At 47.5% G+C, this 144,179-nt stretch overlaps 1 protein-coding gene across 4 annotated transcripts; it reads right to left on the reverse strand.

Moving 5' to 3' along the window:
• Nucleotides 1-17,977: 17,977 nt before the first annotated feature.
• LOC144803117 (uncharacterized) lies at nt 17,978-93,646 on the reverse strand. 4 transcript variants are annotated; one of them, XM_078671845.1, is made up of 4 exons: nt 93,445-93,646; nt 35,573-35,631; nt 23,256-23,309; nt 17,978-22,743 (listed from the first exon to the last, which is right to left on the reverse strand). In XM_078671845.1, exon 4 carries the CDS (start codon nt 21,614-21,616, stop codon nt 18,821-18,823), a length of 2,796 nt encoding a protein of 931 aa, XP_078527971.1. In that variant the 5' UTR covers nt 21,617-22,743; nt 23,256-23,309; nt 35,573-35,631; nt 93,445-93,646; the 3' UTR covers nt 17,978-18,820. The 4 variants fall into 4 exon arrangements, with proteins under 4 accessions (XP_078527971.1, XP_078527973.1, XP_078527972.1 ...); XM_078671847.1 differs by having other exon boundaries at nt 93,425-93,619; XM_078671846.1 differs by having other exon boundaries at nt 93,396-93,619.
• Between the last annotated feature and the right edge of the window lie 50,533 nt (nt 93,647-144,179).

The raw sequence follows: 144,179 nt of genomic DNA on the forward strand, positions 1-144,179 counted from the left end.
TTTATGTTAACGTGAACGGCAGCCCCAATCAAATTACAATGGTTAAAACAATGTGGGTAATCTATAAACAAAACTTTGCACTATGTGAAATATATTTAGACAACAATACATCTTGGCATTAGTCTAGCACTGTGATACTGCCGATTAATGGCTACACGCGCATAATAAAGAACAGGAGTATTAGTGAAATAATATACTACAATTTACTTCTATTCCTCGAATAAGTCAATTTAGGTTAGGGTTCTTATTTTTATAAATATCTATGATAATGATAATGTTATGTTATAGAGTGTTTTGTAGCGCACTCTATTACTCGCGAGTATCCTGGCGCGTGAAGGTATGTGAGGAGAGCAGAAGCAGAAGGCGTTGGGAGCAGTTAGGTAGTTAAGTTAAACAAATGAGTTTTTAGGCCTTTCTTGAATTGGGAAATATTTTGAGATGCGCGGAGGTGGAAGGGGAGTGCATTCCAGGCTCTGGCTGCAGTAACGGATATAGACTGGCCCCCCAGCCTAGCATACTTGAATCTACGGAGGGCGATTAGGGACATACATAGAGACGCGTTTTCTCAGGTACAGTGGCCCTAACTCATGCGTCGCTCTGAAAGAGAGGACCAGCGATTTAAACAAAATGCGCTGTGCCACCGGGAGCCAATGAAGACTACACAGGTGGGAGCGGACGCTAGACCTCCTAGGAATATTAAAAAGGAGTCTAGCTACCGCATTCTGAACCACCTGGAGTCGTTTGATCAGATAAGATGGAAGGCCGCTGAACAAAGCATTGGCGTAATCGAGCCTAGATAGAATGTCTCTTTAGCTTCCCTTGGAAGTAGAGGAAAACATTTGCTCAGAGTTTTCAGGGTGCCAAAACAGATACCTATAAGTTTTTTAATATGGTCCTCAAATTTTAAATTATCTCCGAACCAAACACCCAGATTCTTAGCCGGGCATCCCATAGATTTGGGGCAGGGAATATCAGGTGGCCATAGATGATCTCTAAAGTTGCTGGGGAAGGTTCCAAAAAAGAGGACTTCAGACTTTTCCTCATTGCACTTTAACTGTGCAAGTGCGAGCCAGTGAAAAACAGAAGAGAGACAGAGCTGAACAGCAGACGTATCCAAATTGTCACCTGGCCAGGTAAATAGAAGTTGGGTATCGTCAGCGTAGACAATTATTTTTGCCCCCAAATGCTCAGCCAGATAGGTCAGAGGGGTCAGGTAAACATTAAAAAGCAAGGGGCTAAGTGCAGACCCCTGCGGAACTCCAGTAGAGAGTATTCTCGGCGAGGACGCATGCGGTGGCATCCAGACCTGCGGAGTCCTATTGTTCAGGAATGACGTCAGCCAGTCTAGAGCCGAGCCAGTAATGCAAATGGCGGACAGTCTGGTGAGGAGAAGCCCGTGGGGCACCGTGTCGATAACAAAAATTTAAAATTGTAATGCCATTCACGAATTGACATAATAATTTCAGATGGTCATATAAAAAGACGCCTTCAGGAGGACATCCCCTGATAATACTGTGCTTCAAGTACAATTGCAGTAAATCGACTGTGGCTGCAGTGATTGGTCTTCCTACTTAATTTTAACTGGTAAGAGTATCAATGTAAAACCTTTGGGTATATATACAAAAAGACACATTAGTCAAAAGCTTGTAAATTTATACTATTAATACATCTCTTTAGGGTTTTCCTACAAACAAAATTGCTGATAAACGGTGGTTCCTGTGTATACGAATACACCTTGGAAATTGGATTAGCCAAGGTAATGAATTTAATATATCCGAAAATCCAAGCATAGAAATACTGCAATAGGTTTCTTCAAAAATGTGTTATGATTATGTTTTAAAGGTGTGTACCCTGACGAGAAGATTGGTACACTTAAAGCACGGTATAGACCGGAGTATTAAAGTGAAAAGTCCAATTACTTTTGCTCACATCTTGGATGTGATTTTAGAGGTATGTAATCGTTACTGATTATTACAGACTGTAGAAAGCAGTAACTGTCATATAGTGAATAATGTAACATACATGGGTTGAATTGACATATTTTTATGTCAATTATGTTTGTAAGTAGTTGTTATGCTAATAGCGATGGGTCGAGTTCAGAACTTTTATATTACAAAATAGTATGTCTAAACAATGTAAACTGTATCTGTATCATGTCAAACTGATGCACAAAAAATGTTCTTTGCAAAAAAGACTTTTAAGCAATATTTTGTGATTAATTATAAGTTTCTTACCATTTAGAAAAACTGTCCTGAAGAAGGTGTTTTAAAGCAAAAACCGAAACGCTGCGTCGAAACTGTGTTTTTCCATAGCATTGTTTTGTTTTGCATTATGGTTTACCTGGTGACAGGAAACCTTTTAAGCGTATTTTACTGTGTGTTTTTATGAAATTTAATTTATTGTATACACCAATGTACTGTAATGAATAAACCATGTTTTTTAAAGAAATTTCGTTTTGTTACGAGTCCTGAACACATTTACTTGTTATCTCACTCATCCTTTTGATGGGTGATTTTAACTGCACCTTCGAGCCACTGTCGGCCGATGATATTCTGGACCTAAACGAAGAGGACTCAAGGAGGGGCATACCCTCTCTTAACTTGCCTCCGGTGAAAAGATGGTCACAGAGGGTTGTGCAATTGAACGCACTAACGCTGGAATTTGGGTTAAGGGCGACGAATGGAAGAACCACATCTGATATAAACGGGGCCCACACCTACAATAGGGTGGGACATACCTCTAGAATCGATGATATATTTCTTAATTTTAGCCTTTGGGCCCATCTAGTTGACATGATGGTTGTTGCATCCATCGACAGCGACCACAACCCCCTCTCCTTATCCCTGACCCCCTTGTGGAGGCCTAATGGACCCACTATAGCTGCACCATCAACGATCACCCTAAGGGAAACCGGGGAAGTGGTATCAGTAAACTGTCTTAGACGCTTAAAATGGGATAAGGTGATTATCGACCCCGAAAAGGTTAGCAGCATTGGGGGGATTTTGGCCAATGCTATGCTGAAGTTAGAACATGGGAAATTGTGTCCAGGGGATATTTCATCCCTATTTTGTGAGACCTCAAGGTCCATAGGGGACATGTTCATTGTTACTAGCAACAAGAGAAGGGCACATGGGCAAGCGTGCGCAAAAAAGAAATTGGGCTGGTATTCGCCTGCATGTCGGACAGCCAAGAGAGCAGTCATTATGGCAGTCAAACGCGGGGATGGGGCCGAGGTCTCATCCAAGCGTAAAATCTATAAAGCTGCCCTAATTTCTGCAAAAAAGGACTGGGAGGACACCTTTTGGCATGAGTTAAAAGCAGCCAGTGGGGACAGGAATTCCAGAGGCTTCTGGAATCTCATTAGGGAGAAACACAGACCCATTGACACCCTCCTTACTTGTAACATTCCTGAGGTAGCCTGGTACAAGCATTTTTCCAATCTGTACAATGTAGCAGTGGAGGAGGAGGGGGATTTCGCCCTCTCGCCAATCCCCTTTGGCCCTTTACTTGGTGTGGGCACTATCTTCACCCCAAAAGAAGTAGAGAATGCAGTGAATAGTCTTGTGCCACGAAAAGCTGCTGGACCTGATGGCTTGCCGGGGGACCTGCTCCGCATGAATCCCAAGGAGTGGGGACCTATGATAGCCTCCCTGCTCAATGCATTCGCTGACGGCGCTGCCCTACCGGATTCCTGGATGGGCGCCGAGGTTGTCCCGATTTATAAAAAAGGTAGCCGAGATGACCCAGCCAACTACCGGCCTATTAGCCTAATCGACTCCTCCCAAAAAGTGGCTGGTAAAGTTGTGCTGGGTCGGGTCTTGGACTGGGTTGAAGATAATAATATTTTATCTGACTTTCAAGCCGGGTTTAGGGCAGGAACTGGAACAATCGAGCAGTCACTGCGACTACTTATGATATACTGGAAGGTTGTACTGTTGGGGAAAGGCAGCTTGTATTTAGCATTCATTGATCTCCGAACTGCTTTTGATCTTGTGCCTCGGAATCAATTGTGGAGGGTCTTATCAGAACTGGGAATGCCCGAATATCTGTTGTCTTTGATTATGAGGCTCTACGAATCCAACTATGCCAAGTGCGCTGGGGGACCCAGGGGCAAAAGACAGGTCGCATCGAGGTTAACAGAGGAGTCCGCCAAGGGTGTGTTCTGACCCCCACCCTTTTTTCACTCTATGCAAACGGGGTAGTCGATCACCTCTTGTCATCCCCGGCTGATGCTCCCCGTTTGGCAGGACGGCTAGTACCTACACTCTTATTTGCGGACGACACCCTGTTACTCTCGAAATCCCGTGTTGGTCTCCAGCGCCTGTTAACTAGCTTTGAGCAATTCTGTGCATTTAGGGGTCTCAAGATCAACACAGATAAAACTAAATACCTCATCTTAAACCCCCCAAAAAAACTTGGTCCACCACCCTTGCTGGGCACTGTCCCTTTAGAGAGAACGAGGGAGTTTGATTATTTGGGTATTCGACTTGTGGACACAATGAGCTGGGACAGTCATCTGAATAAAATGCTCCTGAGCCACAAAAGGGTAACGGGGGCTTTGTTGAAGGAGCAGAGAGCCTCGACAATGAAGCCAATAGCGACGGTGCTTGAGATCTACAATGCCAGAGGCGTCAGCGCTGCGCTTTATGGCGCGGAGCTCTGGGGTGCATTGAATATGAGTCAGTTGACCATCTCTGAAAACACTTTCCTCAGAAACCTGATGTGTCTCCAAGCTTCCATTCCTATTATTCCCCTCCAATTGGACATGGGTTGTCGCTCTATAGAAGATCAAGCGAGGCTCCGCCCCCTCCTCTTATGGGCTCGCATTTGGAGGGTGAAGGAACTTAGCAGCTATGCGGAGGGCTTGCGAGAGATCCTGGATTCCCCTAGCTGGGCGAAAGTGAAATGGCTTAGAGACATTAAAGCTCTATTGTTGAACTTAGGGCTGGGAGAGGCCTGGCACCAGCGGTCTGCCCCTCCCAAGATAGTACTCAAAAAGCTTTACTGGTCCTGGATCACGGCCAAAAGGAACACCAATACCAACTTGTGTAGATCATCCAGGTCTTTTTTGTTGACTAAAGATGTCCCATTGCGCGAGATCTATCTGGACATTATCACAACCCCTTGGGACAGAGCCCTCTTTTTCAAATTTAGAACTGGCATGCTCCCGGTAAGGGAGTTCACTTCCCGGTGGAAACCACCACACCAAACTGTTTCCTTTTGTCCCTTTTGTCCTACCAGGCCTGAATCCATTCCTCACCTGCTCTTCGAATGTCCTGCCTACAAGACACCTCGTGGACGCTGTATCAAACCCGTGTGTCTGGTTTTGGGCACTAGGCAGTGTTGTGTTGCCCTAAGAATTCTACAGACGGACACTCGTTCGATATATGTATGTGCCATAGCCAAGTTTTTAGGCTGGACTTGGCGCATCAGGTCAAACTGGCTTTGCCAAATTGTTTAATTAAGGTCTGTATATACAGACCGTCTTAATTAATTTATTACTCCACTGTACTGCAGTTAGGATTGTGCTATTTATGCATATTGTGGGTTTCTTAAACTTTCTATATGTGCGGGATGGCCTTTTCTTTCCTTTTAATAATGTTTTTTACCAATGTTTTTATGTCGTATGCTTTTTAAGATATTTTGTATATCGAAATAAAGCCTCTTTGACTTGACTTGACTGTTATCTATGGGTATTTTGTTTTTTTGACATGCTGGTACTAGGTTTCTCCTTCTGAACTCTGACAAAACATAACACTACTCTACGGTCAGGTTTCTTTTGAATTTCACTCTGCGTTAGGGACATTGCTATTTTACTACAGCCCAATAAGCAGAGCCTGCATCATAAAGAGGCGGTTGCTCTGCTCCTGGCCTACCACCCAGCCACTAACCAATAGTTTCTTATCCAATTGAGTTGTAAAAGCTTTCATATCTTGCTATGTTATCATTTAAGAGTAAACTCCACCTTTGAGTTACTTACCAAAAGCGCTGAGACACGTCAAACGCACTCCTCGTTTGTAGCCTTATGTCCATAGGGTTCCATTGGTCATTATGGAAGTCATTTGGAAACATCTACAATTGTTTACGGTCTGCCTTTGCTCAAATATTGCGAGATTGGACCCACTGCCCCTCCGCCCCCAGTGCTCTCACACTGACCTCTTAATGTGATTTTTGAGGGACATTGTCTCAACCTTGCCTCCCGGTGCGGGTTTCTTCTTTGCGGTTATATGCAATCTTGTATTTAATGCCTACTTTTCCAATTAAAGGTCCCTTCTGTGCCACAGTTGTCCACAAGTGACTTTTGCCTTCATCTGCAGTGTTTAATCACTACTTAAGATGCACTACTTTACCTAAGAGCTACAAATTAGACTAGCACCAAGAGACCTTTGCAATCAGTTTGTTTTATATTAATAATGTATCCTTTCATTCTAATGCAGAATATAAAGAATAACAACTTGCATTCCCATAAATTGCTACAAAGAGCACAAGCCCATTTGTACTGTTCTTTTGCAGATGCATCTATTTTGTGTCTCTCAAACTGAACATAGAAGTAATATGAAATATTATCTTTTTAACAAATTAACGCTAATGAAGACTTCTAGTTCATGAGGAGTGGGCGCTTTAGATGTTACATTTCCAGTCTAAATTATTGGTGCAGTGGGATCATAATCTCCTGTAAAGCATGGGTGGGCAATACAAGGCACAATACACTTTGAAGGTTTGTGAATACCCACAAGCTTGTATGTGTCTGAGCATGTCCGACCCTAGAAATGGTGGGAAATATACTCTAGTCTGGGACTGGAGAATTAATCTTTCAGGATTGGAAGGGGGACGGATCCCCTAGATTCAATGGGCACAGGAAAGGGCTTTCTCCATGGGGAAAATAGAAAATACATTTGGATTTCCAAAGCTTCTTTGCCCCCCTGTGCTTAAATGTCTGCTATGTAGATTTCTGCGTAGGAAGAACAGGAGCTCACAGGTGATGTCGCATGACATTCCCAGTGATACGTCTGGAGACCAGCACAGCTTCCCAAAAGGGCTAGAGTGAACTTTTGTTAGCAACAAATAGTAACTCTACACCTGTTCATAAGCATAGTTTTAGGGGTGCAGATATTCGTCTATTGCAGAATTGGCACTGAATGCGAAGGCGCTGTTTCTTTTGAGCCAAAACTGAATGTTGTGATTTCAATTAAGGTTGCACAAGTGCTATTAGCACTTTTTCAGGCGTACATATGTACATATTATTTCGTCACAAAAATATCAATGTTTTGTTTGAAACGAGAAAACTGATCAGTAGCGCTCACTCAGACTAATAGCTAACGATGCAGATTTTTTTATTACAAATGTCACATTTAGGATTCCCGTTAAAAAGTTTATTAAATTTAAGCATCGTAGAATTTCAATTATACGCATGGATTTCCACTGCACAAATTTGTTTTAGCGTTGCCTAAATACTTGCCATTTTCACAATTGAAGTCACTATGTGGTACTCACTTCAAGATCATTATACCACATATTACGTTATAGGCAATTTTCTTTCTTTAAAATTCTTTTAGATCTGAGGAAGTCAAGGGATAACACTCCCCACAATGCGACAAAACATGTGTTGGCTTTGTCAAAAGGCTAAGAATTCTATGTTTATGGCTATGAATTAATTCAACTGAACATGAGAACAATAAAGAACAAAAGACAAAGGAAATCACCACTTATATCTGTGTATATTCTGTATCGATATTATTTGTGTGTGCTGGGGGACTATGCATATGTTGTTTTGTTGTCTTTGACCGAATACTTGGGAGGAGGGTGGTTCTCTCTACCTTTTTAGCACCACTATATGCATTCTTTATGAACTACTAAAAACATACTATTATGTGTACTTTCCCTTTGGGCGCCATTTCCCTACATATTTACCCCCCAAACTTTTCAGTCTATCGGGTGCCACAAGTCTGTGAAAAACGTTCCAAGAGAGGAGTTGGAAATTGTATTAGAACCTAAGAAACTGTGTGTTTACAAAAACGGACTTACTTACCTTTTATCTAGGAAATCTCCCAGTGTGATATCTAGGCCTATCACACTGAGTAGAAAAAGTAATCTGAAAAGTAATCTAAAACGTAATCACAAAGTAATTGCAAAGTAACTGAAAAGTAATTTCAATTGTTACTGAACAATTTACCTACCTGTAACAAAACCGATTGTATTCAACAGCATTCAACTGTATTCCAGTGCATTATTCTTGCAAAGTACAATTACACTTACCTGTACCAGGTCCTGCTTGATTGTAGAAATAAAATACAACTAAATATTATGTTTTATACAAAACAAATCAGTCAGACTTCAGTCTTTGAGTGTATGATATCATTTCTTGCCAGAGTGTGTACAATAAATGCTTAAAACTACTCTCTGATAAAGCCTTCCTGATCGCACACACGACCACAAATAGAAAGTAAGGTATTATCTATTTTCACCTCTGTAAGCCATTGGGGATCCACTCGACTCTGTGCACACTATACCGTAATTTGGTATAGTATATACAGAGCCACCTTCCTACACCTGACAGCGCATTAGTTCACAGTTAGTATCTTGCCATCTGACGCGGAACTTGTGGTATCCGTGTCTAAAGACCCTTTAGCCTTAATTGTTAGACTATCAGGTGCCACAAGTCAATTACATCCTCTCGATATCTACATCTCAAGGTTTTAAAAGTAGACACATTTAAAGTAAAGATGAGCTAAAGAGGATGCTAAGGGGCTTTTTAGATAGGTAATGTATTTTGCACCCAACTAGTTTAGTCCAGTTAGATCTAGTTTCTTAAAATGCCTGTTTGGTTCTGAAAATATAAAATAAGCATCAGTGTTAAATACCCTACACATAAACCCAAGGAATTCACCATTGATTGAGAGAGACACTTCTCCCGGAGCGCAGATCCAGATGTAATGGCACCAGTTTTCACCTAAACTGAAGAAGAAGCGTGCAGCGAAACTCCGCCAAGACTCAGGCTGCACTGAATGGCACCAGAGCAATGTTTGTCCACGCACATGCACAATGGGGCACATTACGATGGCAGACAAGACGACGTCGGTCCCACTGCCCAAATACAATGTGGCCGCCAGGCTGGCGGGCTTAAAAGAGCTCAATAACACTGCAGCACACTGTGGAAAAGGGCTGCAGCACAAGCGTCAGTGTTCTTGAGCACTTTGTGCACATTCATGCACCTTGTGCCAGGAACCACGTGGTGTCTGGCAAACAATGCATGAATGTGCGTTGGGGCACTACATGTGCCCCCAGGGCCACATTACAGTGGGTTACGGAGTACAGGAGTCCTGCTTGGGGCCCTAAAAGTCAATTTCCGGCTACCATTTCATGACGGTTAGACTGCCAAGAACAGGCAGTCGGAAAGGGACATTGTGATACTGATAGCGATGCCTGAGCAGGCACAGCCTCCATTCATGATCACTATTCAGACTGCCATCCCGTCAGGATCAGTGGATCCTGTCAGAGGCGATGGCACGTCCACTGACAGTGAAGGGTCTGACCACCTGCATTGTAATGTGGTGGTGGCCCGAAGGGCTGCTTGTTGGTGGAGCCGTCCCACCGGCATCGCAATGTGCTCTTAAGTCTTTTTTCTTGAAACATCTGGCAAGCTTTCCCAGGCAGACAACATACCTTGTTGTCCCAAGTCTGTGCACCTTCTAATTTTTATCTTCTGTGATGTTACCATATATTATGGTTAGCACTAGATTTCAGAATTTCAAAATATTTATTTTAATTAAATACGTTAAAATGCATGTTCCATTTGTGATGATTCTTGAGTGTAAATCACAAAAAAAAATCATTTAGATTACCACTGTGTCCCTCAACCCATTAGGGGTCTGTTAGTGACCCAGAGAGCACACGTCCCTCACTTATAGAGAAGGGCTGCATTAACCCGGACTTCCCTACTCAGTGACGGTGCGCTTAACTAAGTCCTTCAACCTGTGGGTAAGGAATGTAAACCCTGTAGACCTGGACCCTAGGCCCCACAATTTGCAACAAGCCCTTTAGTCCTGTATGGGTTGAGGATCATATTACGCGTAACTTGTGAGACACCCCCTATAAGGTGGCAAATACCCTTGTTTCACACTCTTCTCCTGTACGGAGAAAGGATCAGACTAGACACAAATTGTGCCCCCCCCTATGGTGGCAATCTCCCTGCTCTGCCCTTCAGTATGGGATGAGGATCAGACTACACACAGCTTGTGAGCCCTGCCCTCCAAGGTTGATTTCTCTTCTTCTGCCCTTACTGCCTATTTGGTGAGACTACACACATAATTTTTCCCTTTTAGTGACTATACTATTTTATGTTTCCCTGTTCTCCTATATGGGGTGAGGATCAGACTAAATACAACTTGTACTCCCACTTAAGGGGGCAATACCCATGTTGTGCAATTTACTCCTATATGTGGTGAGGGTCAGACTAGGAACGACTTGTGCCCCTCATAACCTGGCAAAACAACGGTTGTGACATTTACTCCTATACAGGATGAGGCTCAGATTAGATACACCATGTGCATCCCAATACTGGATGGGCTTCACAATGGAACTATCATGCCAGAAGTCACCCTGGCTTGCAGTGACAAACAGTTGGAAACAGGCTCCGGGCATGGTGCTGAGAAGTGGCCTTCAGCCTTGCCCTGTTATCATACCCAGGCAAAACTGTGATCGAGAATAACTAAACACAGAGAGAAGGTATGCTGTGCAGTCCACCTTAAGAAACTCGATATACAGGCTTTCTAGGTACTGCTTCTGCTAAGTTTGAGCATACAGCTTGGAAATAGTTTTGCTGCAAATTAACATAAATGGAAAACTAACAAAGAACTACATAACTACAGCATTGTGACTTGGAGGCCTAATATTTCTCAATCTAGCACTTGTTTGTGATTGTGTTACAGTTCTCACATTATCATTTGCATTGGAACCGATGGGAGTTTGGAATGTCAGGTCACAGAAGCTCATTTACATACAAAGGGGGTGACAGCCTGTTCACAAAGCGCAACACAACTTGTTAATGTAAAATGCTTGTACACAGCACAAGGAAAGTGATTCAGATAACAGTGCAAGAGTTGTATGACAGGAGTGGGCAGTGTTAGTTGTTGAGATCTGAATGTCTGTAAGGTAGCATCTTTAGCTCTTTCAACTGTTTGAGAGAGGGTGGGATTCTCAAATTCTGGGGGAAAACCTACCAACAGCTCCCCTCATGGTTTTAACTTTTTGCATCTATATTTGGTGCAGATTCCACCTAAGATACTAAGCTTTTCAGCTAGGTGAACTGCTTCCAGGAATCAGCCTGCTTTTCTTTTCTCATACTTCAGTCAGCAAAGGTAAATGGGTCTTCCACTAAAATGTCCTTAGCTCACTTTTGGTAATGTGACTTGAGCAGTAAGGCCACGCGCGAAGGTAAATCAAAACAGCGGAAGCCACAAATTTCATGACAGTGTAGTAAAAAAAGACCAAGATTCAAATCAACTTAAGATAAACAAGACTGTTTGATAATGAGCAATATTAGGCAGGTCTGTGATTTAAGAATTAATAATTAGCAAAAATAACTCTCCTAAAGAAAATAAAGGATACTATTAGTCATGTATTCAACACCACAAAAAAGAGTAAATGGAAAAAACAGTTGATCCACTGAATCAATTCCGAAGCCGTATACAAAATAATAGTTGTCCTCGCTAGCCATGCTCGAGGGGGTACTAGTAAGTCTAGTCTCCAGTGATGATTAACACTGGAAGTTGATGCAATGTTTTGGGCTGAATCAGTCTCAGAAGGTGATGAGCTCCACAGAAGTGGCTTGAAGTACAAAATTTCCACAAATTAGAGTTGTGCCAGCAAGTCGAAACTGAATCTACGGCCATCAAAATGTGTCAAACTTCAGGCAGTTCCAATGTATGGAAATGGTTCAAGGTTGATTATCCGAGCCAAAGCACAAAACATGGTGTGAGAACAAGCAGCGTACTGGAGCTCACGCTGCCGATTTGAACATGAAACTCACAGTCAAGGTGTATCACAGCAGCTTCAAAGATCAATCAGTGATTAGAACCCATATATTAGTTATCCAAGTGGAAAGGTGGAATACCAATAAAGGCAGATCAAGGTGCAGGAATCTCAGGTTTTGGGCTCTCTGTTCTTACATTCTATCTGTACAATGAGGCTAAAATGTGTTCATCGTTTAAAATTAGCACAAAGGATAAGAGGACCACAGAAGCCGTTAACAGCAGCGTTTCTTTAGCGCCTACATGATGGTAAACACAACAAAATATAGTAAAAGAAGAAGGGAAAATAGGGTTAAGGACATGGATGAAATGAATGAACCTAAAAATCAATCAATCAAATTATTTGTTAAGCGCAGCTACTCACCCAGAAGAGTCTCAAGGTGCTGGGGGCAAGGGTGGGGTGGGGGATGGAGGTGCAGCTCCTTAGCACTCGCGGAGGATCAGCGAGGGCCAGGGGTTCAGAGTTTTACTATGGCCCATCAGGGTACGTGGAGTGCGTGACGATTATGGTGAGTCATGGAAGAGCCAGGTCTTGAGTTCCTTCGGGAACTTGGAGAGAGATGGTGTCTGGCGGAGGTGGGGAGGGAGGGTGTTCCACGTCTTGGCTGCGAGGAAGGAGAAGGCACGACCTCCCGTTCTGGTCTTCTTAATGCGTGGTACCGTAGCAAGGGAAAGCTGGGCTGAGCGGAGAGATCTTAGGGGTGTGTGGAACAAGAGGCGGTGGTTGATGTAGGCGGGGCCGGTGTTGTGGAGGGCTTTGTGGGTGTGGGTGAGAAGCTTGAAGGGGATTCTCTTCTCGATGGGGAGCCAGTGTAGTGCCCGCAGGTGGTGGGTGATGTGGCAGTGGCACTGTAATATCAAATAGTTGTGACGGGCGTCCCTAAATAATGTAGCAAGTACAGAAATATTACTTCAAGTTACACTTTTGAGTAACTTTGCTACTTTTGGCTATTCACCATTTACAGGTGTAAAGTTATTCAAAGTGTAGATTTGTATAACTCCACTCTTTGAAACGAGGTGCAGCCAAATTTACAAATGTAAGTTACTACCACCAAAAAGGAGCAGTAATAAGTCCAGCAACACACATGGCCAACCACTCATACTGCAACATCCTCTCATAGATTATAATGGAGGCAAGGAAATAATATTATAGTCATTTATTTCGCGTTTTTAAAGATGCATATAAATTCAATAGAATATTAAAACAGTACATGTGTTTACAATAATTATTTTATGGTAACATATGTTAATAACCTTTAATTTAAAAATAATTGTAACTAATTTGTTCTTAAAAAATTCAATTTCAATTAGTTCTGTACTTAACGTTTTGTAAGTTTGAGTTCATATACATAGTACATAAATACAAAAAACTTCCTTTAAAAAAAAAAATCATATATTTTTTATTTTTTTATTTAATATAGTTAGTTGATCTCCACGACCACTCCAGTTGCCACTGACAGTCCTACTTCCAGCCCGGACCTGGAAAGCAGCAGATTTTTGCCATTATTGATAGCCTCATGGAAGGTGGCAGGCTTGACAAGAAAATGACTTAAAATATACCTAAAATAATTATTAAGTAATTATACTAATATAAGCATGTTCATCTCTCACTGCGCGCTTTTCTCAGTAGACAGTTAGTAAGACCATCAATGGATTTATGTCACTGCGGCTGCTTCATGGGAAGGTTTTGCGATGCTGACACCTCCTCCACAGGTTCGCATAGGGCACCTTTTATTCTCCCACATTGTCTCTCCCATGTAGAGACGTTACATTTACAACTGAAGCTTCTGTCACATTGAGAACACTGATTGATAAACATTTTTATGGTTGAGGGTTCCCTTCTGTTGAATGAAACTGAATATCTGACTGACGTTTTTAGGTCGAGCCTGTCAATGCGCTTGCGCATTGAGCTTGCGAGAGATATTGGGGCTTAACCAGAGCTTAACCATTGGGCGATTTGATGCTGTCCCCGTGAAAAGCAAGGCTGAATGCGCAAGCACATTGACCTAAAACGCGCGTGTACATCAAAGCCACCAGCCTCCCTCCCACAGGCATCCGCCAGCATGCGCTGTGCACATCAAAGCCACCAGCCTCCCTCCCACAGGCATCCCCCAGCGTGCGCTGTGCCTCAGGCATTTCTCCTCCCCTAATTTATTCACTGCCCATGGCTTTCACTTTGACGGCCGCCAGGCCGTCTCTCGCCTCACGCATATCACACACCCCCTTCTCTCTAGCACGCTAACACTCATTCCACAGCCTCTCTCCCATTGGACAGAAAAGTGCACATTTGACTTGTGTATGTACGTTTAGTTTAAAAGAGAGTGTAGTGTTACTTGTAGAACTAGAGTGCACTGGACAGTAATGTAGGTATCACTTCTCTTTAACTCTGCCTCAGGTTCCGTCTTCTTCACAGGTTCGCTTTCGGGTTGCGGACTGCAAAACTATCACCAACAATGCCAAAGTGGGTAGGACGCGGTTATCTGCCTCTGAAATCAGCAAGAGGGATTGGCTTGTTTCTTTTAAGGTTCTGTTGGGGAAACTTGAGGGTGGGAGAGTCATGGGATTTGTTTTTTTTAGTTTTGTTTTGTTTTCATTAAAACTTTGTTGCTTCCTCAGCGCAGCACATAAATGTGGTCAAACAATTGGTACGAATCCTCTTCTAAAGAGGCTGCCCATCTCCCCCCCTTGTTCCTTCGCTACTGGTATGTTACAAAAAGACCCCGCTGCCTAGCAGTCACAGATGGTGGAAATCGGCCATGGTAGCAGTCACGGGCCCTTTCGCGTTAATATGGTCTGTCGCTCTTGGCGTGTCAGTGGTGTTCCCCTTAGTTTCACTTCGTTTTTGGCTGACATCATATGTCCCCATATGACATAGGCGGACTGGCGCCAGCCCTGGCTTTCCTGGAAACCTCGTCTTACATCTAAACGCCTCGTACAGTCATTATTTCCCACCCACCCCCATGGTATGCACAGGCAGAGGTGAAAATGAGGTGGTCATTTTATGAAAGAGCACTTCTCTCCTGTAAGCAGTTAAAACCCCGCCTGCCTATGCATTTCCGGAGTTTCTCTATTCTTCCGTCCCTGCCTGACACTCTCTCTTTTCAATTTGTAATCATAAATTATGTGCATTATTCCCAGCTCCCGGCTTGGACAACTGCTAATTAACCGCTTCAGCGCGGCGCGAATTTTCGCGCTGTGCTGAACGTTCCATTTGGCTTATGGGACCATGACGGAACGGTTCCGTCATGAGCACAGCTCAACCGACGCTCATGACGGAACCGTTCCGTCATGAGCATGGAAGGGGTTAAAGGAAGTGGGCCTTGTAAATTAGACAATTGTAGCAGTGCAATGGTTAGTATTTGTGTTTTTACGATCATTTGGCAGCGTGCCATGGGCAATGTGTTGTTCAAGCTGCTGTGGCCTCCTGACGAGAGACCGGGTACTTTTTTTTAACAAATTGAGCACTCCCTTCGTTACTTTGTGAAAAAAAAGATTGTGTATAAATTATGCTCGTCAGTGCCGCTAGCCACTTTACCAGACCATGTCTTTGGTGGTTTTAACCTGCGGACTATGAAAAAAGTGGATGTTGACTTTTGCATTAATTCTCAGATCTTGGTCTGATCATTAGAAAGGTAGCTGCATATTTAATTCCAGTATTAGGCTAGTAATGGCTTTTAAAAGAATTATATATGAAATATTTTATGTATTTTGATTTTTTTTCCAGTTTAATATGGTTATTGATGTACAGTAAAATCAATCAGTGGGTTTATAAGTGATTTGTCTACGGACTTTGTACGCACGTTTTCCTTCATTCATGAGTTGCCTTGGTTCTCATATTCCATTGTCCCCTTTTTCATGTTTTCATATGGTGCGGGAATTGTAGACTTAAGAGCTATTCTTTACTGCGACTTTGGTCATTTATTTCATATATTCGGATCTTCAATTGCATATATGTTTATTCCCTAGCTAAGTCAATGAGAGTGATTGACAAATATGTTCCTCGCTTTGCAATATTGCATGTTTGGCTAAACATGCATTTTGTGTATGCACTAATTAACAATATTAATCTTAAATTGTGCAAAACGTGCTGCATGTGCATGCATATTTATAGTTTTGCAAATATCGCAGTAGTTTGCATGCATGTGATCTGCATCTGATGCATTCCCTGTTCCCCTACAGCAAACCTGACCTGGAGAGAGTTATATTAAATGAGTGAATTAATAAGGATTTACCTTCACATGTTTTTTTTGTTGCAGTTTTATATAGTGCAAACTGGACCCAAAGGTATTGGAGCGCTTTATATGAACACCATTTACGTTACACAAGAATACATAATTTTTTTTTAATTGTTGAGGGCTCAGCAGCTTCTCCAACACGGTTTTGCAAAAACCATGACAAAATTAGCACTGACCAAACCAAAAGGCTGGCAACCACCACCAGAACTATTCGCTTTGATAATGCTTGTTCAGAAACATGAGGCGACAATGCCACAAAAAATATGGTATCACACCATTTTAGTGGCAAATTGTAGGCTCACACAGCAGTCACTTTGTAGAAGAGACAATCATGTCCTCTACTTTTGAAAAGTGCAGCGACGCGGCATGTTCAGATTGTAAAAAAGAATCGAGTCTACACTGGAAAAAAAGTCCGCTTTTAATACACACATAATTACACTCTACTGAATGCAACACACACTCTACACAATACCACTCAGTGCCACATAATTATATGCTACATAATTACACTGCACTCAATACAACATACACTCCAGACAATACCACTCAGTTCCACATAATTATATGCTACATATTTACACTGTGCTCAACGCAACATACACTCCAAATACCTCTCAGTGCCACATAATTAGACACCACATAATTACACTGCACTCAATGCTACATACACTCCACATACCACTCAGTGCCTCATAATTACACGCCACATAATTACACTGCACTCAATGCAACATACACTCCAAATACCACTCAGTGCCACATAATTACACTGCACTCAATGCAACATACACTCCAAACAATACCACTCAGTGCCACATAATTACACTACTGAATACAACATACACTCCAGACAATACCACTCAGTTCCACATAATTATATGCTACATATTTACACTGCGGTCAACATAACATACACTCCAAATACCACTCAGTGCCACATAATTACACACCACATAATTACACTGCACTCAATGCGACATACACTCCAAATACCACTCAGTGCCACATAATTACACGCCACTTTTTTACACTACACTCAATGCAACATACACTCCAAATACCACTCAGTGCCACATAATTACCCGCCACATAATTACACTGCGCTCAACACAACATACACTCCAAATACCACTCAGTGCCACATAAGTATATGGTACATCTTTACACTGCGCTCAACGCAACATACTCTCCAAATACCACTCGTTGCCACATAATTACATGCCACATATTTACACTGCACTCAATGCAACATACACTCCAAATACCACTCAGTGCCACATAATTATATGCCACATAATTACACTGCACTCAATGCAACATACACTCCAAATACCACTCAGTGCCACATAATTACACGCCACGTAATTACACTACACTCAATGCGACATGCAATCCAAATACCACTCGGTGCCACATAATTACACGCCACATATATACACTGCGCTCAACGCAACATACACTAAAAATATCACTCTGTGCCACATAGTTACACACCACATAATTACACTCTATCTATAGCATCACTCAGCACCAACACAGCATCACTCAGGGGCACCACAACATCGCTATGCGCTACCACAGCATCACTGAACGCCACAGCATCACTCATCGCCACCACAGCATCACTCATCGCCACCACACATCACTCAGCGCCACCACCGCATCAATCTGTGCAACCATTCAACAACAACTGGTTCAAATATGTTCTCTCAATGTTTCAAGCTTTATTACAAATGTCACAAAAAGATTTTAATATTTCACTTCTGTTCTTGGATATTCGTCACAATAAAATACACTGAACATAATCTTCACAAAAGTTATTTACAAATGTTTAAGCTATTGCCATTATAAATTACAATAACTTTTATTTAAGTATTAATTATTTAAAAAAATTAAAAGCAATTGTTATTTGTAATATCAATACATCTAAGTCACGTAAATACAACACATATTGCATTACAAATGCTATAGGTTGCAAAAGTTAAAAGTATTTTCAAAACCAACACATAAATAAAAAAATTGTCATTTACAATACCAATAGCTCAAACTTTCCTAATGCGAGACCTATTGCATTGCAAATGCTTGTTCTGGCATTTAGTACAATGATAAGGTTTTACCCAGTGTGGATTATCTTGTGTTGAATGAGACTGGCTTTCAGACTGAAGCGCTCCTAGCTTTCAGAGCGCTCTTAAGGTTTTTGCTCAGTGTGATTTCTCTAATGTCTAGTGAAAGTTATTTTACAACTAAAGCTTTTCTAGAATTCAGAGCACTGATAGGGTTTGAGCCTAGAATGGATTCTCTCATGTTGAATTAAACTGGATCTCAGACAGAATTGGTTTTTTTGCATGGAAAGCACTGATAAGCTCTTTCCCTTAGTGTGAGCTCTCCCGTGTTTAATGAGGTTTAATTTCTGACTGAAGTTTCTGTTCGCATTCAGAATGCTGATATGGTTTATGTCCAGTATTGATGCTTTCATGTTTAATTAAACTGGATCTGACACTGAATCTTTTATGGATTACATTGCATTGATAAGGATTTTCCCCTGTGTGGGTTCTCTCATGATAAGTGAGACTTGTTTTTATCACAGAAGCAGTTCTGGCATTCGGAACACTGATACGGTTTGAGCCCAGCATGCTTTCTATCATGTTGATTTAAACCGCTTTTGTCACAGAAACCTTTTTGGCATTCAGAGCACTGATACGGTGTATGCCCAGTGTGGGTTCTTTCATGCAGAGTAAGGTAATATTTCTGACTGAAGCTTTTCCAGCATTCAGAGCACTGATAAGGTTTTTGCCCAGTGTGAGTTCTCTCATGTCGAATGAGATGGTCTTTCAGAATAAAGCTTTTCTGGCATTTAGAACACTTATAAGGTTTTTGACAAGTGTGGATTCTCGTGTGTCGAGTGAGACTGCCCCAGCACCTGAAGCTTTTCTGGCACTCAGAGCACTGATATGGCTTTTCACCAGTGTGGATTCTCACATGTGGAATGAGAGCAGATTTGTGACTGAAAGATTTATGGCATTCAGGGCATTCATGAGGTTTTTGCCCAGTGTGAGTTCTCTCATGTCGAATGAGATGGTATTTCTGACTAAAGCTTTTCCAGCATTCAGAGCACTGATAAGGTTTCTGCCCCGTGTGAATGCTCTCATGTCGAATGAGATGGCCTTTCTGACTAAAGCTTTTCTGGCATTCAGAACACTGATGAGGTTTTTGACAAGTGTGGATTCTCGTGTGTAGAGTGAGACTGCCCCAATACCTGAAGCTTTTTTGGCACTCTGAGCACTGATATGGTTTTTGTTCAGTGTGGATTCTCTTGTGTTGAGTAAGACTGGACCAAAAACTGAAGCCTTTTTGGCACTCGGAGCACTGATATGGCTTTTCACCAGTGTGGATTCTCACATGTCGACTGAGAGAATATTTGTGACTGAAACCTTTCAGACATTCAGAGCACCGATACGGTTTATGCCCAGTGTGGGTTATTTCATGCAGAGTAAGTTTAAATTTCTGACTGAAGCTTTTACAGCATTCAGAGCACCGATAAGGTTTTTGCCCAGTGTGAGTTCTCTCATGTCGAATGAGATGGTCTTTCTGAATAAAGCTTTTGTGGCATTCAGAACACTGATAAGGTTTTTGACAAGTGTGGATTCTCGTGTGTCGAGTGAGACCTTCCCAAGAACTGAAGTTTTTCTGGCACTCGGAGCACTGATATGGCTTTTCACCAGTGTGGATTCTCACATGTTGAGTGAGAGAAGATTTGCGACTGAAAGATTTATAGCATTCAGGGCACTGATGATGTTTTTGCCCAGTGTGAGTTCTCTCATGTTGAATGAGATGGTCTTTCTGAATAAAGCTTTTCCAGCATTCAGAGCACTGATAAGGTTTCTGCCCAGTGTGAGTTCTCTCATGTCGAATGAGATGGTCTTTCCGAATAAAGCTTTTCCTGCATGCATAGCACTGATAAGGTTTCTGCCCAGTGTGAATTCTCTCATGTCGAATGAGATGGTCTTTCTGACTAAAGCTTTTCTGGCATTCAGAACACTGATGAGATTTTTGACAAGTGTGGATTCTCGTGTGTCGAGTGAGACTGTCCCACAACTTGAAGCTTTTTTGGCACTCGGAACACTGATATGGTTTTTGTTCAGTGTGGATTGTCATGTGTCGAGTGAGACCGCCCCAAGACCTGAAGCTTTTCTGGCACTCGGAGCACTGATATGGCTTTTCACAAGTGTGGATTCTCACATGTTGGGTGAGAGAAGATTTGCGACTGAAAGATTTATGGCATTCAGGGCACTGATGATGTTTTTGCCCAGTGTGAGTTCTCTCATGTTGAATGAGATGGTCTTTCTGAATAAAGCTTTTCCAGCATGTAGAGCACTGATAAGGTTTCTGCCCAGTGTGAGTTCTCTCATGTCGAATGAGATGGTCTTTCCGAATAAAGCTTTTCTTGCATGCAGAGCACTGATAAGGTTTCTGCCCAGTGTGGATTCTCTCATGTCGAATGAGATGGTCTTTCTGACTAAAGCTTTTCAGGCATTCAGAACATTGATGAGATTTTTGACAAGTGTGGATTCTTGTGTGTCGAGTGAGACTGTCCCAACACCTGAAGCTTTTTTGGCACTCGGAACACTGATATGGTTTTTGTTCAGTGTGGATTCTCGTGTGTCGAGTGAGACCACCCCAAAACCTGAAGCTTTTCTGGCACTCGGAGCACTGATATGGCTTTTCACCAGTGTGGATTCTCACATGCTGAGTGAGAGAAGATTTGCGACTGAAATATTTATGGCATTCAGGGCACTGATGATGTTTTTGCCCAGTGTGAGTTCTCTCATGTTGAATGAGATGGTCTTTCTGAATAAAGCTTTTCAAGCATGCAGAGCACTGATAAGGTTTCTGCCCAGTGTGAATTCTCTCATGTCGAATGAGATGGTCTTTCTGACTAAAGCTTTTCTGGCATTCAGAACACTGATGAGATTTTTGACAAGTGTGGATTCTCGTGTGTCGAGTGAGACTGTCCCAACACCTGAAGCTTTTTTGGCACTCGGAACACTGATATGGTTTTTGTTCAGTGTGGATTCTCTTGTGTTGAGTGAGACTGCCCAAAAAACTGAAGCCTTTTTGGCACTTGGAGCATAGATATGGCTTTTTACCAGTGTGGTTTCTCACATGTCGAATGAGAGAAGATTTGTGACTGAAACCTTTCTGGCACTCGGGGCACTCATGAGGTTTTTGTCCAGTGTGAGTTGTCTCGTATTTAGTTAGGTGGGATTGATAACTAAATCTGTTCTCACATTCATTGTTCTTATTTAAAATGTATGTATCTCTGTGGTCTGTTTGTTCCTGGATACATGCCATCTTAAGACTGAATCTGATTGCAGCGTTACCTTCTAAATTAAACTGAAGATGCTCTTCTTAACATTTGTATTTAACTAATTATAGCTTTTATCTGGAGATCAATTTCCTACTTTTAAAGGCAGCCTATTTAACTTGTCTTATAAACTTTGACTGTAGACTGTTTGACTGTGGAGCCTCCTGTAAATATTAAGATGTATCTCATTGATTTATATTCTCTAAGTTATACCCGGTTGATTTTGTGACTCCCGTTTATCACATTTGATTTAGAATTTTTAAAAATAGTGATAAGGTCTTTGGGGTTAAGGGTTTGCCTGTTAAGTATATTTGGTCACACAAATAATGACAGGTCAATAGGAATTCCAGGGTGGTTTATGCATTATCAATAGCAAAGCACTGGCCCATTTTAAGTTTTCTGTGCTGCCATATGCTTTTTTGCTCAACGGCTACTTCAGGTACATGATCACTTTGGAGGTCAAGGCCACTTTGAAACCACTCAGATCAACCCAACAGACACTTGGAGGGGAAAATCTTCCTATATTGGTAATGATAATCCAGCGTCTTTGTCATAATGACATATGAGATAGAGCATTTCTTTTAAACAATGTTTTCTGTCCTCTGAATCTCAGGAGATGTAGACAAAAGCTTTCTCTTTTAAACAGAGGTCATTAGTCTTCCTGATAGTTCTGACATATCACATGTACAGATACTGATTTGTTGGGGTGCAGTTTGGGTCTCCAAGGCATTTCACGCAATTTACAACAATGATTATTCTAAAGTGCACTGCGTGGGCATCAATTGTTGGCAATGTGTTTTGTTCTTGAAATGTTTACATTAAGTGAAAATGTTCTGATAATTAGTAGATGCAGACTTCCAATTTGCACTTGCGTTTCATTTATATTTCGGAGGCTACTCAATATCAGTAATGGACTCTTGGTAAACATCCTTTACAGATTTTGACAACTTTCACATTAAGCAGTTTCTCACAGTCCAAGTTCCTCCCAATTCATGCCACTTAGAATGTGTTTCTCCCCTAGAGCTCTAGAATGTTTTAACTTTCCTTGAAATAATTCTTTCTGCTGTGTTTCACTAAATTAAAACCTTCTTGTTTCTGATGATGATTCAGTGACCTGTAGAAATAGAGTTAGAGATTGTAAATGAACATGAAAAAAATACTTATGACCCTATACATTTACAGAAACAAGATAGGTAATCGTTTTGAGTTGAATTGCTGATAGTGGTGAAACAGCTGTTGGGCACTGTGTAGATCGGGAGCTTGGGACCACTTGAACTCGAGATAGTGAGAGCAAATAAGTGAATATTTAAGAAGGAAACAAAAGTTAGACATATATTGTGACTCAGATTCTCAGCAGCCAACACCATTAATTTACACTTTTTGTGTCAATGGCTGGCATCAAAGTGAGATATTTGTAATACTTTTGATCAATTATCAGATGCGATTTACTCCCCTACCCACTTAGAGTGTTCATCTATTCCTTTTCCAGTCATTTAGAAAGGGACGTTGAATAAAGGAATTGGCCTGCTTGTAATCACTACTTTAAATGCGACTGTAGGGTTAGGCCGTGTCCAAGTAGCTCAGTGGAATTCACCATTTCAAATTGTGGGAAAGATAAGGACTTACTTGGTGGCCAGGAACTCATCACACTCCTTCAACAGGACCCGAGCACTGCTACACCTGAAAAAGGAGAAGAAAGCATCACAACAGTAAAGGAAACCAAAAAGGGACAAGAAAAGACAAATACAATGTGTTGGAACTGGCCCTTTTTGCAGGGTTATCCCCAAACTTTTTGCTTCTTCCTCCCTTGTTTTTCCTGACCAGTGATTGTTGGCAATAGGACTCTGGGCACTTTACGACTGCTGATCAGTGCTAAAGTGCATATGCTCTCTGCTTAACCCCTTCGGTGCTGATGATGGCTCCCGGTCGTCATCAGTTACGGTGGGCGTGTGCTGATGATGGCAGGGAGCGGTCATGACCACGCCCGCGATCGGAATGTGCCGCACAGGCGCAGAATTCCGGCCGCGGCGGAGGGGTTAAATTATAATTATGATTGGTTATCCATGATTGGCATATTTGTTTTACCAGTAGGTCCCTTGAAAAGTGCACTGATTGTGCCAGGGCTGGTGATTCAAATGCTACTAGTGGGCCTGCAGCACTGATTGTGCCACCCATATGAGCAGCCCTAAAATGGTGTCTCAGGCCTTCCACGCAGTGCCTGTGTGCAGTTGCTACCTGCCACGTTGACTGGGTAAGTGTCCCCACTTGCCAGTCCCTAAACCTTCCCTTTTCTGCATATTAGTCACCCCTATGGTAGGCCAAGGGCAGGGTGCATTGTAGGTAAAAGGTAGGACATGCCCTGATGTGTGTGGCATGTCCTGATAGTGAATTACAGCCATTTTTGTTTATCACTATTGAAAGGCTATCTAGCCCATAGGCTAGAATTTGAAATGCTGTGTATAATGTTTACCTGCATATCTTACCATAGGAGCAAGATTGAAAATTGAAGTCTGGTATCCCTGAACTCAGAATTTTATAACCCATCTTTTATGAAGGATGGTGTGAAAGCGGCCAATTATACCAGGACGATATGTTGTAATAAACAAGAGGTGTTTATTAAGTTACAAATAACCTTTACGACCTCAGCCACAACAAGCTTAGACGGAAGCAGCACCACTCTGACCTCCGGGCACTCGCCTTGGAACGCTGGTCGCGGTGACATTCGAAATGATGTCACCGCGAGCAGCACCATTACATGTGGAGGCGCCGGGGGACGTGAAGATGGGAGATACCACACATCCCCCTCCCCTGCGGAATAAAACATATGAATGCAAACGAGAAACACAGTATTGCAAAGAATCACATCATCACATATTGATCAAAATGTCTGGGGGGTCTGGTCACTCTCCGAATAGACCTACCACCCGGGTGGGAAACCGGCAACGGCTTCTTGGCATCTGGGTCTTTGCTCTCCACTGTGTTGCCTTCGCCCACCTTTCCCCTACAGGGATCCTGCCCGGGTGGGTGAAATCTCACTACTCTACCAAGGTTCCAGATCTTCCCCTCCTGAGTCTTTTACAGTATTGCTGAACAATTTAGTGATCTTGGTGGGGCTACTATATCCTGACCAACTTGCTCTACCAGTGGGGGTCCTGATCTTAATGTCGTCGCCTACTTTGAACCCGGCCTCCCGTGTAGAGATGAGTCTGTCGTATCTTTCTTTTCTCCCCACCATGGCTCCCTCTTGTTTCACCAAACTATTCGCTTCTTTGGAGTGGTCTGACCATCCCTTGTGCCACCCCATCCACCCTGGGGATAGCTTGGTGTTGGGTGTCCTTGCACGGAGCAACTCGAACGGGGTGACTCCCGTCGTTTGGTGCGGTGTGAACCTGTACGCTTCTAACCGCCTCCATGCTTCTTCTTTCCAGCTTATGCCACTGGCCTTGGCCAACTGGATACTCTCCTTGAGGGTTTTGTTAAATCGCTCGACCATGCCATTTGTTTTGGGGTGATACAAAGCGCAACGTTTGTGTTTGATGTCTCTCTCTCCAAGGAAGTCTTCCATTTCTTTTGAACATAATTGCACCCCATTATCCGTGAGCATGCTGCTGGGTAACCCTTCCCTGATGAACACCTCTTCCAGGAACCCAATGACTGTCTTAGTTGTGACTTCACTTACTAACTTCATTTCGGGCCACCTAGAATACAAATCCATGAGCACCAGGATATACGGCGTGCGCAGCTCTCCAGACAATGGGCCTACAATGTCCAATACCAACTCCTCCCAGGGTCCTGACGGTGGCGGCCTGCACACCATTGGGGGCGTCAGTTGCTTCAAGACTTTGTCGCTGTTGCTGCACGGAATGCAGTCTCTGATTTTCCTTTCCGTGGCAAGGTCCATGCTTGGCCACCAATAGTTCTCTCTGAGTCTTTGTTTTGTCTTGGTGATACCCATGTGTCCTTCGTGGGGTATTTCAACAAGGTTGTCTCTCACCGACGCGGGTGGCACTAGTCTCGTCCCCCTGAACAGGCATTCATCTACTATGGACAGCTCGTCTTTGACAACCCAGTATGGCCACAGATTTTCCTCCCGTTTGTCTTCGTGTTTCCACCTGTCTTTTATTCTTTTGCACACCTCCTCCAAAATCTCATCTTCCCTCAATGCGTTTTTCCATGTTTCCTCTCCTAATGCTCTCTGGATAGCGCAGACATTTTCCATCTGATGTTCATCCGCTTCATCTTCCACCATCCCTTGCTTCTCCTTCGCCTCATTTTCATTGACGAGCCTTGACAGACAGTCTGCTGCAAAATTACGCGTTCCCGGGACGTACTCGACACCGAAGGTGTATTCTTGGAGGCCGACCACCCAACGCCTGATCCTACTGGAGATGGCATCCAGGCCTTTTTTGCCGAAGACTTCCACCAACGGCTTGTAGTCAGTACGAAGAGTGAACTGTGTGCCCCACAGGAAGTCTCTGAATTTCCCCAATGCCCAGGATACTGCCAGGGCCTCCTTTTCGATTACCGAGTAGTTGTTTTCAGATTTCTGGAGTGACCTTGAGGCGAAAGCTATCGTTTCTTCTCCGTCTTTGCCTACTTGAGTGAGGACTGCTCCCAGCCCCTTAGCGCTTGCGTCGGTGGTGACCACAGTCGCCCGGTTGGGTATGTACGACTTTAGGCTGGGGGCTTCCGCAAGTGCCCTCCTTACATCTTCAAACTCCCTCTGACACTCCTGACTCCAGTTGTACTCCGTCTCTTTCTTCAGCAGCAGCCTGATGGCGTATGTCCTTCCTGCCAGGTTCCTTATGAATTTTCCGTAGAACTCCAGCATTCCCATAAATGACTTGATTTCGTCCTTGCTTGTGGGGGGCGCCAAATTTACAATGGTGTTTTGTAGCTCAGCTTTGGGACATATTCCTTCAGCTATCACCTTGTGTCCCAAAAAATCCAGTTCTGCGCAGCCAAACACACATTTCTCTTTTTTTACCGTTAGTCCTTGTGACCTGAACCTTCCCAGCACGCGTCTCAGCCTCTCATCATGCTCTTCATGGTTTTTTGCAAATATAAGCACGTCGTCCTGGTAACACATGACACCTGGGATGTCTTTCAAGATGTTCCCCATGAGCCTCTGAAACACGGCGGCCGCCGAGACTAACCCGAAGGGCATCCTTTTGAACTTGTACGCGCCCATAGGTGTCACAAACGCTGTGAGTTCTTGCGACTCTTCGTGTAGTTTGATCTGAAAGTAGGCCGAGGTGAGATCGAGTGTGGAAAACACCTTTGCCCCCTCTAGCATGCTCATCATTTGGGTGATGTTCGGCAGAGGATATCGATCGACCAGAACCTCTTTGCTCAACGCCCTCAGATCGATGCAGAGCCGAACCGAGCCATCTTTCTTCTTTGCGGCCACGATGGGTGCCAACCATTCCGTCGCTTCCACCGGTTCGATGACTCCAGCCTTGCACAATTTCTCTAGTTCAGCCTTCACCTCTTCTTGGATGGCGATGGGAAGCTTCCTGACTTTGGCCACGACCGGCTTTGCGTTCTCTTTCAATTTTATCTTGTGACAGTCGTTTTTTAAGCATCCTAGCTCCCGTCTGAACACTTCTTTGAACTCAGTCACTACGTCTGCCTTATGTTCCTGTATCTCCTGTATAAGGATCTGGGGATTATTATTAGGATTGAGATAGACCCCCAACTCCTTCTGAGCTTGCCACCCCAAGATGTTATCCCCGACTGTAGACACATACACCTTGGACACTGTTGTCCTGTTCCTGTATTCAATTTTTTCTAGAAAGTAGCCTTTCATTGAGATAGGGTGACCGGCATACCCTCCAGGCCTCAAGTCCATTTTTCTCAAAATTATCATCCCCTTGGACACACGAGAGAATTCTTTTGCATTAATAATTATTATCCTAGAACAGGAATCGAACAATGCTTCTAACTCAGTGCTCCCCACTTTTATGGTGTCTTTAGGGCTGCTGACTTGACCCTCATCAACCTGCACCACAATTTCTTCACACATGGTGTCATTAAGACTTTGGACCTGACTCTCTTTAACCTGCACTACAATTTCGTCACAAACTACATTCGTCCTGTCTCTACTCTGTCTACTGAGCCCTTGCCCACTCTTGCAATACTGCTTGAAGTGCCCTTTCTTGCCGCACTTGTTACATGTAAACCTGAGGGCGGGGCACTCTTTGTCATTAGCTAGATGCCCCTGCTTGCCACATCTATAGCAGGTGCCTTTGAATGATCCTCCCAATTTGCTCTCCTTCTGATCTCTACCCGCTACCTTCTGGCCTTTGATCACAGACACAGCCTCACATTCGGTCACCACCTCCCTGACATTGGGTTTATCTTCGCCTCTTTTCTCCCCAGTGTCTTGCTTTATTTCCTTGACGCACTGTAACATGTGCTCAACCTGTTTTGCTATAATTAGAACCTCCCTCAACGGTGAGTCATCCTTAAGCCATAACTCCTCACGTACACGCTCCATCCTGCACGCTAATACAAACTGATCCCTGATCCTTTCCTCACTTGCCCCACCGAACTTGCATGTCGCTGCTAGTTTGCTCAATTCAGATACAAAATCTTCAATGGATTCCCCTCCTTCTGTGCTCTTTTCCCAAAGTGGTACCTCTCCATAATGGTGCTCGTCTTGGGGAGGAAGTGTAAATCCAATTTCTTTAGACTTACTTCTAGCTCATTACGACCCCTCGCTTCCTGCGTCCCTAAATCTGGGAGGTGATCTAGAACCTCTTCTCCTTCTGCACCTAGGTAATATGCTAATAATGCTACCTTCCTTTCCAGGCCAAGGTTTGGCCCACACACAGTAGCATAATTCAAAAACACGTTTTTCCATTTTTTCCATTGAATAGTGGGATCACCTGGGTTAGTCAGGAAAAAGGGTGGAGGGGTCACACTCTGCATGGTATATTGTCCCTGAGCGACTTGGCAGAATGAAAACCAAAAGAACAATGTGTGAGCTGAACTGGTCTATAGTGTACACATATGGCAGGAATATTTTCAGTCACCAAATATAACAAAAATGCATCTTATACATTTGCACTCAATACTACTTTTGCATTCGGTGAGCATATAAATCAATAGGTAGGAATGCCAGTGAGTATGCCAGTAAATGTGGATATCAGATATGTACACACAATGACAGTATTATATATATATATTTTTAAATTACACAGTGCACACTAAAACCGTAGTGGAAGGCCCAAATCTAAAGTTCTTAGTCTCGCCACAGTGTAACACACAGCCAACACCCCAGAGGGCAGCTGGCAAGCGTTACCTTATTTCCATGAAGCGTAGACTGGTACCTTTCAACTGTCAGGAACGCAGTTGTACTTTTCACGATCTCAACTCTGCACTTCAGTCAGCACGTGATCGCTTACTTGCAGTCGCTCTTCATTTCCTGCAGTCGCTCTTCATTTCCATACTTCAGTCTGTCATGAGCGCGTCAATATGCTCAATAATACCTGCTGCACCTTCCGTTCTTCTCTGCGTGTTGAGGTCGTAGATCTCAAGTGACCCTCGTTGCCAGTGTGAAAGCGGCCACGCTGGTCGCGGTGACATTCGAAATGATGTCACCGCGAGCAGCACCATTACATGCGGAGGCGCCGGGGGACGTGAAGATGGGAGATACCACAGATGGTTTTTAAATCATGTGCTTGAAAACAGCCCTTTTAGAAAGTGGCTGTTTTCTTGTCTGACCTTTCTGTGCGCCTTTGCCTGTTTGTTAATTGACTGTCTGGTTTATGAGTGACAGGGGCTGAGGTGCTCAAGGAGGCTGGCTGAATCAGCACAGGGCTGAATAGCTCCATCTGCATCTTGAGTGGTGGGAGGGAATCGCACTTGGGCCTGAATAGAGCTGTGCCTGCCTTCCACAATGCTGGCTCCACCTCCTGCTGGGTGGCTGACGACCCTGCCCCTCTCTCTCAAAGGAAGGAAGGAGTCATGTAAACAGAGTGCTCCAGGACTGACCAGAACTGGTTTGCACAAAGGCAAAGGCCTCTCTGCCTTCAGAGAACAAAGGAAATATTGGAATAAAAAGGGATACCCAGATCCCAAGACTTTAGATCATCCTGGAATCAAGAAGGAACCTCTGCCAAGGAGAAAAGCTGGGAGACTGAAGAGGAAGGACTGTCCTGCTGTGTGTTTGTGGGCTAACCTGCAGTTGCTATTCTGCCAAGGAGAGGGGAAGGACTTTGCTGTTGCTGTGTCCCCTTGCTTGAAGAGATCTCCAAGGGCCTTAGGAGAGCTGGCCTCCAGTTATGAAGTCCCAGGAACAAAAGGACTTCACCCCCAGCTTCCCCCCTGAACTCTGCTTCTGACCTGCATAGAGTGCTTGATCCATTTGTAGGGCCTCTGGAGGTTGTTTCCTGCTGTTTGGGGAGCTGGACAAGAAGAAAAGAAGATCTACAATTTGCAACCATCGCTCGCTTGCGAAGCGCATCTCCCCAGTGCGGAAGGATTCCTGTCGCTGCGGAGTATCGTCGCAGAGTCTGTCGTCGCTGATAGAAACCGTTGCACCGCTTGCTTGCGGACCGCATCTCGTCGCTGCGAACATCGTCGTAGAGTCCAGCGCAAAGCGCAAGCGCATCGAGGGGCAGCAGCAGAAGAGGATCAACGCTGCGCCGCGCATCGCCGCTGCACCGAAGATCGCCGCCTCGTGCCTGTACGAGGAGAAACTCCGCGCTGGAATCCACACAAGGTATCGCATCGCTCCCCATGCAGACTGGATTCGTCGCAACACACCCGCTGCATGCAGCGGGGTTGTCACATCGCCTCCCCAGGGTCTCAGGAGTGACGTATCGCTTGTTTTGCAACGCTGCAGTTGCCACTTGGAACTTTTGTCGCATCTACAGGTACTTTGCGCTAAAAGTGACGCAACTGTGGATTATTTTGACGCAAACCCTTGAACTCTTTTTAAATCATATTCTTGAACTTTGTATGTTGGATTTTTGTCGTTTTGGTCTTGAGTAGTTTAGATAAGGATACTTTCTTTTTCTAAACTGGTGTGGAGTCCATTTGTGGTGTTTTCACTGTGTTACTGTGAGTGTTGGTACAAATACTTTACACATTGCCTTTGATACGCCTGTCTGCTCGTACCAAGCTACCAAGGGGGTGAGCAGGGGTTATCTAAAGAGTGTATCTCCCTTGCCCTGACTAGAAGCAAGGGTCCCTAGTTGGACATTGGTACCTACCTCTGCCAACTAGAGACCCCCAGATCAAACACAAAACAACACAGGATAGAGAAAAAAAAAGACTATCTTCAACTCTCACCACAGGAACCCAGCACGGCACCTGCATGGCAAACAAGACAGATAAGGGCAGAATGAGAGGACGTGACGAATAGGGAAGGCGGAAGTCAGATCAGAAAGCAAGGATGAAGACAGAGAAGTCTGAGGGATGAGACAAATGAGCCAACAGTCAAGGAACTGCTGGGCAACACGGGAGGCAAGTCCTCAAGGAACAGTGTGTCCCAAACTAGGTAGAGACCGGACCTGCACTAGGCTGCACCACATTCACATACCCAGAGAAATGTGTCTCCAACTGGTGGATGCCAGGGTACCCGGCTGGTCGGACACATTAGTGGGAATGCAAAAATTGAATGGGGAGGTTAGCAGCAACATTGGGAGGCCACACAGAACTACAACACCCTGCATGGCGAGGTACTTTGCCAGAGAACACTTAGTATTCGTAAAAGCCCTAGAGTAAGAGGAAGAAAGAAGAAAGTTCTGCACAATTTTTTAAACTGGAGTTGATTAGCGTAAAGAACAGTACGAAATCCTGAGGTCTGAAAGAAATGGTATATAGGGTGTGGCAAAGCCACTACTATCCATTTACAAATGTTGTGAGTGAAATGTCAATCAAAACCAGTGACTAGGCCCATCAGAAGTATCTTTGGGCATTTCCCTTTTTAGGACGAAATCCCTCACTCACCAAAGGTGACATGCTTCATCATTTGGAAAAATCTAGTTCCTCTGGGGGCTATAACCCCCTCTCTGAGAGGGAGGAGCTTAGGGATGTTTTGAATGTTGTCTAGGATGTACTAAATCCACAAATGATGAGCTACTAGTGAGTGAGGGCGCAGTGCAAAATAAATGTTGTGGAAAACTATGAGAAAAGTGAATTAAAACTAGCTCGAGTGCGACCAAAAAACCTTTATTGTAGGGTGTACTCCACCAGGATTAAAAATGCAGTGCACCAGCGGTCTGGATTCGAAACCGTGTTTAAAGAGAAACTGTTCTTCTACTGCAAAATACCATGAACATTGTCGGAACTTGTCCAACCAACTGCAGGAGAGACAATATCCTAAGAGACTGGTGAAGAAGTCTTATAAGCGAGCATTTAACAACAATCGGGCGGCATTGCTCGAACCTAGTACTACCAAAGAGACCACCAATAGGTTGACCTGTGTCCACACGTTTTGTAAATTTTCCAACAGAATTTAAAAAAGTATTCTGTTGAATTGGAAAATTCAAAATATAGGGGGCATACCATTACCACGTCCTCTTTTTGCTTTTAAGCGAAGTAGCAACCTCAGAGATCGCTTGATACATACCCGCCCTCGCACTCACAACAAAGGTACACAGGATACTCTGTGGGGGTTACCTTCTGTACAGCGCCACTTTCCTTGTGGTTCGTGTGCAGCTTGTTCTCACACATCCATGACGAAAGAGATTGATATAGAATCACTACGACCTTGGGTCCTAAATTGTCACACCAATTGCAATAGTGACAACCTGATTTACATGATCACCTGCCTGTGTCCCCTTCAGTACGTAGGGATGACCACTCGACAGGTGAAAGTTCGCATTTTCGAGCATAATAGCACCATCCGTTGTGGCAAGTCATCAACAAAATTGACTAATCATTTTCTGGCAGTAAAACACAGTCCATGTGATTTGAAATGGACAGTTTTGGAGAGACACTATTCATTCCGCCACACATAACTGATGTTACCTCCTTTTTGTTCAGACGCGAACAATGGTGGGTGCACAAACTACAGACTGACACCAGAGACCTGAATGATGATATTCCGTGGCTGCTACTATAAGGTTTCAGTTAAGCTCCCTTCTGGCCCCCCTTTTCACATATAGGGGTACGTAGAGCTTCATGTCACTGTGTTTATGACACAATTTGACTCAAGCTTAGGCATACTCTTCAACAGCTACAGTGTGTACATCTTCCACAGTTAGCTCCTAATGGGAATAGTCTACAGATACATGTCTTGACATTGATAAAGAAAGCTATAGACTATTATGACGTTGCATGATGAATGAGTACTCTGAGACTTTATAGACGGTGCTTGTTTGGACATCTAAATCATGTATCATCCTTTAGTCTACATGGAGAAACTTCTCCATTTTTTGTCAGCCATTAATGAACCACATTGGCCTCTTTCAATTGTACCCTGTCGTCAGGCAGCTAAATGATTATGGGTTTCCCCCGTTGTTTCGATATTTGACACGTGTTGCTATATTCTGCATCAGTAAAATAAAGTATCGTCCTTAATTGTGCAGATACATTTTTTGTCATAATATCGCTTTAACTTGAAGTCATACGTAGTTGTCTACAACACTAAGCTTTTACTGTACACTGTACGTGTTAACTTGATAACGCGCATGCGCTAACTTGCACACTACCGTCAGATGACGTGTGTGAGGTGTTCAAAGTAGCGTCACCTCATTGCGCATGCGTCAAAATATACATTACCATCGGAAGACATGCGCGAGGTATTTCAAGAAGGTGTTACCTCAGTGCGCATGCGTTGTTGATTCCTCGCGTTTTGACCACCATCTCAGTGTCTATCGTTTGGATTGGCTGCCACTACGGTAGTAGCTCTTTAACCCCTTCGATGCTGGTGACGGAACCGTTCCGTCATCAGTCACGGCTGAGCTGTGCTGATGACGGAACGGTTCCGTCACGACCGCGCCCTGTTCTGGAATGTCCAGCACAGGGCGCGGCTACGGCGCCGCGGTCAAGGTGTTAAAAAGGAGGTGTTTTTCCATGTCGAGTTACCTCCGGCTTCATGCCCCAATCTTCACCGAGGTACCGACGGATAGATAAGCCCTCTGATGTTTTGCCATGGATATTATTTATGTTTAGCATGTCACTTTGCGCTCCAGGCTTATATTTTGATATTCTGGCTTAGTTTTTCCCACATTCTTTCACACGTGGGCTACTGACAATGTTAGACTTACATCAGACGTCAGTGTCATTTAATGCACAATTGCCCCTGTAGCCAAGCTGTTGGTATGGTACCTGATCATAACCCTTTGACAGCAAGGATGTGTTCATTTTTTTTCATGGCATTCAAGCAGATTTTGCTGACTTGATTACTGCTTTTTACCTCATTGTAGTTAAGATGATTATATTCAGCCACGGTGTTGGCTGTACCATATTTTTACCCTGTTTATAGTCCTCCCCTGAGAGTTTGGCTCAGTATTGACATGCTTTCTCGGTGTGCTTTGCACTTATTGGTGTTTTGTTAAGCGCGACTGCTGCCCTGGGGCGTCCAAGCGCTAAGATCCAGGTTAGTACCTCCCAATGTGGTCAGCCCAGAGGCTAGACTGATTTGTTAAAAAAGAAGGTTTTAAGCTGTTTGCGGAAGGCCATCAAGTTAGGATTAGATCTTAGGTAAAGAGGGAGTGAGTTCCATAACTTGGCTGTGTTATAGGAGAAAGACCGGCCTCCAGCTCTGGATCTCCTGACACAGGGGACTGCTGCCATATAGGCATAAGTGGAGCGAAGCTGTTTTTTTGGTACACACGTGTTCTTCCTATTCTGAATCAGACAAGACGTGTTGTTTACGATAAACCTTTATCACGGTCTTTTACAGAGCGGTGCCTTTTTCCTGAGCGGTTGCCAGGGAGAGGGGTGGTGATTTACCCAGTAGTTACGGGTAAGTTCATTCCAAAAATATTTCTTCTTCATTATGTCACATCACCAGTGTCTATATGTACCAGCAATCATTACAATGATGAGTGAATTTTGTGTTTTTGATTGTAGGTAAAATTTTCCTTAGAATTGACACATCAAGAAGAATTGTGTCTCTGTATCCTTTTCTGCTAACACCTTTTGCAGCAGCATCATAGGTCCTGATGAAAGCCCAGCCTACATTTAGGCTTTTTTGGCTGAAACATGTTGACCGAATAGTTTTTCTTACACCACCGCGGTTTCGAATCCAGACCGCTGATGCACTGCATTTATAATCCTGGGACATTACGTCCTACAATAAAGTTTTTTTTGGACGCCCTCGAGCTAGTTTTAATTTACTTTCCTCATAGTTTTCCACAACATTTATTTTGCGCTGCACCCTCACACACACTATTAGCTCATCATTTGTGGATTTAGTACATCCTAGACAACATTAAAAACATCCCTGAGGAACTAGGTTTTTCCTCTGGGAGGAGAATCCCAAATGATGAAGCATGGCACCTTTGGTGAGTGAGGGATTTCGTCCTAAAAAGGGAAATGCCCAAAGATACTTCTGTTGTGCCTAGTCACTGGTTTTGATTGACATTTCACACACACCATTTGTAAATGGATAGTAGTGGCTTTGCCACACCCTATATACCATTTCTTTCAGACCTCAGGATTTCGTACTGTTCTTTACTCTGATTTTGGGGAATAAATCCTGTGCGGTCTTAAAATCCTCCCTAGGACCCTCTGGCTTTGAACCGTTAATTGTTATAGTCGATTAGCTTAACCCTGGCGAAAACTAGCTTTTGTAAGCAAACACGCTCAACGCAGCTAGAAAGCAATCAAAGAAGAGGACTAAATAAAAGTCAAGTATTGTTTTATTTTATTTAAGAGGCTGAAGAGATACAAAATAAAACAGACACAGAGAGCGAGAGACACAGAGAGAGACTAGAGAAGGAATAAGAGAAAAGGAAATAGGGGGTAATGGAAAATCTTACCTAACAGTTATTTTGTTTGTTCCCCGGGGATGGCAGCCGCACCACCTGGTCCATCCTACCTGAAAGCAAGTAAAGAGACGCTTCAACCACGAGCTTATTTGCATCAAACCTGAATCCCACTTCTTCCCATCTTCCAAACAACCGTCCTTAACTTACAAAGCAAAAGGAACTTTGTTCTCTGGTAACTATTGTAAAGCACCTTTGGTCTATGAATAAATAGATTTTTTAAAACCTTTTTATTGTACTGGTATATACGATGAAACCCACAACACACATCTTCCTCTAAATCAAAACCTTGCGCTACAACGAGCACACCATGAACCCTTGTTGAACAAGGTCTGAGTGAATATACAGAAAAAGGTCCGAAAGAACACACAGCGCACCCACAGGTTGAACAAGATCTGAAAGAACAGCCTGAGCACCTTCAGGATGAACAAAGTCTGAGTGAACCTACAGTGGAGGCACAGGCTGAACAAGGTCTGGGTGAGCATACAGCGCACCCACAGATGAACAAGGTCTGAGTTAACAGCTTGGATAGCAGACCCTAAAAGCCCAGCCCACTTCTTCATTTCTCTATCTTTCACAACCTGGTTGACAAACAACATGTTAAAGTCCTCGTACATAATTCAGTCAAACATCATAAATCAATAAACCACTCTTAGAGCTACACATACCATGCTCTAGGAACAGCAGCGATTCAAGTTCAAGCTGATGTAGCGTGAAGCAAAGGCTGAGAAATGGCAGCAACGAGGCATCAATGGAAATCCAATCTCAGTTCTTAAGGTGAATTAGGAGTGTAAGGGAGGCAACCACCCCAAAGGACACTGAAGCCAGTTTGAGGAGCCAGGAGACACATCATCAACAACATGTCAGTCAAATGGCTGGTTGGTTATGTTGGAGTCAGCAAGTCAGATGAATGACATTCAAATGGCAGGACCCATTAGCACTCCACTGCGATGGGAACTTTGCGGTCCGTTAGCAAGTGTAAAGGACGCAGATTAGATGACGAAGTGCAATTAGTGACCAATGCCCCGAAAGGGCAAGGAGTAAAGCAATGTCTTGTACGATGGGTGGTCACCCACTCCATGGCCGGCAACAGTGAATGGAGGGAGGCACAGCTTTCGGGCACATGGCCAGGCAGGTATATGAGCGGACAGGGAAGCTGAACAAGGGCACACCGGTCATGCCAATGTGGATGAATGTATGTATGTATATGCTATTATTACAGCACAAGCCCAGCCAGAAGGTAACGGAGCACTGCACATGGTCAAAGACAAGCATAACGTGAATGAGTGATAGGAGGGGTAACTAGTTTGTGGAAGGTTAATGTACTTGTGATATAGGGTTCTTTAAAGAGGTGCATCTTGACCTCTTTCACAAATATGAGCAGCTTTGGGGCGGCGGTCCTGATGGATACAGGGTTGTTGTTCAAATGTGTATTGGTCACATCTCATGCTTTGGAGCCCCTGATGAAGGCGCAGAGAAGAACCTGTCGAAACCATTGGAGATTAATTTCTTTTTTTGAAGGAGTGAAGTTTGTTTGGAGGGTGATGTCATTGATGTGGCAACCAAATGTTGGGGTTCCCCTCAGAAAAGGGGATGAGAGCCTGATGGGGTAGATTAGAGCACTCTAGGGCAGTTATGTCAAAGCAAGTGCTGTAGGTGGAGGCAATCATGTCTTTCATAGATAGCTTATCATCTAAGCATATACCCAGGTTCCTGTCTGTTCCACTGGGCGGTGGGGCAGAGCCAAGCTCAGCCGTCCACGAGTTGTCCGTTCAGTGAAACTCAGCTCTGAATTTCTGTTTTGTCCCCATTTAATCGGATACATTTGATGGATATCCTTATGGCGATTTCCCTCATGCAGGCGACAAATTGCTGTTTGGCGTTCTTATTGTCCTGCCCAAACGAGATGACCAGCGGGGTGTTGTATGCATAAGAAAGTATTTCCAACCTGACTTGACTAACTAAGGGGGATGCATAAATGTTAAAAAGCGCAGGGTTCTAAGAGGATCCCTCGGGCCCCCCTCATCCAGGAGATTGGTTTTGGAATGCTAAGTGCCCATGGACACTGTTTGGACCCTATCTTTGAGGAAATCTTTGAACCATTCGAGGGCATTGCCCTATATACCTATCTGGTACATACGTTGAATCAAGATGGAGTTTGAGATGGTTTGAAATGCCATCGCCATGTCAAGCAGGATTAGCATGGTGGGATTTCCTGTGCCCACGATAACCTGGTTGTATCTACTACTGATAGTAGGGCAGTTTTGGTGCTGTGGGAAGGTTCGAAGCCCGACTAGGAGACATCCAGCAAACAACGAATCTCCATGTAGGAGGAGAGCTGTGTGTTGACGTAGGACTCCAGAACTTTGCCCAACACAGGGAGAGAGATATGGGTCATTAGTTAGCTGGTTCCTTGGGATCTCGATTGGATTTGTTAGAATAGGTGTGACATGTGTTGCTTTCCATAATCATGGAATGGTGGCCAGGGTCAGAGACTGGTTACACAGTGATGTATTAGCAGTCGCAAGAAGAGTAGATAAGGTGGCAATTTAATGACGCTTTCTGCACTCCCTTATTTACCCTATAGAACTTTGAGTCCCTACTGGCCAGAAGGGACCCGCTCCTAGGCACCTGAAGATTTATACACTCTTGTGTTTAAGTTGACCTTGTTGAACTTCCCAAGAGGGCGTGCCGCCTTCCCAATCTATTTGCTTAATTTAATGAGGAGGACAGAGATTGGCAAGGGACTCGGCTTTGACTTTAGCTAAGAGTCGAGCATCTGAGATTGGGAGATAGGCTCGAACCTTGTAAATACCACTGAAGTAATATTTAGTGTAGCATATTTTATCCTGTTATAATTCTTTGATTAAACTATTGGCTTCCTTATTCAAAGTGCTGTCTCATACAGGTAGGGACAAGTCACTATTCCCTAGTGCACCAACCAGGATTCAAATTAGCAACCCTCAAGTTCGGCACAAAGACATCAGAAATTATAACATTGACCAACTGACCATTTCATACAGAATAATGTAACTTGCATTTACTCTTCATGTCAGGTGTTTACATTATATTAAAATTCCTCCTACTCGGACCTCATTGACACAACCTTCATCCTCCTCCGCTCAAAGTTCTTCAGCAGTATATTATGAATTTACAAACAAAGGCTAAAATGAATAAATGTATTTATCAGAGACCAATTATTTTAGCTTAAGGCAAAAATATAGACTGGTTGGGCCCTGTTTGTTCACCCTAGAGCTGGATTAGTTGTTTTCCGTTGGGTGGCCAGTGTTTCCTGCAGTAAATTATGTCACCATCCCCATGAGGTTCTCGCCTCTTAAAATCAGACACATGCAGCCTCAGCTCTGGGGATGAACACACTGTATTATTGTAAGAGGCTTCTAATCAGCTTCCTAAAGGTGTCCTTTCTTTCTAGAAAAAGGCAGCAATTCTGCCTTTAGAATCCTATGAATCTTGCCTTTAGCCCATCCCTCATGCATCACATCCTGCAGACATCAAGAAAGCGGTCTCTCCCCAGACTTCAGGTCTATTACACATTACTCAATCTTACACGGTGCAAAGCTACTTGCGACATGACCCTATAGTGTGTACCTGCCCTGATGGTACCGCACGCTCCTCTCTGAGAAGATAATCTCCACTCACGAGTTGTGCCCAGGCCTCATTGCACTGTGTTTTTTTAGAGGCTTAGACCTCTAGTTTGGAACAATCTCTCCACTCAGATAAGAGCTACCCAGTGATGTGCCAAATTAAAGTTAGCACTGAAAGGTCTCTCAACTGAACTCTGAAGTTCTCTCATCCGACCTTCCCAACTCTTTAGCCTTCTCCAGGCCTGGCCACAGTGGCTATAAACTGTAAACCAGTCCTTTCATAAAGATGTGTTTTCTTCTTAGTTTTAGTATTTAAAGGTGTCACCCCATTATGCTATGCCTAACCTAGAGATGCCCGGCCTAAGGGTCCATTGCTATTATAAAGAAGGGGCAACAGATGGCATTCCAGCCCAGGGTCCCTGGTGATCTGAATGGTGTCTGAGTTGAGCCCATTTACGGAAACTCTGGCCCTAGACTGGCTATGCAGCAGCTTTGTAAATTATCTCAAACTCCCTGACAAACCAAGGCGCCAAAGTCTCTCGACCAAGAAAGGCTATTCCAGGGAGTCATCACCCGCCTTCATCTCTAGGTTTACCTGATGCAGCACTGCAAACTCTGTCCGTAGGTTAATAAATAGGGCTCCCGGTTTTATGGTATTTACTTTTTTGCCATTTCTGTCTGAATTTATCCATATTTATTTTTTGGGTATTTTTTCTGTATTTATCCACATTTATTTTTGCCACAAGCAAAAGAAGACGTAAGCTAGTATTTTTCCACATTTATTTAAATTGACAATGCACACATGCGCTCGGTTGTTATTGGTCAACACTATACATTCATCTGAAAACTTTGCCATTTGCAGATTGTCCCAAATATGCTTAAAAGTGCTATCACAAGCCATTTGTCTCAGAGTCTTGCAGTTTCTGTCATCGGCAGAGTGCCACATCCTCTACCCCACTGAACACCATTGTTGGACATGGCCTCGTGGCGTGGTCCTACCCCTCCCGCATGGCGGACCCTGGACGACATTGGCCCTCTATCGACCCGCTGTCGCCCCTCCGGACACCACCCTCAACGAACTCTCGACGAGAGCCGCCCTTGGCAAACCCCGGCTATCCCCCTCTGGAACCCGGCTCGCCCCAACTCTGCAGGTCCAGTCACCACCCCGGGCCACCCATTCAGGCCCGACTCCATCTTGGGCCCATCACGTCCCGAGCACGTGGCCTCGGCCCGACCCCGGCCGCGGCCCCAGCGAAGCCCCGACATCGTGGCACCAAGATCAACCCAGGTGGTAAAGTGGCCACTTGACGGATCCCGGAGGAGAAGAGTTTCGATGGCCCTCCAGTCGTCCCCGGACGCCTGGTATCGATCGCCCTCCGGCCTCCCTGGATGCTGGCTCCACCCCCCTGCTGGGTGTCTGGACACCTTCATCCCGGCCCCTCTGACCCCCAGGCGCGAGGGTCTGGACATCAAAGGACTCCAGTCCTATATCTGGGCCAGCCCTGGATCAGGAAATCAGTTGTATCCGGGAGTCGAAGCCCTGCTGACCTCGTCGCCGCTGATTGTGATAAGAACTCTTGAACCTGGAACCTCTGAGCCCTGCTGACGCTGTCGCGGCTCCACTACGCTGAACCATCCGCCGAGCCCTGCTGACGCTGTCGCGGCTCTACCAAGCTGAACCATCCGCCGAGCCCTGCTGACGCTGTCGCGGCTCTACCAAGCTGAACCATCCGCCGAGCCCTGCTGACGCTGTCGCGGCTCTACCAAGCTGAACCATCCGCCGAGCCCTGCTGACGCTGTCGCGGCTCTACCAAGCTGAACCATCCACCGAGCCCTGCTGACGCTGTCGCGGCTCCACCAAGCTGAACCATCCACCGAGCCCTGCTGACGTCGTCGCGGCTCCCGGCACCCCCCAGCTCGAGGATTGAGAACTGGGCGCAGGGTTTCCTAGTACCAGCTGGTACAAAGACTGTCCCGCTACCCCCTACCCCGGACATTGAGACTTTGTTGGGATCCCACGATCCCCCTGTACATATTACTGTGGAACCTTGCCTTTATTCCTTATATAAAGACTCTTGAACCTACTCTTGTGTGGTGTCTCTCTGTGGTGGTGTGATTGCCCGACTGTTACGATAGTAGGAGAGGAGCCTCGCCAAGGAGGCCTCTCGACGGCGCTCGGCTAATTCCATACCGAAAGGTGGGTTTCGGGGCGGCAGTCAGACATCTTCTGTCTCCCCTGGAATCGCCTTTCTAACATTGGTGGCAGGCGACGGGATCCGAGCCGACGCATATCGTACAGTGAGCAACTTGCCCACTACTAACAGAGACCACAGCAACCATGAGCGATAAAGAAGCCGGAACGACCGCAAAGTTCCAGAAGGAACTACTGGAGGAGTACACCCATAAAGAACTCAAACAGTTCTGCAAAAACTTTGGTATCGCTACCACCGGGCTAAGTACAAAAGAAGATTTTAAAGAAGCACTGCAAACATGGGTGGATGCCCGAGAAACACCACCCCCGACCGGAGGTGAACCGGTCCCAGACGGGTACCAGGGGACCTCAGCAGCCCCCGTAGAGGAAAGAAACACCAACAGAGATCCGGGCCTCTCCCACGAAGATGCCCGAGAACGAGAGAGAAGCCGGCTCCACGAGTTGGAGCTCGCCCGACTCCGGCTGGACGGAGAACTCCAGCTAGCGGAAAAGAAAATCGCCCTTGAGCAACTACGGCTAAAAGGAGACCTGGAGGAAAGACGGAGTGTTAGAAAGGCGATCCCGGGGGAGGCAGAAGATGTCTGACTGACCACCCCTAGGTCCACCTCTCCGCGGAGACATAGCCGAGCGTGGTCGAGAGCCCTCCTGGGTGAGGGTCCTCTCCTAAGATCGTACAGCAGAGTAACCACAACACTACAAACGGACACCACACAAGAGGATAAGTTCTTAGGCTTTATCAAGAGTAAGAGCATACTTGTTCTCAGCGGTATGTACAGGCAGATCGAAAGATCTGGAAAGTCTCGTAAATCAGGGACAGGGTAGCGGGACAGTCTCAGTACGGGAGTAGGAAGGGATACCCTACGCACAGCTCTCAATCCTCGAGCCGGGGGGTTCCGAGGGATCGAGCCGTGGCAGCGCCAGCAGGCTCTCGAGATGGTTCAGCGAAGATGGGCCGCGGCAGCGCCAGCAGGCTCTCAAGATGGTTCAGCGAGGATAGGCCGCGGCAGCGCCAGCAGGCTCTCAAGATGGTTCAGCGAGGATAGGCCGCGGCAGCGCCAGCAGGCTCTCAAGATGGTTCAGCGAGGATAGGCCGCGGCAGCGCCAGCAGGCTCTCAAGATGGTTCAGCGGAGATGGGCCGCGGCAGTGCCAGCAGGCTCTTAAGATGGTTCAGCGAGGATAGGCCGCGGCAGCGCCAGCAGGCTCTCAAGATGGTTCAGCGAGGATAGGCCGTGGCAGCGCCAGCAGGCTCTCAAGATGGTTCAGCGGAGATGGGCCGCGGCAGCGCCAGCAGGCTCTTAGGGTACTTCGGGGTTTCAGGAAATGAGTTCTTCTGGTGTCGGCCGCGACAGCGTCAGCAGGGCTTCCAGTCCAGGATACAACTGCCGTCCTACTCCGGGGCTGGCCCAGATATAGGACTGGAGTCCTTTGATGTCCGGACCCTCGCGCCTGGGGGCCAGAGGGGCCGGGATGACGGTGTCCAGACACCCAGCAGGGGGGTGGAGCCAGCGCCCAGGGAGGCCGGAGGGCGATCGATACCAGGCGTCCGGGGACGGCTGGAGGCCCATCGAAACTCCCCTCCTCTCGGATCTGGTTGAGTGGCCACTCGACCACCTGGTGGATCTTGGTGCCTCGATGTCGGGGCTTTGCTGGGGCCTGGGCCGGGGCCGAGGCCACGTGTTCGTGACATGATGGGCCCAAGATGGAGTCGGGCAAGGCCTCGTGCTCAGGACGTGGCTCGTGACATGATGGGCCCAAGATGGAATCAGGCCGGTAGTGAGGGTCCGGGATGGCAACCGGACCGGCAGTGTTGGTGTTGGGGCGTGCAGGGTCGGGCAAAAAGGGGTCGCCCGTGGCTCGGCGGAAGGCCCAATGTCGTTCTGGGCACGCCATGCGGGAGGGGTCGGGCCACGCCATGAGGCCGGTTCCAACACGGAGACAGAGCGAACTAGAAGAAAAGAAACTCACGTTCGAACACGAGCGTGGCCTCAAAGAGCTGGAGATCAAGGCCAAGAGCGAAGAAGCTGGCGCCGCGGTGCTCCGAAACCCCCCGCCTCCTGCCGACCCGAAGGTCCTCATCCCCAAGGATGTGGTCAAAGAGTACTACAAAAATGACGACATCCAGCAGTGGTTTAAGGCCTACGAAGTCGCCATAGCCGCGCACCGCATCCCCCGAAAAGATTGGGGGTCCGGCCTATGGGGGAGATTCGTCAGCGAAGGAAGAGACACCCTGCTGGACCTGGCCGACGACGTGATGTCCTCCTATGATCACATGAAGGACGCCCTGCTCACCCGGTATGGACTCACCCCTGAGATGTACCGGCAAAGATTCAGAGACTGTAAAAAGATCCCCGGTACTACCTGGGTGGAGTACGTGAACTTTTATAGCAGAGCGCTAGAAGGGTGGATAAAGGGCAGCAAAGTCACCACCTACGAGCAGCTGTTCGACCTCATCGTATGGGAACATCTCTCCAACAACTGCTTTGTCGAGCTCAGACAGCATCTACTCGACAGCAAGCTGACCGAGCCACGGAAACTCGCCGTCGAGGCCGATCGATGGGTGAGCACCTGGGTCCCCCGGACTCCGATAGGAGAATCCGGATGGAACACGCAAGGGCACCCCCGCCAGCGAGGCGGCAGAGGAGGCCAGAACCGGAGCCGAGACTTCCCGCCGGCGCCGCCCCGGAGTCCACCCCGGGGGTCGCCCCAGAACAACACTTCACCGTCCCTGACCCGGAGAGGGCCCCCCTCAGCACGACCGGGGCCCCGCCCGAACTTTACCTGCCACAGATGCCAGCGGCCAGGTCACTTTGCCAGTGACCCCCAGTGCCCAATGAACCAGCGCACCGGCGTTGCCGGACCTCCGATCCGCCAGATCGCTGCCGCAGCCCTGGGGGAAGGAGGCGAGGAAGAAGAGGGGGTCTACAACGAGGACCAGACCGAGTGGGAGCCAGTCGCCATGGCCCTAGTCTGTCTGGGCGAGAGAGACATGATTCCCCAGGCTCCACTCCCGAGCAACACCCAAAAGTACCGTCAGTGGGTCAACATTAATGGGCGCCGGACCGAAGCACTCCGTGACACTGGAGCCAGTGTGACAGCCGTCCGCTGCCACCTGGTGACCCCCGAACAGATCCTACCGAATGTGCTGTGCCCTGTGCTGGCCGCCGACAATTCCGAGACCCTGTGCCAGATGGCCCGCATCCCCTTCGAGTGGGGAGGGGTGTCGGGCATGCTAAAGGTAACCGTCCGGGACGACGCCCCCGTGGACTGCATCCTCGGAAACGATCTCGAGAGTTCTCCCTGGGCCCAAGTCGAGCGGAGAGAGCATCTGGGGATGCTGGGACTACCCGAGTGGGTTTGTGTGACAACCCGATCCATGGCAGCTCGGGCCCCGGCGTCGGCGGAGGCCGCCCCGACCGAAGAACAGGAAGGGCCCGCGCCTCCGCCACCCGCCATCGATGAAGAAACCGGCCTAGAGCCCGGGCCACCAGGGCCCGACCGCGAAGACATCGCCGAACTCGGCGACATCCCTGAACTAAGCCAATGGCGCCAGGAAGGTGGTCCCACCCGAGAACAATTCCGGCAGGAACAGAAGACCTGCCCCTCCCTCGAGGGGACCCGGCAGCAAGCCGCAGCTCAAGCCGCCGGGGACACGTTGGGGTCCCACTGGGTCTACTGGGACCACGAACTCCTATACAGTGAACAGAAAATTGCTGAACTGGGGGCCGGCCGGGTGCTAGTGGTCCCCCTACGATTCAGAGACTTCCTCTTGAACCTGGCACACGACGTGCCCCTCGCCGGGCACTTGGGGCAGGACAAAACTTACAGCCGCCTGGTGACCCACTTCTATTGGCCCAAGATGCGCAGCAATGTGAGCAATCACTGCAGGACCTGTCCGACCCGTCAAGCCAGCGGGAAGAGCGGGGGAAAAGCCAAGGCCCCGCTCCAACCCTTTCCCGTGGTGACAACCCCCTTTGAGCGAGTGGGGATCGATATCGTGGGGCCCCTGGACCCCCGCACCTCACATGGACACCGCTTCATCCTCATCCTGGTGGACCACACCACCCGCTACCCAGAAGCCATCCCCCTCCGGACCATAACGGCCCCCGTGGTGGGCCGAGCACTAATGGGAATCTTCTCCCGAGTGGGATTCCCCCGAGAGGTCGTGAGTGATCGGGGCACAAACTTTATATCCAAATATATGCGGTCCCTGTGGCATCAATGCGGGGTCACATATAAGTTCACCACCCCGTATCACCCACAAGGGAATGGACTTGTGGAGCGGTTTAACAGAACACTCAAGGGGATGATCAAGGGCCTAGAAGAACCCCTCCGCCGCAAATGGGACGTCCTACTACACATGCCTCCTGTTTGCCTATCGGGAGGTACCTCAGAAGTCCCTGGGGTTCAGCCCCTTTGAACTATTGTATGGACACCCTGTCCGAGGTCCCCTCAGCCTGGTCAAAGAAGGCTGGGAGAATACAGTCCGAGATGCCCCGCCAGATGTCTACCGGTACCTCCTGACTCTCCGGAACCAGACTTGGAAGTTCCGGGAACTTGCCGAGGCCAATCTGGAGGCCAGTCAGGAGGAGATGAAACGCTGGTATGACCAGAACGCCTCGTCCATCGAGTTCGAGCCGGGCCAACAAGTCTGCGTCATGTCCCCAGTCGAACCCTGTGCCCTCCAGGACAAATGGATGGGGCCCTTCAAAGTGGTGGAGCGCAAGAGCCCTGTCACCTATCTGGTGGACATGGAGTCCCCCAGGAAACCCCTCCGGGTCCTGCACGCCAACCGGCTCAAGCCTCACTATGCCCGCATGGAGCTGAGCCTGCTGCTAGCTACGGATGATGGGGACGAAGACGACTCCGAGCCCCTGCCGACCTCCTGAAGTACTCTGAGAAAGATAGCTCCGTCGAGGGAGTTCCCCTCTCCTCCGCCCTGACCCCCGAACAGCGCCAGGACTGCCAAGAGCTGTTGGGGCAGTTTGCGGACCTGTTTTCGCTCACTCCTGGGGTCACACAGTGGTGTGTCCACGATGTTGACACCGGGGACAGTCCGCCCGTGCGACACCGGGCCTACCGAGTTCCCGACCGAGTCCGGGCCTGCATCCAGTCCGAAGTTGCCAAGATGCTAGCCCTGGGAGTGGTCGAGCCCTCAGACAGTCCCTGGGCCAGTCCAGTTGTCCTGGTCCCTAAAGCCGCCGCCCCCGGCGCCCCTCCAGAGCTCCGGTTTTGTGTCGACTACCGGGGACTGAATGCCGTTACCAGGACCGACGCCCACCCCATCCCCCGGGCTGATGAACTGATCGATCGCCTGGGGGCCGCCAGATACCTCAGCACCTTCGACCTCACGGCCGGATATTGGCAGATCGACCTCACCCCCGGGGCCCAGGAACGATCCGCCTTCTCGACCCCCGATGGCCACTTCCAATTCAAGGTGATGCCCTTCGGCATGAAAAACGCCCCCGCTACCTTCCAGAGACTGGTGAATAGGGTGCTAGCGGGGTTAGAAGAGTTCAGTGCCGCATACCTGGACGATATTGCAGTGTACAGCCTCCACTGGAAGGATCACTTGAGACACCTCTGGGAGGTCCTGACGGCCCTCCAGCGTGCCGGACTAACCGTGAAAGCAAGCAAGTGCCAGATAGGCCAAGGGTCCGTGACCTATCTGGGGCACCAAGTGGGGAGCGGCCAGGTGGCTCCCCTCCAACCCAAAATTGACACCATCGTGGCCTGGGAGCCCCCGGTCACCCAGACAGCAGTCCGAGCCTTCCTGGGGCTCACTGGATATTATCGGCGCTTCATAAAGGACTACGGGAGCATTGTGGGGCCCCTCACTGAACTGACCTCCAAAAGACTACCACAGAAGGTGCACTGGACCCCCGAGTGCCAAGCGGCCTTCGAGACTCTAAAGACTGCCATGTGCACCGCCTCTGTGCTCCAGGCCCCCGACTACAGCCGAGAGTTTGTGGTCCAAACCGACGCCTCGGAGCACGGCATCGGGGCGGTCCTGTCACAAGTCAACCCCGAGGGGATTGACCAACCTGTGGCCTTCATCAGCTGGCGGCTGCTGGCTCGAGAACAACGATGGAGCACCATAGAAAGAGAAGCCTTCGCCGTCGTGTGGGCCCTAAAGAAACTCCGGCCCTACCTCTTCGGCACCCACTTCCGAGTCCAGACCGACCACCGGCCCCTGTGGTGGCTAATGCAGATGCGTGGCGAGAACCCGAAGCTGCTGCGATGGTCCATCTCCCTGCAGGGGATGGACGTCACTGTGGAACATCGCCCGGGCAATGACCACGCCAACGCTGACGGCCTGTCCCGCTTCTTCCGCCTCGACGAGGAGAATCCCCAAGAAGATGGGTGACTCTCCCCGCCTTCAGCTGGAGGGGACATGTGTTGGACCCGGCCTCGTGGCGTGGTCCTACCCCTCCCGCATGGCGGACCCTGGACGACATCGGCCCTCTATCGACCCGCTGTCGCCCCTCCGGACACCACCCTCAACGAACTCTCGACGAGAGCCGCCCTTGGCAAACCCCGGCTCTCCCCCTCTGGAACCCGGCTCGCCCCAACTCTGCAGGTCCGGTCACCACCCCGGGCCACCCTCTCAGGCCCGACTCCATCTTGGGCCCATCACGTCCCGAGCACGTGGCCTCGGCCCGACCCCGGCCGCGGCCCCAGTGAAGCCCCGACATCGTGGCACCAAGATCAACCCAGGTGGTAAAGTGGCCACTTGACGGATCCCGGAGGAGAAGAGTTTCGATGGCCCTCCAGTCGTCCCCGGATGCCTGGTATCGATCGCCCTCCGGCCTCCCTGGGCGCTGGCTCCACCCCCCTGCTGGGTGTCTGGACACCTTCATCCCGGCCCCTCTGACCCGCAGGCGCGAGGGTCCGGACATCAAAGGACTCCAGTCCTATATCTGGGCCAGCCCTGGATCAGGAAATCAGTTGTATCCGGGAGTCGAAGCCCTGCTGACCTCGTCGCGGCTGATCCTGATAAGAACTCTTGAACCTGGAACCTCTGAGCCCTGCTGATGCTGTCGCGGCTCCACTACGCTGAACCATCCGCCGAGCCCTGCTGACGCTGTCGCGGCTCTACCAAGCTGAACCATCCGCCGAGCCCTGCTGAGGCTGTCGCGGCTCTACCAAGCTGAACCATCCGCCGAGCCCTGCTGACGCCGTTGCGGCTCTACCAAGCTGAACCATCCGCCGAGCTCTGCTGACGCTGTCGCGGCTCTACCAAGCTGAACCATCCACCGAGCCCTGCTGACGCTGTCGCGGCTCCACCAAGCTGAACCAACTTCGGAGCCCTGCTGACGTCATCGCGGCTCCCGGCACCCCCCAGCTCGAGGGTTGAGAACTGGGCGCAGGGTTTCCTAGTACCAGCTGGTACAAAGACTGTCCCGCTACCCCCTACCCCGGACATTGAGACTTTGTTGGGATCCCACGATCCCCCTGTACATATTGCTGCGGAACCTTGCCTTTATTCCTTATATAAAGACTCTTGAACCAACTCTTGTGTGGTGTCTCTCTGTGGTGGTGTGATTGCCCGACTGTTACGATAGTAGGAGAGGAGCCTCGCCAAGGAGGCCTCTCGACGGCGCTCGGCCAATTCCATACGGAAAGGTGGGTTTCGGGGCGGCAGTCAGACATCTTCTGTCTCCCCTGGAATCGCCTTTCTAACAACCATACTGCCCCACTGAGAGAAACTCACACTGCCTTCAGCTGCAACCCAATTGTGCCCCGCTATAAACACCTGGTAGCAATTCAATTCAAATTATGCACTAGACTAGTAATATGCTGCCCGAAAAAAAGTAACAACATACTGGAAACAAGCATTTGCAATAGGTCTCGCATTAGGAAAGTTTGAGCTGTTGGTCTTGTAAATGACAATTTTTTTATTTATGTGTTGGTTTTGAAAATAGCGAAATTAATAGCTTTGTCATTGGTGAGGGGCGATAGATAGATAGAGTGAGGGTGATAGATAGATAGAGTGAGGGCGATAGATAGAGTGAGGGCAGATAGATAGATAGAGTGAGGGCAATAGATAAATAGAGTGAGGGTGATAGATAGAGTGAGGGCGATAGATAGATAGAATGAGGGTGACAGATAGATAGAGTGAGGGACATAGATGTGTGTGGTTGTGTGTGTGTGGTTGTGTGTGTGGTTGTGTGTGTGGTTGTGTGTGTAGTTGGGTGTGTGGTTGGGTGTGGTTGTGTGTGTGGTTGTGTGTGTGGTTGGGTCTGGTTGTGTGTGTGTATGGTTGTGTGTGTGTGGCTGTGTGTGTGGTTGTGGTTGTGTGTGTGGTTGTGTGTGTGTGGTTGTGTGTGGTTGTGTGGGTGAGTGAGGGTGAGTGTGTGTGAGGGTGAGAGAGTTGTGAGGGTGAGGTTTGAGGGTGAGTGAGTGGGTGTGAGGGTGTGAGCGTGAGGGGGTGTGAGGGTGAGGGGGTGTGAGTGTGTGAGGGCGAGGGCGTGAGGGTGTGTGAGGGTGAGTGGGGGCGAGGGTGTGTGAGGGTTAGGGGTGTGAGGGTGTGTGAGGGTCAGGGGTGTGAGGGTGTGTGAGGGTTAGGGGTGTGAGGGTGTGTGAGGGTTAGGGGTGTGAGGGTGAGGGCGTGTGAGGGTGAGGGTGTGAGGGTGAGAGAGGGTGTGGGAGGGTGAGTGGGTGTGAGGGTGAGGGGGTGTGAGGGTGAGGGGGTGAGTGAGGTGTGTGAGGGTGAGAGGGTGTGAGGGTGTGTGAGGGTTAGGGGGTGTGAGGGTGAGGGGGTGAGAGGGTGTGTGAGAGTGAGTGGTGAATGGGTGTGTGAGGGTGAGGGGGTGTGAGGGTGAGTGGGTGAGTGAGGGTGAGGGGGTGTGAGGGTGAGTGAGGGTGAGGGTGAGGGAGGGTGAGGGGGAGTGAGGGTGAGGGGGTGTGTGAGGTGGTGTGAGGGTGTGTGAGGGTGTGTTTGGGTGAGCGTGTGGGGTTGTGAGGGGGTGAGGGGGTGTCAGGGTGAGGGTGATGGGGGTGAGGGTGTAAGGGTGTGTGAGGGGGTGTGAGGGGGTGTGAGGGTGTGTGAGGGTGAGGGGGTGTGAGGGTGAGGGGGAATGAGGGTGAGTGAGTGTGTATGAGGGTGAGGGGGTGTGAGGGTGGGTGAGGGTGAGTGAGGGTGGGTGAGGGGGTGTGAGGGTGAAGGGGTGAGGGTGACGAGATGAGGGTGAGGGGGTGAGGGGGGTGTGAGGGCATGAGGGGGTGTGAGGGTGAGGAGGTGTGAGAGGGTGAGGGGGTGTGAGGGTGAGAGGGGGTGAGGGGGGTGAGGGGGGGTGAAGGTTAGGGGGTGTTAGGGTGTGTGAGGGTGAGGGGGTGTGAGGGTGATGGTATGAGGGTGTGTGAGGGTGAGGGTGTAAGGGTGAGTGAGGGTGTGAGGGTGTGTGAGGGTGAGGGTGTGAGGGTGAGGGTGAGGGTGAGTTAGGGTGTGAGGGTGAGTGAGGGTGTGTGAGGGTGGGTGAGGGTGAGGGTGGGTGAGAGGGTGTGAGGGTGAGAGGATGTGTGAGGTGGAGGGTGAGGGTGTGAGGGGGGTGAGGGGGTGTGAGGTGGTGTGTGAGGGTGAGGGGGTGTGAGGGGGTGTGAAGGGGTTTGAGGGGGTGTGAGAGTATGTGAGGGGGTGAGGGGGTGTGAGGGTGTGTGAGGTGGTGTGAGGGTGTGTGAGGGTGTGTGAGGTGAGAGGATGTGAGGGTGGTGTGTGAGGGGGTGAGGGGGTGTGAGGGTGAAGGGGTTTGAGGGGGTGAGAGGGTGAGGGGGTGTGAGGGTGAGGGGGTGTGAGGGGGAAGGGGGTGAGGGTGATGAGGGTGATGAGGGGAGGGTGAGGGGGTGTGAGGTTGAGAGGGTGAGAGGGTGTGAGGGTGAGAGGGGGAGGGGGTGTGAGGGGGTATTGTATTGTATTGTATCTATACTTCTATAGCGCTACTGTCACCCTACGGGTATCCTGGCGCTTTTAGATATCCAGATACTTGGTCAGCTGGTTGATGAGGAAGAGATGGAAACGTAGATCAGAGTTTAGGGAAAAGCCAATTTTTCAGGCCTTTCCTAAATTCGATTAGTGAGACACTCTGTCTAATCATTTGTGGTACCTTGTTCCATAACTGTGCCCCTACCACACTGAAAGCCCTCCCCCCCATCCGGGAGCGTTTACATTTTTTGACAGCCAGCAGACCGATACCCGAGGACCGGAGCAATCTCTGAGGGAGATACCAGGAAAATCTTTCCTGTAATGGGATTGGGCCCATCTCGTGTACGGCCCTAAACACCTGACAAAGTGATTTGAATAGAACCCTTTCTCTAATTGGTAGCCAATGGAGCTGCCTCAGTGCGGAGGTGGAAGAAGAATCACGCCGCAGCCCCAGTACCAGTTTTGCCGCCGCAGACTGGACTCTTTGCAGCCCCAGAAAGATGTACTGGGGGGCTCCTAAATATAGAGAGTTACAATAGTCCAGTCTGCTCAGCACTGTACTGCTTACCACCGTAGCGCGCAGTTCTCTTGGCAGCATAGGGGGTATTCGACGGAGCAGGCGCAACAGACCAAAGCACACATTTGCAGTCTTGGATGCCTGCGACTCCATCTGGAGGTTTTTGTCAATTAGGACCCCCAGGTTCCGTACTGTATTGGCCGGGGTCAACGGGTCTACCTCCGGGGTGAGTCTCAACTCCAATGGGGAGTAAATAGTCGGCCTTGCAGGGGAACAGTAGAGCACTTCAGTTTTTCCGCTATTGAACTGCAGAGAGTTCCTCCGCAGCCAATCCGCGGTGTTGTGCATACACTCTTGGAACTGCTCCAGGGGAACTGCCTGTTCCCCTTCTAAAGAAAATGCCAGCTGTGTATCGTCCGCGTAGTTGACTAAGTCAACCCCGAACAATTTGATGATGGAGAACAGCGGCTGTAAATAGGCATAGGGTTGGGGTTGTGAGTGTGAGGATGAGGGTGAGGGTGAGTGAGGGTGAGGGGGATGAGGGGGAAGGGGAGGGGGTGAGGGTGACGAGGTGAGGGTGAGGGGGGGTGAGGGTGAGAGGGGGTGACGAGGTGTGAGGGTGAGGGGGTGTGAGAGGGTGTGAGGATGAGGGGGTGTGAGGGTGAGGGGGTGTGAGAGGGTGAGGGGGTGAGGTTGTGTGAGGGTTAGGGGGTGTGAGGGTTAGGGGTTGTGAGGGTGAGTGAGGGTTAGGGGTGTGAGGGTGAGGGGGTATGAGTGAGGGGTGTGAGGGTGAGTGAGGGTGTGTGAGGGTGTGAGGTGTGTGATTAAGGGTGAGGGTGTGTGAGGGTGAGAGGGTTGTGTGAGGGTGTGTGAGGGTGAGGGTGTGTGAGGGTGAGATTGTGAGGGTGTGTGAGCGTGAGGGTGAAAGGGTGTGAGGGTGGGTGAGGGTGAGGGTGTGTGGGGGGAGGGGGTGTGAGGGTTAGGGGGTGTGAGGGTTAGGGGTGTGAGGGTGAGGGAGTATGAGGGTGAGGGTGTGAGGGTGAGTGAGGGTGTGTGAGGGTGAGGGTGTGTGAGGGTGAGGGTGTGTGAGGGTGAGTGAGGGTGAGAGGGTGTGAGGGTGAGGGGGGTGAGGGTGTGTGAGGGTGAGGGTGGTGAGGGTGTGTGAGGGTTAGGGGGGGTGAGGGTGTATGAGGGTGAGTGAGGGTGGGTGAGGGGGTGTACGGGTGTACGGGTGAGGGTGCGAGGGTGAGGTGGTGTGATGGTAAGGGTGTGTGAGGGTAAGGGTGTGTGAGGGTGAGGGGGTGTGAGGGTGAGGAGGTGTGAGGGTGGGGGTGTGAGGTTGTGTGAGGGTTAGGGGGTGTGAGGGTTAGGGGTTGTGAGGGTGAGTGAGGGTTAGGGGTGTGAGGGTGAGGGGGTATGAGTGAGGGGTGTGAGGGTGAGTGAGGGTGTGTGAGGGTGAGAGGGTGTGAGGTGTGTGATTAAGGGTGAGGGTGTGTGAGGGTGAGAGGGTTGTGTGAGGGTGTGTGAGGGTGAGGGTGTGTGAGGGTGAGATTGTGAGGGTGTGTGAGCGTGAGGGTGAAAGGGTGTGAGGGTGGGTGAGGGTGTGTGGGGGGGAGGGGGTGTGAGGGTTAGGGGGTGTGAGGGTTAGGGGTGTGAGGGTGAGGGAGTATGAGGGTGAGGGTGTGAGGGTGAGTGAGGGTGTGTGAGGGTGAGGGTGTGTGAGGCTGAGGGTGTGTGAGGGTGAGTGAGGGTGAGAGGGTGTGAGGGTGAGGGGGGTGAGGGTGTGTGAGGGTGAGGGTGGTGAGGGTGTGTGAGGGTTAGGGGGGGTGAGGGGGTATGAGGGTGAGTGAGGGTGTGTGAGGGTGAGGGGGTGTACGGGTGAGGGTGCGAGGGTGAGGTGGTGTGATGGTAAGAGTGTGTGAGGGTAAGGGTGTGTGAGGGTGAGGGTGTGTGAGGGTGAGGAGGTGTGAGGGTGGGGGGTGTGAGGGTGTGTGAGGGTGTGTGAGGGAGGGTGAGGGGTGGGGTGTGTGAGGGCGTGAGGGATGTGAGGGTGAGGGGTGGGAGGGGGTTTGTGAGGGGGAGGGGATGTGTGAGGGGGTGTGAGGGTGAGTGAGGGGGTGTGTGAGGGTGAGGGGGTGTGAGGGTCTGAGCGTGAGGGGGTGTGAGGTTGAGGGGGTGTGAGGGTGAGGGTGTGTGAGGGTGTGGGTTTGTGAGGGTGAGGGTGAAGGGGTGTGAGGGTGTGGGGTTGTGAGGGTGAGGGGGGTGAGGGGGTGTGAGGGTGAAAGGGGTGAGGGTGTGTAGGTGAAGGTGTGTGAGGGTGAGAGGGTGAGGGGGTGAGAGTGTGTGAGGGTGAGGGGTGTGAGGGTGAGTGAGGGGTGAGAGGGTGTGAGGGTGTGTGAGGGTGAGGGCGGTGAGGGTGAGGGTGTGAGGGTGTGTGAGGGTGAGGTGGTGTGAGGGTAAGGGTGTGTGAGGGTAAGGGTGCGTGAGGGTGAGGGGGTGTGAGGGTGAGTGAGGGTGTGTGAGGGGGTGGGGGATGTGAGGGTGAGGGGGATGAGAGGGTGTGAGGGTGAGAGGGTGTGTGAGGTGGTGTGAGGGTGAGGGGTTGTGAGGGGGTGAGTGTGTATGAGGGTGAGGGGGTGTGTGAGTGTGAGGGGGTATGAGTGAGGGTGAGGGGGTGTGAGGGTGAGAGGGTTGTGAGGCTGAGGTTTGAGGGTGAGTGAGGCTGGGTGAGGGTGAGGGGGTGTGATGGTGAGGGGGTGTGAGGGTGTGTGAGGGTGAGGGTGAGAGGGTGTGTGAGGGTCAGTGGAGGCGAGGGTGTGTGAGGGTTAGGGGTGTGAGTGTGTGTGAGGGTTAGGGGTGTGAGTGTGTGTGAGGGTTAGGGGTGTGAGGGTGTGTGAGGGTTAGGGTTGTGAGGGTGTCTGAGGGTTAGGGGTGTGAGGGTGTGAGGGGGTATGAGGGCGAGGGGGTGTGAGGGTGAGGATGTGAGGGTGAGAGAGGGTGTGTGAGGGTGTGGGAGGGTGAGGGTGTGGGAGGGTGAGGGGGGGTGAGGGGGTGTGAGGGTGAGGTGGTGTGAGGGTGAGGGGGTGTGAGGGTGAGGGGGTGACTGAGGGTGAGAGGGTGTGAGGGTGTGTGAGGGTGAGGGGTTGTGAGGGGGTGAGTGTGTATGAGGGTGAGGGGGTGTGTGAGTGTGAGGGGGTATGAGTGAGGGTGAGGGTGGGTGAGGGTGAGAGGGTTGTGAGGCTGAGGTTTGAGGGTGAGTGAGGCTGGGTGAGGGTGAGGGGGTGTGATGGTGAGGGGGTGTGAGGGTGTGTGAGGGTGAGAGGGTGTGTGAGGGTCAGTGGAGGCGAGGGTGTGTGAGGGTTAGGGGTGTGAGTGTGTGTGAGGGTTAGGGGTGTGAGTGTGTGTGAGGGTTAGGGGTGTGAGGGTGTGTGAGGGTTAGGGTTGTGAGGGTGTCTGAGGGTTAGGGGTGTGAGGGTGCGAGGGGGTATGAGGGCGAGGGGGTGTGAGGGTGAGGATGTGAGGGTGAGAGAGGGTGTGTGAGGGTGTGGGAGGGTGAGGGTGTGGGAGGGTGAGGGGGTGTGAGGGTGAGGGGGTGTGAGGGTGAGGGGGTGTGAGGGTGAGGGGGTGTGAGGGTGAGGGGGTGACTGAGGGTGAGAGGGTGTGAGGGTGTGTGAGGGTGTGTGAGGGTGAGGGGGGTGAGGGTGTGTGGGGGTTAGGGGGTGAGGGTGTGTGAGGGTGAGGGGTGTGAGGGTGAGGGGTGAGAGGGTGTGTGAGAGTGAGTGGTGAGGGGGTGTGAGGGTGAGGGGTTGTGAGCGTGAGTGGTGTGGGTGTGTGAGGGTGAGGGGGTGTGAGGGTGAGTGGGGGTGAGGGGGGGTGAGGGTGTTTGTGAGGTGGTGTGAGGGTGTGAGCGTGAGGGGGTGTTTGGGTGAGGGTATGTAAGGGTGGGGGTTGTGAGGGGGTGAGGGGGTGTGAGGGTGAGGGTGATGGGGGTGAGGGTGTGTGAGGGTGAGGGTGTGTGAGGGTGAGTGAGGGTGTATGAGGGTGAGGGGGTATGAGGGTGAGTGGGGTGAGGGTAAGGGGATGAGGGTGACGAGGTGAGGGGGTGAGGGGGTGTAAGGGCATGAGGGTGTGTGAGGGTGAGGGGGTGTGAGAGGGTGAGGGGGTGTGAGGGTGAGAGGGGGTGAGGGTGAGGGGGTGAGGGTGTGTGAGGGTTAGGGGGTGTGAGGGTGTGTGAGGGTGAGGGTGTGTGAGGGTGAGGGGGTGTGAGGGTGAGGGTGTGAGGGTGTGTGAGGGTGAGGGTGAGTTAGGGTGTGTGGGTGAGTGAGGGTGGGTGAGTGAATGTGAGGGTGTGTGAGAGGGTGTGAGGGTGAGAGGGTGTGTGAGAGGGTGTGAGGGTGAGAGGGTGTGTGAGGTGGAGGTTGAGGGTGTGAGGGGGTGTGAGGTGGTGTGTGAGGGTGTGAGGGGGTGAAGTTGGTGTGTGAGGGTGAGGGTGTGAGGGTGAGTGGGTGTGAGGGTGAGGGTGTGTGAGGAAGTGTGAGGGGGTGGGGGTGTGAGGGATGTGAGTGTGAGGGGTGTGAGGGGGAGGTGGGTGGTGTGTGAGGGTGAGGGTGAGGGGGGTGAGGGTGAGGGGGTGTGTGAGGTTGAGGCGGTGTGTGAGGGTCTGAGCGTGAGGGGGTGTGAGGGTGAGGGTGTGGGGTTGTGATGGTGTGAGGGTGAGGGGGTGTGAGGGTGTGGGGTTGTGAGGGTGAGGGGGTGAGGGTGAGGGTGAGGGTGTGAAGGGGGTGAGGGGGTGTAGCTGAGGGTGTGTGAGGTTGAGGGGGTGAGGGTGTGTGAGGTGGTGTGTGAGGGTGTGAGGGGGTGTGAGGGTGAGGGGGTGTGAGGTTGAGTGAGAGGGTTTGAGGGTGAGAGGGTGTGAGGGGGTGAGGGGTGAGGGTATGTGAGGGTGAGGTGGTGTGAGGGTAAGGGTGTGTGAGGGTAAGGTTGCATGAGGGTGAGGGGGTGTGAGGGTGTGTGAGGGGGTGGGGGTGTGTGAGGGTGTGAGGGTGAGGGGGGTGAGGGTGTGAGGGTGAGGGGGGGGAGGGGTGTGAGGGTGAGGGTGAGGGGGTGTGTGAGGGTGAGGTGGTGTGAGGGTGTGTGCGGGTGTGGGGGGGGTGAGGGTGTGAGGGTGAGGTGGTGTGAGGGTGTGTGCGGGTGTGGGGGGTGTGAGGGTGTGTGAGGGTGAGTGGGGGCAAGTGTGTGTGAGGGTTAGGGGTGTGAGTGTGTGTGAGGGTAAGGGGTGTGAGGGTGGGTGAGGGTGTGTGTGAGGGTGAAGGGGTGTGTGAGGGGGTGTGAGGGTGAGGGTGAGGGGGTGAGGGTGAGGGGGTGTGAGGGTGTGGGGTTGTGAGGGTGAGGGGGTGAGGGTGTTAGGGTGAGGGTGTGTGAAGGTGTGGGGGTGTGAGGGTGAGTTAGGGGGTGTGAGGGTAAGAGGGTGTGAGAGTGTGTGAGGGTGAGGGGGTGAGGGTGTAAGGGAGGTGAGGGTGAGTGAGGGTGAGAGGGTTGTGAGGGTGAGGGGGTGTGAGGGTGAGGGTGTGAGGGTGAGAGGGTAAGTGAGGGTGAGGGTGTACTGGTTGAAGCTGAGCAGAGGAAAGGGAGCGCTGGGAGTGGGGCTGGGCAACCATGCCAGCATTCCGATTCACGAGCAGATGGCCCTGTTTATGACCTGCGGAGCGCGTGAAGTGGCTGCTGGCAAATGGAATCAAAGCGGCCGGTCGCTTTGATGTTCTGGTCTTGTCTTGCTTTGTGGGAGGGGAAGGGGGAGCTAATTCCTGTGCACGTGCCTTGGTCACATAACCTGTATGGGATCCGCAGTTGGTAGACTTTTCAAAGCAGTTTACTATAATCTCGCCGAAAACAATGCTTACGCATTGCTTCAGCGAGACCTAAAAAGCAAACACTAATAGGGAATACAACTTAAAGCTTTTACACTCATCAGTCAGAAATCAAAGAGTGTTTTGCTTGAAAAGCTAACAATATGAAAAGAAAAGTAGCGCTTCAATGGCAAAATCTGTAAGGTGGCGCTAATGTGTTTCAGTGTAAATAAAACTAATCTGGCCACTTTGTGACTACTCTGTCTTGCTTTATTTAGTTATGTATTTATTGTTTGTATTTTAAAACCTTTTTTTCTCTCTTCCTGAGGCTGCATTTTGGAGTAGAAAAATGTCAGCCCCCAGATATAATGTCTCTAATATCCTGCTGGGCTTTAGCCGGCCCTGTCTCTGTAGCAAGACCATTTTGGAGCCCTGGTTGGACTCAAGGTATTTGATTAGCTGCTTATTCACTGTGGCCTCAGTTTGGTGAACATCTGGAGCAGAGAGACAGGCCCATCAATAGAGTTAGAACAATAGTTAGAGCACGGAAACCAACTCTAGACAGCCTGCAAGCAAAAGAGGTACAGCACAGAAGGCAGCTTCCCTCACACAAAACATGAGAAGAAATACTGCTAGCCTCCTTCACAAAACATGAACTTAACAAGCTTGTGCTCCACATTTGCACACAACATAAAAAGCATGGGCATCAGAAGTGCAAGCCTCAAACCTACAAAATAGGAAACTCAGCAGAGCAAGCCTGCCTTACAAAACATGTGCAAACTGGGCAGCAACTACCCAGACATTCAGTGAAGGTGCAGGTATGCACCACTACCAAGAAGCCCTTGGGAATGTTGAAAACTTTAACCAATCTTTGATCTTTATCCAACATGCTTTGCCAGGCACAATTTTTAATCTCATGCTCATATTGTTAAAAAAACAATAGTACATGTTCCAGAATACAAAGTAATGTTGGCGTAAACATTATGATTTGTTGCATGCTGAGGTGCAACGGGGAGCAAGAACAAAAAGGTTGGGCTAGGATGCGTCCCGGAGTAATTATCAGTGCCTGAGATTAACCCAAACAATACAGCCATCATTTTCCATATTCCTAAAAGCGACAAGAATGTCCAGACGTAGGTCCCATGCTCGCTGCACCTCTACAATCAAGCTATATCCTACAGTTAAGACCCAAAGAGGCTGAAACCGGTCTTGCAATGTTTGTGTTGCGGTTCAGAAAGGACCTGGGTTGGCCTTTCAGGCTGGACTGCTCCTATTGGAAGGAATCAGGCTGATTTGCATATGGCTGCTTCCTATCTGAGGTGGCATGGTGGGCCACACAATGATGGACTGGGACCCAACCTCAAGTCTTTACCAGTGGCTGAGATTAGGTTCTCAACTTCACTGGAAATTCATCAACTCCCTTTAAGCCAGATGATGTCCATGATATTACAGGAAATGACATTACCTTAACAATGGACCCAGAGTGGCTACAAATGGAGATGGCACCAGGAAAACTCTATGAGAAGACATAGAGAAAAGACTTTTGAGGACTGCCTCACAAACACTTCCATTCACCAAGGTACGCATGTAGTGAAGTGTTGAGAGCTCCAGGGCCTGCGGCAAGGCACTCAAGGTACTGTCAGACTACTGCAACGCTTACCTTGAGCCTGCGGTGTGGCCTTGTAAAGACGGATATGAACAACCTCAACAGTCCCTTTCCGCGTTATGTTTCTAACAAGGACAAGGAAGAAGGCTGGGTCAAGGGAGAGGAGGTCCTGGATAGTTTGGTTGAGCACTGCCAAGCGCAAATGTCTGAATCCTGTCACAGAAGGTATAGTGATGAAGACGATAAAGTGTCTGGAATACTCATCCTGAACGGTTCTTGATGTGAAAGGGATCAATAATTCAAGCAATCCTAGGCAATACTCAGTTGACACCACTGAGTCTTTCCTCCTATTGATGCGATCTTTGTAGTGCTTTATAGAAATCCAGAAACAAAGAACGGGGTTGGAACAGCCCCATGCAGGGGAAAATGCTTCCAACATGTGGAGTATGTGGTTCCCCAAAAAGTGTTCCTGGTGTGTTGAGAACAAAGTAATAGTTAAAGCACTCCAAGCGTGTTGATGGACAACATAATAGGAGCGCTTCCACCGTGTTAGTGAGCAAGACAATAGTTGAAACGCTTCCTGCGCATTACAAAATAAAGCTCAGAAAAGTGCTCCCAAAGTCAGCAATACAAGCATCAGGAGCCCACAACAAGTGCGAGTACAGGGCCGGACTGGGAACCAAAACAGGCCCTGGCAAACTGCTCAGCTTATACATGCAGTTCTAAGCTGGGTATATTTAGCCAAATTACTTAGGGCGTATATTTTAGGAATATGCAAGTGCTAGTGTTTTTATCTGAACTGCTTATTTTCATCTTATTAGCACTATGGTAGAAATGTATCTACTATTTACTATATTGGTAGTAGCAATCTCTTGTGTATGCTTCTGTCTCATGATTGTCACAGCTCATATGTTTTACACAAGACTGACGCTGGACCAATAAATACTTGTTGAAATGTCCTAATCGCCCTCCTCTGTATTTTCTGAGAATAAGTGAGCCAGAGTGACTGGGTGAAAAGTACTGTACTGTTTTCCAGGATCATTGAGGAATCAGGGTTGTCATGATCAGTGGTTGCCAGAGACTACCTACACCACTGTAAGATACATAGGGGTGGCAGTGGCACTGTAGAGCTAGCTGGTCTAACGGCTGACATATTCTGTGGGGGTGTCTGGAAGCAGTCGGGACACCAAGCACTCAGTTTAGGTCATCCAAAATGCACAGGTCCTGGGAATTCCTAGGAACTACACAACATGGTGCCACCAACGTTGGTTTGGTTCTTATATTTAACAGTAAAAAACTGAGAAGTTCAGTCATGCTTTCTCAGAAAGCCCTACTTAGACTTTTCAGAGACGTCTGAAGTGGGAAGGGGTATCCGCCTCAGCTGAGCAGTTACACTCTGTGTTTTTACTGAACGTTTAAACAAGCTTGTAAAGATAAAAGGTTCCCCACATTGTGCAAAACCCCTAAATTTCTAAAAAAACATGTATCCATCTCCATTTGAGAATGACTGAGTCCACGAGCAGTGGTTCAGGAAATGGGGAAGAAGAGTTTGCTAACGCTCTCATCACAGAGAACTGTAGAAATGTAGTAACTATTAAATTGATAGAACATGGTGTACCTGCAACAGGTGGCTTTGTTAACTTCGTAATTGAGGCACACGAGGTGTTCAGATCAGAGGTTCAGTTTCCACCTGTAGATCCACAGACTAAATTGTTCCACGCATACATTGTGGCTGAACCACCGCAATAATACATTCCTTTACGAAGACAATGAAGTCCCGTTAACTTACCAGCAACACAGCAAGTGGTTTAAAGTCGCCCTCCCACACACAAAATCTGTCGTAAGACTTGGTCCACTCAGCATAGAAGGAGCAACCTGGCCAGTCTTAGCGACATACACTTAACATCCAGAGATAGATGCACTACAAGTGGATGAAGTCCGTACAATATATAAAGACATAGTCCGGCTATACAGACACATTGTCTAGTTCGTCATGCGAACATTAACAGACCAAACTGCGAAAAGTGTTCCAGTGGGTCCACATCATACCACACCCAACATCAACCCAAAGACACAAAAATCAGTGATGGGGACAATCCCCTCGAAACGGGAGTAAATTCAGTTTTGCATAGCACAGAAAACTGCACAGCTGGCAGTAGTATTCCCCTATACGGGTCCACAGGAAAAACACAGAATGCTAACCATTTGCTTGCCAATGAGGATGGTTCCCTCGATTGAGGATTGTACCACATAGGGAACAATCTTTGCTGCCATTTACATCAGAATACATGGTACCCCTTCCATAGCAGTCTTTCCAGAAGTATTAAAACAGATACAGAATGAGCATGGGCAGGACCCGCCCTGGACTTGGGAATGAATCTGATGGGTAATTTTGCCCAGGTCTCCGCAATCATGCTGAGCAACATAAAAGGGGAGGCAGCAGCAGTGGCTATACACCACCGCCTAAGGGAATTAGCTCCTATAAATAATGAGCAGGAATTACCAGAAATTATAAAAGAAACCTATGTTGCCTTAGATAGTTTGGGAGCCAAACCAGGGATGCCACAAATGGCAGGTAGTCACAATAGGACAACTCAAAGCAAGCACCCACTTCTTCTAAAAAGAAATGGGAAAATAAAACTCTAAAAATAACAATTCAGAAAAGAATTCACGATCAAGGGGTGGGGCTCCCCAACGGGAGTCCTCTGAAAAGAGGTATAACCTCAGGAATCATGATAACATTAAGAAAACTGACAGGTATCAGGACATTGATACACGTTCCTTTTATTCCTTTCAGGGTTCATCAAAAAACTCGGAGAGGGACGGGCGATCAGAACAAAAGACTGAAGATCGACCAAAGACAAAGTGGGAAACACATCGTAATTCACCTTACATTATCAAACAGGAAGAGCATCCTAAAGCAAAACCACAATTCAAAAAGAAGAAAGTAGCTGGTTTGAAAATTAAACATGCCCAGGTTACTGAGGACTCAGCTTCTGAACAAGGAATAGGATCTGATGATGCTAGACAGCGAGGCAGAAGTAACAATAGCTTGCTAGAAACTGTAGGAATTTCTGGTGACAGCAGCATTGAATGTACACATCATGGTGGAAACACCTGATACAAGAGTTAGTGTCCCCCATCGATTACACAAAATTACACTCCAAATAGAGGGCGCCATCTCAAGAAAAGTAAAAGGTCTCTTTTGGGAGAACTTAACATATGGATATGACATACTGTTTCAGAAAAAGATTGTCCGTCTGAGTTTGTGATGGATTGCCCAAGAGAGGAAAGCGTAATTTTACCTTGTTTCTCCGACCTCATTCCAAAATCTTTAAAACATTCATACGTGCTAGCGCTAGCTCCAGAATTACATTGCAACTATGTAGGGTGGTACGTGGAGTCTACTCACCATGAAATCCCATTGAAATCTACTCCAAATCCACAAAGACAGTACCCTACTAAAAAAGATGCAAAAAGACAGGTCAAAGAAATCTTAGACCAACATGAATACCAAGGTGTAATTGAGACTTGCACCTCCCCGATGAATAATCCTTTGTTTCCAGTAATGAAACCTGACAACACATACCGTCTAGTTTTAGATTATCGACATTTGAACACATGCACGTGAACATTTGCAGTTCAAAATGCACACAGTGCCGCATTCATGAAGAACATTGTATGGAAGAAATGCAAAATGATATTCGATATCTCGAATGGATTCTTCTGCCAAAATATAGCTCCAGAGAGCAGATATTTGACAACATTTTTCTGCCCTTAGCACTCAGCGTCACTTCCGTTGTTTGCCCTGGGGGTATGAGAACAGCCCGGGGCTATTATCTGCAAGAATATTTACAAACATGTGACAAGAAGGCAGTGTCCTCTGTAGATGATATCTATCTGATGGTAGATGGATTACTTAAACACTTGAGCAGTGTGAACAACATAATTGTGGGATTCACCAATTTGAATTACAAATTTAGTTTCTAGAAATCTAAAATTGCCCATCTCAATGTCCTATTTTTGGGATATGAGCTATCAAGTGTAGGCAAGAGCTCGACAGCCAACTTTTTAGAAAACTGCATGCTGCTCCAACCTCCAAAGACTCTCAAAGGTTTGCAATCCATTTTACGATTTCTAAATTTTGGCAGAACATACATTCTTTTTTTTTTTTTTTTTTTTGATAACACCTTTATTGGTACGTAAAGCATTTACAGTCGTGGGCCTACAACCCTCACGGCCGGCCTGTAGTGAAGAGGTGGTCAAAGCAGTCAATCATGCCATAAGAATGCAACAGTCCACCTCCCAAATGCCCCGATGCAGCACAGTACATTGTATGTACCATATTGGTACCAGGATTAAAGAGGTTTCTTTTATATTTATAAGAAAGAACAGGATCTGGTGCCACACAATCGAGCAATAGAAAAGCAGATGATTATCATAGATCAGGATATACACAGGTAGGACTACTGTAGGCAGGACGTTGGTGCTAACGCACCTTAATCAGGATAAACAATAAGCAAACAATTCGCCCACCAATACAGTGTAAGCCCGCTGCAACGTAAAACTTCATCAAGACATCTACCCTTGCAATTTGAACCTATAGGACACACAGAGAGCAGCCTATTACTCGATTCTCAGAAAGAGAGACGAAGAAAAAGTAAAGGAAAGCCAAGAGAGACAAGAGAGAAAAAAGAGGCCCTAGAAACAGAAAAAGGAGAAAACAAGAATACCCCTCCCCTAACCCCCCACCCTGCACCCCTGCCTACGGCTACGGCCTCCCCCTTAGCAGTGTGCCTATCGCCCAGTGTGGAACCCGAAATATAGAAGAGAGAGGAGAGAGAAAGGAAAAGAATATAATGGGGGGTCTCCAGTATAGCTCCCCCCCCCCCCCCGGTCCCAGCCTACAATTATAGCAGCGCTACTACAAAATTACCAGGACACCAACCGAAACAGGACAGCAATTACCACATCAGTTCACCCAGTCATCCACCCTCAAGGAAGGCCCCCCCTTTCAGCAACCAAAGAGAACGACCACCATTTTGCAATCCAGACCCACCCAGCCATAATCAGAGACGTGTCACAGTCAGTTCGAACGTAAAGTCAAACAATCAAAGTGCCAACAATACAATAGACAGGTTTATCCGGAGGAAGGTAGGAAACCGTGTAATATACCAGGACACGACACATTCCAAAGCTATTCACAACCCACGACCATTCCCCGAGCAGCAAAACTAAGTCCGGTTCAGAAAGAGTCAGCAGTTCACTTTGTCTGGGTTGCCTGACGATAGCAGCCATCGAAAAAAGGGGGTGCAATAGATGAGACTCCACAGCCGCACATCCGACGGAATCTCCGACCACTCCATGTATCCATGGGCCAGGCACCATGACGACGAGTCACTCTGAACGACCAAAGAATCCCACGCACATACTCTCACTTATCCAAAACAGGTAGGGTCGTGTAGAGACACCCATCCGGGCCCTAACAGAATTATGTAGAGAGAGTAACTAAACCAAAGTCACATGGAGAAAGCGCCAGTATCAGGCTCTCCCATACTTCCACGTGTGCCGGGGTCTGATCACCATATAAACCCAATCCATACTTTACGCTACCAGTACACAGGGGGGGGGGGGCATCCGATCTTCACGCTCTAGTCAAGGTGTGCAGCACAATCTTTACGGGTGGGTACGGCTCCACAGAGACGGTGTTTCCAAGCGGGGGTCATGTCAGAAGTGCCGCCAGTGCTCACACCAAGCCGCCATCTTAGGTATCGTCCGAGCGTCTCCCCGGTTGCACACAGTGCGGTAGCCACCTCCACCTCCCCACCGCTGCTCTCCTCTATGTCACCCAGTGCCTACAAGCAATGCCAAGCCAGCGTGTATCAATCGGCTCCGAGCACCAGGAGTATAGGATACAGTCAGCTGTAAGCGGGGCACTCGAGCTTCATCAGGGGGACAAAGAGCGGCTTCGCATGTTCTCATTCCGCAGGGAAGCAATCGAGGGAGGGGAGGGGGGAGTCTCTGTCCGGCATAGGGAAACGACTCGCAGCAGCGAAAGTTAGGGTCGTGTGCAGAGCAGGGTAGAACGCATCGGCGGGCGACCGGCATGCTCTGGTCCTTCCGGCCGTTGTTATTCCACTCGCTCCAGCAACAATATCACGCGAGGTCCAGGCTACGGGACTCGCGCAGGCCACCCCGGCCGGGGGGCATATCTCCGTCCCCAGAGCTCGGAGAGCCTCCGAAGTCACGCTCGGCGGGTCGGGTCCCCTTCAGACATCCAAATATGTATCGGCAGCGCCGCCTCGATAGCTGGATCCGACAGCAGGGGGAGAAGGTCGACGGAGCCGGGAGCCAAGTCGACCATCTTGGTCGCCGACCTGGCTCCGCCCCCCAGAACATACATTCTTGACTACGCAGAAAGAGTAAAATCTTTCTACGACCTAATCAGACCTGATTTCACATCACATCAGTGGACACAGCAACACACAGATACTCTACGTTCAGTTCAGGCTGACATGATAGCATCTAAACATTTGCACACACGTTTGAATACCACTAACTTGGTGATCCAGGTTGCCCCACGTTTATCGGGATATACCTACATCACTTTCAATGAAGGTGAGACAGTCCCAATTGCATACAAATCATATTTGTACACAAATGCTGAAATTCGATTTTCAGCAACAGATAAAATGCTGACAGCTGTACAGACTGCTGTAGTGAGAGAAAGAGCAGTGGCACAGGGGAAAGGCATACATGTTGTAACTCCAGTACAAACTTTAGAAGCTGTTACCAAAGAGAGTATTCCAAATACAAAAGCATTGCATCCACAATGGATACAATGGTCTAATTCTCTCATTACAACAGATGTAGATTACAGATACGATTCTCCATTAAAAACGCAACCGTTCCTGCAGTACGAACAAGAATACCCTCTCCCAAATTATATCTTGCCTCTAGAGAAATATGAATACATCATTTACACTGATGGTTCTGCTCAGCCTGCTATAGGAAGTAAATAACAGTATAGCGCAGCATATGCGATAGTGAAGGGACGTATGCATGACGGTAAGTTCCATCCCAGCAATACAACTACGCAATCTCTAGAAGATTGTACAGCACAGTTGGCAGAGCTGAAAGCCCTTGATACTAGCACTACAATACACGGATCTGGAATTCCCCACACTGATAGTGTGTGATTCGTTTTACTGTGTGCAGTCCTATAATGAATATCTTCATTACTGGGGCCAGAATGGGTTTAGAGATTCCAAGGTGGTACAATTAAACATAAATTGTTAAGGGAACAAGTGGCAAAGCTGAAAGCTGCCTGCTTCGGGCTCAAGTTAATCACACCTTGAGTCATCAGCGTGTTGGCGTACACGTTGATAGGAATTCGCTGGCTGATGAAGCCGCCAAGTTTACAGTGCAACCTGCAGCCATCGCTGCAATCACTCTTTCTAGCACGAGGATAGACTGAGACAGTCTGATAGCTGTCAACGCCTCAAAGAACAGCCCTGCCTCTCCTAAAGACTTTCCATTCAAATATTCCTATAAATTAGATGCGCAAAATACACTGTATGCTCAAATTCCAGTAGTGGGGGATAGAGTTATACCAAACATGGATTGCAGATTAGGTTTAATACTAGCTGCACTCTAGGGTCTGGGCTCTGCACACACAGAAGTCACTGCTACAGTTTCGTTACTGAAGCAGCGATTCTGGTGGCCACGTTTGTTTAAACAAACAAAGGCTTAGGTCTTAAAGTGAGAGATCAGCCAGCAGATGAAAGGTTCCACCTTAGCACGGCCACCACAGACACCATTACTCATCTCAGATAGACTTCTCGCATGTGTCTATTTGGATAACTGCGGCCGCTTACATTCAGACGGGGCTTACAAGTACATCTTGGTGGCAATGGATTCATGCTCTAGATTTCTATGGGTCTGGCCTCAGCGCTCGGCTGACACTCGAACAGTTATAAAGGATTTGTAAGTCTTCATCGTGACATACGCAATTGGCGCATTACATTCCGATCGTGGCCCTGGGTTTAGCTTTCTGGCTTACAAGGAAGCCATGTAAAGTATGGGCATGGCTTTTCTGTACTCCTCTCCCTACCATCCTGAAGGAAATTCGGTGGTGGAGAGGAAAACCCAGGACCTGAAGCAAACCTTAGGTGCGGGCGGTAGTTGGGTCAATCACCTATATGGGGGCCAGAGGGCACTAAACAATGTGCCAAGAAAATCCTTCGGAGGACGTACCGCCTATGAGATACTGTTTGGGACAAGAATGTGTGTACCTGACCTAGATTGTGCCAGCACAGTAGCGGAAGTAAAACCATTTGATATGAATGATCGTTTGGCTGTTTTACAGGAACTCCATGAATTTCGGACATTACAAAGCAACATCCAAGTAAAACGCACAGCCACTGGGGAAGTGAATCTGGTTCTGGCAAGACCTGCCTGGGTTCCGAAGGTTGGGGACCTGGTCAGAGAAAAGATCGTGAACAAGAAGGAGTTTGGGCAATTCTAAATAACACCTGTACCTGTCCTGGTGGTTCAGGAAACAAGAACAGTACTTCTTCCATTTCTTGCCAGTAAAAATAAAAAAGATTTGTCTCCAATGATCTGATCAAACCACACTTTGTGGCCGATTCTCGACAGCAGGCCACGTGGAGTCCTGAGTAGCCGCAGATCTCCTCTTGCTACTATACAGGAAGATCAGATGGAAAGACTAATAAAGTTTCAAGACTCCTCTCTGCAAGATGCCAGAGTAGCAAACAACAGAGTACGAGTCACACCTGTTGAAACAGGACAACATCCAAATGAAACTGAAACGCAAGTTGCAATTAGGCCCAATAATGAAATTTACATTAATATGCTACACAAGAAGCAACTACCAGTTCTACAAACATTGCTGAGCTCCCAAAGTTAGATCAAACTGCGTCTGGCTACTTCATCAATTTCAATGACTTTTCTTCAGATCCAAGTGAACCTGAGCAAACGCCACCCATTTTCAAGAAAGAAATATTTCGATAATTCTATCTTTGGCTGAAAAAGACTTACTTTGTGTTCCCTTTGGCCGCATCTTTGTCTTACATTAGGGATCATGTTCCTATTAATTTGGCTTGGCATAGTAACTGTCTTTTTCCTACTACTGAATTGACATTACCTCCCACAACGCTCTGCAGTACAACGTGTGAACTTGGTCCTGAGACTACATACGTCATCACACTGTGAACAAAGAGACTTTTCCCTAGTGAACATTACAGCAGTTCCAGTCCACGATGGTATAGCATGGGATAGGGTTTCATATGATGTATTTGGTCCTACTAAACGTTTAAAAATTCCACACGTGTTTAACATTTCAATGAATGATTTCATTACCCCGAGTACACTCTCTGATGATTGGGACATTGAGACTTAAACACTATGCTCTCAGATTTAGAACAATCTGCTGTATTTTATTACAGGGAATTGTATGAAGACACACCTGACTTCAACAGTATGTTTTGTTACCAGCATTATGGTCATCACTTTTAGCACAGAGCTAGTGTTCCACGCACTGTAAACACTTACCATCAATGGGAACATGGCCCGACATCACCAAAAGGTAGTTGTTTTACATTTGCACAGAAATTTGCATACTTTTCCGGGTTCAATACATCAGACCCAATGTCATACTACTAGAAGCTAGTACAAACAAATGCAACTGCGAAGAAAATTATGCAGACAAACACCAAGTTTATATATTCAGCACCTTTTATCTCCCAACTGTGAATACAATGTTTCGACTATTGAATAAACACAAAATCCATCTGGGGGACGAAAGATAGGCAGGTTCAGGGATCTGAGGCTTTATTTAGAGCTTGCCTCATTCCATTACCGGTAATATTACTGAACAGAATAGTGCAACAGACTACCTGCTACTGGTTTGCAAAAATTAAAGACCTGAAAACACCACGCACCCCCTCGCCCATACCTACTGAAGGTATATCAAATGATACAGTGATTAGTGAGGAGGTACTGGGTAAAATGATACAGAATTGTGCATACGATTCATTAGCTCCCAAATGGAAGGGATGGTTGGTTTGGCCTATCGACACAAATAGGTGTCAGTCAAGGTTCAGGGGTACCCCCAGAAGGTTTAGTATCAATAGGCCTGACACACGCTATGTACACACAGACGACCCAGGGGTAATGGCTTCTTATAGTGTTAAAAAGTTGTGCCTAAAATAGCTAAAAACCTCAACACTACAACAGGTGAAACAACACTTGTCCCTTCTAGCAGACAACATGGATCTTAGAGATTTCTTACTAGGTCCCAAGAAACTGCATAAGAAACACTTCTTATATGCCATCTATAATGAACTGTGGAAAGTCTCCCAAGAGGATGCTGCTGAGATATTATGTGAAATTGATAGGATTAACCTAGAAAAGGCCCTGGCTGTGGTAGACAATGGTATGACCACACTTTCTTAAAGTATTTATTCACTGAGCAACATTGTGTCCTCGGCAATTGACATAATGGAACAAGATTTGTCTATTTTACAACATGGGCAATGTCAATCGCGCTCCATTTTGCTTTTGAACTGGATGCAACAATCGCTGCATTCTGGCCAAGTGCCATGGCGGTACATTAATGGCTCAAATCAGTTTTTGGCTTATAATTTGATCAACAAAAAGTTGACGATGGCATGCAGAGATGCAAAGTATACCATGCTGCTCATTGAAGAATTTTTGAAAATGTACCTTTTACAGTAGCAGAGTCACTGTCTACAGAATAGTTAATTCATGGCTACATCACACTGCCAAGCACGAAATTCCAGTTCAAATACTGCCTTAGATACATCCAAGCAGTCAGGTAGGAAGCATTGGATGAAGGGGACATACAAGAAACCTGGGAGTTACCGTACAGATATAGGTGTAGAAATAAGGACACTGATGTTTTCTTAAGTGGAACAGACTACGAGAAGGCTTTAAGTGGATCTTTAGTGTGTAGGGAGGTCTCGCTTCACGGAGCATGAAATGCTTCGAAGGCAAACTTATCTTGCTACTTGAAAGGCTCACCACCTTCAGTGATTCATCCAGTTTTCGAGTTACTTTTGAATGGGAGTTATTTAATGTTGAATGATCAAGGCTGCTGCGGGATGGTGCCAGACATCGCATATCTAGTTACAGTAAACCTCTGGGTTGTTTGTTTTAAGCAAGTATTGTTTCCACCGGCTCGCACAGTTAGAGAGGCATCACAGTGTCCTTCATTGAATGTTTCCAGTATAAGGTTTGATTCGCTGATCATACTGAATGCTATGTTGTTTCAACAAAATGTAGACTCACCTTCAGCCCGAGAGACTTTTGATCTCCAGGTTGTAAGGTCTTCAGCAGAGATACAGGCCCGACTCCGTACGAACTTCCAGATCCATTTTGGAGAAATGATTAATCGTATATTTCACATGTCTGATACGAGTGGGATCGTACATTATTTAAGCATCTTGGATCAGGTCTCAACCACCTTTCAGACTATCTTCAGAGTAATTCCAGCTTTCATGCACTCTGTACTTGGAAGCATTTTTGGAGGGCTTCCTTTGGTCCTGCTATCCGTAGCGGGCATCCTTATTCTAATCCTATTGATTCGCAATGGACATCTCAATCCCTCAAGATATGGAGAGAACACTGCTGGAACGACATTGTCGTGAGCGTATGGTGTTCTACTTGTTTACGTCCCAGCTTCGAGAGCTGAGTGAGCATTAGTTCCTGTCTTTCAGACCAGTCTGGCTAGACTGTGTCCTGCCTGTGTTACGCTGCCTCTTCTGCGGATTCGGATGTTTGTTGGACCTGTGTCTGACACTTTCATCAGTTGTGCCACCGGACATAGACTTGCTCCTGGAGCCCTTGTAGGCCCACCTGTACAGTTGTCCACAGCATATTCCCATGCTGATGATGGCATTTCTAGAGCCTCCAAGGGATGCTTCCACTCCTGTAGGAAGGGAAATTGGCGCTGCTCCAGTGGTACAGGCATCGGTTCCAGGCATGCAGGCATTTCATTCTTCCCTGGGGCCTACTGTGAGACCATCTTTGCTCACTCTACATCATATTGGAAGTGCTGCAGTGTTTGCACCTGCGGATGCAATGTTCAGCGATGTTGAGTCTGCTGTACAGGATTCATAAATAATCTGGCACTTCCTGTGCTGGGAACTATTTGGCCTTTTCTTAACATTTTTCCAATTTGAAGGTCGAAACTGACTTTGTTTTATTTTTTCTGCTCTGATTGAGCACAGTGGCTTTCAAGGTGCTCAAATGTAATAATAAAAACATACAAGTTTAGAGGACCTTTTGAATGCTTTTAGGGAATATGGCTTTTCTTTTATGGACATTTTTCACAGGCTTTTAAAGTGCTTTTAGTATTAATATAAATGCTTTTCATGCTTTTACTTGCCTTAGCTTTATCATGACCCTGTTGACCTATTTATGAGGGGTTTCATATCTTTTAGGCTAGTCCTGTCGTTAATACCCCTATGTTTCATACATTGTCCAATCCACATGACAATAACGATTCTAAACAAGTTACCTTTTACATAGTAGCTTGCTCCTGTCTCTTTGACACCAGACTCTCAGTACTCTATCATAATCCCTGTACTTGATGTACATAAACATGTCCTCAGGCATGTTTATTCTGTATAAAGGTCACCACTTTTTTTATCCTTGGCCAACAGCCAGATGTGCATGATCGCATTTGTTTGGAAAAACATTTATGACTGTTTTCAAAACATATTGATTCTAAAACAAACCCTAAAGTGACCCTTATTCCCCAGGCAATTAGGAGTAGAATTCATTTGAAGCTGACACAGGTTCCTGCATGCTGAATCTTCAACATGCAGGGGTCTGACATCCCTTGTGGGGTGTCATCCTCGAAGCAGAGACGGGGTCCTTCGTTCTCAACCATCAGGTGAGGGGGATGGTTCTTCCCTAGGGGTTTCTTGACTATATACATACAAATACACATATACATGCTACACATACAGATCTAGGCTAGGTACATTTAAGCAAATTACTTAAGGCATGCATTTTAGGAATATGCAAGTGCTACTGTTTTTATCTGAACTGCTTATTTTCATCTTATTAGCACTATGGTAGAAATGTATCTACTATTTACTATATTGATACTAGCAATCTCTTTCCTATGTTTCGATCTCCTGATTTTCGCAGTTTTACACAAGACTGATGCTGGACCAATAAACGCGTATTAAAATGTCCTAATCGCCCTGCAGTGTATTTTCTGAGAATAAGTGAGCAAGATTGACTGAGTGCAAAGTATTGTACTGTTTTCCACGATCCCTGAGGAATCAGGGTTGTCATGATCAGTGGTTGCCAGAGACTACCTACACCTCTATAGAATACAGGGGAGTGGTAGTGGCACTGTAGAGCTAGCTGGTCTAACGACGGACATATCCTGTGGGGGTGTCCGGAAGCAGTTGGGTCACTAAGCCCTCGGGTTAGGTCATCCAAAACCTGCAAGCTCTAGGGATTCCTAGGAACTACACGACACAACATTCTGATTGACATAATATTCCATATGTAACGTAAAATAGAAAACAAAAGATAATGTTAATTTCTTCTGATTCTTTTATGTAGAATGGTGGATGTGATGAAAACATTTCACAGTTAAAAAAGTCAAGGGTTCGTACTGTTATTTTTTTTATTTCCTACTGATTTTTTAAATTGCACTTTAAGGTGTGTGCACTGTTATTTTATATGCAGTTTAAAATGAACTCTGCCTGCACCTTACACTTGGACACTGCACACATGCCAGGGCATAGCTGTTATAATCTTCAAACTGAGGCCATACTGGGAGATAACAGGGATGCACACTGAATAAGGTCTGCTCTTAGGCTTGGACAACAGCGTTCAGATACATGGGTTTCACATTGGAAAAAAACATCTTGTGCACACTGCCCACCCCTGGAGCACGACCACATACATTCCCACAGACCTAAAAGCCTGATGATGAATTACCCCATGAAAAGGGGGATATTAGACGGCCTCAAAAGTGTCTTCTGAATGAGAAGTGGGTTGTCACTAGTGCAAACGATTTTCGATGCAGGTTCCGAGCCGCTGCCCCCGCCCCACAGTCGGTGCAGCACCAGCCGCAGCTTGAGTACACTCAGCCCATCACGGTCAGACTGTCACAGTGGAGCTACAGGCTCTGAGGCCTCAGGTTTAGCTGCTGCTACTTTACTTTGCTCATTATAACAAATGCATAGCTCTGTAGCAAGCAGCGCCATCACCAGAAAGGGCCAGCTCGCCACAACGACTGCCTCCCGCATGGATGGGCTCTTGGCAGCGGCCGCGGTGCAGGACTCGATCACTCCCTCCAGCCGCGTCATTCACATGGCTGTGCTAGTCAGTAGTGCAACACCACCCTGCACGTGGTCCGGGTCTGGTCATGGCAGGTTCTCACATCATTAGGCAGGGCGTACCACAACGCAAGGTGCAATGCCGCTAACTTCATTGTCTGTCGTTTGTGCACTTGAGCCACGTGCGACCATGCAGCCCATTTATTGGTTAAACTCATCACTGAGTCAAGTTGTGACGTCAGTGAATGCCGCAGAGGGTGAGAATGTTGCTACATTATTTTTGCAATAAACTGCCTTGGAAGATACGAGCTGAGCCAACCCCTAAGCCTGCTTGCAAGCAGCACGGAGCTAGCCAGCTTTCTATCAGTGGAGCTAATAACGCTCAGTCTCCACATCTGAGGAGGCGCTAGCGGTATTATGCCTGCTTATCTATTTCAGTGCGGTGATGCGGATCACCACACTGAAATGCTTTAGTCTAACGTCTAATGCGTGGTACTTGGCAGGACTGCAGGTAAAGGAGATTTGCAGTTACTCCCACGTAGAACGTTTGGTAGATTGAGACGTGGCAACATGCGGTTTGGGCACCACTTCCGAGGAGTTTCCTTCAATACCGAGCGGTCGCTCTGCAGTCACAAGACAGGGAGCTTTTCCTTTCCTCCCAAACATGAAACAAGGCTTCCTGGTGCTGGCATCTGAACGGAGACGAAGCAGCGTTGGGTTCACTAACTCGGGTCTAAATACCAAAAGACCAGGAAGTCTAACCCGACCTTCTGTGTGTTGGAGTTCATCAGAAAGAGGCAAAGACTAGACTGCTCGCTGTGCAGCAACCCAACATCCTTCCTTTCAGCAAATGGCTGAAAGGAGACAAATGGCCATAATAGTAGGTCCCACCCGCAATCACAGCACATTCAGCCTCTCGCTACAAACGGAAGGAGGCTAAGCAGGGCGATATTGGTTTTGAGACCTAGAACCATGACAGGGACTATGGGACTTTTCACTCTCCATTGCAAAAACAGGCAAGGACCAGGCTCTAGAGCCCGCTAACTCCTTTGACAACATGGAAGAGATAGCAGTACAGCGAGGTGCAGCTATGCGGATATCTCATCCACTCCCTTGAAGGGCCTGGTATGGACCAGGATGCATTGCTTGTTCTTTCTTGCATGGCCTGGTATGGACCACAATGTGAGTCACGGCCTGGTAAGGACCAGGATGTGAAGCGGGGCCTGGTGTGGACCAACATGTGAGCCAGGGTCTGATGAGGACTAGGATGTTGACACAGGCCTGGCGAGGACCAGGATGTTGTGCCGGGGACTGGCGAGGACCAGGATGTTGAGCCGGGGCCTGGCGAGGACTAGGTTGTTGGGTCAGGGCTGGTTCAGGACCAGGTTGTTGAGCTGGGGACTGGCAAGGACCAGGATGTTGAGACGGGGACTGGCGAGTGTAGGAGAGTAGGGTCTGCAATCCTATGATCACCCAGATTTTTGCTTTTTGCTGCACTGGTTTACGACTTTCCCTGGCTGTGGGCCTGCTAATCAGACCCACAGCCTAGCTGTTCTCTCTATTCCAAATTGTACCCAGGTACTGAATTGGCACTGGGCCCTTTCCAAGTCCCTGTACCCAGGGCTGAGGTGTACCCAGAAGTCTCCCAGGGGCTGCAGCATGTATTATGCCACCCCTGGACTGACTAACCAAACCGACACAACTGGCTGCTTGACAGCTGGGGGCAAGGTGGTGTACTCACCCTTTGCTTTAGATATAGTATCCCTATATCTAAACCTAAATGGACACACAGATCTCCTATCAGTCACTCCTATGGCAGGCCTTAACAATCCTGAAGGCAGAGTGCTTGGAATCGTGTGAGATGGTGCTCTGGCATGAGCTGGGCCTGTCTGCGGCTTTCGGGATCCATCCCTTAGCCGTTTCCATGATATCGCATACCATATACTCTTAAGTGCATTATAATCCTCGCAGTTATATGCCAACTCTGGTATCGCTTTATCAAAACATGTCGAGTAAGGTGTCATACGAATTGGAATACTAACCCCTCGCCAATTCTGGCGACGGGGTTAGCATTCCACCCTTCTAGAGGGACACGACATGTATGTAACCTGTAACCCCGGTTAAAGTCAGACATAGCCTTAGCTCCACAAAATGGATGCTGCCACCGAGACACAAGTCTGCCCTCCTGCTGCTGGAAGTCCTCCCAGAGCAGGAGGCAAGGACAAAGGGTTTCCTGTCAGGGGCGGTGCCAGCACCGTCCCAGACAGGATTTTGTGTATCCTAGGTAGGCAGGGCTTTAGAGGAAGGTGACTGCAAGTGGCACCCCGGTGCTCACTGTGCATAGGCCGGCTGAAACCAGTTCCAGGGGCACTCCAGCCCCTGGCCTGGGGAAAGCCCGCCAAAGGAGAGGGGTGTAACCACCCCCCTCCTAGTCCCACCCATAGGGCAGGACTTAGTCGCGTGCCAGCCCCTTTTTGCAGGATAAAGGTAGGACCTGGCCCCCTTCCAAATCAGATCATCTTTGAATCCTGAAACTACTTTCTGCAAGAAGGAACTCAAGACTCTTCTCAAGATTTCTCCCTTGTGACTAAGGAGTAGTCACCCTGCAGCAGCAGGCACCAACCAAGCATCGCGGTTTGTTGCCAGTCTCTCCTTCGGATCAAGACTGCTCCAGCACGACGAGAACCGGCTTCCCTGGCACCTCTGACCTCAACCTACATCATCAGCCCAGCTGTGATCCGTGGGTGTGACGAGACCTCGAGGGACCGGCCATCTTCAGAACTGCACGACGCTTGTCCAGCACGACTCCCGAGTGACCCTCGACTGAGTGCTTTGGGGTAAGAGAAGCCCCGACCCTGAGCAGCTCCAGCACCGAAGTTCAGCCCCCCTGCATCCCTGAGATCTGCGTGGGGCCCTTCTGCTCTTTGCTGCCAACCGCGTTGTCCAGGTCGCTTGCCCGTTGGCTAGTGATCCCTTCACGACGCTCCACGACGACAACTACTGCTGGTCTGGTTGCTCCAGACTAGCCCTTGCTCCCCTCCAACAGAGGAGCACCCTGGACCCTCCTGGTCCACTCAAGACGCCATTTTAGGTCCACCGCGTGGGCCTTGCATTTGCCAAGACTTGTTGCCCAATCCTGGGTCCAGCGACGTCGACAGCAAGCACCTTCGTGGGACAGCTCGCACCTCCATCCTGGTCGCCGACAACGCCTCCTGGTCCGAGAGACTGCAGAGCCCAGCAGCGCCCACTCACCTGGCTGAGGTGACTTCGTCCGGTGCCATCCTGGTGCCCACTCAAATCACTGGCTAGTGATTCAGAACTTGGTCCCCTCTGCTTACAGGTTTCTTCTTCCCTGATCCAGGCTTGGATCACTCCGAACTTTCTTCACTGGCCGCCTGCCAGCAACTCTTTCTTCAGGCTCCTGGATCTTCAACGAGGGTTTCCGACGCAATTTCAACCCTATGCAGCCGCAGCCCCTGGGCTAGGTAACCTGAGTACTCCGGTGGTCCAGCATAGTCCAACACCCTAAGTGTTCGGATCCACTCTTGTTTTCGACCCACCTAGTCGGGTTCGCCCGAGAACAGTAACTTTGTGACTACTAGCCTCCATAGACTTTTTCCCGCCTTACGCGTGAGAGTTTCCACTCTGCACACGACGTCCACAGGCCTCCTGCAACTAATCTAAGTGTTTAGCATTGTAGGACTAGCGTTTCTAAAGTCTATGAGAATAGTTACTTACCTGCTAGTAGTTCGCATTCCACTTTTGTAATATATGGTTTTTCGTGCCCCTAGGGCATTTGTGTAAATTGTGCGACTTAAAGTATTTTCGTAAGAGTTTTGTTGTGTGCTTAGCTCCCTGACTCAAAAAGAGTTCAGGGTAGTCTTGTTATAAATAAATATCTGTTTATTTTCATAACAACTTGTGTGGTGTCCTTTCACTTGGTGTTCAAGGGGTAATGTGATGGTAAAACAGCTGGCTTAACACGCCCTCTAGAGTCTTAGCCTTAGACTGCTCGTATCCATGCTACTAGGATAGCTGGTCTATAAGGTTGACTTACAACCAATCATCAATAAGGGTTGTTTGGACTGATACATAGTGATCACTAGAATAGTGAGCACTGCATATCAGGCCAACTTCTCACATTGGTGAGCAGCGGTTGGGATTTGAGCTTGCTGTTGTTTTACCACACATATCCTAAGAATATCTTGTGAAAGATCACATAAGTACTAAAGGTACATATAACTTAGCTTAGAATACTCTGAGTTCTACTGAACCAGCTGTTGTAGCTCCTAGGGCCTAGCACACCCTAAACTACAACTCTAGCAAGGGATCAGTAGGCAAACAAATAGTGTAGGTAAGTGCACCACTTACACCTCACTAGAAAAGCATGTCTACCCATGGAGAGTCTTCAGAGACTCCCCTTGTGGTTATTGACCCTCCACAGGTCACTTCAAGATATGCAGCTCTCAGTTTCCAGGAGATGAGACAAGTGTGTACCTCCAGGAAACTGAAACAGGGGTCTAACGCCACCATTCCCTTTCTGATAGGTCTCTTAGAGACATATGATGCGAGAAAGATTTCTCAGCTAGATGGGAATATGCCAGCCTTAGAGGGTACCACTGGGGATCCAGACCTCCACAACACTGTAAATGCAGTTGGGGAGGAGGATCCTGAGGAACTCTCTGGGGATGAGGTAGACAAAGGTCTTGAGGTAGTCAGAAGGCTAACTAGGGCCAACATAGACTTGCTTGGGCTAGGATCTGGGGGACCCCCAGTACTGACCCTAAGTAGGCCTAACCTTGGAGTTAGGAGAGATAGATCTCTTTCTAGGGACTCCAATAGATCTCTGCATTCTAATGCCTCTTCTCAGAGGAGAAGGAACTCTCCCCAGAGGAGATTGACTTCCCCTCAGAGAATAGAGCATGAAGCCAGAATGAGACAGGCTGCTCTGAGGATTGAAAGGGAAGAACTTGCCCTGGCCAAAGAAAAGCTTGCATTTGCTAGAGAGCAGCAGATGAGTGGGTTAGCTCCCACTGGTGGCAGCAATCTCCCAAGAGATAGAGAGAAGGGTTTAGATACTAAACACCTGACAAAAATAGTGCCCCCCTTTAAACAAGGGGATGACATCCAGAAATGGATGGCTGCTTTGGAGAGGGCCTGCACTGTGCAGGGCATTCCCCAGAGTCAGTGGGCAGCTATACTGTGGCTCTCCTTTGATGGCAAAGGTAGAGATAAGCTCCTCACTACAAGAGTGGAGGATGCTAACAATTACCAGGTCCTGAAGAATACACTGGTTGATGGGTTTGGTTTAACCACTGAGCAGTACAGGTTGCTGTTCAGAGACACCCAGAAAACTCAGTCTCAGGACTGGTCTGACTTTGTGGATAGTGCCACTAAGGCTTTGGAGGGCTGGTTGCTGGGTAGCAAGGTTACTGATTACACAGGATTGTATAATCTGATGATGAGAGAACAAATTTTAAATAATTGTCAGAACCAGTTGTTGCACCAGCACCTTGTTGATTCAGATCTGACCTCTCCCCAAGAATTGGGAAAGAAGGCAGACAAATGGGTCAGAACAAGGATCAAGCAGAACCAGAACCAGAACCAGGGTGGTCAGAAGAAAGCAGACCAGAAGGGTAATACTAAGAGTGAACAAAATGACCAGAAGTCTTCAACAGGTCCCCAACAAACCAAAGAGGGTGGGGGTCAGGCTTCACAGCAGAAAAAGAAGACTCAAGAAGGCCAGTCAAAAAGGTGGTGCCAGTACTGTAAAAGTAAGTCTCACTGGTTTAGTGAGTGCACCAAAAGAGGAGGGCAAACCTCTACCACTACAGCCCCTAAGGCAACTGCACCCCCTAGTACAGTCAGTAGTGGTAGTGCACCTCCCAAGGGATTAGTTGGGTTAACCTTGGGAACTGAGGAGTCTGACAACTTAGTTGGCACACTCACTCAGGCTGTCCTTGTCTGTACAGGGGATATGGATATGTTATGTTATGTTATGTTAATAACTTTTATTGGGCGCACAGCTGCCCCAGCGAAGGGGCGTCCTGGCGCCTGATCAAGTGCCACAACACAACAAGTAGATACTGAAAAGAAGAAGAATCAGTCAGCAGAGACAAACAGGTGAGTTTTTATAGCACGTCTAAAAAGGGTCAGGCTATTTAGGGCGCGAATATGGACAGGAAGGGAATTCCACAGTCCAGCTGCCAAGACACAAAAGGAGCGGCCTCCCATCCTGCTCAGTCTGAACCTAGGTTTGATTGCCAAAAAAAGAGATTCCGGCCTAAGAGACCGCGTGGGAGCGTAGAAAGAGACAAGGCCCACAAGGGCAGGAGGTGAACAGAGTTTTAGAATCTTAAATGTAAGACAGAGAGCCTTAAATTTGAGTCTCTGTCTGACTGGCAGCCAATGAAGGGATGTCAAAACTGCAGAGACAGAACAACGTCTCGGGAGACCAACAATGGCCCGCGCAGCGGCATTTTGCACCCTCTGTAGCCTAGTGGCCTCAGCCTGATTTACTCCAAGTAACAGGGCACTCCCGTAATCCAGCCGAGATAGAATGGAGGCCTGGACCACCAGTTGCCGAGTAGGAGGGTCGAAAAATTTGAGGACTGGACGCAGTCCTCGCAGAATACCATAGCAGGTAGCTGCGATCCTCTTAGTGTGGCTGGTAAAAGAGAGGTTAGAATCCAGCCAGACCCCCAAGTTCTTAACTTCGGCCGCTGGAACGGGGGATACCCCCAGCTCTGGAGGCCACCACTGATCCCCCCAAAGTTCTGCATGCTTCCCTAGAATCAGGACCTCAGTTTTCTTGGCATTTAGCTGTAAGCAATTACTGCGCATCCAGTTTGCCACAGCTATTAGTCCTGTACGGAATCTGGGCGCCATCACCTCAGGGTCCCCACTGAGTGTCACCGCCAGCTGCGTGTCGTCGGCATACAATGTCATGGTTAAGCCATATTGTCTGACGACAGCAGCCAGCGGTTTCACATACAGGTTGAACAAAGTGGGGCTCAACGCAGAGCCCTGAGGGACACCCAGTCCCAGAGGATGAAAAGAGGACTGACCAGGTGGAATGGCCACTTTGAAAAACCGGTCCGACAGGAAAGAGCGGAACCATTGGAGAGCCTTCCCCTCAAGACCCACTTCCTCTAAACGCCGCAACAGAATGACATGAGACACCGTGTCAAACGCGGCGCTCAGATCTAACAGGAGGAGCGCCGCTGTCTGCCCCGCATCCAGCACTGAACGCAAATGCTCGGTCATAAAGAGCAAAGCAGTTTCAGTGCTGTGTTGAGCGCGGAAACCATTTTGACTCTCGTCAAGAATATTGTTACGAGAGAGATGGGCAGACAAAATGGAGTTCACGTGTGCCTCAGTAACCTTAGCGGTCCACGGCAGGAGAGAGATGGGTCGATAGTTCTCAGGAAGCAGGGGATCAAGAGTGGGCTTCTTCAAGATGGGACTGACCACTGCCTGCTTCCAGGGGGAAGGGACCATGCCCTCGCTCAGCGAAAGATTGATCAGGTCCAACATGGGCTCGCGGCATAGGGGCGGGAGAAGAGCAATAAGCTCCGGCTTCAGCGGATCTAGGGGAGAGCCAGATTTAATTTTAAGGCTCAGAGTATTAAAGACCTCGACCGACATGGCAGGCAAGGAGGATAGAGGTTCAGAAATCGAGACCTTCACATCGCTAGGTTCAGCCCTGAGTGCAGCTGGTATAAATCCTCGATAGATATCCTGCACCTTCTCCACGAAAAAGGATGCCAAGCTTTCGCAGTGGGAGTCCGTGCAGATTTCCGGCGAGGTTGCCCGTTTCCCCATCAAATCTTTAAGCACCTTAAAGATTAATTTAGATGGGTTGGGGCTGTTGGAAAACTCAGAGGCGTAATATGAGGCCCGGGTTTGGCAGATAGCTCTGTGATAGATTTTAAGCTGGGCAAAGTAAGCCAATTTTAACGCGGGATCAAAGGATTTCCGCCAGGCCCTCTCAGCTTGCCGGCATGTTCTCTTAAGCTCGGCAAGGACATCATTATACCAAGGGCTACGCGTTTTGGCGTGGCATTTCGACCAACGCAGAGGTATTAGAGAATCCAAGGCAGTAAGAACCCAGTGACAGAACTGCTCATATCCCTGTCCCACGTTCAGCAGAGTACCCAAGGGCTGTGCCTCCAGTATCTTAACAAACTCCTCTAGTTTGAGTTTACGCCAATTCCTTCTAAGGAGCAGTCTATCCGCAGATTTGAATTGCGAGTCATCTAAGGGACAGGACACTTTAACCAACATATGGTCAGTCCATCCAACCACCATCGGGTCAGATGTCTTGGCCCTAACCAAGGTGGTAAAGAAAGGATCAAGTATATGACCTCCTGAGTGGGTAGGGGAGGTAACTAGTTGGTTCAATTGCATGGCTTCAAGGTCCGCCAAGAAAGAGCTGATAGGTAAAGATGACGTCTGATCAAAATGTATATTAAGATCACCTACGATGTTAAAATTAGCACATCTAGAAGCAAGCAAACTGACCATGTCAGCAAGGGCGGCCTTGAAGACAGTGTCATTCCCTGGTGGACGATAGATAAGCACACCACTGAGGGTGAATTGATGACTGACAGTAACCTTAAAAGAGGCGCTCTCGCACATCGGTAGATCTAAAGCTTTCCAATCCACCGGAAAACAGGATTTGGCTGCCAAGGCTATGCCGCCTCCCCTAGACGTGCGGTTCAGAGTGAACACCGTATAGGTGGCGGGAAACGCCAGATTTATTATGGCAGTGTCAGCGTCCTGCAACCAAGTTTCGGTATGAAAAATGATGTCAGGAGAGTCCTTGTCTATCATGTCCCGAAAGGACTGATGATTCTTGACCAAAGATCTTACATTCAAGCTCCATATACTGAGTGCACGCTCAGTACAATCTGTCTGTGTACTTTGGGCAGTCCTTTCAGTAGAGTACACCCCAATAGGGGAGGCCAAGGAAAGACTGCCACACACACAGTCAAAAGGTCCCGACAGAGGAGGTAACGGATCATGACTACACGCCACAATACCGTCTCTGATGGAAAAGAGGTCGGCGCGGGTGTACCTAAGCGTCGCTATATTACACATGGTTGTAAAATGGCAAATAGCCGGAGTCCATAGCCCGTACCCGCTACCTCGACGCGGACGAGCGCAGACGGGCAGGACTCTGGCACGACTCCGGCTAAGCGACGGCGTCCCTCTGCGCGGTCCCGCTGCGCGGGAGAGGACGACTTTAAATAGGCGTCTCAGAGGGCAGCTCGAGCGTCAGGACGCTCCAAAATGGCGCCCGCGAAAAGCACCACTCACCCAATCCAAAATGGCGCCCACCGAAATCCACCCAAAGGACCCGGACCCGCCGAATGGCGGTGCGTCTTCCAGTAATTATATGCAGTAAGAGGACAGGAGCCCACACAGGACGGTAAGCTAAAATCAGGGGACAATTCAAAGGAAAGAACCAAAATACGATAAAGGTCAGTTTAAAAATGCGGCGCACTGGCAGCACGACCTGCGCTGATGCAGCAGATGATCTAAATGTGAGGCACACAAGTCCGCCTTAAATAGGCGTCTCAGAGGGCAGCTCGAGCGTCAGGACGCTCCAAAATGGCGCCCGCGAAAAGCACCACTCACCCAATCCAAAATGGTGCCCACCGAAATCCACCCACAGGACCCGGACCCGCCGAATGGCGGTGCGTCTTCCAGTAATTATATGCAGTAAGAGGACAGGAGCCCACACAGGACGGTAAGCTAAAATCAGGGGACAATTCAAAGGAAAGAACCAAAATACGATAAAGGTCAGTTTAAAAATGCGGCGCACTGGCAGCACGACCTGCGCTGATGCAGCAGATGATCTAAATATGAGGCACACAAGTCCGCCTTAAATAGGCGTCTCAGAGGGCAGCTCGAGCGTCAGGACGCTCCAAAATGGCGCCCGCGAAAAGCACCACTCACCCAATCCAAAATGGCGCCCACCGAAATCCACCCACAGGACCCGGACCCGCCGAATGGCGGTGCGTCTTCCAGTAATTATATGCAGTAAGAGGACAGGAGCCCACACAGGACGGTAAGCTAAAATCAGGGAACAATTCAAAGGAAAGAACCAAAATACGATAAAGGTCAGTTTAAAAATGCGGCGCACTGGCAGAACGACCTGCGCTGATGCAGCAGATGATCAGCGCAGGTGATGTAAGTCCCAATACTTTGGGCAAATACAGGCAGACACCTTTAATAAATGGCAAAATGGCTCAGGCCTATAGGGACACTTGTGCCAGTGTCACCATGGTGACACCTAACTTTGTGGACCCTGGACAGATCATGCAAGGTACAGATTTCCTGGTGACCAATGCCAGCAACGTCACTACCAGTCATAGTATGGCGATTGTTGCTTTCTCCTGGGGAGGGGTAAGTGGCCAAAAGAAAGTTGTGGTTAGTTCAGACCTCCCAGTGGATTGTTTGTTGGGCAATGATTTGGAGTCATCCCTATGGTCAGAAGTGGAGCAGAGGACTCACATGGAAATGTTAGGCTTGCCAGCACATGTGCTTGCTGTGACTAGGTCACAGGCCAGAAGATGCCCCACTGAACAGGTGCTGGATCCTGGAAGAAAGGACCAGACACCTTCCAAGAAGAAGAGCAGTAAGGGTAAGGCTTTGCCTTCCCCCTTGCCCCAGGTTGAGGATCAAGTCTCTGAGGAGGCTGATCTGAGAGAGCTGAGGGAAACTGAGCCTAAAGAGCTTGAACTTGATCAAGTTGAGTTTCTGGGCTCAGGGGGACCCTCCAGAGAAGACCTGGGGAAGGCACAGTTAGACTGCCCTTCCCTTGAACCCCTCAGACAGCAGGCTGCTGCTGAGGCTGCAGGGAATGCCACAGGTGCCCACAGGGTATACTGGGAAGATGGACTCCTGTACTCTGAGTCAAGAGACCCCAAGCCTGGTGCAACCAGGAGGCTGGTCATCCCCTTGTCTCTGAGAGGTTTCCTTCTCACCTTGGCCCATGAGATTCCCCTTGCAGGTCACTTAGGTCAGACAAAGACTTGGGACAGACGTGTCTCACACTTTCACTGGCCCCACATGAATGAGAATACCAAGGAGTTTTGTCGCTCCTGTGTCACTTGCCAAGCCAGTGGTAAGTCAGGTGGCACAACAAAGGCCCCCCTCATACCACTACCTGTGGTGGGGGTTCCCTTTGAGAGAGTGGGGATTGACATTGTTGGTCCAATGGAACCCCAGACAGCATCAGGGCACAAGTTTATACTGGTGGTGGTGGACCATGCCACCAGGTATCCTGAAGCTATTCCACTTAGGACCACTACAGCCCCTGTAGTGGCAAGAGCCCTAGTTGGAGTGTTCTCCAGAGTGGGCTTCCCTAAGGAGGTTGTTTCTGACAGAGGTGCAAACTTCATGTCAGGATATCTGACTGCAATGTGGAAGGAATGTGGTGTTAACTACAAGTTCACCACACCCTATCATCCACAGTGCAATGGGCTTGTTGAGAGATTCAACAGGACCCTCAAAGGGATGATTCATGGACTACCTGAAAAGCTCAGGCGTAGATGGGATGTCCTGATACCCTGCCTCCTGTTTGCTTACAGAGAGGTCCCACAGAAGGGGGTTGGCTGCAGCCCTTTTGAACTTCTGTATGGGCATCCTGTAAGAGGACCCCTGTGTTTGGTGAAGGAAGGATGGGAGAGACCTCTCAAAAAGCCTGCAACCAACATAGTGGACTATGTACTTGGTCTCCGCTCCAGGATGGCTGAATACATGGAGAAGGCATCCAAAAACCTAGAGGCCAGCCAAGAACTCCAAAAAGCTTGGCATGACCAAAAGGCTGTCCTGACTGTATACCAGCCTGGACAGAAGGTGTGGGTACTGGAGCCAGTGGCCCCAGCAGCCCTCAAAGACAAATGGTCTGGGCCCCACACCATCATTGAGCAAAAGGGAGAGGTCACCTACCTGGTGGACCTTGGAAGCCCCAGGATCCCCCTCAGGGTGCTCCATGTGAACAGGCTCAAGGCATATGTCGACAGGAAGGACATGAGCTTGCTCATGGCCACAGATGAGGGACAGGAGGAAGAGAGTGACCCTCTCCCAGACCTGCTCACTCAGAATCCTGATGATTGATCAGTAGATGGTGTTGTCTTTTGTGGCAGCCTCTCTGAACATCAGCAACAGGATTGCAGGCAAGTTCTGCAATCCTTCAGACATATGTTCTCGCTGACACCCAGCCAAACTGATTGGTGTACCCATGAGGTTGACACTGGAGACAGTCTGCCTGTCAAGAGTAAAATCTACAGGCAGCCTGATCATGTCAGAGACTGCATCAAAACAGAAGTGCAGAAAATGTTGGAGTTGGGAGTCATTGAGCCCTCAGATAGCCCTTGGGCTAGCCCAGTAGTTCTAGTGCCAAAGCCTCACACCCAGGGTGGTAAGAGAGAGATGAGGTTTTGCGTAGACTACAGAGGCCTCAATGCAGTCACTAAGACTGATGCCCACCCAATACCAAGGGCAGATGAACTTATAGATTGGCTTCTGCCAACTACTTAAGCACATTTGACCTGACAGCTGGGTATTGGCAAATCAGGTTAGCTGAGGAAGCCAGGCCCAAGACAGCATTTTCTACCCCTGGTGGTCATTATCAGTTTGTGGTAATGCTCTTTGGGTTGAAGAATGCCCCTGCCACCTTCCAAAGGCTGGTGAATCAAGTTCTCACTGGGATGGATGACTTCTGTGCAGCATATCTGGACGATATTGCTGTCTTTAGCTCCACCGGGGAGGATCACCTGGTCCACCTGAGGAAAGTGTTAGAGGCCCTGCAAAAGGCAGGCCTCACTATCAAGGCCACTAAGTGCCAGATAGGGCAGACACAGGTTGTATACCTGGGCCACCTTGTAGGTGGAGGCCAGGTTCAGCCATTGGAGAGTAAGATACAGGCCATCAAGGACTGGGCTCCTCCAATCACCCAGACTCAGGTTCGAGCTTTCTTGGGCCTGACTGGGTACTATAGGAAATTTGTCAGAAATTATGGGTCCATAGTGACCCCCCTTAATGACCTGACAAGCAAGAAGATGCCAAAGAAAGTTCAGTGGACAGCAAGCTGTCAGAAAGCATTCGATGACCTAAAGCAGGCCATGTGCACAGCACCTATCCTAAAGAGTCCAGACTTCTCCAAACCATTCATTGTCCAAACAGATGCTTCTGAGTTGGGTGTGGGAGCTGTTCTATCTCAGCTGAATTTTGATGGCAACGACCAGCCAATTGCTTTCATTAGCAGAAGGCTGACCCCCAGAGAGAAAAATTGGTCAGCTATTGAGAGGGAGGCCTTTGCTGTGGTATGGGCCCTGAAGAAGTTGAGGTCCTACTTGTTTGGAACTCACTTCACAGTTCAGACCGACCATAAGCCCCTCTTATGGCTAAGTCAGATGAAGGGTGAAAACCCCAAACTACTTAGGTGGTCCATTTCCCTACAGGGGATGGATGTTACAGTGGAGCACAGACCTGGTACTGATCATGGCAATGCCGATGGGCTCTCCAGGTATTTCCACTTAGAGCAAGAAGACTCACCTGGTCAAGGTTAGTTTATTGTCCCAAAGTTTGGGGGGGGGGGTCATGTAGGAGAGAAGGGTCTGCAATCCTATGATCACCCAGATTTTTGCTTTTTGCTTCACTGGTTTACGACTTTCCCTGGCTGTGGGCCTGCTAATCAGACCCACAGCCTAGCTGTTCTCTCTATTCCAAATTGTACCCAGGTACTGAATTGGCACTGGGCCCTTTCCAAGTCCCTGTACCCAGGGCTGAGGTGTACTCAGAAGTCTCCCAGGGGCTGCAGCATGTATTATGCCACCCCTGGACTGACTAACCAAACCGACACAACTGGCTGCTTGACAGCTGGGGGCAAGGTGGTGTACTCACCCTTTGCTTTAGCTATAGTATCCCTATATCTAAACCTAAATGGACACACAGATCTCCTATCAGTCACTCCTATGGCAGGCCTTAACAATCCTGAAGGCAGAGTGCTTGGAATCGTGTGAGATGGTGCTCTGGCATGAGCTGGGCCTGTCTGCGGCTTTCGGGATCCATCCCTTAGCCGTTTCCATGATATCGCATACCATATACTCTTAAGTGCATTATAATCCTCGCAGTTATATGCCAACTCTGGTATCGCTTTATCAAAACATGTCGAGTAAGGTGTCATACGAATTGGAATACTAACCCCTCGCCAATTCTGGCGACGGGGTTAGCATTCCACCCTTCTAGAGGGACACGACATGTATGTAACCTGTAACCCCGGTTAAAGTCAGACATAGCCTTAGCTCCACAAAATGGATGCTGCCACCGAGACACAAGTCTGCCCTCCTGCTGCTGGGAGTCCTCCCAGAGCAGGAGGCAAGGACAAAGGGTTTCCTGTCAGGGGCGGTGCCAGCACCGTCCCAGACAGGATTTTGTGTATCCTAGGTAGGCAGGGCTTTAGAGGAAGGTGACTGCAAGTGGCACCCCGGTGCTCACTGTTCATAGGCCGGCTGAAACCAGTTCCAGGGGCACTCCAGCCCCTGGCCTGGGGAAAGCCCACCAAAGGAGAGGGGTGTAACCACCCCCCTCCTAGTCCCACCCATAGGGCAGGACTTAGTCGCGTGCCAGCTCCTTTTTGCAGGATAAAGGTAGGACCTGGCCCCCTTCCAAATCAGATCATCTTTGAATCCTGAAACTACTTTCTGCAAGAAGGAACTCAAGACTCTTCTCAAGATTTCTCCCTTGTGACTAAGGAGTAGTCACCCTGCAGCAGCAGGCACCAACCAAGCATCACGGTTTGTTGCCAGTCTCTCCTTCGGATCAAGACTGCTCCAGCACGACGAGAACCGGCTTCCCTGGCACCTCTGACCTCAACCTACATCATCAGCCCAGCTGTGATCCGTGGGTGTGACGAGACCTCGAGGGACCGGCCATCTTCAGAACTGCACGACGCTTGTCCAGCACGACTCCCGAGTGACCCTCGACTGAGTGCTTTGGGGTAAGAGAAGCCCCGACCCTGAGCAGCTCCAGCACCGAAGTTCAGCCCCCCTGCATCCCCGAGATCTGCGTGGGGCCCTTCTGCTCTTTGCTGCCAACCGCGTTGTCCAGGTCGCTTGCCCGTTGGCTAGTGATCCCTTCACGACGCTCCACGACGACAACTACTGCTGGTCTGGTTGCTCCAGACTAGCCCTTGCTCCCCTCCAACAGAGGAGCACCCTGGACCCTCCTGGTCCACTCAAGACGCCATTTTAGGTCTACCGAGTGGGCCTTGCATTTGCCAAGACGTGTTGCCCAATCCTGGGTCCAGCGACGTCGACAGCAAGAACCTTCGTGGGACAGCTCGCACCTCCATCCTGGTCGCCGACAACGCCTCCTGGTACGAGAGACTGCAGAGCTCAGCAGCGCCCACTCACCTGGCTGAGGTGACTTCGTCCGGTGCCATCCCGGTGCCCACTCAAATCACTGGCTAGTGATTCAGAACTTGGTCCCCTCTGCTTACAGGTTTCTTCTTCCCTGATCCAGGCTTGGATCACTCCGAACTTTCTTCACTGGCCGCCTGCCAGCAACTCTTTCTTCAGGCTCCTGGATCTTCAACGAGGGTTTCCGACGCAACTTCAACCCTATGCAGCCGCAGCCCCTGGGCTAGGTAACCTGAGTACTCCGGTGCTCCAGCATAGTCCAACACCCTAAGTGTTCGGATCCACTCTTGTTTTCGACCCACCTAGTTGGGTTCGCCCGAGAACAGTAACTTTGTGACTACTAGCCTCCATAGACTTTTTCCCGCCTTACGCGTGAGAGTTCCCACTCTGCACATGACGTCCACAGGCCTCCTGCAACTAATCTAAGTGTTTAGCATTGTAGGACTAGCGTTTCTAAAGTCTATGAGAATAGTTACTTACCTGCTAGTAGTTCGCATTCCACTTTTGTAATATATGGTTTTTCGTGCCCCTAGGGCATTTGTGTAAATTGTGCGACTTAAAGTATTTTCGTAAGAGTTTTGTTGTGTGCTTAGCTCCCTGACTCATAAAGATTTCAGGGTAGTCTTGTTATAAATAAATATCTGTTTAGTTTCATAACAACTTGTGTGGTGTCCTTTCACTTGGTGTTCAAGGGGTAATGTGATGGTAAAACAGCTGGCTTAACACGCCCTCTAGAGTCTTAGCCTTAGACTGCTCGTATCCATGCTACTAGGATAGCTGGTCTATAAGGTTGACTCACAACCAATCATCAATAAGGGTTGTTTGGACTGATACATAGTGATCACTAGAATAGTGAGCACTGCATATCAGGCCAACTTCTCACAGCGAGGACCAGGATGTTGAGTCGGGGACTGGCGAGGACCAGAATGTTGAGCCAGGGACAGGCAAGGACCAGGATGTTGAGCCGGGGACTGGCACGGACCAGGATGTTGAGCCGGGGACAGGCAAGGACCAGGATGTTGAGCCGCGGGCTGACAAGGACCAGGATGTTGAGCCGGGGACTGGCAAGGACCAGGATGTTGAGCCGGGGACTGGCAAGGACTAGGATATTGAGCCAGGGACTGGCAAGGACCAGGATGTTGAGCCGGGGGCTGACAAGGACTAGGATGTTGAGCCGGGGGCTGACAAGGACTAGGATGTTGAGCCGGGGGCTGGCAAGAACCAGGATGTTGAGCCAGGGACTGGCGAGGACCACGATGTTGAGCCAGAGCCTGGGGAGAACCAGGGCATGAGCCGGGGCTTGGTGAATACCAAGATGTGAGCAAGGGCCTGGTGAGGACTAGGGTGTGAGCAAGGGCATGGCAAGGACCAAGACGTGAGTCGGGGCCTTGGAAGGTGAGGATGTGTGCCGGGGTCTAGTGAGGACCAGCATGTGAGCTGGGGCCTGTTTGGGACCAGGATATTGAGCCAACCTGCACTCCCTTACAGAGACCAGACTAAACAGCTGACTCGTCCTCTCTTGCAGGACCAGGCCTGGGCCAGTACAGAGATCCATCAACACCAGAGACTGGGGAGCTTGACTTGCACCCCCTGTTTTTCATTGTATTTATCCCTGAAACAGATAAAACAGTGTGAAATCTCCTCGAGAGAGATTCACGTTATCCCAGATCTCACCGGACTCACAAACTGCAGAAAGACGCCGAGAATAAAGCTTCTTGCACTTTTGTCACAATGACTGCTTTGCCCTTATCTGCACGATGCCCCTGGAAGGTACCAAATATTTCTGTACATTGATCCAAAGAATGTACATGCCAGTACTCTAATTTAAGTGCATTCTGGGAGTTATAATCTTCCTTGCTTGATTGAAAATAGTGGCTTGCCCTAATAGGAGCATCTTTGGGTGGTGAGAGCAGCGGCTGAGGCAGGCCAGCCTCACACACCAAGAGGACAGGCCTCACCTCCTACCCCCAGAGGACAGGCCTCACCTCCTACCCGCACGCAGAGAGGTTTCATTCTCAGCACAGGACAGGATTTACATCCTCACCACCCCTGATGGACAGGCTTCACCTCTTCTGCACCCCCTGGACAGGCCTCACCTCCTCTGCACCCCCTGGACAGGCCTCACCACCTCTGCGCCCCCTGATCAGGCCTAACCTCCTCTGCGCCCCCTGGACAGGCCTCACCTATCTTGCACCCCCTGATCAGGCCTAACCTCCACCACACCCCCTGGACAGGCCTCACCTCCCCTGCACCTCCCCCCCTGCAAAGGCCTCACCTCCCCTGCACCCCAGTAAGACAGGCTTCATCTCCTCTGCACACCTTGGACAGGCCTCACCTCCTTTGCACTCCCTCCTTTCAGAACAGGCCTCAACTCCTCTGCAAACCCAGAACAAGCTTAACCTCCTATGCACCCACACTGGACAGGCCTCACTTCCTCTGCAACCCCCACCCCCAACGCCATCCCCCACCCAGCACATGACAGGCCTCTCCTCCTCTGTACAGTCCTGGAAGGGCCTTACCTCCTCTGCACTGCTCTAGACAGCCTCACCTCCTCTTCCACCACTGGACAGACCTCACCTCCTCTCCACCCCCCTGGAGAGCCCTCACCTCCTCTGTTTTCCCTTGGACAGGACTCACCTCCTCTGCACCCCCCAGCACAGAAGAGGCCTCACCTCCTCTGTACCCTCTGGGGATGCCTCACTTCCTCCTCATCCCCTAGACAGGCCTCACCTCCTCTGGACACCCTGGACAGGCCTCGCCTCCTCTGCACCCCATGGACAGGCTTCACCTCTGCTGCTCAGCATGGACTGGCTTCATGCCTCCTCTGCACCCCACAGGACAGAACTCACCTAATCTGCACCCCCAGCACAGGACAGATGTCGTGTTGTCTCCACCACAATGTATAGGACTCACCTCCTATGCACCACCCTGGACAGGTCTCACTTTCTCTGCGCACCCCTGGAGAAGCTTCACTTCTTCTGCACCTCCCTGGCCCGGCTTCATCTCCAATGCACACCCCCTGGACAGGCCTCACCTCCTCTACACCTCCAGCACAGGACACAACTCACCGTCTGCGCACCCCCTGGACAGGGCAGGTCTCGCCTACTTTGCATCAACCAGCACTAGACAGGCCTCACCTCCTCTTCACCCCTCTGAGCAGGCCTAACCCCCCTGCGCCCCCTGGACAAGCCTCATCAAATATGCACCCCCCCAGCACAGGAAAGGCCTCAACTCCTACGCAGCCCCCAGCACTGGACAGGCCGGCTTCCACTGCTCCGTTCTGAACAGGCTTCACGTCTTCTTCATCCCCCTGGACAGGCCTCAGCTCCTCTGCACCCCCCTGGAGAGGCCTCACTTCCTCTGCACCGCCTGGACGGGCATTACCTCCTCTGCAGCCCCATGGACAGGCCTCACCTCCCTCTCACCCCCTGGACAGTCCTCACCTCCCTTGCACCCACCTGGATATGCCTCACCTCCCTTGCACCCACCTGGACAGGCCTCACCTCCCTTGCACCCCCTGGACAGGCCTCACCTCCTCTGCACCCACCTGGACAGGCCTCACCTCCTCTGCACTCACTGGACAGGCCTCATCTCCTCTGCACCCCCTGGACAGGCCTCATCTCTCTTGCACCCCCCGGACAGGCCTCATCTCCTCTGCACCCACCTGGACAGGACTCACCTCCTCTGCACTCACTGGACAGGCCTCATCTCCTCTGCACCCCCTGGACAGGCCTCACCTCCTCTGCACCCCCTGGACAGGCCTCATCTCTCTTGCACCCCTGGACAGGCCTCATCTCTCTTGCAACCCCCGGACATGCCTCATCTCCTCTGCACCCACCTGGACAGGCCTCACCTCCTCTGCACTCACTGGACAAGCCTCATCTCCTCTGCACCCCCTGGACAGGCCTCACCTCCTCTGCACTCACTGGACAGGCCTCATCTCCTCTGCACCCCCTGGACAGGCCTCACCTCCCTTGCACCCACCTGGACAGGCCTCACCTCCCTTGCACCCACCTGGACAGGCCTCACCACCCTTGCACCCACCTGGACAGGCCTCACCTCCCTTGCACCCACCTTGACATGCCACACCTCCCTTGCACCCACCTGGACAGGCCTCACCTCCTCTGCACCCACCTGGACAGGCCTCACCACCCTTGCGCCTCCCTGGACACGCCTCACCTCCCTTGCACCCACCTGGACAGGCCTCACCTCCCTTGCACCCACCTTGACATGCCACACCTCCCTTGCACCCACCTGGACAGGCCTCACCTCCTCTGCACCCACCTGGACAGGCCTCACCACCCTTGCGCCTCCCTGGACAGGCCTCACCTCCTCTGCACTCCCTGGACAGGCCTCACCTCTTCTGGACAGGCCTCACCTCTCTTGCACTGCTAGACAGGCCTCTCCTCCTCTGCCCCTCCTCTGGACAGGCCTTTCCTCCTCTGCCCCTCCTCTGGACAGGCCTCTCCTTGGCGCTGCAGTGACGTCTCACAGGAGCCCTCGGTGGTGGAGTTTCCTGGTCAGTGGAGCCCAGAGTTCATCTCACTCCATCCAGCGCCTCTGACTCCGCACTGAGCCTCGGGGCGCTACGCACAGGCCTGGAAGAGAGACACTGCTCCCCTGGACCTGCGCCGGGTGCAGGACAGTGGCTCGGACCCTGGAGCGCTTTAATAGCACACAGCAGATACGAGGCGCTACACACGAGAGACGTCTTAATCACTCCGAAGAAGGAAATGACAGAAATGTCCTGCTCCACGTTGCATCTTTCAGTCCTGGTACCCGGTTCCGTTGATGCACTCACTCCCATCAGTGATCCCTCTCCAAAAAAGTGACCTTTAACCCAGAAAGTGACCTCTCTTGGAGGAAGCAGATCTCTCCGGAGTAGTTTTGACTTCTGTGGTGATCGAGTCTTTTGCAGCTGAGATTGTACCCCACTACTAATGTCTGCACCCCAAGGGGGTCTTATACTGTGTACGTCTCTTCTTCTTGTAAATAATTCTTGAAAAATGGGCAGATTTACAATAACGGGCGCATCCCTGCATATCAGCAGGGATGCGCCAGTTATTGTGCGTCACAGCTGCGCCACCATGAATGCGCCGCATTTACAATGCGGCACACCATGGGGCAAAAATGGACAGTTGCATGACGCATCTTCTGCGGTAAGGGCGGCGCATTGCTGGAGTTGCGTCACAAGCGCGACACAGCTCCAGCAATGCTCTTGGTGCCCTAGCCTTACAATGCTGCGTCAATCCTTACACCTGCCTCAAGCAGGTGCAGGGTTTTGACGCAGCATGGGCTTAAAAGTGACTGAGTGAAATCTTGTAGATTTCTCTCGGCACTTTTAGGAGGCGTTCCTGCGCCGGAACGCCCCCCCCTGCGTTGGAACGCCTCCTTCTGGCGCAGGGCTTTACAACTTGACGCATCTCCTAGATGCGTCACATTGTAAATACCCCGCACCATGGCGCTGGCTTTGCGCCGCTGCTGCGTCACAAAAGTGACGCATCGGCGGCACAAAAACGACGCAAAGGGCTTGTAAATCTGCCCCTAAATGTTTAATTCGAGGTGCCCTGACTCCCCCAGGCCTCTGCACTCTTTGTAAACATCCTAAAATAAACTCCTTCCCTGGTGAGACTGCCGCTGCCCCTCTTCCACTTCTTGTGGGGGGGGTGGGGGGGGGGAGGGGGGAGTGTAGAGAATAGGGACGGACTGGCCTTCTATTCCACCGGGCACTTCCCAGCTCCTGGAGGGTAACTGCAGCAGGGATAGGAGGTGGGAGGGGGTTTTAAGATAGGGAGGGGAGAAAGGGAGAGAGCAATGGTGGAAGCAGAGAAAGATGGGGGGAAAGCTGTGGTATTTACTACTTATGTGTTATTATGACTTTTCTAGATAATTCCATTCTGCTTTGGAAGGCTTAGTTATGCTTGGGATGTAGGATGCTGGATTGTGATTGTTTAAATACCAGAAGTTGTAGAAGCCTTACAGTGGGAGCAGCCTCGCTCCTAAACCATGAAGCCAGAGGAAATAAACTACAAGATGGAAACTACCTACAGCCTCTGAGTGGTTGGTAGAGATTACTGACGCCGAGCTGGCTGCACGGTGAACCCTGCGTGTAACTGTCTACTTGCACCTCATCAGCCCTACCTGCATCATTGCCACCAAATAAGCTCTCCGGGACCCAGATTGGTTTCCTTATTGTGATGAAAGTTCACAGAGAATGAAGGCCTGCCATTTGTGTAGTTGTGTGTAACAAGTCCATGTAGTCGAGTTGTAGTATAAAGATGTATGCTTTATTGATACATTTCTTAGTTGTAGGTAAGTATCAAGAATAGGTAGTACAGAACCAGATAGCGAATAGATCTTCAGTACCGAGCTGAGCCCCACCAGGAGCAGCCTCCTCGCTGCTCAGCCCATCCTCTCATTGACACACCACACTCAGGCATTCCAACATTCCACAACCTCACCACGCACCAACATTCCACAGAACATCCACACTGGCTGAGCACCAAGGCAGAGAAGCAGGAAAGGTGCATCACACTAAAGACCAGTATACTACACATCTTCCCCCTTAAATGAACAGCAACAACAGAATTATGTAATAAGCATAGTAAAAGTATAAATAAACATAGGAGTAAAATTGCTGCCCAAACATTAGAGAAAAGACATACAATAATCCATAAGAGAGAAGTCATTGCATTAATGTTAGATTTTGGGGTCTCTAGTTGGCACAGGTAGGTACTTGTGACAAATAGGGACCCTTGCCTCTAGTCAGGGTAAGGGATACACTCATAAAATAACCCCTGCTCATTCCCTTGATAGCTTGGCACGAGCAGACAGGCTTATCTCAAAGGCAGTGTGTAAAGCATTTGTGACCACATACAGTAACCCAGTGACAACACTACAGATGGAGACCACACATAGAGTCTTTATATAGACTTAACACAAGACCACAAACAACAAAAATCCACAATACAATGCATAAAATGGTAGTTTTAGCTTAGTTCAGTTCAGTTCTTAAGAAGTCAATGTACCTTGCAATGCGTGACGCTTCCACAACAAAAGTGTTGCAGCAATGGAAATGCAGCAAAGTTCCGGTGGAAAAAAAAAAAGACGTGAAGATCTTGAAGATGCGGCACGCTTCTCAGATGATGCGAGAAGTCTCGGTTCGATGCGTCAACTGCAGCGGCAACACCCTTGTTCAGCGATGCAACAGCCTCGGCTGAGGCACTCTTCTCCGATGTTTGAGAGACGCTTCCGCGCAATGCGACAACTACAGCGCGACATTTAAGATGCGACAGCAGCAGTGATAGCGACACACTTCCTCTTTGATGTGAGACGCTTCTCTCGATGCGGTGCAATGCTTCAGCTACAGCGGAGACACCCTCCTTCAGACTTGCGACGGCAGCGGCTGCGACACGCAGTCCCTCAGAAGTTCCCAAAACAGCAGCAGGCACTTTCAGAGAAATCTGAGGAGCTGGGACTTGAAGTCTGTTGTCCCTGAAACTTCAGCAGGAGGCAAGCTGTTTCAAGCCCTTGGAGATCCTTCACAAGTTGAAAATAAAATACACAAAGCTCTTTCTCCTTTCTTTGGCAGTCAGGCAACCACTGCAGGCCAATCCCCCAAGCAGCACTTCAGGTTAGGGATAGTCTCTCCTCATTTTCTTCTGGTTCCTCTCCTCAGCAAAGGTTTCTTCTTGTTGCCCAAAAGTGATCTAATTTCTTGGGATCAGGGTCCCAATATGTATACCCAAAAATCCTTTGTCCTCTGAGGGCAGAGGGGCCTTTGCCCATTCCAAACCAGTTCTGGAGCACTCTGTTTACATGACTCCGGTGCAACTCCTCGCTCCCATCTAGATGCAGATCTCTCTATTCACCACTAGGCTGACTCATTCTGTCTTCTGGAATCCCCCAGCCCTGTCACTCAAACTCCAGACAAGGAATAAATACTCTAGCAGAGGCAGGCCTGGATAGTTAGACAACAAAATACCTGCTTTCTAAAACTGGTATTTTCAAACACAGAATGTTAAAATCAACTTCACTAAAAGATTTATTTTATCATTCTAAGTTCAGGCATACTAAACTTGAATTTCTAGCATGTTCCCTGAGTCACTTTGGATTATAAAATGTTATAATCCAACTGCCCATTCTGTCCTATTGAGAACAGGTAGCCTTTAAATAGTGAAAAACGAAAATGGCTGTAATTCACTATTAGGACATGCCACACACATCAGGGCATGCCCTACCTTATACTTACAATGCACCCTGCCCTTGGGCCTAACATAGGGGTGTCTGATATGAAGAAAAGGGAAGGTTAAGGGACTGGCAAGTGGATGCACTTGCCCAGTCAACATGGCAGTACAACACTGCACATAGGCTATGCAATGGCAGGCCTTAGAAACACTTTAACAGGCTGCTCCTGTGAGTGGCACAATCAGTGCTGCAAGCCCACTAGCAGCATTTGGTTTACAAGCCCTGGGCACACTCAGTGCACTGTACTAGGGTTTAACAAGAAAACCAAATCAGCCAATCATGGAATCACTAATCCATACATCAGATTACAATAGGGAGAGCATATACACTTTAGCACTGATTGGATTGGATTGTGCGAATATATATTATATATAATCATGTTTTTAGATATAAACCTAAATGATTGATTGCTTTCTAACTTTTTAACTTTGATGATATTTTAGCTATTTTTGTAAGATTATAATTAATCAAACAAAAATAAATAAACTTGAAACTTGAACTTGATAAGACCGAGATGTTGTTGAATTATACACCGGACACCCCCATAACGGGATATTGCTTAGAAACTACATACCTTGGTGTTCATGTTACTTCTCAGATACAAAGTATCATTAAATTAAATTACGAAGCATTATTGAATGATACGGCTAAGAAGCCCAAAAAATGGCATAAGCTTCCAATTAGTATTATTGGACAATGCAATATTGTCAAAATGACGATTCTTCCTAGGTTTCTTTACTTATTTAGATCTATCCCTTTGAAACTTCCTAATTTGTTTTTCATGAGACTAGATGGTATAGTTGGTAGTTTTATTTGGAGGTACAGGCGGGCAAGATGGGTTATTACATTTTTAAATGTCCATTCAGCTTACTTTAAGAGCTGATTCCGTAGCCTTTTACCCATAAGGACCAAGATTTCAGCCATAGGCTTTTGTTAAGTCAAGACTCTAGTACATTTCTCTAGCGAATACAGGACCCCACTTAATTTAAGAGGGTACGATTTAAGACGCTGAGGAGCATAGCTATGGTCTGGCGAGACATTTCTACTATGTATTCTGTGCCAACCTATTTTACTAAATTCCAGCTTTGGGATAATTCATTTCTTACAGATATATTTAGAAACAGAATAGCTAAATTATGGGTCATAGATAAACTGGAAGATCTCTATGATCCAGAGAGTTTTCGTACCTTTCAAGACTTGCAAGATTCCTTTTCTATACCACGCCAGCATCACTTTAAATATATTCAACTTTGGGGTTATTTTATTAGATCACAAGGATTTAGGAAGGTGGAACTTCATCAATTACTGATCTTTTTACATGAACCTGGTCAGGGGAAATTAATTGGTGCGGAGGAGATATCTGGTACAACCCTTGAGACATCATTATCTTGAGCAAAAGAGGCAGTATGGTCTGTTAATTTAAGGCTTCAACAATTTAAAACAATAACTATGCTGTATTATACATCGGATAAGGTAGCCAGGTGGGGACAAATGACCACTTATCATTTAAGCAATAGGACGGGGTGCCCTAAATATGGGGAATATGGAGCAAATATTGTTCATATGTTTGTGGAGTGCCTTATGCTAGTGGCCTTTTAGCAAGAGGTTCTGAATGTACTTAGAAATCGATTTGGGTTGGAAGTGGTTTTTACTACTACCGAGATAATGTTGGGCTAAAGAGACAACACTGACAGAGCTAAGAGAGCTCTGTTAACTATAGTTATAGTCTCTGCAAGATTAGCTCTAGCCCGGGCATCGATTTCTCCGAAGCCATGTAATGTAATGGAGTGGTGGAGTATCTTTACGGAAATTTTTGAGCGCAAAAAAGCTCTGGCTAAGGTCAGAGGTCTTAAGGCACTATGGAAATGTAAGGCTATTTGGCAAGGTATGATTCAGGAATAAGGCGCTAAAGATTTTCTTTATGGTCTGCCTTTTCCCTACTTATTATTTAGTAAATGTTCTATTATCTGGCTGGTGAAGTGCTGTTGTATGGCTACCATTCCTATAGAAAAATGAAATGTAAATGAAAAAATATGTAACAGGTTATCGTTGTTGTATGGATACTTTGAGTCTGAATCCTTTGCAAATTAAAAATGTGAAAAAAAGGTGATTTCATTATCAGCGTATCAAACTGACACAAACATCAAAAGATCTCAAGGTTAATCAATTCAGAACTACAGGAAACAGTTTTTCCAGTAAATTAGGAAAGTTATTGTTATGGATATTCAACAAACAATTGAAGTTATTGTACTCAGGTATGTGTAGAATTCTCATCTATAAAAAAGCGGGTGAGCAATGGTGGCAATGATCTTGGAAAGGATACCTATAGCTCGGAAGTGGTTGGGGGAAAAAAACCTGTCAGGGAGCAGTGGAACCGGTTTTGTAATGTTTCGAGCCTGCAGATGGGGGTTCTGGAGGTCTGTAAGCAACAGAACAGGCTCCAACAAATCTTAGAACCAATGCTGAACCTCAGGCAAACCCTGATGACGATTGAACTATTGGTGGCATCAGGCAGAATATGTTGATAATTGTAAAGCATTGTCCTCTATTTTACGCTGAGATATATGTCACTTAAATTTTATTGTAGGTAAAGTAATGTATGTAATTGTTAGAAGGTGGTTCTCACCATCTGAGCCGCACAGATTTTTTGCTTTTTGAACACCTATGTGTTGAGCTTTTCCTGTGGGAGAGCCTCATAAGTTGGGACTCACCCACAGGGAACTCATGATGAAATGGACTGCATGTGTATTTTACTGGTGTCCCCCTGGCGCGAGTAGGCCGCAGCGCTGCAGTCAGAATAAGGGGCACTGGGCTGGTTACATGCAGACACGTGTGTACATGTGTGTGCACATGTGTAAGGGGAGATTCCTGGCGTGCGCAACCCAGGTGAAGCTACAAATAGAATGGTGTGGCCGGACTTATGCAGAACTGGGTGGTGACATGGAATAGGCTTTCTACAATGGGAAGAAACATTTGAGGAAAAGTCAGTGTGTGTTACTGTTTTTATTCCATTATCCTCCTATGAGAATGGGGAGCACATGGGCTCGTTTTACTTTCCTAGGGCGTACAAATTCCAGACACACACTAAAGTCCTCTGTAACTTATGTGAGAAGAAGTATTCTGCGAGTACAAAGTCATATTTGTACTGCTTTTAGTTCATCCAGAAATGTCATATTTCTCAGTCAGCTCATAGCCACCTCACAGATACTGCCTCGTTATCCAACGGTAATTAATTATGCCGGACGATATGAACCTCCTGGTGTGAAAACAATCCCTGGTTGAATGAAAAAAAAAACATTAAAAAGCCAAATAGTGGCATGTGCATCCCTTGCACTTCTTATGTCAAAGGCCCAAATATCGCAAGATTTAAACCCTAACGAGGCACAGCCCTCCATATACCATTGAGGTTTGGCAATGTTTCCCACCAAAGACACCCCTACTCCAGACCTGGACTAAAGAGTGTCTTGTGACATTGGAACCCTGTTCCAGTATAATTAAAGCCACACCAAGACTGTCTACTGCCCCGATCAATGTCACTGGACATTGCCCTAACCGGAAGCAGACAGATCGCTTTAAGACCGTTGAGCGGGTATTTGCGAGTTTGTTACCAAAGGATATCTAGGTTTGGTCTGGAACTGGTTTGTGAGAAGGTGGCAGCTGGCTTCCATTCTCCTCACTTCTGCTTTTTTTATCAGAATGTTTGCACAATTTTAGCGATGTGATAAGTTAATGGTTTGCAGGTTGGTCCAGATTACCATTTTTCATTATAGGGTCGGGGGGGATCAAGCCCTTTCCAAGATTCAGGAAGAATATTTGCCTATATCTGTCAGCAGTATAAGCAGAGCCTGCATCTTAAACAGGTGGTTTCTCTGCTCCTAGTCCACCACCCAGCAGCTAACCAAACGTATATTATCCAATCAAGTTGTAAAAGCTTTCATATCTTGTCATGTTATCAATCAAGAGTAAACTCCAGCTTTGAGTTACTTACCAAAAGCGCTGAGACACGTCAAACGCACTCCTCGTTTGTAGCCTTATGTCCATAGGGTTCCCTTGGTCAATATGGAAGTCATTTGCAAACATCCACAATTGTTTACCGTCTGCTTTTGCACAAATATCGTGAGATTGGCCCCACTGCCTCCCCCCAGTGCTCTCACACTGACCTTTTAATGTGATTTTTGAGGGACATTGTCTCAACCTTGCCTCCTGGTGCGAGATTCTTCTCTGCGGTTATATGCAGTCTTGTATTTAATAACTTTTTTTCCAATTAAAGTTCCCTCCTGTGCCAGAATTGTCCACTGGTGACTTTAACCTTCATCTGCAGTGTTTAATCACTGCTTTACCTAAGAGCTACAAATAAGACTAGCGCCAAGAAACCTTTGCAATTAGTGAGTGCTGTATTAATGATGAATTATTCTTTAAATTCTGTATTAGAATGAAATAACTTTCTATTCACATAAGTTTCCACAGAGAGCAGAAGCCCATTTGTACTGCTCTTTCGCACATCCTTCTCCTTTCCATCCCTCAAACTGCACATAAAATTAATATGAAATGTTATGTTTTTTAACAACTTAACCCCAATGAAGACTTCTAGTTCTTGAGGGCGCGGTGAGATCAAGATCTCCTGTAAAGCATGGGTGGGCAATACAAGGCATAATAAACTTTGTAGGTTTGTGAATACTCACAAGCTTGTATGTTTCTGAGCATGTCCAACCCTAGAATTGGTGGGAAATATACTGCTGTCTGGGGCTGGAGAAGTTATCTTTAAGGATGGGAAGGGGGACAGATCCCTAGATTCAATGGGCGCAAGAAAGGACCTTCTCAATGGGGATAATGGAATATAAATGAGGATATCCACAGCTTCTTTGTCCCCCTGGTTCGTAAATGTCTGCTATGTAGATTTCTGTATAGGGAGAACAGCAGCCTGCCGGTGATGTCACATGACATACTCACTGGTACATCTGGAGACCAGCACAGCTTTCCAGGACTGCTACAGTGAAAGTTTGCAAGCAGCAAGTAGTAACTCTGCACTTGTTTATAAGCATACTTTTAGGGGTGCAGATATTCGTGTTTTGCAGAATTGGCACTGTATGTGAAGGTGCGGTTTCTTTCCAGCCACATTTCATCCTTGAGTAATAATTCCTTGGGCTCCCTTGTGTTCTCGTTGTTCTAACTGCCCCCAAACTTCCAGGATACAATGCACACATTCTCACAGCCTTTCACTCATGAACATTTGTGGATTCTTAATATTCACTAGGGGCAAGACTGGTCCTTCTGGGTGGCATGGGAGCTAGATCCAGTCGGTCACGACAGAGGATTGACCTTAGTTTTTCTCTTTCTTCCACCATTTTACAGCATCCCATCATATTGTAAGATTCTAAAAACCAGACATACTATGCAAACCCAACGTGGCAATATCCGTTTTGTGCCCTTTACACCCCTGCAGGATGAGGATCAGAGTAGACACATCATACGCCTCGATGGGGGCAATATCTTAATGTGGAAAAGGGGTGGCACGCGCACTCCGAGAAAAGATTAGAGAATTTACTAAATTAATTAGAAGGGTGAGTTAACTTTGGGCGACCATTCAGGGTATCGCTTACTGATCCACAAGCGTAATGGAAATAGAAAAAAGCGTCACCCCAGGGGTAACGTCCCCTGAATGCACAGACAGATGTCCAAAAGAGGAATAGTCCAATGTAGATAAAAAAATTAATCCGTTGGTCGATTACCAATTTGAATTTAAACAATCATCATGTTTAGTCGGTTTCAAATGTGTGCACTTCTTTGATGCTCCGAATTGATATAAGAATGTAACCTTGACACCTCTTTGTTCAATAAAGGTTTTGAAAACTTTGAAAAAATAAACATAAAAAAAATCATCATGTTTGATCAATCATCAAATTCTGTGGTTCATCACATTCTATCTCATAACAACACAAACACGTGGGGGAATTTACACTATTTACACTCTTCTTTTTTGGCTATTGTGTTTTATCATCAGCGGTGTTTCCCCATTCCAAGATGGCACTCCCCTTTCACTTACACTTCCCGCGCCCACTTAGTCCGTTTTCTGATTTCCCTCAGTTCATTTCTAAACCGTCACTGATGCTCATTCCACCCTTCCACAATCAATATCAGTCAGTCATAAGCTTTTATTCGATACACAGAGATATCTTATAAGCACATACATAATACAATCAATACAGTATACAAAAAAGTTTATGCCATAAGAAGTCAGTAAGAAATATTGGAATATTAAAAGTGATAAAAGGATATAAAGTCCGTTAATAAATTAGCTAAAACAAGGATTAAACAGCTACTGACAATCTCTTACATTGAATATGCCAAAACTGCTTTAAAAATTTTGCTATTCCACAGACTATGGGGGGGGAAGTGTCCGTGCTTAGGATACGCAAGGCTACTAAATGACTACGTGTGCCCATGTTACGGCAGAGTGGTTTCAGCCAAGAGCGCCTAGGCCTTGCATAATCCGGACATTCAAATAAAACGTGCGCAATAGACTCAATCTTACTCGGGCAACATACACAGTTGGGAGAGGTGCGATCCGCAGATGACCATTTCGATACCAATGCACCTAACGGGAGGGAGCCAACTCTAAATTTAAAATAAAGAGCACGGTCAAAGGGGAGAGTGATCAAGTCCAAGTAAGGTTCGATGGCCACAATGTCTTTAATTTGTAAAAAGGTGGCAGTGGACCTGCAGTGATTTGGGCTAGAGATTAGACGCTCAGCAGTCCATTTCCAAAAAAGCGCCTTGACAACTTCTTTTGGAGGGGCTGAGCGGGATGACCAACAATCCCCTAGTCCTATATTCTCCAACAGCTTTTTGGTGTCCTTTAACCATTTTATCTTGGCCCAACCCCCCTGGCTCATTATGTCTCTCAGGGCATCAGCATAGGATTTTAATTCTTCGCACCTCCAGATCCGTGTCCACAACAGGAGCGGGCGAAGCTGGGCCTGATCTTTAATGTTTTTACATCCCGTGTCCATCCTCACAGGTACTGACGGTGTGCTCAGAGGAACAGCGATGAGGGATTTTAATAGCTTGCTCTCAGCAGTAACTAGGGCATCCAGACGGCAGTGACCCCACAGTTCTGCCCCATACAAGGCTGATGTCGCTACTTTGGCCTTGTAGATGTCAAGTACTGGGGTAAGTGATCTCCTAGTTGAGGCCCTGTATTCCCTCATGAGAGCTCCTCCTACTCTCCTGTGGTTAAGGACCATTTTTTCAATGTGGTTTGCCCAAGTCATCCTTTCCGTAATCCGAATGCCAAGGTAGTCGAATTCGGCTACTTTCTCCAGGGGAATAGAGTTAAGTGTAGGTAGGCGACCCAATTTTTTAGGTGGGTTAACAACTAGGTATTTTGTTTTGTCCACATTTATTGTTAGCCCTTTTGCAACACAGAACTCCTGGAATCGTGTTAGAAGTTTCTGTAGACCTTGTGGGGTCTTCGAAATCAGGAGCGTGTCGTCCGCAAAAAGCAGGGTTGGGATACGGACACCTCCAAGACAGGGGGCGTCAGCTGGTTCTTGTTGAAGGTGTTTTACCACCCCATTCAGATATAACGAGAATAGGGTGGGTGCCAGGACGCAACCCTGTCTTACGCCCCTAGACACTGGTATTTTTTCCGTAAGCTCTCCGTTCTTACCCCAGCGGACCTGTGCAAAAGTGTGGGCATGAAGGCTTATAAGAAGGGACAAGATGTAAGGTGGTAGCCCCAACTCACAAAGGACCCTCCAGAGCTCTTCCCGGGGAACTAGATCAAAGGCAGTCTTCAAGTCTATAAAGGCTAAGTAAAGACTACCCTTGCCTAGTTCCACCACCTTCCACCCCAAGAGGGACAACCTAAACACCTGCTCTATAGTCCCCATACCAGCCCGGAAACCTGCCTGAAAGTCTGATAGGATTTTATTCTCCTCCACCCAATGGAGGATCCTACCAAGGATAGCTTTGCCAGCTATCTTTTGGGTGGAGTCTATCAGACTTATTGGGCGATAGTTTCCCGGGGTTTCCCTGCACCCTTTTTTATAGATAGGGACAACCACCGCCCCTTTCCAGGATTCTGGTACTACTCCTCCCCTCATAATATCATTTAGTAGAGCTGCTATGATCCTTCCCCATTCCGCTGGATAAGCCCTCATCAAATCACCCGGAAGGCCGTCCGGGCCCGGTGCCTTGCGTGGTGCCACCCAGCCTATAACCCCCTCAATCTCTAAGGGAGTGAAAAGGTCATAGGCATGAGGTTCGGTTGCTAGTGTGAGATCCATCCCCGCAGACAGTTCCCCGTCTGGTGGGAGGTATAAAGACCCAAAGTGTTTTGCCCAACTTTGAGGCGGGATACTGCAGGGTCTGATGGCTACATCGGATTTGCTCCGTTTCCTTATAAGATTCCAAAACACCCCTGAATCCCTAATTTTGCTAGCCTGGAGCAGGTCTTCCCAGTAATTTTCTTCCCACTCCCTTCTAGCCAAACTAAGGGTCTTTTTGTAAGCCCTCCTAGCTTCCTGGATCACACTTTGGGATTTAGATTTAACTGCCTCAACTAGCTTTGCCTTATGGGTCCTACATGCTTGGGTATACCACCCCTCAACAGATTTTTTAGTTCCTGTATTGCCCGGTTTTTTAGGGTACAGGGTAAACACATTGGTTAGGGCTTCAATCAGGGAGAGAAATAACCCACTCACTTTACCCACCCCTTCTAGCGAGGATTCCAGAGATATTACCGCGCGGTTTAAATGGGATTGAATTTCCCCAACCTTCGCCTCGGATAGGACCAGTTTCGCCCATTTAATTCTTCTACCACATGGGGAGACTTCAGATTCATCTAGTGGTACGAGTGCCTCTTTAATGTTGGCCTTCCTTAGGGGTTGCCACCAATGTTCCATTTCTAGGGAGAGAGGGTTGTGATCGCTTTCTATCGAAGGGACCACCTGCATGTCCTTTACATAAGGCCATAAGCACATGTCTATTAGGGCATAATCCAGCCTAGAGGTGTGCCCTGGTCTGTTGTAGGTATGTGCACCCCCCCTATCCAAGGAAGTCCTCCCATTCGCTGCCCTTAAATTAAATTCAAGAGTAAGGGAGTATATTTGGAGCGCCACTTCTGTCCACCTTTTAATCGGTGCGATGTCTAGAGCCGGGATCCCCCACCTGGCATCCTCCTCATCCTGGTCGAGGGAAACGTCCGAGCCCAAAGGCTCGAATGTACAGTTCATATCACCTACAACCAGGGTGCGGGTCTTATGGGGGGTGTTGTTTAACAGGGTCTCGAGAAGATGTGGAAAAGTAAATTTTGTCATGTTCTATGTCACTACGTGTCATCCATCATATGTTATGTGTGCATGACCAATATGCATATGTTATTCCCCATGTCCGATTCAAGACGCAATTATAGTTGTGTCCTCCTCTAGTATGCCAGTTTCCAGTCCTCGTGAATACTACGAATATCAGGCCTATGTAAAGCTACGTTGCCACGTTTCTCAGTGTGCACGTTATTTTATTATAAAGTCCCCGTTTCCAGGCCTCAACAGGGCCCGGACATCAGATTCAGCTCCTGTCTCCTGAACCCTTGCTGAGGAGCGATTCAGCCCCCACCTGTATCCTCGACCCTTCACTTACTTCCTGCCTCGCAGTGCCCGGTGCAGCTTGGCTCTGCCTCTGAGTCTGCCAAGAATATGTTATGATTCCAGTTATCAGTTCAGTCCTCCTTCTCTGCATTCCTAAGCTACTGAACTGCATCAATAGTTTCCGTCATTGTCTAGCCTATGCGGCTCCATGTTAAGAGAAATACTGTATTTAATGGTCATTTAATATTCTTCATCACGCACTACATGTAGAATAAATGCATGCTCTAGTCTTAGAGTCAATTAGCTTTTCCTTTCCTAACTTCTAGTTTATATCAACATGTTCCCTAAACATTAGATACTAGATAGGGTTTAGGTACATGTCGCTCCGACCCTCCAGACTTTAGTCTCTGCTCCTAGCACAGAGTTCATAGCCCCCAGCTTCTCCTCGTAACACGTCATTGCCAGTTTGCGCGCACCACCAGGTTAGAGGTCCCGGCTCCTTAGGTAGCCCCCTCCTATGTTTCCGTCCATTCATGACATATTCTGTTACGTTTGCATCACATGTCTGAGTTACACCTTCTTTTTACTCTTATCTTTCGCGACTGCTACGCGTCACGCCTTCTGCTCCACCCACTGCTACGCCTACTGCAATGTAATGCTATGTGTTTGCGCTATGTATATATGCTCATGTATTGTTATTAAAAGTTAGCGCGCTCATCCCAGCCCCAGCAGCTGCTGGGCCCTGTCATCCTATTCCTATGCAGGTTGTCCTGTTCCTGTCCTTATGCTGTATTAAACCTGCAAAACTCCTACTACCTCGAATCTTGACTCTTATTTATTGAGCTATCTGTTATGATATATGTCTAGTCAAAAATAGGGTATTATTTATTTATTTACCACATAATGGCGCCCGAATAGGGACTTGCCCTTTCCCCACGCGTCGGTGAAGCCACGCCGACCCCCTGACCCTCTGCAGTCGTGACGGAACTCTTCTGCGCAGTGGCAGATATTTCTGCTCAAGTATCCCTCAGGCCCACGGAGGAGACGGAGGAGGCGGTCCAGCATCCAGACGAGACGGTGGAGGAACGCGGCGAGTCCCGACCAGAGCCCAAGCCAAGAGTCCAAGGTCCGAGGTATCCGGAGGTCCACCCGTAACTGAAGTTCGTCGTCATCGTCGTAGCAGTCCAGTCCAGTCCGAGGCCTTCCGTTCTTGCTGCCCGGTGAGTACCGTTACTGGGGTGGTATCTAGACAGGGTCAATTTCATTGACTCTGGTCTGTGGGTTGGTGGTACACAGTCCCACAAACGAAGTGTTCACTCCGGTGGATACGGGTCCTGACGTGTCTCTTTAAAGAGACCGGTAAGTTCGTGCTGTTTCAGCAGTGCATCTAGTTTCTGTTCTAGTCAGTTCTGTTCTCGAGAAATTTCAAGTATTTCCAGGTAGTATTCTGTCCGAACTGTTATTTTAAATGTTTTTCATGTATTCTAATGTCGTGGTATGAATGGGAAATAAGTATCGTGTTTATTGTGTATTGTATTGTGTCTAGATTACAGTTCAGTCATGCCTATATTTTCCAAGTTACGTCAGTTAAAGACTAGAAAGGGTCTGCTGGAAGCAGCAGTTCCCGTCCCGCCTAGGGACAGTCCAGGTCACTTTATGTATCAGAAACATGGCATAAGTGCCATATTGTATCTAGATTTATGGGTAGAATATACCAAACAGTTAGAAGAAAAGTATAGATGGCCCGTATCGGGTACATGGGATGCCGAATGCATCATGCGAGTAGAAGAAGCATTATGGAAAAAGAAAGCCAGACAATCACAGAAAGACGCCATCGAGTTGTGGCGCAAAGAAGCTCATAAAAGAACCGAAAAAGAAATCAGAAAGTCAGAACTAAGTAGAGAATCCCAAGAACGAGCCCAAGAAAGAGAATTAATCGAGATAGGTGAACGAGTTAGAACTGAGCAATCAGACAGACAGAGGAATGCCCTCATTAAGGGTATGTATCCTCTTCTTGCTGAGGGCTTGCCAAAAGCGACCCCGGAGGCATCCAGTAATTTCCCGCCACCGTTAGTTCCGACCAAGCTACGTCACAAACCGACCGCAGCTGATATTTTTATTTCGTCCTATCTGGACGACACAGTCCCAGAATATGCAAATCCTGTTCGCGCTCCGCCAGTCCCTGTAAATCAGGTAATTCCTGCTCCTCCAGACACCGGGGTGCCCTTAACAGCCCCCCCGGGTCAGCCCGCCATACAAGTCCAGCCCACGTTACAATTACCGACCCTGCCAGGACGGAAAGCATCAGTTGATGATTCTAGTTTAGGGGCCGCAGGAGGAGGTCTTCCTCAAACTCCGCCGCCATACAAGCGTTTATCAGCACTCGAATTACATGCTCAAGCATCACAGCGTACTCCTAAAAGTAATAAGTCTGTTGCAGAGATCAGGCAAACCCTTGGCGAATGTGTCTATGACCCAGTTCCAGGCGAGTTTAATATGGTTTTATATTCCGTACGCGTAAGGAGAGTGACCGAGTATCTAGTCACCCTGCCGAATATGAAAGAAGATCTAGACAGGATATATCGTTTCATCCGTACAGGGGATGACCCACAAAGTATTAGTGATGCCATGTCTCAAAGGAAAGCCGAGATTCAGCGCATGATATTAAAGTTCTTAATTAACTGTCTAATAAGAGAACAAGATTACCCGTCTAAAGACCCGGAAGAAATGAAAACTCTAACAAAATGGAGTGATAATATAGCCGAAGGAAAGCACAATACCATTGGTGCCATGGAAAGTATGTACAAGAAAATCCGTAGAGAGATAATAAAGATACACGAACAACGTAAAGCAGCACAAGTAAGCGAGAAAGAAAGTACCTCTGATCCTGAAGAGGAAGACGACGAGAATACTGCCAGAATAGCGTATGTAGGAAAACCCAGATTTCCAGATCGCCATTTACGTCTAAAACACAAGCCAATTTTCCATCATCCAGCACCAGAACAAGGTTCCCTAGAACAAGTATTTCAAGCTACCGATCACATTCTGAAATCACGAATCGGTTATAGTGAGTTAAGTACTATGCATGAACAAGAAATAGTCCGATCAGCAGTCAGATGGATTACTGATTCTACCACTTTTCCAGACGAAATAGTGGCACAAATGTTTCTGAAAATGCCCCCAGCCGAACAGCGACTGGTGGGTATGTATATGATTCAGCACCTCATTACTCTGTATGAGGGTCAACATTCTGATCCAGGCCCGTTACATGATATCTTGAACGAGTTACTCCAGTACAAATGGAGAGGTCTAGGTACCGATTTAATTAGTGTCATTCTAGAACAACGCCACAAATATAGAACATTCTTGAACCCGCATTTTGTTCATGTCTCACCCCCAGAAAGTAAATCATTCTACATAGACAGACAGAATCCGTTACGAGAAGTCCACCCAGTCAGAGGAGCGGGTGGCGAAATGCAGCGAGTGTTTGTATACACTCCGATCACAAAGATGGAACTCCTCGAAATGAAGAAATTAATTCCCTGTCATGACAAAGATCCAGCAGGGTTCCATAGAGAATTAAAAGACATGCTCCGTATGGGAGAATACACTTACCCAGATATCATTAAAATGTTAAAGGTTCTGCTACCCGCAGGGGTGTATGAAAAGCTAAAGGAAAAAGAATGGGAGGTGGGAGAGAAAAAGATAGATTGGGCAGTCCTAGAAGCAGAAGATAAGATACGTGTACCAGGTACTGGTCTTGGAGATAAATGTAAAGAATTACCAGAATTATTAATTCAAGTTTTACCCAGATTATTAACAACTAGAAAAGAAGACTGGGATGCAATCTCAGCCTGTAAACAGAAACAAGATGAAGATATTAGTGACTTTTATTCTAGGTTTGAAAAATGCTTTAGTATCAACAGTGGCCTCAAGACAAGTAGTGAGTCATACCCTCACCTTTTCGTTACCAAATTAGTCGAGAATTCAAGTCCACCAATTAAAAACCGAGTTCTGAAAGTCGAAAGCACCTGGCAAGCAAATACTCCGTCCCAGATGCTCCAGATGCTCCAGTATCACCAGAATAGAATCAGGGAAGAGCAAGAACACGAGAGAAAACGTATGAAAGACACGAAAATGAAAGTACTAGTTGCACAATCTGTTCCTCAAGACAGTCGGAAGAGGGGTCAGAATCAAGCCAGTCATCCTGCAGCTCCCGTTAAAGGGAACTGCAATTATTGTAAACAGCCAGGTCATTTTATAAATGAGTGTGCAGTTCTGAAACATAACATAGCTACTGGTAAGACTAAAGAAAGACCACGTCCGCCTAGACAAGAACAAGTTTCACAGACTCCTCCGTCACAGAATGCACCACAGACAGTTACAGCACCGCAGCTTATTGCTGCAACCCAGCATGTCACATCGCAGATGTACCAGTATGCACAGTCTGAGTATCCGGAGTACCAGCCATATTCATGAAACAGCCTAGAGAGGGAGGTAGGCTTGCCTCTCATCGAGATACCTGTAGATCAAGAAGGTCCCTATGTTCACAGTCAAGTATTAGGGAAAGACAGAAAGTTTTTGATTGATACAGGGGCAAGTAGGACCACAATTAGTCATGCCGAAGTTCCAGGGGCTCCGCTCTCAGGCTCAAGAAATGTTTCCCTTGGATTTTCAGGAAAGCCTATCGTTAATGAGATTTCAAAGCCAGTCACTCTAGAAGTAGGTCCATTGTCCCGCACTACTGATCTGTTACTTACTAAGTCATGTCCAGAAAATCTATTAGGCATTAAAACACTGAAAGAGTTAGGTGCAGTTATATGTTGTTCCCCAGAGGGAATACGTCTGTTCCTACGTGACTTTAAGGGTCACTATGTATTACGAGATTTTGATTCAAGACTGTCTAAGGTTCCGCAGCATTTATGGGCGCAAGGTCCAACTGATGTAGGTTACATGCAAATCACACCCCATCGTGTGACTCTCAAACCAGGTGTAGTGTTACCACGAATCAGGCAGTATAGATTGCCACCTGAGGCTGTAGCAGCCTTATCCAAAATTATAGACGAGCTCATGGCTCAAGGAGTAGTTGTAGAAACTGACTCCAATGTATGTAATTCTCCGATCATTCCAGTTATGAAACGTACTGATCCAAATGCACCCCCAGTATATCGATTAGTGATTGATTTACGGGAACTTAACAAATGTATTATTCCGCAGTACCCAGTTGTCCCAGATATCTCTTCCCTATTGACAGCCATTGATTCCGAAGCCACGTTCTTCACTGTCATAGACCTCAAGAACGCATTTTTTAGTGTTCCCATCCATCCAGACAGCCAGTTTCTTTTCGGATTTTGTTTAAATGGAAGGAGCTATATGTTTACACGAGCTCCTCAAGGTTTCACAGAAAGTCCTAGTATTTACAGTCAAGCACTTAAGAGACAACTAGATAATATTCACATGCCAACTGACACTGCCCTGCTCCAGTATGTCGATGATCTACTGATCACAGCCCGTTCTGAACGTGACTGCGAGCGAGCGTCACTGACGGTTCTGTATTTCCTAGCCGAGATGGGGCACAAGGTGTCCCCTTCGAAGCTTCAATTCTGTGTCCAGCAAGTGGTCTACTTAGGACACTTACTGTCCAAGAGGGGTAGGCAGTTGACACCAGACCGTATCCAGTTAATAGCGAGTCTTCCTCAGCCCAGAACCCAGAAGGAGGTACGTGCCTTTATCGGCCTTACTTCTTATTGCAGACAATGGATTCCACAGTATGCATTTCTAGCCAAGCCACTGATACAGTTAACGACACAGGAGGCAGCCGCAATGACTGTCCTCCCTTGGACATCTGAACATACACTTAGTTTCAACGAGTTGAAGAAAGCTTTATGCCAAGCACCTGTTCTAGCAACACCGAACTACAGTAAGCCTTTTACACTTTTCGTTACTGAACGTGAAGGTACAGCATTATCTGTTCTTACACAAGACCAAGCAGGACAATACAAGCCCTGTGCTTATTTTTCGAGCACACTAGATCCTGTAGCCCAGGCTCTGCCTGCGTGCCTCAAGTCAGTTGCAGCCACAGCACTAGCTATCAGACAAAGTGATTCCATAGTTTTAGGACACTCCTTGACAGTACAAGTCCCACACTCCGTGGAAGTTCTTTTAAACCGAACACAAACACAGCACTTGACAATTGCACGTTTAACAGGTTATGAGTTGACACTGTTCCAGCCACACATAGATATTAGACGCTGCAACATCCTGAATCCTGCTACACTGTTACCATCAGTTAGTTCAAATTCTGCCACACACGACTGTGTGGAAGTAGTTAACATTACGACAAAGCCAAGACAAGATCTGACAGACATTCCGTTACCAGATCCTGACCTGACACTTTATGTGGATGGTTCATGTATGAGGACTAGTACAGGAGAACTAGTCGCCGCGTATGCAGTGACTACTGACACCGAAGTTATTGAAACACACCGTATTGATACTCTGTCCGCTCAAGCAGCAGAGCTAGTTGCTCTGACACAAGCCTGTATACGCGCCAAGAACCTGAAAGTTAATGTTTACACAGATTCACGTTATGCATTTGGAGTTGTACACGACTTTGGAGTGCTCTGGCAGGAGAGAGGTTTCATGACTTCTCATGGAACCAAGATTCAGCATGGTATCCTTATCCAAGCTCTGTTAGATGCAATACATTTACCGACATCTATCGCTATCATGAAATGCAAAGCACATACGAAAGTTACTGACATTATTTCCCAAGGTAATGATCTAGCAGATCGCACAGCCAAGCTTACAGCACAGACTCCAGACATTCCAGTTAACATGACACACACTCCAGATCCGACTACATGTATGACCGTTAAGGACCCTACCCAAGATGTCATAGATATCCAGTTACATGCTACTCCCGATGAAATCAAGAAATGGTCTGAACAAGGAGGGGTCCAGACAGATCAAGGATGGTTAACAAAGGGTAGGACCGCATGGTTTCTCCCCGACTCTATGGTTCAAGTCATCATTAATACCGCACATAGTCCAGCACATTTAGGAGAAAAAGCAATGTTAGACAGTATCCAGAACATTTGGTTCAACAAGCATTTACGAGCTGCAGCCAAGCAGAAAGTCCGTACCTGTATGATATGTTGTCAGTTTAATCCAGGTAAAAGTGTCCCGGTGGAACAAGGGGGATTCCAGCCTCCTGACCACCCTTTTGAGGTCCTCCAGATGGATTATATTCAGATGGAGCGATGTCGAGGTTTCAAGTATGTCCTTGTAGTTGTATGCGCTTTGTCCAGATGGACAGAAGCATATCCAGTCCCAGATTACACAGCCGCGACCACTGCCAAGCAGTTGGTTCGTGAGTTTTTCCCTCGATATGGACTCCCTAGAGTCGTATATTCTGATAACGGTCAGCCATTCTCATCTGAGTTGATGAAGCACGTTTCCCTGTTGTTAGGGTACCAGTGGAAGTTCCATTGTGTACGCCATCCTGAAGCAGCCGGTCTAGTCGAGAGACATAATCAGACCCTGAAAATTCGAATTGCCAAAATATGTAAAGATAAGGGTGTGGACTGGCTAGTAGCTCTGCCAGTCGCTTTGTTTTATATGCGCATGGTCGCACATTCCAGATCAGGTCTGTCCCCGTATGAGGTCGTATTCGGCCGCCCCCCTAACATGTGGGGTACTCCTAGACCCCGAAGTATTACTGATGTTTCATGTAATATGCTGACAGATTACCTAGCTTCCTTGATGTCTGCCCTCAACTCATGTCGTTCACAGGTTGCCGCCACATTTCCAGACAATACCGAGGTGGCACCGCATGAAATCGTTCCAGGTTCGATGGTGCTCGTACGCAACTTTGACAGATCAAGTCCGCTGGAGCCACGTTGGAAGGAGCCCCGTCAGGTCCTCCTCACCACCCGTACAGCTGTGAAATTGGAAGGACGCCGCGGCTGGGTGCACCTTTCGCACGTCAAGAAATTCTACGGATTAAAACCGGTCTCCAAGAACATTTCCCAGGATATCAAGACTTGTCAAAACATTGTTCCTAAGGACTGTCCCGCAAATGACATTGATACAACCCCTCCCTTGGTAGAGAAAACTCCGCAGCAGGAGTATAAGCAAAAACTCCGGTCTAGTAAAATAAGTCAGTCAGTTTGATTGTATAAGTCCTCCCCTAGGTGAAACGGTTAGACTGTTTCTGACATGTATAAAATAGACCCCCATAGTGAGAGAGACAGTCAAAACTCAAACCGATGTATCGTTTTTCTAAGTTTCATATTATTTCTCAGCCTTTTGATTTCCTGCACCAGTTACGCATTTTTCCTGTGTTTTCCAGTTCCTCATGTAAATAAGCCTTCTAATGTTACAGTAGAGCACACGTTTAGTGATCTGCCTCCTCACGAATATTCATACCGCCTCGCTATGCGTAACAATACATTTATCCGCATGTTGCATTATTCACATCAAACCAGCAATGCCACTAATTGTTGGGTGTGTGGTCGACTCCCCCCTTTCCAGACATCGAAGGGAGTTCTGCCACTCTTTCCTTATCCTTTTTCCCATAATGGTTCGTGTGGAGCATGGTCCACGTTAACGTCATCCTCGACAGATATGTCTTTTCTTAACAGCACATGTTTCCCAGACAAGCATGGTTTCCCCCACAGAACAGGTTTAGATCTAGAAAATGAAGTGTACAATTTAGGTAACTATTCTTCGAATTTCATGGTCCTGAATGTTCAGTCTGATACTACTCCAGACTCACCTGCTATTTCAGTATTACCAGTCAAAGGCGAATTATGTGTCCGTAATTATGGTTCTGTACACGTAGGACATAGTGATTGTACTACTATTATCCAGTATAGTGACAGTGGGAAATCTATTTTTAAAGCTTCACGTCATTCTTATTTTGTTTGTGGTCAAACCGCGTATGTTCGTCTGCCCCTCGATTGGGAGGGAACCTGTTACATTGCCTTCCTACTGCCACCTGTTTTCCTAGCCCCACCTGACTACCATAGGAATTCCTTCCTAGTACATACTAGACACAAGAGAAATCTCCCGATTGTCGATTATACTGAAACTGCTGCAGAACAATTCATTGATATTGATAAAGGTGTGTTCCCTTATTTAGGTACAGTTGTAAACAGTAAGCTAATCCGTAGGTTAACAAGAACCCTTGAAGCAGTAGTAGATGAGACTGCCTCCGCTCTAGGTAACTTAACCGAAGAGCAATCCTTTATGAGAATTGTTGTGCTCCAGAATCGTCTCGTCCTTGACGTCATACTGGCCGATAGGGGCGGGGCCTGTAGAGTCATCGGATCCAGTTGTTGCATTTTCATTCCAAATAACGCGCCGTCTGTTTATTCAGCTATAACCAGACTCCATAAAATAGCCCATCTATTACACCAAGATCCAGGCACCTGGACATGGTCCGGTTGGTTCTGGAATATAATTTCCGCCTGGGGATGGAAAGTCCTGTCCTTTCTAGGTATCACAGTAGCGATCATATTCAGCTGCTGTCTCTGTATACAATGTGGCCCTGCGATTTGCGGCATGTGTGCTACCTCTTGTATTCCTAGTCCCAAGCCCCGTTCTAAATCCCGTTCCAAGACAATTCGAGATGAACAAATGGTACTGTATGAAATGATAGATGGTATCATGAATATTGATGTTTCCTGATGGAAACGTAGTGACAAGGAGGGAATGTGGAAAAGTAAATTTTGTCATGTTCTATGTCACTACGTGTCATCCATCATATGTTATGTGTGCATGACCAATATGCATATGTTATTCCCCATGTCCGATTCAAGACGCAATTATAGTTGTGTCCTCCTCTAGTATGCCAGTTTCCAGTCCTCGTGAATACTACGAATATCAGGCCTATGTAAAGCTACGTTGCCACGTTTCTCAGTGTGCACGTTATTTTATTATAAAGTCCCCGTTTCCAGGCCTCAACAGGGCCCGGACATCAGATTCAGCTCCTGTCTCCTGAACCCTTGCTGAGGAGCGATTCAGCCCCCACCTGTATCCTCGACCCTTCACTTACTTCCTGCCTCGCAGTGCCCGGTGCAGCTTGGCTCTGCCTCTGAGTCTGCCAAGAATATGTTATGATTCCAGTTATCAGTTCAGTCCTCCTTCTCTGCATTCCTAAGCTACTGAACTGCATCAATAGTTTCCGTCATTGTCTAGCCTATGCGGCTCCATGTTAAGAGAAATACTGTATTTAATGGTCATTTAATATTCTTCATCACGCACTACATGTAGAATAAATGCATGCTCTAGTCTTAGAGTCAATTAGCTTTTCCTTTCCAAACTTCTAGTTTATATCAACATGTTCCCTAAACATTAGATACTAGATAGGGTTTAGGTACATGTCGCTCCGACCCTCCAGACTTTAGTCTCTGCTCCTAGCACAGAGTTCATAGCCCCCAGCTTCTCCTCGTAACACGTCATTGCCAGTTTGCGCGCACCACCAGGTTAGAGGTCCCGGCTCCTTAGGTAGCCCCCTCCTATGTTTCCGTCCATTCATGACATATTCTGTTACGTTTGCATCACATGTCTGAGTTACACCTTCTTTTTACTCTTATCTTTCGCGACTGCTACGCGTCACGCCTTCTGCTCCACCCACTGCTACGCCTACTGCAATGTAATGCTATGTGTTTGCGCTATGTATATATGCTCATGTATTGTTATTAAAAGTTAGCGCGCTCATCCCATCCCCAGCAGCTGCTGGGCCCTGTCATCCTATTCCTATGCAGGTTGTCCTGTTCCTGTCCTTATGCTGTATTAAACCTGCAAAACTCCTACTACCTCGAATCTTGACTCTTATTTATTGAGCTATCTGTTATGATATATGTCTAGTCAAAAATAGGGTATTATTTATTTATTTACCACAAAGAGCTATCACAGGAGACTTTCTCCCACCCTTTGTACCCCGAGCATACACATTAAAGATGTTTAGGACAATTCTTCCCCTTTGATCTATGAGGGTAATATTTTGTATATCCGGGGAACCTGTGGGATAGTCCACTACTCTACAGTTTAGAGAAGCCGCGACCCAAATAAGAAGGCCGCCCGCTGGGCGGCCTCTCCCGGATTCCGAGACCCGCGCAGGAGAGGAGTATGAGGAAAAACCCACCCTGTGGACCGGTGTCAGGCTCCAGGTTTCCTGGAAGAGGCACAAGGAGTGCTTATCAACCCATGCAGTAAAGTCTGGGAGGGCCAGTTTTCCAGCAATCCCTGCGATGTTCCAGCTGAGAACCTTAAAGACTAGGTCCGTCACAGCTGGATGGTCGCTGGGCGCTTGAAATCCCATATCTATAGGGTTTCCCCTGTATATCCGAGGAGAACAGGGATCTTGTGGAATTATTATAGGATCTCCTATTCCACTTACAAAGTTTATTTGGGTGGGTGGTGCTTCTACTTGTTCTGCTCTGCTCGCTGATTCCAGTCAGCAGGGGCCAATTGCCCACATTTGCTTCTCCCTATCGCCTCCTACAACCCCGGCCCAGTTTTGGCCAGAATTAAGAGAACTTTCACTTCCTCCATTTGGGCTAACAAGGTGCCTAGGGTAAAAATATGAGAGGTCTACCAATTTAACCCCCGGAGCCCCCATATTTTTAATAGGAGTACAAATGGATGGCACCACTCTGTAATCTTGAAAGTTTATAATTACACAGTCACCCTCCAGCAATTTTTTCCCTTGCCCTACCCATCCCACTCTACGGACACTTAGGATAATGCCGTCCATACCCGGGGGGATTGGTTTATTTGCCTTCAGCCAGTGTATACACTTGTTCTTAAGTGATTGATGGTTTTCCAACTGGCCATCCTTTAGGGGAGGCACATTAACCATGACTGCAACAAATGGTTGACAGTCTGGTGGGAGATTAATTGGGGGGATCCGTCGTGGGGGGATACAGGGGGCCAGTGGGGAGATTGTTGGGGCAGAACATTGTGTTGCAGGCCTGGGGGCTTTCCTAGTCGTTGGCCCGCTAGGTTTACTGCTACCTTCTAATTTTTGTTGGACTTCCTTATTACCATCAGTTGTCTGCTGCTGTTTTTGAGGAAGACATTTTGGCTTATTTTTCTCAGGCTCTTTATTTGTTGGGAGTCCCTTGTGGCTTGGACCTGGTTTCAGGTGGGGAGGAGATTTGGGAGTTGGGATTACTAGATTATTAGGAGCAGCTTTATTTTGGGTTGTTGGGGGCTTAGGGCCTTTCTGCGCTGATAGATCATTCCCTTTAACATCCACATCCTTATTTACAGTCACTCTAGTTGCTTATTTGATTGTTGTTTTAAGTGAGTGTAACCCATCCAGAGTTGACTGCTCTAGTTTGTCAATCCTCTCCCCTAGACCCTTCACTTGAGTTAGTAACGGTTTCATGAGGGTATATACCTTCTCCAGAATATTTTCGACCGCTACTAAGTCTGCTCTCTTTGGGACCTTAGTTGTGTGAGGGCCCTTTGGAGAAATCAGTACATCCCCTTCTGTGTCGGTTTCATTCAGCATAGGGGCACCCCTTGTAATGCTTGTGTTAGGAACAGGAGACTTCCTTACTCTTTGGTAGAGGGCGGCCTGTCTCACTAGCCTACCCTTCTTACGTTTACGCGATTTTTTACCTACGAGAGGAGACTCCTGCCTAGTATCAGGAGTCACGATAATAGGTGAAGCCCCAACTAGCTTTCCATCTAGTACATCTGTGGTAGGTGCAGGGGAATTTGGGGACTCGGGGTCTCTAATGACATCACTTGATGGAATAGGTGGTAGTGATACGGAACAGTTACTAGGGCCATCGTCTTCCATTACGACTATAGGAAGAAGAACGGCCTGAGTTTCCAACCTATCTATATTTTGCTCAATACCAGTCAGAAGGAGGGGTTCTAAGGGAGCACTGTCCATACTAGGCGGGGTACCTGCTTGAACCCGGGTAATGGCTGGCGTGGGCGACTTCAATATCGATATTGTACCTTTCACTCGGTACAGGGTGAAGATCAAACAGTGGGCCCACCGAAGGTGGCAATATTTTTATTATTGTAAACTGAGTTTTTATATAAGAAACCCGTGCACTGCTGTTAATAGATTCTACAGTAGTTTTTCCAAGGTATTAGGTGCTCTAAGGTGTCGCCCAACACCCTGGGCGATATGAAAACAATCGTGGAGAATGTGCAATCAAAAGAACTTTGATGACATCCCTTAGGCACTCAAAACAGGTGAAATCCTCCAACAAATTCAATGGAAAATAAGTTCTTTCAACTGAGTTTAATTTTCATTTTTCATTTTTCAGTTTTTCATTATTTTCATTTCAAAAGAAAATATCCACTGCCAAATGCATATTAATATTCAAAATCCATATTAATGTTGCTGCTCCAATGCATTTCGGGCTAACAGCCCTTCATCGGGGAGCCTATACAAACAAAAGACGAACATATCTGTCATATGGTGGTAATTGATTGTCAATTGAAATTAAAAGACGGTGATTGTAAAATGATAGTGATAGTGAAGATAAAACCTTATTTCCAGGTGTTCACCAGGTAACGTGAAAGAAATGGTGTCAGCTAGATCTGAGGGTAACTAATGGGTGAGTTCGGCAGAGCGTTAAAATAACGTGGTTCACCGGTGGCTTGTAATGGAACTAACTTGAAATACTGCTCCATACGGAGAAAGTGAAACCCCAAAGGTAAAGGCGTGCTATACTAGCAATGCAGAAATTCTAAAGTGGCGTGCAAAACTTACTTTTTTAGCAGGGTTCACAGCGTTTCTGGAAACGCTGACCGCAGATCGGCGTGTTAGTCCGGAAATGCGGTGAAAGTAAATAAATGGCCGTGAGTGGTTAGTGCTAGGGCACGTGATCGCGACTAATGAAAACAGAAAGTGGACTGATGGTAAACATGTCGAACAATAAAGAACACAGTGAGATGCGCCTAAACAATGTATAAAATAAAATAAAATAAAATAAAGAACTGGCGAAACTGAATTAGTAAAATAGTAAATTAGTAAAATGGTAAATTGACAAACGTCTGTGATGAAACCACACTGTGGATTTGGGATCAGAACAGATGCACCCACATGGTGCATTATATACAGTAAACATTGTTACAAATAACACGAAAATTCGATCCGTTCATTTAAACCGAAGGGCTTGATCGAATTTAATTTGTAAATCCAAAAGTTTTCTCTTTGTAGCAATGCCCTGTTGTTGTCTCTTCCTTCCGATTTAGGGACAATTTCCAGTGCCATGAATTTCAGTTGGGCTATGGTATGGTTAGAGTCCAAAAAGTGTGATGCTATGGACGATTTAAGATTTTTAGTTCGAATGTTCGATTTGTGTTCGTTGACACGGGTTTTTAACTTGCGCTCCGTCTTGCCCACGTATACCTTCCCACACGGGCATTTGAGGAGGTAAATTAAATTGGTGGAATCGCATGTAGCCGTGACTTTCAAGTTGATGTTGTAACCTTTCATAGGATGTGATAGTTTGTAGCCTGTAATTACATTATGACAATTATTGCAATTATTGCATGGTCTGGTGCCTTTATGGATCACTATTTGTTCTGTCGGTTGTTTGAGAATTTCTCCTAGGTTTTTGCCCCTTGTGTGAGCAAATATGGGTTTGGCTTCAAACATATTATTGAAGTCTGTCTCTAACTGTAACATTGGCCAATGTCTTAGGATGATCTTTTTGTACTTCGAGCTGGCATTGGAATATTTGGAGACAACGACCATCCGGTCTTCATCTTTTTCCTTTTTTGAAGGTAGTAGAAGTTTCTCTCTGGGTATTTTGTTGACCTCTTTTTTGGTTTTTACTAAGAGATCATCTGGGTATTCTCTAGCTTTGAAGCGGTTAATCATTTCCTCCATTCTGTTTTCCAAGACAGTTGGATCCGAGGTGATTCTTTTAACTCTCAACAGTTGAGATTTGGGTAGGTGATTTTTTAGAGATGGCTGATGGAAACTCGAATAATGCAACATATTGTTGCGGTCGGTGGATTTTCTGAAAATATCTGTCGTAATTTGGTGGTCTTTTATGGTGATGCGAACATCCAAAAAGGTTATGGTGTTTGAGTCAATGGTCCAAGTGAGTTGGATGCGTTGATTGACTGAGTTTAAAGTAGTTAATGCTAATTCCAAGTTAGCGCGTGATCCTTTCCATAGGATAAACAAATCGTCTATATAGCGTACATACATCTTTAAGTGATTTTTCCACAACTGATTCTGCCAAATATTGTTGTCCTCAAACTCTCCCATAAAAATATTCGCGTATACTGGAGCAGCTGAATTACCCATGCTGGTGCCCACTAGTTGCAAGAACCAATTGTCTTTGTAGGAGAAGTAGCTATGGTAGAGCGTAAATAAGGTTAATTCCATCAAGAATAATTTCAATGATTCATCTATCTCCAGTTTCATGATGGCTTGTTCCATAGCTTCTATACCTTCTTGATGAGGGATAGAAGTGTATAGTGAGCTGACATCGGCTGTGCACAGCCATAATTGCTCGTTAGGGTCTATTTGAATGTCTTGTAATCTTCTCAAAAAATCAGTAGTGTCACGAATGTAACTAGCCATTGACTGAACAGTCGGTTGGAGATGTCGATCCAAGTATTGACCTACTGGTTGGTGTATGCTGCCGCACGTTGACACGATAGGTCTGATAGGAGGGTTCATCAAGTCTTTATGAATTTTTGGTACAGCATATATTCGAGGACTTTTGGGGTGTGATTTTAATAGAAAATTCTTAGTTTTTTGGTTGATAACACCCGCTATGTGGGCTTTATTGACAATTTCTTGTAATATCCTCATGAATTGTGTGGTTGGATTTCCAGTCAAAAACTAAGAATTTTCTATTAAAATCACACCCCAAAAGTCCTCGAATATATGCTGTACCAAAAATTCATAAAGACTTGATGAACCCTCCTATCAGACCTATCGTGTCAACGTGCGGCAGCATACACCAACCAGTAGGTCAATACTTGGATCGACATCTCCAACCGACTGTTCAGTCAATGGCTAGTTACATTCGTGACACTACTGATTTTTTGAGAAGATTACAAGACATTCAAATAGACCCTAACGAGCAATTATGGCTGTGCACAGCCGATGTCAGCTCACTATACACTTCTATCCCTCATCAAGAAGGTATAGAAGCTATGGAACAAGCCATCATGAAACTGGAGATAGATGAATCATTGAAATTATTCTTGATGGAATTAACCTTATTTACGCTCTACCATAGCTACTTCTCCTACAAAGACAATTGGTTCTTGCAACTAGTGGGCACCAGCATGGGTAATTCAGCTGCTCCAGTATACGCGAATATTTTTATGGGAGAGTTTGAGGACAACAATATTTGGCAGAATCAGTTGTGGAAAAATCACTTAAAGATGTATGTACGCTATATAGACGATTTGTTTATCCTATGGAAAGGATCACGCGCTAACTTGGAATTAGCATTAACTACTTTAAACTCAGTCAATCAACGCATCCAACTCACTTGGACCATTGACTCAAACACCATAACCTTTTTGGATGTTCGCATCACCATAAAAGACCACCAAATTACGACAGATATTTTCAGAAAATCCACCGACCGCAACAATATGTTGCATTATTCGAGTTTCCATCAGCCATCTCTAAAAAATCACCTACCCAAATCTCAACTGTTGAGAGTTAAAAGAATCACCTCGGATCCAACTGTCTTGGAAAACAGAATGGAGGAAATGATTAACCGCTTCAAAGCTAGAGAATACCCAGATGATCTCTTAGTAAAAACCAAAAAAGAGGTCAACAAAATACCCAGAGAGAAACTTCTACTACCTTCAAAAAAGGAAAAAGATGAAGACCGGATGGTCGTTGTCTCCAAATATTCCAATGCCAGCTCGAAGTACAAAAAGATCATCCTAAGACATTGGCCAATGTTACAGTTAGAGACAGACTTCAATAATATGTTTGAAGCCAAACCCATATTTGCTCACACAAGGGGCAAAAACCTAGGAGAAATTCTCAAACAACCGACAGAACAAATAGTGATCCATAAAGGCACCAGACCATGCAATAATTGCAATAATTGTCATAATGTAATTACAGGCTACAAACTATCACATCCTATGAAAGGTTACAACATCAACTTGAAAGTCACGGCTACATGCGATTCCACCAATTTAATTTACCTCCTCAAATGCCCGTGTGGGAAGGTATACGTGGGCAAGACGGAGCGCAAGTTAAAAACCCGTGTCAACGAACACAAATCGAACATTCGAACTAAAAATCTTAAATCGTCCATAGCATCACACTTTTTGGACTCTAACCATACCATAGCCCAACTGAAATTCATGGCACTGGAAATTGTCCCTAAATCGGAAGGAAGAGACAACAACAGGGCATTGCTACAAAGAGAAAACTTTTGGATTTACAAATTAAATTCGATCAAGCCCTTCGGTTTAAATGAACGGATCGAATTTTCGTGTTATTTGTAACAATGTTTACTGTATATAATGCACCATGTGGGTGCATCTGTTCTGATCCCAAATCCACAGTGTGGTTTCATCACAGACGTTTGTCAATTTACCATTTTACTAATTTACTATTTTACTAATTCAGTTTCGCCAGTTCTTTATTTTATTTTATTTTATTTTATACATTGTTTAGGCGCATCTCACTGTGTTCTTTATTGTTCGACATGTTTACCATCAGTCCACTTTCTGTTTTCATTAGTCGCGATCACGTGCCCTAGCACTAACCACTCACGGCCATTTATTTACTTTCACCGCATTTCCGGACTAACACGCCGATCTGCGGTCAGCGTTTCCAGAAACGCTGTGAACCCTGCTAAAAAAGTAAGTTTTGCACGCCACTTTAGAATTTCTGCATTGCTAGTATAGCACGCCTTTACCTTTGGGGTTTCACTTTCTCCGTATGGAGCAGTATTTCAAGTTAGTTCCATTACAAGCCACCGGTGAACCACGTTATTTTAACGCTCTGCCGAACTCACCCATTAGTTACCCTCAGATCTAGCTGACACCATTTCTTTCACGTTACCTGGTGAACACCTGGAAATAAGGTTTTATCTTCACTATCACTATCATTTTACAATCACCGTCTTTTAATTTCAATTGACAATCAATTACCACCATATGACAGATATGTTCGTCTTTTGTTTGTATAGGCTCCCCGATGAAGGGCTGTTAGCCCGAAATGCATTGGAGCAGCAACATTAATATGGATTTTGAATATTAATATGCATTTGGCAGTGGATATTTTCTTTTGAAATGAAAATAATGAAAAACTGAAAAATGAAAAATGAAAATTAAACTCAGTTGAAAGAACTTATTTTCCATTGAATTTGTTGGAGGATTTCACCTGTTTTGAGTGCCTAAGGGATGTCATCAAAGTTCTTTTGATTGCACATTCTCCACGATTGTTTTCATATCGCCCAGGGTGTTGGGCGACACCTTAGAGCACCTAATACCTTGGAAAAACTACTGTAGAATCTATTAACAGCAGTGCACGGGTTTCTTATATAAAAACTCAGTTTACATTAACTTCACCCGACAAACCTGTATGCACGCCAAGCAAAACTGTTGCTAAAATGGAATATGAGGATATAGCAAGATCCACGGAAGCCAGAGCAGAGACCTTTGCCTTCGCCAATGAGGAAGCCACAAGAATATACGCCCTAATTCAAGACGACATAACTCAAGCTTCAACCACCAGGAGCAAGGAACAGAACATAAAACAACTCTTATACCTATCAAAACGCAGGATAAACCAGAAATTACACGCAAATACCCTAGTGAAATATCATAAAAACCAGCGAATACCCCGAGGCCTACGAATTGCCCTGAAGCCTTCATTGTGCAAAAATTCTAAATCTTTTCAAGATCGTTGGTACGCTATACTCAACAAATGCAGTCTCGACTTGACACTTTTAATTATTGAGGAACTATCTCAAATATTACTTGACCTAGAAAAGGAAATATCAGAGACAACAGAGGAACTTAGTAAAACCAGGACAACTGAAGAACTAGATACCTTTTTGAACGACATCAAACAACAATTGGAAAAACACTCCAATGAAATTAATGAACGTAAATTGAGGAAGTTTCGCCGTGATACCACGGACTACAAACTAGGGGAGGTATACACCTGGGCAGAGGTGTATGCCCAAAAAAGAAGAAATCGCCCTTACACACAAAACACGGAAACATCATCATCGGATAGTGACACATCCAATCGTTATAAAAGACCTGAAGCACCACCTAAACAAACAAACACAAGTGAACAAACACCAAGTACATCAAACTCCTCACTCACCACCGATTTTTTAGAACAGGTCGTAGAATCAGACGATCCAGGAGGAGCAAAACCAAAATCAGGACCACCCCAGACAAGAAGCACAACACAACCGAAGAAGGACCTCAAAAAGAGAACGAACCTCAACTAGTTATCAACATATCTGATTATACCTTTTCCTCACGTGAGATTAAACTACTTCAAAAGGGTACTTCCTTCGTACCAACGACCAGAACTGATCTCTTAGAATTAGAAATCAGCACATTTAAATTGATTAGAAAGCTCAAATTACGACACTTCTTTACCAACATAGTACCATCATTGGGAGATAATGAACCTGACCCGCTCCTGGGTTTAAGAACCACCAGCTCGTTCCAAGCTCCTCAAAGCCACAAAACCATCGACCTATTTGAACAAATGGTGAAAAAAGACCTACAAACCATCAATTTCAAGAAAAGCCCTTTCAAAAACATCACACAAAAAGATCGTGATATGCTCAAAAAAATCGCAAACAACGATGACATAATATGTATCAAAGCCGATAAGGGCGGCGCATTAGTCGTAATGAATTCAATAATGTATCATCAAAAAATCAATGCTCACTTATCTGATGAGACCACGTATTCACAACTGACTGGAAATCCAACCACACAATTCATGAGGATATTACAAGAAATTGTCAATAAAGCCCACATAGCGGGTGTTATCAACCAAAAAACTAAGAATTTTCTATTAAAATCACACCCCAAAAGTCCTCGAATATATGCTGTACCAAAAATTCATAAAGACTTGATGAACCCTCCTATCAGACCTATCGTGTCAACGTGCGGCAGCATACACCAACCAGTAGGTCAATACTTGGATCGACATCTCCAACCGACTGTTCAGTCAATGGCTAGTTACATTCGTGACACTACTGATTTTTTGAGAAGATTACAAGACATTCAAATAGACCCTAACGAGCAATTATGGCTGTGCACAGCCGATGTCAGCTCACTATACACTTCTATCCCTCATCAAGAAGGTATAGAAGCTATGGAACAAGCCATCATGAAACTGGAGATAGATGAATCATTGAAATTATTCTTGATGGAATTAACCTTATTTACGCTCTACCATAGCTACTTCTCCTACAAAGACAATTGGTTCTTGCAACTAGTGGGCACCAGCATGGGTAATTCAGCTGCTCCAGTATACGCGAATATTTTTATGGGAGAGTTTGAGGACAACAATATTTGGCAGAATCAGTTGTGGAAAAATCACTTAAAGATGTATGTACGCTATATAGACGATTTGTTTATCCTATGGAAAGGATCACGCGCTAACTTGGAATTAGCATTAACTACTTTAAACTCAGTCAATCAACGCATCCAACTCACTTGGACCATTGACTCAAACACCATAACCTTTTTGGATGTTCGCATCACCATAAAAGACCACCAAATTACGACAGATATTTTCAGAAAATCCACCGACCGCAACAATATGTTGCATTATTCGAGTTTCCATCAGCCATCTCTAAAAAATCACCTACCCAAATCTCAACTGTTGAGAGTTAAAAGAATCACCTCGGATCCAACTGTCTTGGAAAACAGAATGGAGGAAATGATTAACCGCTTCAAAGCTAGAGAATACCCAGATGATCTCTTAGTAAAAACCAAAAAAGAGGTCAACAAAATACCCAGAGAGAAACTTCTACTACCTTCAAAAAAGGAAAAAGATGAAGACCGGATGGTCGTTGTCTCCAAATATTCCAATGCCAGCTCGAAGTACAAAAAGATCATCCTAAGACATTGGCCAATGTTACAGTTAGAGACAGACTTCAATAATATGTTTGAAGCCAAACCCATATTTGCTCACACAAGGGGCAAAAACCTAGGAGAAATTCTCAAACAACCGACAGAACAAATAGTGATCCATAAAGGCACCAGACCATGCAATAATTGCAATAATTGTCATAATGTAATTACAGGCTACAAACTATCACATCCTATGAAAGGTTACAACATCAACTTGAAAGTCACGGCTACATGCGATTCCACCAATTTAATTTACCTCCTCAAATGCCCGTGTGGGAAGGTATACGTGGGCAAGACGGAGCGCAAGTTAAAAACCCGTGTCAACGAACACAAATCGAACATTCGAACTAAAAATCTTAAATCGTCCATAGCATCACACTTTTTGGACTCTAACCATACCATAGCCCAACTGAAATTCATGGCACTGGAAATTGTCCCTAAATCGGAAGGAAGAGACAACAACAGGGCATTGCTACAAAGAGAAAACTTTTGGATTTACAAATTAAATTCGATCAAGCCCTTCGGTTTAAATGAACGGATCGAATTTTCGTGTTATTTGTAACAATGTTTACTGTATATAATGCACCATGTGGGTGCATCTGTTCTGATCCCAAATCCACAGTGTGGTTTCATCACAGACGTTTGTCAATTTACCATTTTACTAATTTACTATTTTACTAATTCAGTTTCGCCAGTTCTTTATTTTATTTTATTTTATTTTATACATTGTTTAGGCGCATCTCACTGTGTTCTTTATTGTTCGACATGTTTACCATCAGTCCACTTTCTGTTTTCATTAGTCGCGATCACGTGCCCTAGCACTAACCACTCACGGCCATTTATTTACTTTCACCGCATTTCCGGACTAACACGCCGATCTGCGGTCAGCGTTTCCAGAAACGCTGTGAACCCTGCTAAAAAAGTAAGTTTTGCACGCCACTTTAGAATTTCTGCATTGCTAGTATAGCACGCCTTTACCTTTGGGGTTTCACTTTCTCCGTATGGAGCAGTATTTCAAGTTAGTTCCATTACAAGCCACCGGTGAACCACGTTATTTTAACGCTCTGCCGAACTCACCCATTAGTTACCCTCAGATCTAGCTGACACCATTTCTTTCACGTTACCTGGTGAACACCTGGAAATAAGGTTTTATCTTCACTATCACTATCATTTTACAATCACCGTCTTTTAATTTCAATTGACAATCAATTACCACCATATGACAGATATGTTCGTCTTTTGTTTGTATAGGCTCCCCGATGAAGGGCTGTTAGCCCGAAATGCATTGGAGCAGCAACATTAATATGGATTTTGAATATTAATATGCATTTGGCAGTGGATATTTTCTTTTGAAATGAAAATAATGAAAAACTGAAAAATGAAAAATGAAAATTAAACTCAGTTGAAAGAACTTATTTTCCATTGAATTTGTTGGAGGATTTCACCTGTTTTGAGTGCCTAAGGGATGTCATCAAAGTTCTTTTGATTGCACATTCTCCACGAATATTTTTATTATGCCACTGGCACCTGTAAAAGGTGAGGATGAAACAATGCACTCCCCTTAAGGAGGCAACACTGCTTTTCTTGTGCCCCCCTACTCCTGTGCGAGGTGAGGTTTAGACTAGACACACTATGCATGCCCGATAAGGTGACAATACCCTTATAGGACCTGTCATGATCCTCTGTCTTCAAATGCATAGATACCTTTTATTTCAGGTTGAAAACATGAGTCATTAAACATGCGACAGGTAATGAACTCTGATTCCATCAAATGCACATTTCTAGCATATTCTTCTGTTCTCTAAATGTATCAAAGCTATGAAGATGACATAGCAAAACCAGATTCAGTGATTGCTAAGTTTAGAAGTTATTACAGCCATGACATAAATACTGTGACCGTTTCCCTTCTTTTATTTTTTTTTATTTCACACATTTTTATTAAGAAAGGTATATATACATATATACATACAGTACAGTTACGGTTTTTCAACATATCAAGGGTGGGTCAGCATGGTTTACAGGTTTAAAGTGGGTACTTCGCTTCTTTTTGGTATATACGGGTAGGCACTTGCATTTGCGTTCCCTTCTTCGCTGAACTTGTGTAGAAATCAGAAAGAGAAAGAGAGAAAAAGAAAGAAAAGGAAAAAGCAAGAAGAAAAACCCAAGGGGGGGGGGGATCTCTGTCGGCTGATTTCAGCTTTGCGATCGGGGACGTTTACGGGGGTTTGAGGGTGATCATGTGTTCGTCCAGTGCTTTCCACATTTCCCCCCCTGAGTGGTGATTCGGTGAATGGTGTGAGGCTATGTTGTCTGCTCCTCTCAGGAAGGTGATCCAGTTTAGCCAGCCTTTGAAGGTGGCCTTCCTGGTGTCCTTCCAGTTCGTGAGGATTATTTTCACCGCTGATGTTAAGAGGAGGTCTATCAGGTCTCTATCGTCTTTGGCTTTCGGGGTCGGGGCTAGTGCTGTCGCTGTGATTTCAGTGATACTGCCTTGTAACGTTTGGCCAGTCATTCCAGAGATGAATTGCCTTATCTAGCTCCAGAACTTTCTGACCTTGGAGCAGTGTAGGATTAGGTGTTCCAGGTCCCCTTTCTCTTTGTTCCAGTTCAGTTCCAGCATTTATCGTTTTCCCTAATACCGGCAGCTGCCAGGCGGGTCGGAGTCCAGAACGCTCTGTGCAGCAGCCAGTATTTCGTCTGAGCCAGCTGTGGGGTCATCTTACGTTTGGTTGCGGTTTGCCATACAGTTAATTTCTCTTTTTCTGTGAGACGTCTCCCCATGTCTCTTTCTATGTGCTCCAGGGGTTTGTCGTTAAGTCTTGATGTGTGGGGGCTGAGTAGTTTGTAGATGTGGGCCGTTTGGTGTCCTAGACTGTTTATGTTTGACATGTATTCTATGATGGAGGGGGTGTTTTTGTTGAGGTTTGCTTTGGTGATTGTGGTTTTTATTTTCAGGAATGTGTAGAATTCAAGGTTAGGGAGGTTGTGCTCGTTCTTGATTGAGTCAAAAGTGAGGGGTTGCCCTTGTCTCATTAGTTGTTTTGGTGTGGAGATGCCTTGCGTGTACCACTCCTTCCTGTCTAGTGTTTTCTCTTTGTACTTGAGCTTCGTGTTGTGCCATATGGAGATCCATTCAGTGTCTCTGATGCTGTGCTCTAGCTTCTTATCTACTTTGAGCAGCGCTGACTTTGTGTTCTTCAGGATAGTGTTGTTGGCCTGGGGGTGTTTGTTTGCGGTTAGCATAGCTATCGGGTCTAGGCCAGCTATTATTGCTCTTTCTAGAGACAGCCATGCAGGTTTGTACTCTTGGCTTGGGGCTACCCAGTGGATGCCTTGCCTGGCTAGGCAGGCAGTGTGGAATGTCTTAAAATTGGTGAGGTTTAAGCCCCCCAGGTTCCTGTTTAGTCTCAGTTTCTGGAGGCTTATTCTTGGTTTTTTGTCTCTCCATATGAAGTTATTGAGTAATTTGTCTAGCTTGTGATGTATTCCTATAGGTTCTGAATCAATCCCCCTATTCCTGACCCTATTCTGGTTAGCAAACTAACAAGTTAACTAAGTAATCAGCCCATGAGGCAGAAAAACCCCATGATGCAGATACCGTTATCTGACGCAGTCACACTACGGCACAGGAACGTGTTATCTGATTAGGTCATAACGCTTGTGATCTAATTAGACAAGCGATATTCCTCCAGCCCCTGATAAGGCATACGGAGTTCTCATAACAAATCAAACCTATGACAACCTGGGCAAAACCCTGCGGCCATTGTTTTGATTTCACCGAGAACTTCAGCAAAAGAATGTGCTAACGAGCAAGTCGTATGACATCCTTATTGACGTATCTATGTCCATCCTTACGTCAATCTCGGCACCTTAAAGGTATAAATATTACCGATCTTGCCCTATGCAAACACACGCGTGGTGACGAGATCGGAGCAGCCAGACTTGCCGAAGCCCAGAGCAGAGCAGACCCCGCTGGCGCAGCCCCGCCTTCCTGACGCGCTGAGAACGAGACGCTGCTTTCTCCTGCCGAGAAATCCAGCTCCGGTGCTTCCGGGTAGCCCTCGCAGGCAGCCTGGAATATCGAGACCAGAGACGAGAGATACCATCCCTCATTCATCCTAGATTCCAGGTACAGAACTGAATAACCCCTCACAGAGAATTCTTTAGTCAGTCACTTGGCAAAACAAACTTAACTTAAACTGCTACTTTCTATTCCCGCCCACGTATTAGGCTTAGGTCAGGTACACGGGGTAGGCGTAGTTAGAAACACCAGTTGAGTACGATTAGTCAAATGTAAATGTGTATGTATTCATTTTATTCATTTTAAACCTTCATATGGCTTAGAAACCATATCAATGTTTTTACAGTATTATTTTATACTTCTGCTTTTATTGTATGCACTTTACTTAACCATAAGTATTGCAATAATATCGATCCATTTCTCTTGTATGAGAAAAGAGACTGATCAATAAATAACACCTTTTTATTGAACACGCCCGTCTCTTCCTTTTCTCTACAATCTGATGAGACTAAGAATGCACGTACTGACTGAGTAAAATAAATTGCCTTTTGTTCACACGACTCTCGAGATTTACTCTTGATTAGGGGAGAGCAAAGTTGTCATGTTCTATGGTTGTCAGAAACTAAATCCCTTCTTGTCTAATCAGGGAAGTTTATTCTTTCCTGAACATTCGAGAAAGTTTCTAGTGAACTCTGAGCTAAGCTGGCAAACCCAAAACTTTAAGTCTAATATCGACAGTAGTAGACCTAGTTAACGTCTGGTCTAGGCCTTTACTATTGTAGGTATTATTCCAATGCGCAGAGCCTATTGGGATGATAGGAGCTACACTACATGGCGCCCAACGCGTTTGGAAAGGGCGATAAAACTAACGTAAGACATTTAGAGTAACTCAGTCGTGCTTTCTCACTCAGACCCCTTTTCCCACAATACTCCAAAGACGTCTGGAGTGGGTGAAAGGTAATATCCGCCAAACCTCGCAGGAGGAAACTCCTATGTATGGTACTTGGTTTAGTCAACGTTGAAGGATAAAAACAGTTCCAAAATATTGTGCATCTAATCTTTGTTTCCATGAGAAACCTGATCTGCAAACAAACAAAATAACCATCCTGTCGGTAAAATGGTAGACAGTGATGAAGAAAGAGAGGCAGTTAGATTAGCAACTGAACTCGCAGCAGCTGATGCTACCATGCAAGACGCAGACCCGGATATAATACTCATCCCGGTCATCAAAAGGAAATCTATAACCATAAAACTTATAGAAAATGGACTGACACCTAGAGGTGGTACAGTCATATTCGTAATTGAGGCACACGAATATCGGCAGACAGAGGTATACTATTCATGGATACATTTTCCAGCAGCAAATGCTGTAACAAAGTACTTCCACTATTACAAAATAGAGGAACCTCCTAATGAGTACACTCCTTTCGAGGAGGTGGAAGTACCACTCAAATTTCAAGAGCATTTGCTCTTATTTGATGGCGCCCTAAAACATAACAATCACATCACCAGGCTCGGTCCTTTAGGAAGACCAGGAGCAACGTGGCCGGTCCTAGCCGGATACACACCACATCCAGACATCAATGGGATGTCTGCAGCAGAGCTGTTAACACAGCTAAAACAATTAATAAAAATACATAGACAATTAGTCCAGTATGTGATGCGGACTTCAACAATTCAGCCAGCGATTAAACTTCCACAGCTGACCCCTCACCAGGGGAACACAAATAAAATTACACCACAGAACATCCAATCCTGCCTAGGTAAAGTACCGACTAAACGGGAACAAATACCATTCTGGTTGGCGCAGAAAATCACCCAAATAGAGGCGGTGTTTCCAGACACCACCCCGCTAGAAAAGCACAGGATTCTGACTATCTGTCTCCCAATGGGAATCGCACCACACATAGAGGACTGTGACACTTGGGGTACAGTCTTTGCTTCCATCTACACAAAAACGCACGGTGTTCCATCCATTTCGGTAATACCAGATGTGCTAAAACAAATTCAAGACGAATACGGTCCAGAACCCGCTTTAACTCTTGGTATGAAATTACTAAAAGACTTCAAGCAGGTCTCGGCTATATTATTAGCCAACATAAAGGGAGAAGCAGCAAACGTGGCGATCCGCCAGAGGTTAAAAGAGACAGATATAGCAGACCAACCAGCTGAAATTGCCAGAATCATAGAAAAATCCTATGAGGAACTAGGTAGAGATAGTTTAGGTGGAATACCAGTAAAACCACAACTGATTGAAAGTCCTGAAAAAATATTTTTTAATAATAATTCAACATCACAGAAAAAGAGCTGGGATGGAAACAAACAATCCAATCCCAAAGAAAAGAAATTCCAGGCCAGAGGAAGGTCTCCTAGGCGAAGAGAGAAATCTCCGAACCAAAGACACAGGTCACCCCAGAGTGACCCCTCTGGGAAAAGATATAACCTTAGAAATAGGGATAATATAAAAAAGCCTGATAGATATCAAGACATTGATACACGTCCCTCTCAATCTTTTCAGACTTCCTCGCAGAAATCGGAAAGAAGAGGACGATCAGAACAAAGAGAAGAGCACGCCAAGTCCAAAGACAAGGAACCTGCTCAGCTAAAAAAGAAATTACAATTTCCAAAAAAGAAGGTAGCCAGCATTAAAATAGTTAACAATGCCGAGAATTCTGAGGACACAACTGAAAAACGGGGAATGGGCTCAGACAATGCTAGACAGCGCAGCAGAAGTGAGCATAGCTCGCAAAGTCCTTATGAATCATCTGGAGACAGTGGACACGAATGAATATCTTCAAGTGGAAACTGCAGACACCAGAGTTAGCAAACCTCACAAAATATACGAAATAACATTGCGTATAGAGGGGGATAAGACTAGAAAAACAAGCATTGGAAATGCAATAGGTCTCGCAATAGAATAGTTATACATTTTTAGTTTTGCAAATGGAAGAGTGGTGTTGCGTGGATGAGTGGCGTTGCGTGGATGAGTGGCGTTGCGTGGATGAGCGGCGTGTGTGAGTGGCGTTACGTGTGTGAGTGGCGTTGCGTGTGTGAGTGGCGTTGCGTATGTGAGTGGCGTAGTGTGTGTGAGTGGCGTTGCGTGTGTGAGTGGCGTTGCGTGTGTGAGTGGCGTTGCGTATGTGAGTGGCATAGCGTGTGTGAGTGGCGTTGCGTGTGTGAGTGGCATTGCGTGTGTGAGTGGCGTTGCGTGTGTGAGTGGCGTTGCGTGTGTGAGTGGCGTTGCGTGTGTAAGTGGCGTTGCGTGGATGAGTGGGGTTGGAATGCAATAAGTATCGCATTAGAAAAGTTGTAGTTATTGTTCTTGTAAATGACATAATTTATTTATTTTTGCGATGTTAAAATTGCTATATTGATGGCTTTGTCATTTACAATGCCAATAGTTATAACGTTTGCAAATGTGACACCTATAGCATTTGGAATGCAACATGTTTAGTATTTACGTGACTTATATGGCAGCTCTGGTCGTTATGCTACATCTCTAGATAGTTTTATCTTCCGCAAATGTGACAGCTATTGTAACACAATATGTGTTGTGAGGGTGAGTGAGGGTGAGAGGTTGAGGGTGAGGTGTTGAGGGTGAGGGGTTGAGGGTGAGTGAGGGTGAGGGTGAGTGAGGGTGAGGGGTTGAGGGTGAGGGGTTGAGGGTGAGTGAGGGTGAGGCTGAGGTGTTGAGGGTGAGTGAGGGTGAGGAGTTGAGGGTGAGTGAGGGTGAGGGTGAGTGAGTGTGAGGTGTTGAGGGTGAGTGAGGGTGAGGGTGAGTGAGGGTGAGGGGTTGAGGGTGAGTGAGGGTGAGGGTGAGGGTGAGTGAGGGTGAGGCTGAGGGGTTGAGGGTAAGTGAGGGTGAGTGAGAGTGAGGGTGAGTGAGGGGTTGAGGGTGAACGGTTGAGGGTGAGTGAGGGTGAGGGTGAGGTGTTGAGGGTGAGTGAGGGTGAGGGGTTGAGAGTGAGTGAGGGTGAGGCGTTGAGGGTGAGTGAGGGTGAGGGTGAGTGTGGGTGAGTGTGAGTGAGGGTGAGTGAGGGTGAGTGAGGGTGAGGGTGAGTGAGGGTGAGTGAGGGTGAGTGAGGGTGAGGGGTTGAGGGTGAGTGAGGGTGAGGGGTTGAGGGTGAGTGAGGGTGAGGGGTTGAGGGTGAGTGAGGGTGAGGTGTTGAGGCTGAGTGTGGGTGAGGGTGATTGAGGGTAAGGGGTTGAGGCTGAGTGAGGGTGAGGGTGAGGGGTTGAGGGTGAGTGAGGGTGAGGTGTTGAGGGTGAGTGAGGGTGAGGGTGAGTGTGGGTGAGGGTGAGTGAGGGTGAGGGTGAGTGAGGGTGAGTGAGTGTGAGTGAGGGTGGGGGTGAGTGAGGGTGAGTGAGTGTGAGTGAGGGTGAGTGAGGGTGAGGGGTTGAGGGTGGTTGAGGGGTTGAGGGTGAGTGAGGGTGAGGGGTTGAGGGTGAAGGTGAGGGTGAGTGAGGGTGAGGGTGAGGGGTTGAGGGTGAGTGAGGGTGAGGGTGATTGATGGTGAGGGGTTGAGGGTGAGTGAGGGTGAGGGTGAGTGAGGGTGAGGGTGATTGAGGGCGAGTGAGGGTGAGGGTGAGGGGTTGAGGGTGAGTGAGGGTGACTGAGGGTGAGTGAGAGTGAGGGTGAGTGAGGTGTTGAGGGTGAGGGGTTGAGGGTGAGTGAGGGGGAGGCTGAGGGGATGAGGGTGAGTGAGGGTGAGGAGTTGAGGGAGGGTGAGGGTGAGTGAGGGTGAGGGGTTGAGGGTGAGTGAGGGTGAGGGTGAGTGAGGGTGAGTGAGGGTGAGTGAGGGTGAGGGTGAGTGAGTGTGAGTGTGAGGGTGAGGGGTTGAGGGTGAGTGAGGGTGATTGAGGGTGAGGGGTTGAGGGTGAGTGAGGGTGAGGGTGAGTGAGGATGAGGGTGATTGAGGGCGAGTGAGGGTGAGGGTGAGGTGTTGAGGGTGAGTGAGGGTGACTGAGGGTGAGTGAGAGTGAGGGTGAGTGAGGTGTTGAGGGTGAGGGGTTGAGGGTGAGTGAGGGGGAGGCTGAGGGGATGAGGGTGAGTGAGGGTGAGGGGTTGAGGGAGGGTGAGGGTGAGTGAGGGTGAGGGGTTGAGGGTGAGTGAGGGTGAGTGAGGGTGAGTGAGGGTGAGTGAGGGTGAGTGAGGGTGAGGGTGATTGAGGGTGAGTGAGGGTGAGGGTGGGTGAGGGTGAGTGAGGGTGAGTGAGGGTGAGGGTGAGTGAGGGTGAGTGAGGGTGAGTGAGGGTTAGGGGTTGAGGGTGAGTGAGGGTGAGGGTGATTGAGGGTGAGTGAGGGTGAGGGTGAGTGAGGGTGAGGGTGAGTGAGGGTGAGTGAGGGCGAGGGTGAGTGAGGGTGAGTGAGGGTGAGGGGTTGAGGGTGAGTGAGGGTGAGTGAGAGTGAGGGTGAGTGAGGGGTTGAGGGTGAACTGTTGAGGGTGAGTGAGGGTGAGGGTGAGGTGTTGAGGGTGAGTGAGTGTGAGGGGTTGAGGGTGAGTGAGGGTGAGGGTGAGTGAGGGTGAGGGGTTGAGGGTGAGTGAGTGTGAGGGTGAGGGTGAGTGAGGGTGAGGCTGAGGGGTTGAGGGTGAGTGAGAGTGAGGGTGAGTGAGGGGTTGAGGGTGAACGGTTGAGGGTGAGTGAGGGTGAGGTGTTGAGGTTGAGTGAGGGTGAGGGGTTGAGAGTGGGTGAGGCGTTGAGGGTGAGTGAGGGTGAGTGTGGGTGAGGGTGAGTGAGGGTGAGTGAGGGTGAGGGTGAGTGAGGGTGAGGGTGAGTGAGGGTGAGTGAGGGTGAGGGGTTGAGGGTGAGTGAGGGTGAGGGGTTGAGGGTGAGTGAGGGTGAGGGGTTGAGGGTGAGTGAGGGTGAGGGGTTGAGGCTGAGTGAGGGTGAGGGTGATTGAGGGTAAGGGGTTGAGGGTGAGTGAGGGTGAGGGTGAGGGGTTGAGGGTGAGTGAGGGTGAGGTGTTGAGGGTGAGTGAGGGTGTGGGTGAGGGTGGGTGAGGGTGAGTGAGGGTGAGTGAGGGTGAGTGAGTGTGAGTGAGGGTGGGGGTGAGTGAGGGTGAGTGAGTGTGAGTGAGGGTGAGTGAGGGTGAGGGGTTGAGGGTGGTTGAGGGGTTGAGGGTGAGTGAGGGTGAGGGGTTGAGGGTGAGAGGGTGAAGGTGAGGGTGAGTGAGGGTGAGGGTGAGGGGTTGAGTGTGAGTGAGGGTGAGGGTGATTGAGGGTGAGGGGTTGAGGGTGAGTGAGGGTGAGGGTGAGTGAGGGTGATTGAGGGTGAGTGAGGGTGAGGGTGAGGGGTTGAGGGTGAGTGAGGGTGACTGAGGGTGAGTGAGAGTGAGGGTGAGGGGTTGAGGGTGAGGGGTTGAGGGTGAGTGAGGGGGAGGCTGAGGGGTTGAGGGTGAGTGAGGGTGAGGGGTTGAGGGAGGGTGAGGGTGAGTGAGGGTGAGGGTGAGTGAGGGTGAGGGGTTGAGGGTGAGTGAGGGTGAGGGTGAGTGAGGGTGAGTGAGGGTGAATGAGGGTGAGTGAGGGTGAGGGTGAGTGAGGGTGAGGGTGATTGAGGGTGAGTGAGGGTGAGGGTGAGTGAGGGTGAGTGAGGGTGAATGAGAGTGAGTGAGGGTGAGGGTGAGTGAGGGTGAGTGAGGGTGAGTGAGGGTGAGGGTAATTGAGGGTGAGTGAGGGTGAGTGAGGGTGAGGGTGAGTGAGGGTGATTGAGGGTGAGTGAGGGGGAGTGAGGGTGATGTGTTGAGGGTGATTGAGTGTGATTGAGGGTGAGGGGTTGAGGGTGAGGGGTTGAGGTTGAATTTTTTTTATTTTATTTAAATGTCGGACGCAAAGCGCCACCTTAACGCTACCTACATTTAACAGGTTAGCGTTCTAGTTTTTTTTTATTTTTCCTACCGTTACGTCTTTTTTTTGATTGACATTTTTTTTAGCCAATCGGAGCGCTACGTTTTTGACGTCGCGTTCCGATTTGCATACGTAATCGGTCGAATTCTCCAGAACATGGAGAATAGCAGGATGCGGAAGGCGTGTTCCTGTTCGTGTGCTGTTGGTGCGTCGTATGATAGGTAAGAGATTTCCTCTAAGTGTTTTTTTAATCTAATTTAAAGTAGTATTGATAGTATGCATAAATTAGTTAATAAGTATGAGTGTATTTAATAAAATAGTGACATATTTTGTTAGCGATTGTAATTATTTTAGTTATTTATTTAATTTATATGTAAGTAAGTGTTTTTATTTACTACCTATAGTATGTTTAAGTTAACGAATGAATATGAGTGTATTTTTAATAATGTTGACATTGTATTTTTTTGTTTGTAATATTTCGAAATGAATATTATGTAATGTAATTAAAGTCTTGTTTTTATTCTTCGATATGTAATGTATTTATTTTCTTAAAGTGTTATGTAATGTATTATTAGCAGTTGTTTGTTATTTGACGTACAAGAGCTGTTCTTTGAGTTTCTAAGTACTCTTTTCGCCATGAATATTGTACACTTAAAAAGTATTAATTGTATTACGCGTTGTTTTGTGAATCTAAGAGACATATGTAATGTTTATTGATGATGTTAGCGCTGAATCCAAGTTGCGTAATATGTTTTTTATATTTGATGTAATTCCGTGTGATGAACTGCTATTGTTATATGCGTACGGCTTTTTGTGTAACTCTTGACAATTGTGTTTAATCCGTCCCATTTCCCGGATGAATAGTGCTTGTTTATTACGCCAGTTAAAAATAGGCTGTTTCACTTTTGTGTTTGTACATCCTCGTCCTCGCTTCCTGACAGATATTTCTTCGTTCTTTTGTTGGTGTTATTTTGTCCGAATAATTTTTGTTTGGTGACCTGAAGCCTGATAAACATCATTGCATGCTGTAGCTCAGATTTGGGAAGTAGATTTTGTGTGTAACGTATCTGATGCACGACTCCGTTGCCCCCCTTTGTTTTTAATTGCGTGCAAAAATTTGTTTTTGTCTCAGAAAATGGCATAAAACTTATCTATCTGTTAAATGCACAATCATTTCTTTGAATAGGGTGGAATAGGAGGCTATTTTTTGAGTCTTTACTTATATTGTGTTTTGTTTAGTTTTATTTGATTGTTTATTTGGCTGGTGCATTAGGATGGCGTATTTTTCCTTTGGTTTTTATTTTCTAGGATGTCTTTCTGTTGCGTATCTTGAGGGTGTATTTGTAGGGTGAATTAGGCTGTTAGTTTATTAGGGTGAATTAGGACTCCGGATTTCTATCTTGGAGTTAGAGTGTGGATTAGGATAGTTTATTTCTACTCTTCCTTTTGTTGTTGTATGTGTGTGTGTGTGTGTGTGTGTGTGTGTGTGTGTGTGTGAGGGTGAGTGAGGTTGTGTGAAGCTGAGGGTGTGTGACGGTGTGTGAGGGAAGCTTGCACTGCTGCTGTCGGTGCTGTACCTGTTCCATGTGTAAGGGAAGCTTGCACTGCTGCCGCCTGTGCTGTACCTGATCTATGTGTGAGGGAAGCTTGCACTGGTGCTGCCTGTGCTGTACCTGCTCCGTGTGTGAGGGAAGCTTGCACTGCTGCTGTCGGTGCTGTACCTGTTCCATGTGTAAGGGAAGTTTGCACTGCTGTTGCCTGTGCTGTACCTGCTCCGTGTTTGAGGGAAGCTTGCATTGCTGTTGCCTGTGCTGTACCTGCTCCGTGTGTGATGGAAGCTTGCACTGTTGCTGCCTGTGCTATACCTGCTCTGTGTGTGAGGGAAGCTTGCACTGTTGCTGCCTGTGCTGTACCTGCTCTGTGTGTGAGGGAAGCTTGCACTGTTGCTGCCTCTGCTGTACCTGCTCCGTGTTTGAGGGAAGCTTGCATTGCTGTTGCCTGTGCTGTACCTGCTCCGTGTGTGATGGAATCTTGCACTGTTGCTGCCTGTGCTGTACCTGCTCTGTGTGTGAGGGAAGCTTGCACTGTTGCTGCCTGTGCTGTACCTGCTCCGTGTGTGATGGAAGCTTGCATTGCTGTTGCCTGTGCTGTACCTGCTCCGTGTGTGATGGAAGCTTGCACTGTTGCTGCCTGTGCTGTACCTGCTCCGTGTTTGAGGGAAGCTTGCATTGCTGTTGCGTGGATGAGTGGCGTTGCGTGGATGAGTGGCGTGTGTGAGTGGCGTTGCGTGTGTGAGTGGCGTTGCGTGTGTGAGTGGCATTGCGTGTGTGAGTGGCGTTGCGTATGTGAGTGGCGTAGCGTGTGTGAGTGGCGTTGCGTGTGTGAGTGGCGTTGCGTGTGTGAGTGGCGTTGCGTGTGTGAGTGGCGTTGTGTGTGTGAGTGGCGTTGCGTGGATGAGTGGGGTTGGAATGCAATAAGTATCGCATTAGAAAAGTTGTAGTTATTGTTCTTGTAAATGACATAATTTATTTATTTTTGCGATGTTAAAATTGCTATATTGATGGCTTTGTCATTTACAATGCCAATAGTTATAACGTTTGCAAATGTGACACCTATAGCATTTGGAATGTAACATGTTTAGTATTTACGTGACTTATATGGCAGCTCTGGTCGTTATGCTACATCTCTAGATAGTTTTATCTTCCGCAAATGTGACAGCTATTGTAACACAATATGTGTTGTGAGGGTGAGTGAGGGTGAGGGGTTGAGGGTGAGGGGTTGAGGGTGAGGGGTTGAGGGTGAGTGAGGGTGAGGGTGAGTGAGGGTGAGGGGTTGAGGGTGAGGCGTTGAGGGTGAGTGAGGGTGAGGCTGAGGTGTTGAGGGTGAGTGAAGTTGAGGGTGAGTGAGGGTGAGGAGTTGAGGGTGAGTGAGGGTGGGGGTGAGTGAGTGTGAGGGGTTGAGGGTGAGTGAGGGTGAGGGTGAGTGAGGGTGAGGGGTTGAGGGTGAGTGAGGGTGAGGGTGAGGGTGAGTGAGGGTGAGGCTCACTCACCCTCACCCTCACTCACCCTCACCCTCACTCACCCTCAATCACCCTCACTCACCCTCAACCCCTAACCCTCACTCACCCTCACTCACCCTCACTCACCCTCACTCACGCCTCACCCTCACTCACTCTCAACCCCTCACCCTCACTCAACATCAACACCTCACCCTCACCCTCACTCACCCTCAACCGTTCACCCTCAACCCCTCACTCACCCTCACTCTCACTCACCCTCACTCACCCTCAACCCCTCAGCCTCACCCTCACTCACCCTCACCCTCACACTCACTCACCCTCAACCCCTCACCCTCACTCACCCTCACCCTCAACCCCTCACACTCACTCACCCTCAACACCTCACCCTCACCCTCACTCACCCTCAACAGTTCACCCTCAACCCCTCACTCACCCTCACTCTCACTCACCCTCACTCACCCTCAACCCCTCACCCTCACTCACCCTCACTCACCCTCACTCACCCTCACTCACCCTCACTCACCCTCGCCCTCACTCACCCTCACTCACCCTCACCCTCACTCACCCTCACCCTCACTCACCCTCAATCACCCTCACTCACCCTCAACCCCTAACCCTCACTCACCCTCACTCACCCTCACTCACCCTCACTCACGCCTCACCCTCACTCACTCTCAACCCCTCACCCTCACTCAACATCAACACCTCACCCTCACCCTCACTCACCCTCAACCGTTCACCCTCAACCCCTCACTCACCCTCACTCTCACTCACCCTCACTCACCCTCAACCCCTCAGCCTCACCCTCACTCACCCTCACCCTCACACTCACTCACCCTCAACCCCTCACCCTCACTCACCCTCACCCTCAACCCCTCACACTCACTCACCCTCAACACCTCACCCTCACCCTCACTCACCCTCAACAGTTCACCCTCAACCCCTCACTCACCCTCACTCTCACTCACCCTCACTCACCCTCAACCCCTCACCCTCACTCACCCTCAACCCCTCACCCTCACTCACCCTCACTCACCCTCACTCACCCTCACTCACCCTCGCCCTCACTCACCCTCACTCACCCTCACCCTCACTCACCCTCACCCTCACTCACCCTCAATCACCCTCACTCACCCTCAACCCCTAACCCTCACTCACCCTCACTCACCCTCACTCACGCCTCACCCTCACTCACTCTCAACCCCTCACCCTCACTCAACATCAACACCTCACCCTCACCCTCACTCACCCTCAACCGTTCACCCTCAACCCCTCACTCACCCTCACTCTCACTCACCCTCACTCACCCTCAACCCCTCAGCCTCACCCTCACTCACCCTCACCCTCACACTCACTCACCCTCAACCCCTCACCCTCACTCACCCTCACCCTCAACCCCTCACACTCACTCACCCTCAACACCTCACCCTCACCCTCACTCACCCTCAACAGTTCACCCTCAACCCCTCACTCACCCTCACTCTCACTCACCCTCACTCACCCTCAACCCCTCACCCTCACTCACCCTCAACCCCTCACCCTCACTCACCCTCACTCACCCTCACTCACCCTCACTCACCCTCGCCCTCACTCACCCTCACTCACCCTCACCCTCACTCACCCTCACCCTCACTCACCCTCAATCACCCTCACTCACCCTCAACCCCTAACCCTCACTCACCCTCACTCACCCTCACTCACCCTCACTCACGCCTCACCCTCACTCACTCTCAACCCCTCACCCTCACTCAACATCAACACCTCACCCTCACCCTCACTCACCCTCAACCGTTCACCCTCAACCCCTCACTCACCCTCACTCTCACTCACCCTCACTCACCCTCAACCCCTCAGCCTCACCCTCACTCACCCTCACCCTCACACTCACTCACCCTCAACCCCTCACCCTCACTCACCCTCACCCTCAACCCCTCACACTCACTCACCCTCAACACCTCACCCTCACCCTCACTCACCCTCAACAGTTCACCCTCAACCCCTCACTCACCCTCACTCTCACTCACCCTCACTCACCCTCAACCCCTCACCCTCACTCACCCTCACTCACCCTCGCCCTCACTCACCCTCACTCACCCTCACCCTCACTCACCCTCACCCTCACTCACCCTCAATCACCCTCACTCACCCTCAACCCCTAACCCTCACTCACCCTCACTCACCCTCACTCACCCTCACCCTCACTCACCCTCACTCACCCTCACCCACCCTCACCCTCACTCACCCTCAATCACCCTCACCCTCACTCACCCTCACCCTCACTCACCCTCACTCA

This window comes from Lissotriton helveticus, chromosome 1_2 (assembly GCF_964261635.1).
Source record: "Lissotriton helveticus chromosome 1_2, aLisHel1.1, whole genome shotgun sequence".
NCBI classification, from domain to species: Eukaryota; Metazoa; Chordata; class Amphibia; order Caudata; family Salamandridae; genus Lissotriton; species Lissotriton helveticus.

What these genes read in the sequence shown, in the direction of transcription:
- LOC144803117 (XM_078671845.1), bottom strand. Translation starts at nt 21,616, where the DNA reads ATGGCATGTATCCAGGAACAAACAGACCACAGAGATACATACATTTTA.